Source organism: Rhinolophus ferrumequinum, chromosome 24, assembly GCF_004115265.2.
Source record: "Rhinolophus ferrumequinum isolate MPI-CBG mRhiFer1 chromosome 24, mRhiFer1_v1.p, whole genome shotgun sequence".
NCBI lineage: Eukaryota > Metazoa > Chordata > Mammalia > Chiroptera > Rhinolophidae > Rhinolophus > Rhinolophus ferrumequinum.
This window is the reverse complement of record NC_046307.1, coordinates 2,853,913-2,995,154: the sequence shown is the minus strand read 5'-3', so window position 1 is coordinate 2,995,154 and position 141,242 is coordinate 2,853,913. Positions and strand designations below refer to the sequence as shown.

General features: G+C 47.7%; 6 protein-coding genes and 1 pseudogene across 10 annotated transcripts in view; 3 read left to right on the top strand and 4 right to left on the bottom strand.

Moving 5' to 3' along the window:
* Positions 1 to 8,659, bottom strand: part of SQSTM1 (sequestosome 1) — a 12,602-nt gene extending 3,943 nt beyond the window's left edge. The window contains exons 1-5 of the mRNA XM_033096200.1: positions 8,393 to 8,659; positions 6,432 to 6,527; positions 5,737 to 5,966; positions 5,498 to 5,639; positions 4,609 to 4,689 (exon numbers count right to left, since the gene is read on the bottom strand). Of these exons, the coding sequence (XP_032952091.1) occupies positions 4,609 to 4,689; positions 5,498 to 5,639; positions 5,737 to 5,966; positions 6,432 to 6,527; positions 8,393 to 8,603 (760 nt within the window). The 5' untranslated portion in view covers positions 8,604 to 8,659. The remainder of the gene's footprint in view (positions 1 to 4,608; positions 4,690 to 5,497; positions 5,640 to 5,736; positions 5,967 to 6,431; positions 6,528 to 8,392) is intronic.
* Positions 8,660 to 18,640: 9,981 nt separating this feature from the next.
* On the top strand, positions 18,641 to 28,437 carry MGAT4B (alpha-1,3-mannosyl-glycoprotein 4-beta-N-acetylglucosaminyltransferase B). Of its 3 annotated transcripts, none has more exons than XM_033096496.1 (15): positions 18,641 to 18,883; positions 24,079 to 24,264; positions 24,348 to 24,488; positions 24,569 to 24,702; positions 25,083 to 25,129; positions 25,440 to 25,553; positions 25,750 to 25,825; positions 25,923 to 26,037; positions 26,335 to 26,465; positions 26,614 to 26,721; positions 26,863 to 27,056; positions 27,426 to 27,504; positions 27,591 to 27,678; positions 27,755 to 27,867; positions 27,969 to 28,437. In XM_033096496.1, the coding sequence occupies exons 1-15, from the start codon at positions 18,787 to 18,789 to the stop codon at positions 27,990 to 27,992; spliced, it is 1,647 nt and encodes a 548-aa protein (XP_032952387.1). In that variant the 5' UTR covers positions 18,641 to 18,786; the 3' UTR covers positions 27,993 to 28,437. The 3 variants fall into 3 exon arrangements, with proteins under 3 accessions (XP_032952387.1, XP_032952389.1, XP_032952388.1); XM_033096497.1 differs by lacking the exon at positions 18,641 to 18,883 and adding an exon at positions 21,138 to 21,180; XM_033096498.1 differs by lacking the exon at positions 27,755 to 27,867 and having other exon boundaries at positions 18,701 to 18,883; positions 27,969 to 28,426.
* A 1,055-nt stretch (positions 28,438 to 29,492) lies between these two features.
* LTC4S (leukotriene C4 synthase) lies at positions 29,493 to 32,275 on the bottom strand. Its single transcript, XM_033096514.1, has 5 exons — positions 32,102 to 32,275; positions 30,308 to 30,407; positions 30,132 to 30,202; positions 29,961 to 30,042; positions 29,493 to 29,743 (listed from the first exon to the last, which is right to left on the bottom strand). Exons 1-5 carry the CDS (start codon positions 32,157 to 32,159, stop codon positions 29,602 to 29,604), a joined length of 453 nt encoding a protein of 150 aa, XP_032952405.1. The 5' UTR covers positions 32,160 to 32,275; the 3' UTR covers positions 29,493 to 29,601.
* Positions 32,276 to 51,813: 19,538 nt separating this feature from the next.
* On the bottom strand, positions 51,814 to 91,512 carry MAML1 (mastermind like transcriptional coactivator 1). Of its 2 annotated transcripts, none has more exons than XM_033096154.1 (5): positions 91,111 to 91,512; positions 61,062 to 62,468; positions 58,852 to 59,091; positions 57,221 to 57,317; positions 51,814 to 55,291 (listed from the first exon to the last, which is right to left on the bottom strand). In XM_033096154.1, the coding sequence occupies exons 1-5, from the start codon at positions 91,429 to 91,431 to the stop codon at positions 54,312 to 54,314; spliced, it is 3,045 nt and encodes a 1,014-aa protein (XP_032952045.1). In that variant the 5' UTR covers positions 91,432 to 91,512; the 3' UTR covers positions 51,814 to 54,311. The 2 variants fall into 2 exon arrangements, with proteins under 2 accessions (XP_032952045.1, XP_032952046.1); XM_033096155.1 differs by lacking the exon at positions 91,111 to 91,512 and adding an exon at positions 78,515 to 78,718.
* On the top strand, positions 72,151 to 72,663 carry LOC117016652 (cytochrome b-c1 complex subunit 7-like; annotated as a pseudogene).
* Positions 91,513 to 93,648: 2,136 nt separating the features above from the next.
* CANX (calnexin) lies at positions 93,649 to 123,322 on the bottom strand. 2 transcript variants are annotated; one of them, XM_033096033.1, is made up of 15 exons: positions 123,139 to 123,322; positions 109,319 to 109,495; positions 108,961 to 109,034; positions 108,348 to 108,406; positions 107,751 to 107,892; positions 107,226 to 107,307; positions 106,542 to 106,734; positions 104,842 to 105,031; positions 101,840 to 101,953; positions 101,020 to 101,176; positions 99,618 to 99,833; positions 98,820 to 98,939; positions 97,793 to 97,919; positions 97,540 to 97,619; positions 93,649 to 96,004 (listed from the first exon to the last, which is right to left on the bottom strand). In XM_033096033.1, the coding sequence occupies exons 2-15, from the start codon at positions 109,490 to 109,492 to the stop codon at positions 95,951 to 95,953; spliced, it is 1,782 nt and encodes a 593-aa protein (XP_032951924.1). In that variant the 5' UTR covers positions 109,493 to 109,495; positions 123,139 to 123,322; the 3' UTR covers positions 93,649 to 95,950. The 2 variants fall into 2 exon arrangements, with proteins under 2 accessions (XP_032951924.1, XP_032951925.1); XM_033096034.1 differs by lacking the exon at positions 123,139 to 123,322 and adding an exon at positions 120,291 to 120,420.
* A 285-nt stretch (positions 123,323 to 123,607) lies between these two features.
* On the top strand, positions 123,608 to 139,511 carry CBY3 (chibby family member 3). The gene is made up of 2 exons (XM_033096922.1): positions 123,608 to 123,907; positions 137,904 to 139,511. Exons 1-2 carry the CDS (start codon positions 123,608 to 123,610, stop codon positions 138,627 to 138,629), a joined length of 1,026 nt encoding a protein of 341 aa, XP_032952813.1. The 3' UTR covers positions 138,630 to 139,511.
* Positions 139,512 to 141,242: the final 1,731 nt, after the last annotated feature.

Genomic DNA, 141,242 nt, shown 5'->3' with positions numbered 1-141,242 from the left:
TTAATAAAACATTAATCTCAGGTGATACCCCAGGTCAATTCACAGCCAGAAAGTTCAGAGAGGCCTGTTTTTCTCTAATCACACAGGACAGCGGCTGCACAGCGGGCAGGTCCAGGCCCTAGGAACCAGGGAGAGCAAATACCACATGTGGCCAGGGCGCCGCATCCTGGCTCTGAGAACCACAGGACGCATCACGCTTGTGTGCCAGGGCCTATAATATGAAAACCACATGTATTGTACACCAGAATTCTGCTTAGGCTGGCAGACAGCTCTGCGAGCTTGTGCAAGTCCCGTGAGGCTGGAAACACAGGCCGGCGTGTCCACCTCCAGTGCCTCACACTATGGAGCACGTGCGCACGGGGGGGGGGGGGGGGCACAATCACCACACTATGTTGTTAATTAATTTTAATTTCTCAAAGAACTACCCACGCACAGTGTCGTCACACAGTTCCAAAAGGCTATAGAAAATCCCTTCCCCACCAGAGCCCAGCCTCTCTCCGGAGACTTTCAACCGACGATGGTCTTTCTGTCTTGTTCAAGTTTACTGTTTCTTTCTTCCTCCAACACTTACCTCCCCTTCCCCTGTCCTTCCAAAAACTCAATTTTGGGTGAAAACAACATGCAGTGTTTGTTAGTGACACTGCATAAATAACTGTTCTTTGCTGGGCTAAGTAGTAGACTTACTTCCTTGCAGATTTTTTTGTTTTTGTAGCATTAGTGATTAATGATGCCTATTTTTTTATTTGCAAACTTTCCCCATCTCCTCCAACAGCTTTTCTAGAGTTTCCTACATAAGCTCAGTGTATTGGACACCCCGTCAGTTCTGGGCTTTTTCCCTGGAGGCCACCCCTCTGGGGCGCCAGCCTGACCTGGCAGATTGCTAGGACAGACACACAGCTCTCACACTGTGCCCACCTTCCTTTCCTCCTGGCAATGCCCTCTGTCTCCCTCCTATGTTGGGCCCTGTTTTCAAACACTTCTGCCTTCATTTTGGCCAGAGAAAGGTTTCAAGCCCAGGTAAGATGATTAATACCTTGCGTACCTGATACCAATTTTTTTCTGCCTCCACACTTGATCTTTTTAGCTGAATATAGAATTCTAGGTTGAAAACCATTTTAGCTTAGACTTGGAAGTCTCTGCTGGTGCCACTGTCTTCCAACCTCCAAAGCTGTACTGCTCTCTGAATTCCCAGGCCTTTACAGTAGCTTGGAGGGTTTCAGGAGTCTCTCTATGCTCAACTTTGGTGTGGGGTCTTTTCTTAGTCATTGTCCAGGCGTTTGCGGGTCCCTTTCAATCTAGAGGCTAATGTCCTTAATGCCAAGAATGTGTATTCTTTGTTTACTTCTTCCCTTCAGTTTTCTCTCTTTCTGGAATTTCTGTTCATCCTAGATTGGGCCACTCGGATTAATCCTTGAATTTTCTCATCTTTTCTCTCCTCCTGCCTCTATTTATTTTGCTTTTGGAATATTTCCTTGAAATGATCTTAAAGTCTAAGCCTTCTTTTGAAATTTTCTCTTTTCTGTTATCATTATTTTTTTTTATTTCCAGAACATTTTGTTCCCTTTTGTTATTTTTCTGATATCCTGTTCTCTTTTCTTGGATACAAATACTTTTTTGTATCTCACTGAGGATACTAGCGTTCTTTTCCCCAAGTTCATTCTCTCCCAAATGGTTGCTGATCCGTGGCTGCCTGGTCCTAGGGAAGCACAAAGAAAAGCCCATAGGAAGGACTCCACACGAGACCATGGACTTCCACCGGTGGTGACTGGGTACCGAGCTGGCTGTCCAGATCCCAGGTGGCACAGCTATGGGACTCTTCTTGGGCATATTCAGCCTCTCCTGAGCAGGGCCTCCCAGCTCCTCCTGGAGCCATTGTTCATTTGAGATGCCCAATTTCAGGCTGGTGCTTCACCCTGCCCTGTGTCCTTGCTGTTTCTACAGCTGAAGCATCTCTGGATCTAGAGCCTCATGTCCCCTGCAAGGGCTGGCAGGGCCATGACCTGGCGTGGGTCCCCGAAGTCTCTGTCATCCTTAATCAGGGTCCTCAGCCCATCCCTTGTTCCCTGGCCTTCCTGGCCCCAAGCAGCTAGCAGCCTGCACAGGCACGTAAGTTTCTGATGTCCCCCCTATGTCGGTTGCCACCCTCCATCCATTTCCCATCTCCCAAAGTTTGGTGGCATTATTTTCTCCCGTCTTCTATTACTTTTTCCCCTTTTTCTCTGTCTACATTGCTTTGAACTTTTTAATCCCTTTACTGTTATTGTAGCAAAGTTTGAGGAGTAAGCAAAGATAAAAGCAGGCTTAGCTACTGATATTTCCATCTGCAATATTTGAACTGTTTTTCTCCTTCCATTTTCCCTCCAACTTTATTACGAAAGGTTCAAGCAAACAGAAAAGTTGGAAGAACAGTACAATGACCACCATATACTTTCTCACTTTGTTAAGTGGGTAAATGACGCGACTTTTCTGTAAATGGATCAGAAAGATTATAGAACAGGGTTTCTCCAACTCCAGGGCTTAAGAGGCTGTGCCACAAAGTCTGTATGGGGTGTGTTTATGGAAGACCCCGTGATGAGGAAGGCCCTGCTATGTTATGTCCTGGATGTCAGTGGCTGCGACCTCAAGCCAGGAACAGTCCTGGGCCTTGGTGGACCCGCTCGGATGTTTCACACAGCAACTATCAACAAGTGGCCTTGAGTTTTTACTTCAAAGTCTCTGACTCACCACACACATACTGCCCTCAGAGGTGGTGTTGGCTCAGTCCTCTCTGGGCCCTGCTCTGGGAACAGTCCCTTCTAAGCGATTAGCAGTGTGAGTCATCCTAGCTGTTAGTTCCTCATAAGAAAATGCCCCTAACTCCAACAGCAGAATTTAAATCAGTTCCTGGGCTCCCCGAATGACTCTCAACTGAAACTACTCAAAGGCATATTTTACTGAAACTTTCCTCCTTTTGTGGTGCTCCAGGCTCCTCCTGGTTGGCAGAAAGCAACTTCACCCACTTTGAAAGATCTGAAAAGGCCTTGATCCTTATCCCAAAAGACTTCTGAGCACTTCCAAAATTATTCCCACATGTCCTGAGTAAGGAACCCAGGTCAAGTTCTGAAACACCACAAGCTCAGATGGGGTTGGATGGACAGCAAGTGTGACCCAAAGTTACCCAGGAAGCCTTCGAAACACACAGGCCCTACCCAACACCCACAGACAAAATTCCAGAAGGTGGACTTGGGCCTCTGCACTGGTGGAAAGTTCCTACCTGAACCTAGACTTGATTCTGTGACCTCCCAGTTTGTCTCATTTGTTCTTTTAGTGAAGAACTTTGTTCTTCAGAATAAGTAATTTTAATAAAGTTTCCATACACTAAAATATACACCAACAAAAACACTCTTTTTTGGTAATTCTGAAGCTCAGCCAGCTTGAGATCCACTGTCCCCTTTAGTATCTTCCAAAGAGACGTCCCAGTGGCCCCTAACCTCTCAGAATTCCACCCACTCACCTTCACTGTATCTTACGTGAGTGGCAGGCGGGGCCTAGGCCCTGCATATCTCCCGATTCTCATCTGTCAGTGCTCCACTGTTTTATCCTCCTCGGAAAGCACTGAAAATATCAACTCATTTTTCTCATTCTTTCAAAAGGCTTTCACTCCAGGAAGAAATCACATGTGGTCTGAGCTGCTTCACGGAGCAGCAATGCCAACATGTCGCTGCTGCTTCAAAGCTGCGTCCGGGGGTAGAATGAGCACAAGCAGAAATGTCTCGGGGGTTGGAGGCGATGGCAGTCATGCCCTGTTAAGCCACAGGGTGGGTGGCGGGCGGGGTTTGGCCATCCTATCAGCATTCTTTCGGACACTGGACACAACTTTGGGACAGACTGAGGAGACACTTCCTTCCAGTCACAAAGATGAGCTCTCTTCTGGTCTGAGAACATGGATCCGTCCTAATCCTGAGCAGGAAGTCACCATCTTTAGCTGATTTTCCTGCTACAAGGCCTAGCTCTTTGGCACCCACACCCAGACTAGCGGACGCAGGGTTGAAAGCCTCAGAGCTCACGTCTGTCACACCACTAAGGGGGCACATGTGGCAGTCCACACACCCTGAGGCCCTGGGAACCCGGTGTCCCGCGGAGCTCCCCAGCACCGCACAATCCCAGGGCTCAGGAAGCACTAGGAAAGGTTGGCGGTTGCAAAGAAGAGGGAGGAAAAGAGAAAAGGCATCTCAACTACCTACTCACCCACGTCCTTGAGGAAACTCCAAGGCTCACCTCAGGGAAAAATGCAGACTGTTCTTCCCCCAAAGGACAGATAGGCAGAAGTTGACAGGCCAGCCATGAAGCTGAGCCTGGTCACTCTCCCTACTGGGATTATCCCAACCAAACACTGGTTGATTGCACTGCCCTCATGTGGAAAGCTCGAGAATCTGTCAGGGATTGCAACCTTGAGTGGCCTGTGGTACAGTACTTGGCGAAGGTTGACGTGAGGCAACCAATCCTTACCAGTCTCAAGGACATGGCATTACCATTCCACTGTACCCCAGGGTAAAGCCACAAACAGCCACCCGCACCTACCACCAAAAGGCTCTGCTGGTATCAAAGGACAGACAGGCAGCCACTTACCCAGTGGGCTGAGGGCGGCTGCCACACTCTCCCCTACGTTCTTGAGGAAATTCACACTGGGATCCTCCAATGGACCAGAAGCTTGGATTTTTAAAAAATAAAAACAATATGTTTAATTCAAAGCACATTTATCAATGACCTCGACACCTAGTATGTTCCTATTCCCTTCTTCCCAGGTACACTCCATCCCGGGAGCCTTGTCCTGGCAGCCTGCACCCCACCTCCCACATACCTTTTTCTCTCCCTCCCACAGTGGGACACCTCCTGGGCCCCTTTGTCCCCCTTCATCTGTGACCCTGGTGATCGGAACCCTGCTCGAGTGACAGCTCAGTACACGTAGTATAAAACATCGACCATGTCCTAGATATGTTATTTACTCAAAATCAAACAAATATTCCCACTTTTGTCCCAAAGGATGAGGTGAGTCAAAGGACACAGTAATAAAACCATTATCTAAAAATCTAGAATGCTACTATGTGTAAGTTTTTAACTTTGCGACTGTGTTCAAAATGACTTGACCGAATTTGGCTCTGACTTCCCTGACAGCTAACACAAGAGAAGGGAGTACATCACAGAGACACAGGTGCTGGAAGGGCCTCCCTGCCTGTCCGTGAGGGCCACCTCAGAAGGGCAGCGGGACGGGGCTACTGCGCCTGGCTGGGGCCGTCTAGGTGTAGTGCAGAACTGGTTGCCTTGGGCACTTAGGCGCCTGTTTTCCCATTTGTGAAATGCAGATAGTTTGTGACACTCTGCAGGCGTTTGTGAAGATTAAATAATCTAAAAGGCCATGAAGTATCCAACCCAGCCACAGACACAGCAGGCCTCCGGGAGCCCTCCAGCTCTACGACCCTTGCACCTCGCCCTGTGAAGCCAGCAGACCAAGGCTCACCGGATTCCACTGTGGGGCTGGAGCAGGCATCCCCTGCCCGAGGCGGACGTGGGCTCCAGTTCCCCGGTGGGCCCATCTCCCAGCCGGACCACCCAAAGTGCCCATGTTTCAGCTTCCGGAGCCAGCGACTGTGAGAGAAGCCCTGGGGAGGAGGAAGCAGAAGAACAAGCGGGGCTGAATCAGGGGGCTCCTGCTGCCCCACACCCACCCCACCCCACCCGCAGGGAGGCCCTGCTCACCTCAGAGAGGTACCCAAAGGGGTTGGGGAAGGCGAGCTTGCTGTGCTCCCTGTGCATGCCCTTCCCCTCGCAGCTGGCACACAGGTCATAGTCAGGACAGACGCTGCACTTGTAGCGGGTCCCCACCACTGGCCCGTTGCAACCATCGCAGATCACATTGGGGTGTACCATGTTGCGGGGTGCCTCCTGAGCACATGGGGGGCGGTGGTCCCGCCGGCACTCCTTCTTCTCTGCAAGGAGGGTAGAGAGCCTTAAGGTGGGGCCCCACGTAGTGTCCCCCTTGTCACTACTACGGGGCTGTCACCAATGTCAGTAGGACCCTGGCTCCACTCTTCAGACACCGAATCCATGAGGAACTCAGTTGCTCAAGTGACAGCAACAAAGTGACCTGAGAACCTGCCAGGTTCCCAGTACCTGCGCATTACCTGGGCGGTGGCTGTGTCTACATAGCTTTGGCCTGCCTTTCACTGAAATCAACCCCAAGTGCCCCCAAAGCTGCCCCCAGCCCACAGCACGGTCTGGGCACCACAAGCAGTGAAGCCAGCCCCTCCGCCCCACCCCCTGTGGTGGACACGGCCTCCTTTTCAGCGCAAGCACTGCCCGCTGCTCCTCTCCCCCTTCACTGGGGGCATTTCTCCATAACCTCCAGCCAGCTGGTTTTACTCAGCAGGGAGCACCCCAGAGCTACCCGTTACCTTTAATGTAAATACGGAAGATGTCATCCTTCACATATGCCATTGCCATCGTCAGCTCCTCATCACTGGAAAAGGCAACCAAATCTCCGTCCTCATCTAGGTTGTTTAAAAGACAGCACATGAGCACCCAGGGTTTCTCAGCTGGACACCACTGCGGACAAGGGCTGAGGGGCACTCGCAGGGCTGTGACTGAAGCCCAGTATCTGAGGCGGGGGAAGCAGGGCTGAGGCCAGCATGCCACTGCCTAGAACGCGAGCACTCTAATCCGGGCACCAGGCGTGCGCAAGGGGTAGAGTATGTATGGACAGGAGGAGCGGGCCTCCTGCCGTGCTGCCTCTGGGCCAGCTGCTCCGTCTCAAGGGTGCTGCCTCGGTCCGCATCTAAACAGGCCCAGGCCCAGACCCATCTTCAGCTATGGGTGATCCCACCCGTGACCTGCATCAGGCCAGCCCCTTCAAAGCTCTTGGGCCTCTTGTGGTTTAGGAGAGTAAAGTAGACGAGTACACCTGTTTGCTTCCTCCCCCAAAGAAGCTAAAATTATGTATTTGTATGTACTGTCCTTTTCAGATGTTGGCTCAAATGATTTTAAAGCACCACAAGGTAGGCCAAACCACATCATACATCTGCAGGCCGGGTCAGGTTTGTGGGCCACCAGACGCAGCATGGACCATAAGAACAAGGGCAGTGTCAAAAGGCGAAAACAACCCACACATCCATCAAACTAACAAATGGACAAACAAAAGTGGTATGTCCATACAATGGGGTATTACTCAGCCACAAAAAAAGAACGAAATACTTTTCACACTACATTATGGAAAACGTCATGCTAAGAATAAGAAGCCAGTTACAAAAGACTACATATTATATGTGTCCATTTATATGTTTATATGAAATGTCCAAGATAGGGAAATCCATAGAGAAAAAGAAAAGATTAGTGGTTGCTTAGGGCTGGGGGAATGGGAAGATGGGGATGGGAGGATAACTAAAGGTGATGAAACATTTCTAAAATGATGATCATGGTTGCAGAAATCGGTGACTATGCTAAAAATTGTACACTTTAAATGGGTGAATTGTATGGCATGTGAATTATAGCTCAATAAAGTTGTTTAAAAAAATAAAACAAACCAGGAGTGGGCCTGGCCAGCACTCCTAAGGGCGGTGCCAGCACAACCCCGCCCAGGGGCCGGCCTTGGCTGCTCACCTCCTTCCCAGCCACACCTCCCCCACCCCACCCCTCAAAGCCACCAGTCAAGACACTGGGCTAGTTCCTGGACTCTAGTCCCACACCGACATTTCTGAAGGTTTTGATCTCGTTCCTCTGCCGACTACCAGCAATATAAAGTCTGGGCTCAGCCTTGGCCTTGGGTGGTCTGTGGTATGTCCCCGCTCTCTCCTCCCCTCCCCCTGCCATGGGTTCTCCCATCAGGCCACACAGCCCCGAGTCCCCTACACCCCCACACACACTTGTTTACCCGCATCACCCTTCTCCCCTGCCCGCTCAGGCTCTTCCCGGGGCACGATATGAACCCCCACCCGAAACAGGCAGGCTCAGACTGGGCAGCAGCAAAATGTCAGTGTAACCTGAGTGCCCGCCTGACCACCCAGTGGCTGCTGCGAGCCGACGAGGACGCCCCAGGGAGCCCTTGCCAAGATCTGCAGCATCATGGCGGGAGGGGGCGGGGGAGGGGAGACCTCTTATGCCCCAGGCCTGCGATCCTCTGAGAGCCTGGCAGCGCCTGGCCCCACAAGGGCCGGCCTTGGTCACCACTCCTGGTCACCTGAGGCTGGCACCCGAGGTCGCACTGGGGACCATGTGAGCCGCCTCCCACCCACTGAGCGACCACAGCAGACCCCCACAGATACCACCAGGCCCGTTAGGAGGGAAGGGGCCCCCACCCGCCCCACAGGGAAGGCCTGCGTCAGGGTCCCGCACCGCTCCTGAGGACGCCCGGCCCGCTCACCGCGATAGTGCGCCTGGAAGCCGCCGGGCCGCAGCGCAGGGAACAGGGCGGCCACCCGGCTCAGTAGCCGCTCGCAGGGCCTGGGGCCCGCCGCGGCCTCCGCCTCCGCCTCCGCCTCGGGCTCTGGGCCGAAGCAGAAGCTGAAGCGGCGGATCTCACGCGCTGCGTCCTCCTTGCCCAGAAGGTAGGCCTTCACCGTGAGCGACGCCATCTCCAGCCGTTTGTGAACAGGAGCCTAACCGGGCAACGGCAACCCCGGGCGCGCGGCTTTTGTAGGGGAAGCTGGAAGTCAGCTCCGCCTCCTGGGGGCGGGGACTGTACACTCACGCCCCGCCCCCGCGCCCGGGACGCGGCGCGCGAGCCGCCCTGCCGGCCCCCTGCGCCAGTTGCCCACTCCCCGCCGCGGCACCCACCATTCTCTCGGGGTTTCCCGGACCCCCTCATCTTCGACCCCTTTGCTCACTTCCCCCAGCGCACCGGGAGCCCCAAAAGGCCGATCCCGCCCTCCGACATCTGGACTCTGGACTCGGGCCTCTGCACCTGGGGAAATGGAGCCACAGAGGTCCCGGGTCCCGCCCCAGACCACTTCCAGGCCTGGGCCTGGCCAGTGACTCAGCAGAGCAGTACCAGGCCGCCGCGGATGCCCAACATAAGAGGGAGGGGGACAACAGAGACCCGAAAACAGGAGGCTCATGGGCACTCAGCGGGCACGGCATGCCAGAACAAACTGGCTCTCAAGGTGCTGTCCCCACCCTGCCACTCTTAACAGCCCCTCATTCACATAACAGCCCTTTACTGGTTTGAGGGACAGACCCCCACCTCAGGCCCGACCACCAGAAGAGCTCCCAGTTTAATAGGGGGTAGGTCTTAAAGGTGCTGGAAGAGCACAGTACCTCCCACCCCCACCAGGATGGAGGGCCAGCTAAGGCTTCCTGGAGCCTCAGCCATCACCCCATCACCGCATGTTCACTGCAGCCCATGAGACTGCCTATGGGTGCCTGGACACCGCCTGTCAGCACAGGGTTCAGTTCAGCAGGTGGTGCCCAAGGGCTTGTGGGGGTCTCAGGCCTGTTGACCTCATGGACAACCCAGGATTCAGATCAACAGCCTCCCAGCTAGGAACCAAGAAACGTGCTTTATGTGACAAAAGTGAACTGTTCACAAGGCCTGGAGGAGGGGGTGGAAGAAGGTGAGCAGGTGTGTCACCCTATGAGTCCTCCCAGTTGGGGACCTGTGAATAGGAGCTCAAGGCCCGCTGAGTCAAAGTCATATCCTTTCATGGTGGGGTTGATGGGAGCAGGTAACCTCAAGGGATGGGAAACACAGACATCCCCAGAGGTTGGGTGGGTTTGGTTAGTCAGGTGCAAAGGTGATTTGTCTGTGGGACCACAGCAGGGATCTGTCCACAGGTATGGCTGGTCCTTCCCAGAGGGCTCCAGAGTGGGCAAGGCTGTAGCAGCTCTGCAGAGAGGACGGTCCCCTCTCAGGCCCTCCCTACACCCCCTCTGTGAGCCTGAAAAGTGACCCTCTGCCCACCGCCATGCAGACAGGGTCAGGAGACAGAGAAGGGGCAGTGCGGCCCACAGGTGTCCGAGGGAATGACTCAGCAGCCTAGGAGCCTTGCAATCCCGGCCCACTGGGCCAAGAACCCCACTTCCTGCCTCCAGAGCTGCAGCGTCCCTCGCTGAGTGGGTGGGGTACACAAGGAGAGCCCTGTGGCTCTGGGGAACCCGGGTTTCAGGAAGGGCTTAAGGCGCAGTCCCTGTCCAAACAAGTGGCGGAAATGGAGGCCACTGGCAGGACTTCCCGACTTTCTGACCATTTGGCTCCGTGTGTGGGACCGTGGTGGGTTTGCAGGGAGGGATGGAGAACTCAGGGTGAAACCGGGTGGTAGGAAATGGCCCCTGGGAAGCAGGCCTGGAGATGTCCCCCCTCCTGCCCCTGTGGAGCCCCAGCTGCTGCCTTCCCAGCATGCCTGGCTACAGAGTATAGGCCCTCCCCCACCCTCCCCCAAGGCCAGGAAGGTAAACACGCTGCTGCGGCAGGGGAACCCCCTGGCAGGGCCCTCTCCGCCAGCCCCTGCGTGGTCAGGTGGTCTGGATAGAAGGCAGTGAGTCAGCATCCCATGACCAGCCGTCATAACAGGGGAATCCCCGGCTCCATGCTACCAGTCTTGATGACATCTTACCAGGCAGCCTGGCAGCAGCGGTGAGGAGCAGCTGAGTGGGACTCTGAGGGAGCCTGGAGCCAAAAGAGCCCTCGGAGGACAGGGTGGCAGGAAGCTGGCAGCGGGGAAGGCCAGACCGAACTAGACCCTGTCCCCACCAAAGTCCCCTTCTGTCCTTCCCCTCCCTGAGCTGCAGAGAGCTCCCCCAACCTCCCCTGTGCCCACTGGCCTCCATCTGACCCTCTAGGCATGGCATTCACACGCTGTGAGGGGGGCAGCTTGGTGCCTGAATCAGACCAACTATCTACCACCCTGCCATCTTTGGACAAATGACCAGCTTCAGTTTCCTCGTCTTTGAATGGGGCTGGAGTGCGGTGACTTGATGCCCCCAAGTGATGCCCCCTAGGTGTGCTAGTTGCCTTTGGGGTTATCAGCTTGGCAGGCGGAGACTACAGTCAATGGTGGGAGTGGGAAGAAACCTGAGCTGAGAGTTTCTGGGGACACTGGGTGCAGGGAGGGGTGGCAGGAGGTCCTCTGATACGGTTTATTCCTGTGTGGTGCGCTGTAACTACCTCCTCAGTTCCCCGTTCCTCCTTCCCAAAAATAATCCCATCCCTTGACAATCGTTTTCTGAAGCCTAGATATGGGTGCTGTGCCAGCCAGAGACACAGCCACCCTTGAGATTGAGGATCACAAGGGATCAACATCCTCCAGACCTAGGCCCAAGAGATCAGTTTGTTTCTACAGGGGGGACAGGGTCATGGGTGGGATGGCCTGCAGGCCACAGTGCCCTGGGACCCAGCTGCCACTCCTTTCCACTCCCTCACACCAGAGGGCACACTCCCAGCCTTCAGTTCCTAATATTGCCTACCCATTCCCCCTGGTGACTTTCTCCTGGCCCCTCCCCCTGCCTGGAACCCTTTCTCCTGCCTCACATGGCAATCCCCCATCCTAAATGGCGGTGGGGCTTTCCCTGACCACTCCCTCAGGAAAACCCCAGAAACTGGACATTACCTCGTTTTAGCCCTTCCTGCCTAGCCAAGAGGTGTTGGGAGCTATGTGTGTATGTGCCTGTGTGTTGGGGCATGGGGTTAAAGAAAAGGGGTTCAAGCCATCTAGGAAATGAAATAAAGCCACTAAGAGACATAGATGGAAAGTTAGGTATTGCCAAGTTGTCAGGGTCATGAGAGAACCAGGGCCTCCTGCACAGCTGCTGGAGGTTGGGAGCAGCCATTCTGGGCTTGGCTACTGGCACGGACAGAAGAATGGACGCCTGCACGCTCCTGGGGGCATTGAGGGAGCGGCCGCCCCCTAGGTGATCAACACACCATGTTCACTGGACAGTGGAGATGGCTCTCCGCAATGCTGATGCAGGTAAGGGAGGCGGACCGAGGCCGAACGCGGAGCCATGTCTGCAAATACAAATCAGAAGGCCCTGGGCCCATCATCCACAGAAACACAAAGCCGGACGGGCGGCGCTAGGGACCCAGTCCTGCGCGCCTGGCCTAGAAAAAACGTGCGGCCCGGAGCGCAAGCGGCCCGAGCTCAGGCCAGGGGCGGAGGAGGGGTGCTGGTGGAGGCCCGCTTCTCGGCTGCTCGCCTGAAGGGCGGCTGCACCCGACCCCGTCCACACCTCGCTGGAGCCGCGTCGTTCATCCAGCCCCTTCTCCCCCAGCGCATCCTTGGAGTCCTGGCCCTGTGTCGGGTCCTGGCCCGAGAACCCGCAGGGGCTCCGGTTTCCCGCAGCGAGCGAAAGAGCGCGCCTCGCTCTGCGCGTCGGATCCGCTGGTCGGAACTGGGGTGGTCAGGCCGCCCGCCCGCAGGTCCCCTAAGGCTGTTCATTAAGTAAGACACCCCTCACTCCCAGCCCAGGGGAAAGGGAACTCGGACAAGGGTCACAACTGGTATCCGATGGTCCCTCCCCTTCCTTGATCGACACCTACCCCGGGCGGGCACTGCTGGGGGCTCCCAAAGCAGAGGGCCGGCCTGACAGCGGAAGGTTCTGGAAGGATAAAAGGAAGCGCTACGAGGTGTTAGGGCGGGGGGCTGTGAAGAGACAGCGCGGTGGCCCTGGATGGATCCAGGCGCCTGGGCCCGGCTGACTGGATGACAGCCGCTCAAGGCAGAGGGGGGGACGAGTCGCGGAAGAAGGGTGCGGCGTGCTCCTAGCTGGGCTGGGGCAGAGAGGCCGGCGTGGCACTCGCCAGGGAGCGCAGTCCCAGACCCAGCAGTGAGAGGGTTCCGGGCCCCCGGCTTTCCGCAGCAGTGCAGGAGCTTGTGGTCACGTGGAGAGGGCGGCTGCCGCGGGTCAGTCTCAGGGCCCTGTCCCTGCTCCCCCCCGCCCCGCATCCTGTCGACAATCTTCTGGGAAAGTTGTCTGGCTTTGAGATTTACGACTTCCCTTGTCCAAAGTCTCCGCGAACGGCCCCGCACGCCGGAAGCCTGCGCTCCCCTCCTCCCGCCGCGGGGTCTCGGCTCCACCATGACCCTGCGCGCCCGCGGACGGTGGGCACCCCCCATTGCTCAGCCCGCGTCCCCGCGCCTGATGCGTGGGGAGCTCAGGCAGCGTGTTAGGGGGGTGGGGGTCGTGCGCGTGTTGGACTTAACTCTTGTCCCGTATTCTGTAACCCTGACGCTCTAGGGCAGCGGGTGCTCCCTAAATAAGCGCTCCCTCTCGTGCAGGACTGGCTGAAAAGTTGGCAGGATGGCCGCCACTGCAACCTGGTTAAAAGCATGTCAGGTGGGAAGTTGGCAGCTACTGCGAAGGGCACAGCCCTTCCTGGGCTATAGGGACCCACCCCACCACCCTCAGGTTCCGTTGTTCGCCTAGACAAGAGTTCTGGTGAGGGAAGGGGGGTAAGGCCCCCTCGCTCCTGCTCCCAGATTTTACATGCGTTCCTCATTCCCATTGCCCTGCTGAATTTCCGTCCCTTTTCTGGATGGAAATTTTCCTTTGGGGATTCATTGCTCCCCTTCCATTGTGAGTGTGGGGGGTGGGGTTAGGCACCTGACTCAGGTTTGGCCAACCAGAACACTGTAGCCCCTGGGTCAGGGATGGACATGTAACCCAAGTTGGGGGACGAAATGCCCACTGAGGCCACGTGGAAGCACGGGTCAGCCTGTGAGCTCTGGCCCACAGGAGCAGGAGATCAAGGCCTGATCTCAGCATCTGAGAGTCTGGGTGCCCGCAGGCTTGATGCTGGATCATGAGATAGTTTACACCAGTTGATTTTGGTCTTGGTCAGTTGTATCCAAGAGTACTGAACCACTACTTCCACAAACCCCATGCCTGCCCCAGCCTTCCCTATGGTAGTGATGGGCACCACAGTGCAGGCCAAAAACTTGGGGGTCAGCTGTGACCATGCCATGCCCTCCAACCAGCAGTGTCCTTGTTGATGGTATATCCCAATAGTAACAGGAATGACATTCACGTAGTGCTTCTCTTATGCCATGAAGCAGTCTGAGTATTTTTATATATATTAACTCACCCACTCCCTTGAGGCGAGACTACGTGATTAGTTCTGGCCAAGGACCTAAGACAGAAGAGCCATGTATCACTTAGAGGCCAGAGCATTTATTTATTTGCCAACACTGGAGCTTCTAGAGCTCTCTTCCCCTTTGCCAGGGAAACCTTTGATGTTCAAGTGGTTATTCCTGTAGCCTGGGTGGGAATTATGATGAGCAGAGGCCCCAGGGTACCTTGATAGATATACAGCTTCGAGAAATATACTTTCATTAAATCATAGAAATTTGGAATTATTACAGCAACATAATCAAGCCTATCCTAATAATTTTTCCCCATTTTACTCTCCAGGGGAAATGGACACAGAAAGGATTAAGTAATTTGCCCAAGGTCACACAGTGGTGGAGTCAGAATTATGAACCGAGGCAGGCGGCCTCTCTGGTCCACGCTCTTGACCTTAATAATATACAGTCTCCTAAAGATTGTCCTAACCCACCTTTTTGTTTTCATCTCTAATCCCCCACCCCGCATTCCAGACCAACCATCTCTCTCCTAGACTCTCTCCTAGATTCCTATGTGGAGGCAGACAAACTTTCCCTCTACCCTCTTAGGTTCAGTAGTAGGGGTTTGTGAATTAAATTGACAAAAGACAGATTAGCAAGAACAAAGACAGATTTGTATTCTAGTATAGGTAGTTAGAATTTGGGGGCTTACATACCAACTTCATAGGGGAAGCAGAGGGAGAGAAAGGTACTTACACGGAAAACAATTGACTGTTAGGAAAGATAAATGGGCCCTTAGGAGACTACATGGCAGGTGTGATTGGTAGTTTTGTGACAATGTCTGGTATTATTATGTGATAAGAGTCGATCTTTCCCTGGTTGCTCGTGGGGAGGGGATTTAGGACAACTGAGTTGTGTTGTGGGGCTCTGCTTTTAGGCAGACACGGGACTTCAGAAAAAAAGCCTTTCTCAAATGCCTTTAGCTCAAAATCATTTTCATGCCACAGTGGTGTATTCTGGACTCCTTCCCCTACAAGAGCCCCTGGCTGATCTCCCTGCTTCCTCTCTTACTCTACCCAGTCCCTGCTCCATGCCTGCCCAAGTGATCATTTCAAAATGCAAATCTCTGTGGATCCCAGGGCAGCCCCCATGCCTCTCCCTGCTTTGGACACTCTCCCAGAGCTCCAAGAGTAGAAACCCAACTCCCTGGCAAGATGTGCAAGGTGCCAGTTCTTTGCCTATCCTGTGTGCCCCTGGCACTGTCTCTCCCTGAGCTCTACGAGGCTGTCCTGGCATTTGCAGATGCTGAACCTGGCCACCTTGCCGAGGCTACCCCTCTACTCCCCTGAGGTCAAACTGCTAACCTCATTTTCCCACGAGGCCCTCTGTCCTTCAGGCACAGTAATCCCCCCAGGATAAGCTTTCTGTGTTGCTGGTGACTCAAGCATGTCTGGCACATGGTGGACAGTCAGAACGTCTGTTAGGAATGAACATGGGAATGAGGCCTCCAAGGAAAGAAGGGCCAGCAGAGGGATAAGGTGAGGCTTAGAGCAGGACTTCAAACTCTCACTGTGCCAGAGACACCCTCAGCATCTGGAGAAGACAGAGGACCCCTGCTTAGAACCATGTTCTGAAATGCGTAAAATAAAGTACATTGCATTACAAAAGGACTACTAATATTGAATAAAGTGAAGTTCCAAAATATAAAAACACACACAAATTTGTGATATAGAAGTACTTGTGATTCTTTGTTAACTCATTAAAGTATAAGACATAGAGGCAGAACTAACAAGTACCAGAAATACCAGGTGATAATGGGTTTGTAACTGCTGTTTTGAGGTGTCTGCAGCACCAGCAGTGAGGATGAAAACCCTGTGATTTCTGGGTGACAGCTTCATGTACTATGAATTCTGCTGGGCTTTGCTGTCTCCATTCAGAACTCAAGGAAATACCAAGTTTCAGTTGGAGGTTAGGGAAAATAAAGATGGATTTCCCCTTTTCCCCCCATCTCAGCTCCTGGACCTCCCCAACTCTGGATCCCTGGACCACAGGTTAAGAAGCCCCATGAAAAAGGATGGAAGGACCGACCACCTCCAAGGGCTGTCCTAGAAAGTCTCCAGAAGGCAGTGTGGGCTGAGGGTTGGCACGGAATCCCAACACAAAAGGGCATTTTCACTGTGGGAAACAAGAACAAAGGAGGAAGGCCCACAGCTTGGGCTCTGGTTAGAAAACAGAACTTTCCTTGCCCATTTGGCAACACTCTCCCTCCTGGGTGGGGGCCAGCCAGCATCACTCTCCCCAGCACAAGAAGCTGAACCCTTGGATTCGGGGCTGCCCCACCCTGGGCAGCAGGGTGATAGGCAGACCTCACCTGCCTAGAAGTACCCAGAGGGAGTTGGGTTGCAGGCAGGCCCCGAGGAATTCATTACTGTGAGGGCACAGAGAGCAGCGGAAAACTGGCCAGGAGCCAGGCAACTGCTGCCCTGTTTCCAAGGATGAAGTTGGGTATGCAGGGAGGGGACTACTGGGAGGGACAGGCTAAAGCACAGGGACAGCAGGGCCCAATGAATGCATGCAATGGGCCTTCTCTCACTGTGACGTCACTTCTGCAGGTCCGGGGGACATGCCTCCTTAGGCTTCTGCTTTTGACCACACTCTCTCCAGCCCCCTTGCAGTGGTAGAATCCACCCAGCTTTCCTTCGGGCTGTCCCTTCTCACCCTCAGTGTACAATCCTGGCAGGTCAGATCTCGTGCAGGCCCATCCTCAGAGAAGTAGTAGGTGTGTGCCCCTAAGTGGTTCTGTGGCACAGAGGACTCCCTCCTGGGATTCTGATGGGGCAGTAGGGATCTGGAAAGACTGCCCTCAATCTCCACTGCCTTGGACCCCTGCAGCACCCTCCAGCCTACTCACCCTAGCCCCTCCCCCACTCTCCTTCACTCCAGACCTCACACTTCCCAAAGTCAGTCACCACCCTTCTCCCCCACCCTAGCCCTGGACAGTCCCATTTCTGACAGAGGCCCTGCACTTTCCATGTGTCAGGGCAGAATTTCATCCCACTCCTGCCCCAAAGCCAGAGTGGGGAGGGGGAGGAGACTCAGGGGAGCTTCCCAAACTTTGGTCACTAACAGGCCTTCTCCTTAATTTTTACTGGTTTAATAATTTTCCTTAAGTCAACTCATTTTTAAACTTAAATACACATTTAGAAAAAAAAATCACACCCTTTGTATTACAGCCCAAATGAAAACCCGTTATCCCATGCCATAAATGGAAGATGCCTGAGAAAACAAAGGAACACAAAACAAGGCAGCTTCTTCTGGGAGGCTCTGACAAGGCCAGTCTCAGTTCATAAAGTTCATTAGCAAGTTCAGAACAGTGCTTGCTGTGTCAGCACTGGAATCAGGCCTGCAGGAATACTGAGGCCAGTCATTTCATCAGACCCCAGGATCAAGTCCCGCCTCAGCCACTGGCCCTGCCTCACCTGCTCCTGCAGAGGCAAATGCCCAGGCCCTGCCATGCTCCCTGGTTCTCACCCTGCCCCAGATGTGGGCCTGGGCTGAAAGAAGAAGACAAATGCCCCGCGTGTCCCAGTCTGAACCCATCCCCAAAAGGCCTCTCCCAACTAGGCACCAAGGGTCTTTGCAGCCAATGCTGGGAACCAGGACTACTAGGAATGGTGCTGAGGCCCCCAGTGTCTGCCCAGAGCCTGTGTTGGACGAATCCCTTTATGGTCCGTCCGCTTCATGGTTCCACAGATGGCTGGGGAAAGCCTGCAATTAGTACAAGAATGAAGGTGTAAGCATCCTGCAGTGAAGAGAGAGACAGCGATGGACCTTTGGGCCCTGGCCCACATCATCCCATGGTTGCGCCCACCTCCTGCCCCACCCGCGCCTGACACTTGGGAGGCCATCACAGCTCTGGGCTGATCACTGTGCCCTACACCCACACACATCGGCTCCTCTACTGATGAAAACGGCCCACTGTCCCTATTTTACGAAGCAGGAGCGCCTTAGGTCCCCAGCACGCCTTTATCCGGGGCCACTACAGAAAGTCCTGAAAGGGGAGGTGGCCGTGGGCGCCGGTGCAGGCAGGGCTACTCAACCGAATCCCCTTGGCTGGAGGAAGAGCCAGCTCCATTCATACCTTCCCCCTTCCACCGCCTAGACCCCCTCAGACCTGGGGGAAAGGCCGGGAATGACGTCCAGATCTGGGGGGGTCATAATGAAGATGTCACTCACTGAGAAGGGATTGGGGGCCAGGGCGCGCCGCCTGCGCCGCAGCCGACCCGCACTCGCGAAGGTCCCCGCCTCGACCTACCTGAGGCCGTACCCAGGGCGGCCCGCAGCCCCGGACGCGCGAGCCCACGCGGGGGCCGCTCTCCCGAGGCGGGAGCTGGTCCCCGCCCCGCCTCCTCGTGGTGCTGGCTGCAACCGCGGGTGCTGCGGCCCCTTTAAATCCCGGCCGCCCCGCCCCGCCCCGCGCCGCCGACTCCGCGGCGGCCCCGGATCCAGGCCGGGCCGCGGCTCTCGCCGCCCAGCCCAGTCCAGTCCGGCCTGGCCCAGCCGCGGAGCGAGGCCCGGTGCCCGCGACCCGCGCCCAGAGCCCCGGCGGAGCCGACCCCAACCCCGCCCGGCCCCGGGCCCCGCCCCTCCCTGCCCCGGGGCCGGGGCCCCCGTCGCCCCCCCACCCGGCCCCGCGCCCCGGCCCGCGCCTCCCGGGCCATGCGGCCTCGGCCCCGCCGGCGCCCGCCGCGCACCCGAGGAGATGAGGCTCCGCAATGGCACCTTCCTGACGCTGCTGCTCCTCTGCCTGTGCGCCTTCCTCTCTCTCTCCTGGTACGCGGCGCTCGGCGGCCAAAAAGGTGAGCCCTCCCCGCCGGGCCCGCGCCCCGCAGCCCGTCCCGCACCTGGGAGCACCTGGGCGCATCTAGGGGCCCGCGGCCGAGCGGATCCGAGTCCGGGCAGTGGCCGCGGGAGGCGGCCGGAAGCCGACGCGGGCGCCCCTTCCCCGCCCGATGGCTCGGGAGGACGCCCCTCCCATCCTCGCCCCCACTTGTTTGTTGCCGGAATAACGAAATTCTCTTCTGCCGGGGTTGGGCCACTTGGCCCTGCAGTCGCCAGGTCCCCCATGCGGCTCTGGGACCCGCCTCCGTGAGTACAGTTACGCCCATGCTGGGGGTGGTCGCTCCCACTGGCCAGCTGGGGCTTGGAGTTCTCAGAGAGGGACAGAGATACAAGGTCACAGAGGTGGTTGTGCCAGGTACTTCCCAAGGCATCAGCTCCATGCACCTGGGCTAGAGCAGGTACTGTGTTCCTGAGAGCGGTGTGAGGGGGCAGCCAGACATCCAGGCAGTGCCCTCCCCGCCACACCACCCATCCACACCAAGCCACTGTGGGTGCTGCTCCCTGGGGCCTCCGCAGCCCTCATCCATGACATCGGGCGCCAGGACAGCTGCACAGGGCCCTGGGTACTGGGGCCACCTTCCTGTGGCTGCTGTAGGAGTGCATGGAGGCCTCAGAGCAGCCAGCGCAACCCCAACTGTCAGCCCACTTTGTGTGGTCTCACTGGGGCATCACCGCCACCTGAAGTTTGGTCAAGCTGGCCAGCCCACCACGATGGCCCTCTGAGTCTGGCCAGCACACTTGGGGGTGGGGGTGAGGGGAGGCAGGTCCCAGCACTGGCTGGAGTTGCTTGGTGTTGGTTGGGGTGGCTGGGGCTGAGGAGGCCCTTGCAGGCCCTTGCCCACCCAGCAGGCAGCACAAGAGGCACCAGGAAAAGCGGCTTCCTTCCTCCTCCTGGACTTCCTACAGAAAGCATAAGCAGGGTCGGGCTGAGGCCAAGTGACCCTCGGCCTCCCTCCCACCTCCTGCTTCTGTTTCCCTACACCACACTGCATGAGGCTGGGGAAGGAGCTAGAGCCTTCCTGACCCTCCAAGCCCCAGCAGCCCCTCACCTGGCTCCTGCCTGCTCAGCCCAGCCTACTGCAGTCCTCCTGTTTAGATGGAGGCCAGGGGCCCTGAGGGAATCCCCTAGGGCTTGGTGCCAGGAGGGCATGGCTGTGGCAGAGTCTCTGTAGGTGGGGTGTGCCACCCTGGGAATGGCATTTTGGACCCCTGGGAGAGTGACTACATAAGCAGACTGGCATGGAGGCCCAGGTGGGGCCGTATCTGATGGGCTGGGGCCCATTTGTCCAGTTGTGGGAGGGATGAGCCCCTGTACCCTGTCCTTGGCCAAGCCACACTTCCTGTGTGACTCCTGTAGCAGCCACAGGTCCTCAGTCTGATTGTCAGGAGCTGCAGCACAAGCCCCACCAGGACACCTTCTCTGGAGGCCTGGCTGGCCACAGGGAGCCAGTGTCCCTGTGTGTGTTTGTGTGTGTGTGGAGGGGGATTCCAGTGGCCTAATTTAGGGCCCACTTTCCCTGAGGAGAAGCTTCAAGGAGGCTGGTATCCAAGGGCCTGGGAGCAGGAGAATACCCCCAGCCAAAGAATCTTGGGCCTTAGATGCAGGGGTCTCTGAGGCACAGAAGCCCAGGAGCCTGTGAGGTGAGGTCAGGGTGTGACCTGGGTCTTCCTTGTCGAGGGCTGTCACTGTTTCAGGGGGCTCAGTAGGGCCAGGTCTTTGGAGGCCTCAAGAGAAGCCTGAATCTGGGCTTATGTGACCCCTTCTCATTCTTACATGTAGAAAGCCGTATTGAGCCGGTGGGAAAGCCAGACTAAGCCAGGCTGAGGGCAAACTGGACCCTGGCTTCCAGTTTGCAGTGAGCGGGGAGCTCAGGATAGGATTGGCCCAGGCACTGATACTTAGAGGAGAGGTAGAGGAACCCAGATCTGCAGGAAGGGAGGAGGTGGGCAGGGGGCCAGAAAGGAAGGAGGCAGCATGAGCAGGTGGCACCATGGAAGCCCAGGACCAGAAAGGACATACAGGCCTTGGCAAGACGGGCCCTGGATATGGGTTTCACATCCAGTCTTGACCACATTTGTGCAACAGCTCTGCTAACGCTCAGACTATAGCCCTCAGCCAAGTGTCTGCTGAAGGCCCGTCCCCAGGGAGGACAGCTGACCCTCCTGGGGTCTGGCTTCAGCCACATGGCCCTCCCCAGTGCCCCAACAGCCTGGACTTCAGCTATGATGAACACCCCTCCTGACCACTGGGAGGGTAGGTACAAATCCTGGAGGGAAAGAGAACACCTGCCCCCTCTCCATGCCCCGCCCCACCTCCCTGTTAACAGCAGACCTGCCCTGAGCCTGGCTCCAGCCTGTTCCCTGGAGCCAGTTTTCCCTTCCCTAAGTACAGGGCACGAGGTCTATTTCTTCAACCAAGAAGGGACCTGGGAAAAACTGTGGTCCATGGGCCTCAGGTGTCCGGATTACTCTGCCATCAGGTGGGGTGAAGGCTGCGAAAGCCACCAGTAGTGTGGCTACAGCTGCAGTCCTTCCCTGGGGCCAGCTGCGCCCAGGGACAGGCCCCTCACCCCACTTCCTTGGGGTAAAAAGCTATGGATTGAAGGACAAGCCAGGTTTCCTCAGCCCCAGCTCCCAAGAACTTCTGCCCTGTCCCCCAGAGGCCAGGGGCTCCCAGGCCTTGTCCATCACTTGAGCTGCCTTCCCAGCCTACTCACCACTTCAGTCCAACCACCCAGGCCATGCAGTTTGTGGGGTGCCTGGAGGGCCTCGCAGAGCTCTGGCCTAAGGTTCAGCACATGGGGAGGCGGTCAAGAGTTTGAGGTTCTGACTTTGACAGGCAAGAACAGAGTGGACCCATGAATGAGAAGCCAGGGATGAGGGTCAAGCTGGGGACCTTGCAGGTGGCAGACAGGGCAGGAACAGGGGCCTGCTGCCGAGGGACAGGGTCTGCAATGTTCAGGGACGTGACAGAAGGGTCAGTGTGAGCAGGAGCCAGGCCCAGGAACCCCTGGGGCCCATCATCTCTTAGTAAACAGGAAGCTCAGGACCTAGGTAGAGGGAGGCCGCTGGGAAGGACAGCCAGGGGAGGGAGCATGCTGTGCCCAGGCCTTGGTGGTCAGGGTGATTCAGGGCAGCAGTACCCAGCCCTGCCCACGTGGCCTGTCCACCTGGGGCAGGCTAGCCTACTTAAAGATCAGAGAAGGTGTAGGGGGACAATGGGCAGCAGAGGAGGGATGAGGCCTTCTCACCCTCCCCCTACTTCACAGAGGGCCTCACTGCAGGGGGCTGCCTTAGGCAGGACTCAGTGGTTCCACTGCACCGGGGTGGGCAGCAGGGAGCAATAGGTAGGTGGGTAGGGACTCAGGCAGGAAGGAGGCCATCTGCCATGTCCAGGTGTCCAGGTGGCTCCGAATTCCCTCCTGCTGGGCCTCAGCATCTCCAGCCCCCACCACGACCCCCTGAGGGCTGGCCCTGAACTTTGTGGGTTGGCCACTCCCATTCAAGAGGTTGGGTTTCCAGGGTAACCTGGCCTTGCAACCCAGCGCAGTGCTGGCAGATCCAGTAACCTGATTCTCCCCTCTTTGCCCCACCCCCCAGGGCTGTCCCCCAGCTCTGAAGCTTAGTGTATTGGCCTTGACCTTTAGCCCCAGGTAGGCTGGGTGTGGTGAGGGAGTTTGGGCAAGTTGGGTGTGGAGTGCTGCAGAATGGGGTATGTCCTGAGGTGAGCAAACTTTGCCTTGGCTGTGACCTCTGCTGCCCACAGCTGTGGGGAGTAATACCATCCCAGGGCGTTCTGGGGGCTGTGACCCCACCAGGGATCAAGGAGCAGAAGAGCTGTCTGGGGATGGGAAAGGAGTTCTGGAAGGCTTCCTGGACTTGGAGACTTGGAGACCAGGACTGGAAGGCTACGTGGATGTTCATTCGGCCCAGAGGAGGAAAGGGGTCCGGGCAGAAGAGACCATAGTATGTGTGACGACGTGGCCGTTAGGCAGAGACAAGGAGCTGTGTGTGACAGCAAATGAAGAGGGCAGAAGTGAGACCAGAAAGGCCTGGAGTGCACAGCCTACCAGGACCTGCTGTAGCAGCCACAGGCAGGGATGCCGCTTGTCTCATTCTTGCCCACTGGCCCTGTCCGACCTGTGGCACCAGATATGGGCACCCGGGGACCCCTCTGCACTGTTAGGCAGCACCACCTGTGTGCTGCTCCTGGCCCCTGCACCCCAGTGTCCCCAGATAGCTGGGGCCCAGCTGGAGGTTGTGACAGGTCTCCAGAGAAGCAGGCCTCAAGGTATTCGGGGCTGGTCCCCCGGGGCCACTGCCTCACTGAGTGTCCCTGGACTAGTTTCTCAACATCATTTGCTCATTTGAGCACTGGGGCTGTAGCTGTAGCAGCCACCACTGCGGCTGGTGTGAAGCTGAGGAAACCCAGAGGCGGTGCCTAGTGCAGGATGAGCAACCGGTGACCACCATGGGGACAGTGACGAATGCGCGTCAGGGGCACTGTCACAGACCCTGTGTGCAGGCTCAGTCCTACTCGGAGGATGGGAGGAGGGTCCCGGGAGGTTGTCCTTCCCCAGAGCTGCCTTGGGGATGGGGCTGCCTGTGATCTCCTTTGTGAAGGAGGGTGAGGAGCCAAGTGCAGAGGTGTAGAGGAGGGAGTGGGGAATGCTGGGCACTGAGAAGCTCCTCGAGGAAGGGCTGGGTCCTCGTGCCGTGGATGGGACCTTGGGTGTCCTACGCCTGGAAGGAGCAGGTGATGCAAGAAGCCAGAGGGGGCTCTGGGAGTCGCTGGATGGAGAGGATTCAGCCTCAGACTGTTGCAGCCCCTGCTTAGGATTGTCCCTCCTGGGGCCCAAAGTGGTCCTGCAGCCCTCCCACTTCAGATGCCTCCTCAAAGGAGAAAATAACGGGTAGGAAGAGTACTAGAGAGGGCTAATCCCCCCGTGGAGGCTTTTCTCCCCCATATGTGTCATTGTGACTTCAGAGTGACCTTTATGTAAACCCAGAGAGCTCCTCAGTGGCAGGCGCCAGCACAGATGTAGATGGGCTGTCGCACAGATTGGCACGCACACGTGCGCGCCGACACCCTCAAAGGGCCGTAGGTCAGCTCTAGGCGGCCTCCTGGTGACACCATGTGGACCACCCACAGGCGATGTGGTGGACGTGTACCAGCGGGAGTTCCTGGCGCTGCGCGACCGGTTGCACGCAGCTGAGCAGGAGAGCCTCAAACGCTCCAAGGAGCTCAACCTGGTGCTGGACGAGATCAAGAGGGCCGTGTCGGAGAGGCAGGCGCTGCGAGACCGAGACGGCAATCGCACTTGGGGCCGCCTAACGGGTGAGCAACGGAGTGGGGCTGCAGGGCAGGCGGGGCTGGTGGCAGGCCGCGCCATCTGACTTGCCCTTTCCCGACCCACCCAGAGGACCCACGACTAAAGCCGTGGAACGTCTCACACAAGCACGTGCTGCACCTGCCCACCGTCTTCCACCACCTGCCGCACCTGCTGGCCAAGGAAAGCAGCCTGCAGCCGGCCGTGCGCGTGGGCCAGGGCCGCACTGGAGGTAGGGGCGGGCTGGAAGGGGCGGGGCGGGGGCGGTCCCGCTATGGTGCCCGATCGACCTCCCACCCCCACCCCCTGCAGTGTCGGTGGTGATGGGTATCCCCAGCGTGCGGCGCGAGGTGCACTCCTACCTGACCGACACGCTGCACTCGCTCATCTCGGAGCTGAGCCCGCAGGAGAAGGAGGACTCGGTCATCGTGGTGCTGATCGCGGAGGCGAGTGAGCTAGGGCGCGGGATCCGGGGCGCGGGGCACATTCAGAGGAGGACATTTGGCACCAAATAACAAGAAGGAGAAATGAAAAGCAACATTCCAGAGGGAAAAGCTATCAGAAGTTCACTGTCATTCACAAATTTATCAACATAAAAAGTTAAAAGGAAAGAAACATTTTGGCACTCCTTCATGGAGATGCCAGTTACCTAGTGTACCCTACTCCATGGCCCAAGAGCCCCGAAGCGCTTTTACTGAGGCACCTGTGGTCCTCAGGATGGATGGCTCATTCCCTCCATGTGTGGGGTTATCTGAAGCCTTAGCCCCTTCTTCCAGGCCATTTGGGGTGGCAGCCGGCTTAGGGAGGGCACTTGGTCTCCCCACAGACTGACCCACAGTACACCTCGGTGGTGACGGAGAACATCAAGGCCTTGTGAGTACTGGCAGCCGGACACAGCTGGTGGAGGGAGGACCCTTTGCAGGGGGTGGGGCAGGCAGGTGCCTGCCTCCCCCACAAGATAGTGCCCTGTCTGGGAGAGGGTGCTTCCCCTATTGGCTGAAAGACCAGGGGTGTGTAGAGGTGGCCCAACCCCTCCTGAGCCCCACTGACTCGGTAGGCTGCATGTGGTATGGGGGATGTGTCTGATGGGCCTTAAGAAAGGGACGGTGTCTGCCTGGCTCAGTTCTGCCTGCTGCTCCAGGCCCTGGAGGCAGCATACCCACTGGGCCTTCCTGTCCCCCAGGTTCCCCACAGAGATCCATTCCGGCCTCCTGGAAGTCATCTCCCCTTCCCCCCACTTCTACCCTGACTTTTCCCGCCTCCGAGAATCTTTTGGGGACCCCAAGGAGAGAGTCAGGTACTAGTACTGCCCCCTTCCCGTACCCCCAGCAACCTTCCCGCCTGTGCAGAGAGCCGTCTGTTGGCTGCAGTGCCTCCATGTCTCCATCGGAGGACCCCTGCATGGGGGGAGGGTTCTGTCTCCAGTACACCTGTGGCAGCCACACTGGAGGCGGATGGGTCTGAGCTCCTGAGGCCCTGCCCCTGGCCCACAGGTGGAGGACCAAACAGAACCTCGATTACTGCTTCCTCATGATGTACGCGCAGTCCAAAGGCATCTACTATGTGCAGGTCAGCACTGACACCCTGCTCTGCCCCGCCCCCACCCCGGCTGGGCCTGGGGGTGCCCATCCTGAGTCCTGGCCCCCTCCTGCCCCCCACTGTGCAGCTGGAGGACGACATAGTGGCCAAGCCCAACTACCTGAGCACCATGAAGAACTTCGCACTGCAGCAGCCCTCAGAGGACTGGATGATCCTGGAGTTCTCCCAGCTGGGTTTCATTGGTGTGCCACTACCCCACCCCACGGTTCTGAACACAGCCCCTCAGCCCCACAGTCATCAGCCCCCACCCCTCAGCAGCATGCTGGGAGCCTTTCCTGGAGTGGCCACTGCAGTCCCACCTGAGCTGTTCCCATCCACCCTCTGCGACCATCACTTCTGCCCCCTAGTGACTGCACCTGCCTGCAGCCTGCCACAGGGTTTGCTGTGGGCCTCCCCAGTGGCTCCCACAGGGAGTAAGAGGAAGTAGGGCAGAGCAAAGGTGCGCACTCAGCACCACTTTCCCCTCACTCCTCCTCCAGGGAAAATGTTCAAGTCGCTGGACCTGAGCCTGATTGTGGAGTTCATCCTCATGTTCTACCGGGACAAGCCTATCGACTGGCTTCTGGACCATATTCTGTGGGTGAAGGTCTGCAACCCTGAGAAGGACGCGGTGAGCAGGGGCTGCCCAGAGGCGGGTAGGGTGGTGGTGCACGCCACCGCCAGCATGCCTGTGTGCACGGCCATCTGGCTGTGGGAGGCCCTGTCCTCAGATGCAGGGTTGCACTGAGCCCCGGGGTGCTGCCCCCTCCACTCTGCAGAAGCACTGTGACCGGCAGAAGGCCAACCTTCGGATCCGCTTCAAGCCGTCCCTCTTCCAGCACGTGGGCACTCACTCCTCCCTGGCGGGCAAGATTCAGAAGCTGAAGGTGGGCTGTGCCCCATGTGAACCTGGCTGAGTCCAGGCAGAGCCCCGGCTGGGACGAGGGGTGGGGGTGGTGGGGGTGAGGCAGTGGCAGGGCAAGTCCACTCTAGGAGTGCTCCAGCACCGCTGTCCTTCTGGGCTGCAGGACAAGGACTTTGGGAAGCAGGCGCTGCGGAAGGAGCATGTGAACCCGCCAGCCGAAGTGAGCACAAGCCTCAAGACATACCAGCACTTCACCCTGGAGAAGGCCTACCTGCGCGAGGATTTCTTCTGGGCCTTCACGCCTGCTGCAGGGGACTTCATCCGCTTCCGCTTCTTCCAGCCACTGCGTCTTGAGCGGTCAGTGCCAGCACACACATGTACACCTTGGGGAGGGGTGGGATGGCTACCAGGGTACAGGTCTTGCCACAAATTTTTGTGACCCCCATCAAATTAGTCAACCTTACCATGTCTTAGTTTCCTCATCTGAAGAGTGGGGCTCATAACAGTAGCTACCTTATAAAGACTATGTCAGGCAGTGCCCAGAGGAATGCAGTGACATTGCCTATCCCCATTGTCCCTATGAGAAGGCCCTGGTTACCTGGCACAGCCCAACAGCTGCCCCTGGGGCCGCTGGGGCACCTGGGGCCGAGGCCCAGCACTTTGGCTGCTGGGCCATGCTCGGGTAGTGTCCCACCCTGCAGCACTCACGGGCTTGCCTGGCCGCAGTTTCTTCTTCCGCAGCGGGAACATTGAGCATCCAGAGGACAAGCTCTTCAACACTTCTGTGGAGGTGCTGCCCTTTGATGTGAGTGCGGCAGGCTGTGGGTGTACACGGAGACTGGCCCTTCCCACAGCCCCTCGCTTAATTCAGCCCCTTGATTTTGCCCCCAGAACCCTCAGTCAGACAAGGAGGCCCTGCAGGAGGGCCGCTCAGCCACCCTCCGGTACCCACGGAGCCCTGACGGCTACCTCCAGATAGGTGAGTAGGGTCAGGCGGGGAGAGGCTGGACTGAGCAGGGGACTTGGGGCAAGCTCTCAGCGATGCCCTCCCCCAGGCTCCTTCTACAAGGGTGTGGCAGAGGGCGAGGTGGACCCTGCCTTTGGCCCCCTGGAAGCACTGCGCCTCTCCATCCAGACAGACTCGCCGGTGTGGGTCATTCTGAGCGAGGTGAGGCAGGACAGGGCAGGGCGCAGGGAACAGCAGCTATTCCCAGTAGCTAGATGGGGCCAGCTCTATAGGCCCTGCTGACCCTGAGCCAACTCTTCCAGATCTTCCTGAAAAAGGCCGACTAAGGGAGGGCTTCTGAGGACTGGCCCTGAAGCCCAGGAGGCCTGGGATGTCTTCACTACAGCCCTGGGAGGGCCAGGTGCAACCGACCCAACCTGAAGCGTTGTCCCTGGCACTGCTCAGTGGCCTGGGGTCGCCGCTGGCCCGGAGGCCCCAGGAGCTGGTGCTGCCCGCCCGCCGGGCCGAAGGAGGAGGCGGCGGTCCCCACACTGTGCCTGAGGCTGGCCTGTGCCACCCGGAACCGTTCGCAGCCGGCAGGCTTAAGCCAGGCCGTTTTAGAAGAGCTTTTTCCTGGGCGCCCACTGTCTCCGGCGCGAACACTGGAATGCATATACTACTTTATGTGCTGTGTTTTTTATTCTTGGATACATTTGATTTTTTCACCTAAGTCCACATATACTTCTATAAGAGCGTGACTTGTAATAAAGGGTTAACGAAATGTGTGCCTCACACTGTGCTCTGAGCTCCGGCTGGTGGGGGAAGGCCAGGCGCCAGGTGATGCCACCCCGAACGCAGCTGCCACCTCCAGGCAAAGCCACAGAGCCAGACTCTCCCCACACACAGCTCCGCACTACCTCATGCCCATTTTCCCAGGACCCTCCAGTCTAGGCCTGGGCCACCTCGAAGGGTCTGCATATTCGTGGTTGGAGCCGGCTTGGAATCCGGGTGTGAGCTTCCAAAGCCATCCAGCTCCACGAGGTCCACCCCAACCAAGCGCACCCCCTAGCTCTCATCACCCGGAACTACTAGCGGCAGAGTCTCCCAAACCGAAGCCATTCCCACCCACCTCCTCATTCCCCCTCCTTCGAGGGTCTCAACCCTGCCCTCTACGGTCCCCAAAGCCCCGTTCATCCCCCGCTCTGACACGTTTTAGGGTCTCCTGCCCACCTCGGGGCCTTTGCCCACACTGTTGCGCTGCTTGCAAAGTTACTCTGCCAGCTCGGCTAAGTCACCTGTTGAGGGATATTCTGCCCAGACGGCAGGCCCTCCCGGGGTCTGGCACCCCAAAGCACCCGGACGTTTTCTTGAGAGCGCCTATCACGACGACACTGACCGTGTTCGTCGTCCCCAAGGCTCCACGGCAGGGTGCCCTGAACATCTACACTGTTCTAGATGCTGGAGAACGAGTGCTGACAAGAACGGGTCCCTGGTGTAGGGTTATGAAGGCCAGGGGACATGTAATAGAGTGGCTGAAGGTCAGGCTTCAGAGGAGGGGGCAGGCAAGGAGAGTGCGGGCAGCAGGGAGGAGCCGTGGGGTGGGGGGAGGGTGAACCTGGGAGGGATAGGGCGCCCGCGGGCCAGCCGTGTTGCTCCAGGCGCTGAGAGCAGGGCGAAAGAGGAAAAAAATCGAGCCCCTGTGCGGTGGGAGGCTCCTTTCCTTCCACGGCCCGGCCCCTACCACCCCCGGGAACTCCACCCCACTGCTGTGGCCGGGGGCTGAGTCCCTTCCAGGCTCCACAGCCCGTGCAGCTCAACCCCATCCAACCCAAAGAGCGCATTTGGCGTTGGGTCACAGGCATTTTTATTAGAGACTGGGACGGTGGGCGAGCACCCTCCTGCATCCTCCAGGAGTCTCCGGCTCTTCTCCAGCTCCGCCGACCCGGTTCCTCGGTCTCAGGCCCTAGGCAGCAGTGCCCTGAGCCGTCCCAGAAGCGCAGCGCGCAGCGCGGCCGGGAGAAAATGGGCAAGCAGACCAAGTGCCGCCAGAGCCACCAGCAGCCAGAGTACGCGCGCGCTCGCGTACAGCGGGGCCAGCCTGTGGACGGTGCTCAGGAGTGGAGAAGCCGGGCGGCAGCCCTGTCCCCGGCTCGCGGCCCCCGCCCCTCCCACCAGCCCGGTCAGGACCTCCACCAGGGCCCCGCCCCCTCAAGGGCCCCGCCTCCCACCGGTTGCCCGGTTCTGCCAGCCTTCGGCTCCCGGCCGCTGCAGTCAAGACCCCGCCCACCAGCCTCTTTCCCCGCCCCAGTTCTCACCTCTGCTGCGCCGAGCACGAGTAGCCCTGAAAGTAGCGGAGGCGCGCGAACAGGTAGAGCAGGCCGCACAGGGCCGCCGCACCTGGGGGAGGGACGAGCGGAGTCAGGTGAGAGCACTGGCTCAGGGACCCCTGGGGTTCCAGTGCGTGCGTCCCTGCCCCGCGTCCAGACCTTCGTGGAAGAAGATGCCGGCCACCCAGAGCGTGGCGAGGAACAGCGGGAAGTACTCGCTGCAGTTCACTCTGCGGTAGGGGCGGGGCGGCGTGAGGGCGCGGGCCGGGGACGTCGGACCCTGCCCGCCCCGGGCTCTCTCGGTCCCCGCCCAGCGACCTCCCGCCACGCCTCACTGGGCTCGGTAGACGCGCTCGAACTCAGGCGGGCCGGTGGTGAGCGGCGGCGACACGCGGAAGGTCCTGCGCGCTGAGATCACCTTCAGGGAGAAGTAGGCTGAGGACGAAGGGGACGGGAGTCAGGTCTGGCCGCCGGACTCCAGCCGCTTCCCGCGGGCCCCGCCTCTCATCTGGTCCTCACCTTCTTTTCTCCTCCCATCTCCATGCTTAGTTCTTCACGACCCCCCTTGAAAGCCCTCCCGAGGGGACCTCCCCGCAACGCTCGTCTCTGGGCTCGCCCTCTGTCCATGACGTTCAATGGGCAAGGCAGGGTGCGGACCTGGGGTGCCCTGTGAGTGGAGGAGGAGGAGGAGACCAGTCACAGGGACACCTGCCATGGCCGGGTCACTCAGACTTTCCTTCTGAATCATTTGACTTGCAAAATGTAGGCAAATACCCAGCTCCCTGTCTCTAGATATGGACCTTGGCTTTGGGGTCCTTAGACAGGGAGTGCCACCAGACAGAACCGGCTGCATTCTCCCAGTTGCAGGGCAGCACACACCCTGTGGCTAGCAGCCCATGGTCCCCCACCTACAAGGACTCCTGACCCTGCCTCAAGCCAGAGTCACTCAAGCCTGTGTCCCTGTGCCTCCAAACTGTGGCATGACCTCCTGTCTCAGTTTCTATGTTGAGACACTCTGGACCCTGGCCTAAATCTGACAGATATACCACCCTTCATTCCAGCGTGGGTGGGTGCCAGAGTGGGTTTGCCCTAGGGGATGTGAGTGCACAGGGGCCCTTCTCTTAACCCCAGGCCAGGCCTTCACCACACACACAGCCCCATGCTGGGTGCCTCCAACTATCTTCCCACAAGTCCTGTGGCCCTGAAACCCTCGGTGCTAGGCCATCTGTGAACATATCACATCCCACGTGCACTATGAATGCTAAGGATGGCCATGCCAGCGCAGTGTAGGATCTGTGGGTACATGAGCAGGGGCTGAGGGCCAAGCTTGCTGGTGTGGCTAGAGATGAAGTCTGCTCGGCCCTCCAGGCCCTTGCCCAAGCTGTACCTTGTCCTAGCCCGTGTATGCTGTGGAGCAGTGGTGTCCCAAGCAGTGGGGCTATCTGGCCTGGGAATGTGTCCTCTAGGGCCAGTCCGAGAAGGGCTCCAAGCAGGCACCTTTGGGGCACCAAGGGAGCAAGTTCCAACCATGTCCAGCTCCACATGGCTCCAGCATGATGAGGGTGCCTTTGGAGACAGGGTCAGGGGATTCCAGAGAGGGGACTCCCAGAGAGGGGACAGTTGGAGAGAGCAGGGACTGGCTGGAGCAGGTCTGCACCAGGCCCATGGCTGTCCCACTTCTGTACCCAGTACCAGACTACCCATTCATCCTAGCACACACCCCCAGGTCGCACAGCCCAACACAGCTGGATGCCTACCTACTTCCTGAAGCCCCTACCCTCCTCTGGGGCCACCACCCCAATCCCAAGCCAGGTACCTGACATGCCTACCTCAGTCATCCCTCAGGCTTTTTTCTATTCCGCAGTCCCTATCAGCCTTGGTCCCTCTCCAGCATTCAAAGTTTGCCCTGCAGACATTCCTCTGGGGCTTACCCGCTCCCCATCTGGGGAAAGCCTCCAATGGTAGGGTCAGTGGGGTCAGAAGAATTTGAGCACCAGTTTGAGCGAGAGGCCCCACCTCTGCCCCTCACCTGGGCCTGGGCCCTCCAGTACCTCCCCAGGGCTTGGAGGGCAGAAGACAGAGTGCAGGGGTCTGAGGCCCACCCACCTCCTAAATAGTAGCCAGCCTACCTTGCAACAGGACTCCCAGGAGGGTGACGGTGGCCAGAAGAGCCATCTCGTCCTTCATGGTGCCGGTGGCTCTGTCAGGCTGGCTGGTGTGTGAGAGGGCTAGCTGCAGAGCTCTTATCAGCGCAGGCCTGGCTGCCGCTCAGAGAGGGCTGGCCCAGGAGAGGAAGAGTGGCTGGCTCTCCCCGCCCCTTCGCCCCTTTGCAGTGTGTGTGGGGGGGGAGGGGGAGGAGCTAGGGGAGGGATATGACCACCGCCAGAGAGCCTGGTCAGACTGAGCAGGGGCGGAAACCAGGGCCAGATGGAGTCTGGGCAGGAGAGAGCAGCTGGCTGGGATAGCCTGGCCACTTCCTCCCAGTCCTTCTAGGTCCTTCTGTGCCTAGCCCTGTGCTGAGAGAATCCAAGCTGCCTACCCCCGCGTGCTCCAGCCTCGGATAGGTCCAACCATCACGTTGTTCCAGTGTCCCAGACCCTGCATCCTCAGTGGGTCCCAGTATGCCTTCCAGACCTCCCCTTGTCCCGGGTCTGGTTTCAGGAAACTAGAGGCTCCTACCCTAGTGCCCACTGCCACCACTGCCCATCTATCACCAAATCCTACTCATTCGCAAAGCCAATCCCCAGTGCCACCTTCCAAGCCCCAGCCTGCCCCAGTCATATCTCACCTGGGAGCAGGTCACAGGTTCCTGACCTGCCACCCACTTATACACACCCACTTATCTGTTTCCCCGCCTCCCAAATGGCTGTTTTATAATATGCAACTCTGACTGTAGGGCCACCCAAGCACCCAGCCCACCTGGCACAACCAAGTGTTTTCTTTGTCCCAGGAAGCCTGATGCCTGCCGGCCCCACCGCTGCCTGGGCTCCATGCACCTGGATCATTCCGAAGGCTGCCTGGCCTGGCAGAGTGGGTCAGCCCACTCAGGACAGCTGAACCTATCGTTTCTGGGGTCTCTGACCCTGGAACAGTCACCTGCCGCTTCTGCTTGCCCAGCATTTTTCCATCCAGTCAGGTCCTGTGGTTTGGGGAAAGCTGTCTCCACCCCTCCCAAGCCTGTGGGAAGGACATATGAGCCAAAACACTGTGGAGTCAAAGCTGACTCAAGATGGTGAGATGCAGTTCTGGAAACTTCCTTAGAGCTTTGGGAAAGAGTGTTCAGAGTAAGGAGGTATATTGCTGAGGGCCGCTGGTGGCCATACACTGCCCTGAGAAGGATGGAGCCTATGCAGGGCCACTGTGACAGGAGAGAGGTCACTCATGTCCTGAAACCCTGGGGCCACCTTGCGTGGAACGCTCTCCTGGCTGTTCAGCTTCTCCGTGTTGTAAGATGGCCACTTCTCCTTTTGACTCACACTGGTTTGAGGTGGGTTTTGGTCAGTGGTGGCGGAGTCTAGACAAGGCCACAAACAAACACAGGCCATGCCATGGAGGCGCGAGAACAGAGCAGCTGGGTCTCCGAGCACCTACTGCTGGAGCAGGTCCTGGGCCACTATGGTGGCCTGGCACCCCTCATCCTCCATACCCTCGCCACCCACCTGACCTCCTTCCTTGCTGCCCCAAACCCAGGTTCCAGCCTGAGGGCTGTGTTGTCTGCTGGATTCCCCAAGAACCACTTTCACCCTCATCACCTGGGCAATGCTCAATGGATGCCCTTTAGCCATCCTCACCGTCCCCTCCCCCTGCCTCAAACCAGCTGCTCCACAACTGAGGGCTCTGCAAGTTCCTCAAGGGCAGAGCTGGGTCTCCAATCTGTGCCCTTCTTTGGACCAGGTCTGATGGCAGCAGTAGTAGGAGTTCAGTGACAGAGAACGACTGAGAGAGAGATCTTCAGAAACAGACGGGAGCATGAGGGAGCAGACACCCGATGTGTCAGCCCTCTTCTTCCCTGAAACCTGCCCTGACCACAGCCCTTGCTCTGGGTCACCTGAAGGGTGGGACATATGCTGGCAGGAAGCCTGTGCACTGGTTGTGCGTACATGCAGTGTGTTACACCCATGTGTCTCTCTCAACACTCCAGTGCTCTCGAGTGTATCAGAACTCATCCATGGCCCGTGTGTGTGTGTCCCTGAGTCCCTGCACGTGTTCAGGCCCTCCGCTCTGCCAAGCTCTCGTTTCCTCTGAAGCCCAGACATCCACCCTTCCGAGCTCACCCCCTGCCCTGGCAACAGGAAGCTGAAGCCTACCACCAGCAGCTTCTGAGGAAGTCCCTGGGCATATGTCCAGGCAGGGACTGGGGTCTCCGGCCCTGGAGTCTTCCTCTAACCCCTGGGTCTACAAGCCCCTCCCTCTGAGCCTGCCAAGCCTCTGGGGTTCCTTCCTGAGCTGGGCCTGCTTAGGCTCACAGAGGTCCAGCCTGAGGCTCTCCAGGCACCGGCCATGCCCCCACCCCCCTGGGCAGCCCTGCAGATGCCAGCATCCAGAAGGAAGTGCAAAAGCCCCTCCCTGAGCCCCTGCAGGACGTGCCTCTGTGACTCAGGACCCATGCCCTGGTACTATAGCCCCTATATGACCCTGAGGAACCTTCTGGAAGCAGAACTCACCAAAGAGAAATTACAACTTCAGCATGATAGGCCATCATGAGCAGTGCACAACTCAGACCCTAAGCTTAAAAAAAAAAAAGATTTATTTTGAAATTATTTGAATTACAAAAAGTTGCAAAAATAGTACAGTTCCCATATACCCTTCACCCAGCTTCCTCTAATATTAAAGTCTTATATAACCACAATTCCATTATGTAAATTAAGATACAATACTATTAACCATTTTACAGATCTTATTTAAGTTTCACCAATTGTCCCACTAAAATAGTATAAAGACCTCAAAAACATTATGCTAAGTGTGCCAGACACAAAAGACCACATATCATATGATTCCTTTTATATGAAATGTCCAGAAAAGGCAAAACAATAGAGACAGAAAACAGATCAGCGGTGGCCTGGGGCTGAGTGAGGGATCTTATTGCGGTGATGAAAACGTTGGACCTGCTCTGTGGTGATGTTTGCACGACTCGGTAAATTGACTGAAAATCATTGAGTTATACACTTAAAATGGGCAAATTTTACGGTATGTAAACTATACCTCAACAAAGCTGTTTTAAAAAGAGTTTTACAAAGGCTGCTTGTATAGATAGCTTCTCCAACCGTTAGCATGTTATATAACAGCATACATGATTAAAACCAGGAGAGTAACAGTGATCCAAGACTATTAACTAACCGATAGACCTTATCCAAATTTCAGCAATTGTCCCAGGATGTCCTTTTTCTGGTCCAGGAACCAGTCCAGGATCATACGTCCTGCGTCTCCTCCAACCCAGGAAGATTGGACGGGTCCTCGGTCTGTCTTTGTCTTCCATGATCTTGACGCTGTGAAGAACACCAGTGAGTTCTTCTGTAGACGGCCCTCAATTTGGATCGTCTGATGTTCTCCCATGAGTAGATGAGGTTATTCGTTTTCATCAAGAATGCCACAGAAGTGTTGTATGGCCTTCTTTCTCAGTGCCTTACATCAGAAGGGACGCGTCTTATCACAACCCTAAGCTTTCTACACAAGGAAATAACTCCCGTGATGAAGGCACATCTTGCTCCTGACTTTACCCATCTTGTCCCCTGCCCTTTGGGCACCTGGACCCCCATGCACTCCCAAGACATATCAGTACCCTTCCCTACAGCCCTTGTCCCTCTCCATTTTCCTTTTTGGGCTTCTATGTCCCCACACTTCCAGGAGTCCCTTGGAGGAGATAACTGCCCTCTGCCTGGTCCCCAGGCCCCACATGTAGTAGGTGCTTGGGTACCTATGAATGAGCAAATGAACAGCTGCCCAGCTAGCCTGGCTGCCCTCCCTCCCCTCTTCCCTCGGAAACCACTGAACTGTGTCCATAGTTTTGCCTTTTCTGGAATGTCATAATTGGAATCATACAGTATGCAGCTTTTTCAACTTGGCTTCTTTCACTTAGTACTATGCATTTAAGTTTCCTCTGTGTCTTTTCGTGACTTCATAGGTCATTTGTTTTCAGCACTGAATACTATCCCATTGTCTGGATGTGCCACAGTTTCTTTAGCCATCACCTACTGAAGGGCATCTTGGCTGCTTCCAGGTTTTGGCAATTAGGAATAAAATCCGTGTGCAGGTTTTTGTGTAGACATTAAGTTTTCAGTTCCCTTGGGTAAATACCAAGGAGCACAACTGCTGGAGCCTATGGTGAGACTATGTTTAGTTTTATAAGAAACAGCCAAACTGTTTTCCAAAGTGGCTGCACCATTTTGCGTTCCCACCAGCAATGGGTGAGAGTTCCTGTTGCTCCCCATTCTCTCTGGCATTTGGTGGTGTCAGGGTTCTGGATTTCAGCCATTCCAGTAGATGCATAGTGCTATCTCAGTGTTTTTCATTTGCAATTCCCTGCTGACATAGGATGTAAAGCATCTCTTCATATGATTACTTACATTTATATATCTTCTTTGGTGAGATGTGTGTTCGTGTTTATTGTCCATTTTGAAATCAGGTTGTTCACTTTCTTGTTTAATCTTAAGAGTTCATTGTATATTTTGGATAACAGTCCTTTATCAAATATATGTTTTGCAAATATTTTTCCCAGTCTGTGGCTTTTCTTCTTATTCTCTTGACAGTGTCTTTCACAGAGCAGACATTTTTTAAATTTTAATAAAGTTCAGCTTATCAAGTATTTCTTTCACGCATTGTGCCTTTGGTGTTGCATTTAAAGTCATCACTATAACCAAAGTAACTTCTAGTTTTACAGTTTTGCATTTCACATTTATATCTATGATTCACTTTGATTTAATTTTTGTGAAGAGTGTAAACAAAGTCTCTATCTAGATTCATTTTTTTGCATGTGGATGTCCAGTTATTCCAGCACTATTTGTTGAAAAAGACTGTCTTTTCTCCATTGCATTGCTTTTGGTCTTTTGTCAAAAATCAGTTGACTATGTTTATGTGGGTCTATTTTGGGGTTTTCTATGCTGCTCCATTGATAAACAAAGAGTCTTTTTTTGGAGCCAATACAACACTGTCTTGCTTACTGTAGCTTTATGGTAAGTCTTGAAGTCAGGTAGCATCAGTTTGCCAACTTTGTTCTTCTTCAAGATTGAATTGGCTGTTCTGGATCTTTTGCCTCCTCATTATAAGCTTTAGAATTAGTTTGTTTATGTGCACAAAATAATTTGCAGAGATTTTTTTTTTTTACTGGAATTACATTGAACCTATAGATCAAGTTGAGAAGAACTGACATCTTGACGATATTGTCTTTCTATCTATGGACATGCAATGTCTCTCCAGTTATTTACTTCTTAGATTTCTTTCATTTGAGTTTCGAGTGTAGCTTTTTAGGAAGTTTTGAAACCAGGCATTGTGGATCCTCCAAGTCTGTTCTTCATGTTCAGGATTGTTCGGACTAGTCTGGATTTCTTGAATTTCCATATGAACTTTAGGATTATCTTATCAGTTTCTACAAAGAACCGGCTAAGATTTTGGTAGGGATTATGTTAAATTTGTATATTAATTTGGGGATGTTGCCATCTCAGCAATATTAAATATTCTGATCTGAGCACCTGAGATTTCTTTCAACTTATTAGGTCGTCTTTAAATTTCTGTCATAACAATATTTTGTAGTTTTCAGAGTATGTTTTGTGTTTCTTTTGTTACATTTATTCCTAAATGTCTTATTCTTTTTGGTACTATTGTAAATAGAAAGGTTTTCTTAATTTCATTCTCAGATGTACATAGAAATACAAATTATTGTGAGTTGATCTTGTATCCTTTAAACTAATTGAACTTGTTCCATTCGTTTTTTAAATGGATTTCTTAGTATTTTCTATACACAAGAGTATAGCATCTGCAAATATAGTTTTAGTTCTTCATTTTGCATCGTTACATTTTCTTGCCCAATTGCCCTAGCTAGAACCTTCTGAAACGGCAAATGCCCTTATCTTGTTCTTGATGTTAGGGGCAAAGCATTCAGGGTTTCACTATTAAGCATGATGTTAGCTGTGGGTTTCGTAGATATCATATCAGGTTGAGGAAGTTGCTTCTCATCCTAGTTCATTAACTGTTTTTATCATAAACGGGTGTAGGATTTTCTTAAATGCTTTTTATACATCTATTGAGATAATCATGTATTTCTTTCGCTTGTTTTCTATTAAGATAGTGTATTACATCAATTGATTTTTGAATTGTAAATCAACCTTACATTCCTGGTACAATTCCCACTTGGTCATGGTGTATAATCCTTTTCATATGTTGCTGGATTTGGTTTGTTAATAAGTGTTGAGGATTATTAATATCTTTCTTTAAATTTTAAAAATAAACTTTATGTCACCACCATTAAAATAGTCGATATTATTTGTCATAAACAGAAAATAAAACAGTGTAATTCAATTCTGGCTAGATAGTCTTATTTGCCCTGGGCTTAAAGCCTATGCTTTGTCATCTCATCAGTGTTGTAACAACAGCAGAAAATAGAAGGGACAATTTGTGCATCAATAAAGAATAATGGCTGTGATTTATTAAGACATATCAAATACATGAATATTTAAACATTCATGATTTTGTAATGATACTTAAAAACCTCACTGGACACCTTTGGAGGTTGTTAAAGGACTAACTCATTTCTCTAAGAATTGACAAATAAAGATAAAGAAATAAGCATTTGTTTTGTATTCTTTTATGAGATGGTCAGTCATGTTCAGCCTCAAGAGGAGACACAGGAGAGGCTCAAGGGAACAAAGTTCATTATTCTTACAGGTTCTGGAGACACATGGTCACTAGCAAAAGCAGCAGGGTGGTCAGGAGGCAGAAGACAGGACTAAGAGGGAAAGTCTAGGTCAGAGCTTCTATTGGAGTTTTCACAGGAAATGCAATGCACACAGGGGTCAACAGTTTAGGATTGGGTAGTTGGAATAATTTCTATGGGCTCTAACTATGAGGGTGGTCTCTAGTTTCCTGGCACCTGGCCCTGGGATAATTAAATCAGATGATTGAATCAGTTGGAGGAGATCTGGCTCTGAATTGGTTAGTTTGCATATCAAAGAGCTGCTCCCAGCGGAACCTCCTATCTCTAAGTTGGTTAGCCCCAGGAGGGGAAGTCTTCCCTCAGCCAGAAAGAAAGGGTTTTTAATATGGCCAAACACAGCAAATTTGAAATATATATGTATGTATATACATATATACACACACACACACACACATACACAAATGTATATTTAAAATATATATACACACATATATTTAAATTATACTCATATCTCATATATACATACACACATACATATATACACAAGTATATTTAAAATACAGAGGATGCCAAGAAAATGTATACACATTTTAAGAAAGGAAAACTGTATGAAAATTGTAATAGTCAATATATACCAATAACAAAAGATGAATACAAGTCACGTTTGACTTCCGCATTACAAGAGGTGCTCAAAGTGGTTACCATCAGTGTCCAGATATTTTTGATCACAGCGAACTACTGTTTGAGCAACATTGACCAAAGTGTCCACTTGTATACATTTTTTTGGCACTCCCAGTATACACATATATATATATAAATACATATACATAAAAGTATATTTAAAATATACACATATAGGGGCCGGCCCGGTGGTTCAGGCGGTTGGAGCTCCATGCTCCTAACTCTGAATGCTGCCCGTTCGATTCCCACATGGGCCAGTGGGCTCTCAAACACAAGGTTGCCGGTTCGACTTCTCGAGTCCCGCAAGGGATGGTGGGCTCCGCCCCCTGCAACTAAGATTGAACATGGCACCATAAGCTGAGCTGCCTCCCAGATGGCTCAGTTGGTTGGAACATGGGTTCTCAACCACAAGGTTGCCAGTTCAACTCCCACAAGGGATGGTGGGCAGCGCCCCCTGCAACTAGGAACGGCAACTGGACCTGGAGCTGAGCTGCGCCCTCCACAACTAAGATTGAAAGGACAAAAACTTGACTTGGAAAAAAATCCTGGAAGTACACACTATTCCCCAATAAAGTCCTATTCCCCTTCCCCAATAAAATCTTAAAAAAAAAACACAACATGTTACTTTAAAATATATATATATATACACACACACATATACCCGCATATATACAGACATACAAATATGAGGTCTGACAATTAAGTTCGCGAACTTGTTGCAAAGATGTTGCTAACCTTTTTTGATATCAGAGGTATTATTCATTATGAATTTGTACCAACTGGACAAACAGTTAACCAAGTTTACTATTTGGAAGTGCTGAAAAGGCTGCATGAAAAGTTAGACGACCTGAAATTTTCACCAACGGTTCATGGCTCTTGCATCACGACAATGCACCAGATCACACGGCACTGTCTGTGAGGGAGTTTTTAGCCAGTAAACAAATAATTGTATTGAAACACCCTCCCTACTCACCTGATCTGGCCCCCAATGACTTTTTTTTTACCTGAAGATAAAGGAAATATTGAAATGAAGACATTTTGACAACAGCTCTGATGGCCATTCCAGAAAAAGAGTTCCAAAATTGCTTTGAAGGGTAGACTAGGTGCTGGCATCGGTGCATAGCTTCCCAAGGGGAGGACTTCGAAGGTGATCGTAGTGATATTCAGCAATAAGATATGTAGCACTTAAAAAAAAAAAAAGATATGTAGCACTTGTTCTAGGATGAGTGCACGAACTTAATTGTCATAACTTTGTACACAAAAGTATATTTAAAATATATGCATATATACGTACATACACACACAAGTATATTTAAAATATATACATACATATATGCACAAGAATATTTAAAATATACATATGTATACATACATACATATACACAAGTACATTTAAAATAATACATATATACATATAGTATATTTAAAATGTACACACATGTAATACAGCACTTATCCTGCTTTGCTTGTTCATCTGTATATTGGCAACTAAATAGTAGATGGGGGGAGTTATATCTTCATGGATGAATTCTAGATAACACATGAAGTAGGAATTAACCTATGATGACATCATAGGTCTACATGATTACCACCTCCCAAAACCCATAAGTGGCAGGTTGAAAGGGAAATTTATGACGGGGGGCAGGCTGTTAGCACCTGAACCCCTCATCAAACATAGCTTTTCTGTTAGTGGAACAAGCAGATGTTATGTTGCCTCCGGAGGTGCTGCAACAAAAACTCCCACTCACCCCCCTGAGGTTTCCTGGGTGGAACTTCCTGTTGCTGGAAGTAGGTGGCACAGAGGACACAAAAAAGCCCAGACAAATCCAGAATGTGAGTCGGTTATAGAGGAGACTTAGAGACACCACCACCACCACCGTTCTTGTGCTAAGTGGTGCTGTGCTGATGGTTATGTTACACTTCCTGCTGGGTGCACCCCAGGGATCCTGTTTTACAGAAGGCATAGCTAAGGCTCAGAAGTGCAAAGTTTGTGCCCAAGGTCACAAAGTGGGCAAAGATTGTGCCCAGGCTGAAGGACTTCCACTACCTCACCAGTCCCGAGAGCTATGGCTGTCTGTCATGCTCAGCACTGCATGCCCTCAGAACTGAGTAGGTGCCAGGTACTCTCTCAACAAGTTGAGAACAGTGAATGCCACAGCTCATGAGGTTAACTACGACAATGTCTTCATTGAACCTCTAACTTCTACAGGTACATAGTACAAAGAAAACTTCCACAGGGAGGTGCTCTGGTGACTTGTTCAACATCATCTTCCTCCTCCTCCTGCTTCTCCTCCTCTTCCTCCTCTTCCAACTGCTCCTGCTCCTCTTCCTGCTCCTCCTGCTCCTGCTCCTCCTCCTGCTCCTCCTCTTCCAACTGCTCCTGCTCCTCCTCCTGCTCCTCCTGCTCCTGCTCCTCCTCCTGCTCCTCCTGCTCCTGCTCCTCTTCCTGCTCCTCCTGCTCCTGCTCCTCCTGCTCCTCCTGCTCCTCCTGCTCCTGCTCCTCCTCCTCTTGCTCCTCCTTCTGCTGTGCCAGATGGGGTATTTTATTTGACCATATTAACACAAGCTTGAGTAGAAGTGCAGCCATTGAATGTGTTGTTTTCCATTCTATCTGAAAACAGAATTAAAAGCTATTCGTATTCACATGGAATGGACAAAATTACAAAGTTACAGTGTTGCCTCAGGACTACTTTAATTGTCCCACCCTGTAATATATAGGTTGGAGGAAACTTGACTCTCTGGACAGCCCCCATCGTGTGAACTGACCTGATGAGTAGGACGTGCTGAGCACATCAGAGGCCTTGGTAAGTAAGACACATGCCTCCAGAGGGTCAGTGAGGTCGCTAGTCAGCTGCATGTCACACATCCACTGAAAAAATACACGGGAGTTTGGGCCACTGACCCCCTCCACAATCAAAAATCCACGTATAACTGTTGACTCCCTCTAAATTTAACTACTAATACCCTGTTTGCAGGAAGCTTTACCAATAACATAAACAGTTGATTTACACATTTTTTAATGTTATAAGTATTATATATTGTATTCTTACAACAAAGTAAGTTGAGAAAAGAAAATTTTGCTAAGAAAATCATAAAGAAGAGAAAATACATTTATAATATTTATTAAAAGGGTTCATATCATGCAACCTGCCTCTCCTTTCTCTGGGGGCCCATGTAACAGGTTACTTTACTAGGTCTTGACCAGAAAATTCCAGACTTGTTGATTAAGATTATTTTCCTGGGAGAGGTTGAAACTGCAATTAGATCAGGTACCAAATCTAGGTTTGGTGTCATGGGCTTTGGGGAAAAAATAAATAAATAAATAAATAAATAAATAAATATATATATATATATATATATATATATATAATATTCATGTATTGTATATATAATACATATGCTTTATTATATATAATATATATTGAGGGAGACATAACTATATACATGTACTCAAATATATTTCTATCTATGTTAAAAACCATGAGCTTGCCCTGATATTTTCAGTTCTAAATCTAAAACCAGAATCCTTTCTATCCTTCCTCCTTTCCCTATTTATAACTCCAACTTTCTCAAACAGTGAAAAATCTGGCTCCCTTTATCCACAGTGTTATTTGCTTATTTGTACAGACAACAGCCTCAGAAATGCTACCCCTCGCCTTCAAAAACCTATCCCCTTGAGTTGAATATTTGTGTAGTGTTCCTTTTGTGTGCAATCCGAGGGCATATAGTCCAAATGTTGAAATATTGTTCCGTTCATTTGTTTCTTATCCTTGTGGACTTTTTTTTAAAGAATGTAAAATATTATTTTTTTTTTCAAAGAATTTAAAAATTTGCCTGGTCCAAATGTCTGCTCAGAGAAGCATCTCTGTCCTTCCATCCCACACCACCCACGCCTCTAGTAACTCGTTGGTTCGGTTTCTGGCTCATCTCCCATATTTCTTTGGGCACAAATGAACAGACATGTAAATTTTCTTACTTCTTCTTTGACATGGAAGGTAGCAGCTGAACATGCTCTTTTGCACTTTGCTAAGCCTGGCTTAACAAAACCCCTCGGACAGCTCACCACACCACTTCACTGCGATCCTCCCCTCTTTTTCTTCCTACAGCCATGGCAGAGAACCCCATTGTAGGAGGGACCCTAGTTGATCCAATGATCCTGTTTTATGGGCATTTAGGGTGATTCCAACATTTTGCAATTACAGGTGAAACTTCAGTGAATACTTAGGTTGTATTTTTTTAATATAACAATTTTATAAAATCTGAATTTCTGAATAGTTAATACATTCTCTTGATTCAAATATAAAAATATAAAAACCAGGTACTATATAATTCTTTATTAAATAGATCCTCACTTAAACATCATAGCCAAAAAGACTTTTTGGAGACATTCACTAAAATTCTCTACCTTGCAGTTTTAAAAGAGCTTAAAATCAGTTAGAAGGAAAAAACCCACAACACTGGAAATGTTCATTTTCCAGAAGCTCTGTACACACGTCAGGAGGCCACAGTGGTGGGAAATAGCCTTTCTCTTCTAGAAGGTTCTTTTAGAGGCTAAAAGAGGGTGGGCTTTCAATTCACTTGTTTGGGGCCACAAAAGCCTTTGAAATGCTGATAAACTTATCATCTCTTCAACAAAAACACACGCAAAACCTTCCATTTGTATTGAGCGAGGTCTTCAGAAACAGGAGTGCAGAAATATCTTGGGGGCTGGCCAGGCAGCACTGCCTGTAAGACAGGTGAGCGGTGCAGGACTGGGTAGGGACTGAGCTATGACATGGCTGCAACCTCTGCAGCCCACCCAGGCCAGCAAGTCTGGCCTCTGCACCTACAGCAACCAGGCACTGAAGCGGGAGAGAATCTGGACCTGGCAACATGCGGGCCCACGGGCCTCAGACCGCAAGGTGAGCCTATGTGCGCACAGCAGCTTAGGACTCTGGTCTCTTCCTGAGACTCTTCAAAGACGGTGAGTGGGACACACGACAGCCCGGTCACCACAGCTGCTCTCAGGCTTCACCGCCTTCCTCCCACTACCCAGTGCAGACTGCCCTCATATCAGCTTCATGGAGGGACATTTAGACTCGTGTCATATCCCCATGGGTCTGAGCCCCTGGTCACCAGGCGCTACCAGTGTAGGTTGGCTGCGCTGATCCATTCACCACCAAGATTGTACCAAGAGGTGCCCTGGGGGTCAGCTGGGTGCTGACTGTATTGTCCCTCCTCCCCTAATGGTCAGGGTCACCTCCTTCAGCCAGCACAGCCTCCTACCTCTGCTCTCTTGGCACGAGGTGCTCAAGGGACCAGGTGGCAGCCATTCCTTAAAGCTTAACAGGACTCCTATTGTGTCTGCTGGAGGATGCGGTTTCTCTTGGGACCCACAGAGTCTGAAGCTGCAGGATGGGAATCATAAGCTCCCGCAGAGACTCCGGTGATGGTCAGCAAGGGTGTTCTCCTTGTCTCTCGTGGTCCCTACCTATCGGAGACACAGCCTCATGTCCCAGTCACTGATCTAGGGCTCATACCCCTTCCCAGATGATGGCACCCTGTCCTCGCAAGGTCGTATCACCAAGCTGGCCTCTGAGCTATACTTTCGAACAGCCTTTCCATCACTCTTCAGGTTGGCAGCTTCTGGGGGTCTGGAGGGGCCAGCACAGTGGACTCTGCTGCATGTACCCACGTGACACTGCTGTGGACAGGGTCTCTTGGTCCAAGGTAATGCCAAACATTGGCCCCTCGGACAGTAGTGCTGATCTAGTCTCACCAGCCAGACACACAGACACACCTGGACTCTGTCCATTCCAGGAGGTGTGAATGGCTGGTACCAAGGACATAAATGACAGACTGAGACACTGTCACAGACTGGGAGAGACTGGGGGGGGGGCTTGACAACCTGGATGGGATCTTCAACCAAATAAAAGGGCATTAAGGGACAACTGCTGAAATTTGAGTAAGATCTGTTGATTAGTTAACAGTCTTTGTGTCAGTGTTAATCTCCTCTGTTTAATTGTACTGTTGTTATACGCATAAAAAGAATGTTAACACATGAGGCAGCTATTTTAAAAAGCAACTTTATTGAGGTATATATTTTATGTACCGTAAAATTCATGCATTTTAAATGTAGAATTCAATGCCTCTTAGTAAAATTTACCTATTTGTGCAAGCATCACCAAAACCTGGTTTTAGAACATTTTCATCACCCCAGTATCCCCAAACCACCACTGATCAGTTTTCTGGACATTTCAAATAAAGGGAATCATATGATATGTCTGCCACAACTCAGTCTAATGTTTTTGAGGTCTTCCTACTATCACAACTTTTTGTGTAAGTCTGAAATTACTTCAAAATGAAAAGCTGGTGGGGGAGGGTGGTGTGGGGGGGCGGGGAAGAAAAGATGAGTCGTTGCCCCTTCCAGCCTGGGAGGGACCAATGTACCACCAAGTGGCAGGGTGGACATCCAGCAGAGCCAGCCTTGGCTGCTGGGGCCATGAAGAGCGCCCACCACTGGCACCATAGCTGGTCCGTCATAAGCCCTTTTCCAGCCCTGGGGGCGGCTGGTGGCAGAAGCTGGTTGATGCGCATTGAGACTGCAATTTAGATTCGACTTGGTTGAGTTTGCAGTAGTCTGCAGATATCTCCAGGGACCATCAGCTTTTGTAGGAACCAGACTGGTGAGTTCAACGAGCACATGGGAGGGATCCCACCACTCCCGCTTCCTGTATGGCTTTTAGGGTGCTATTAGTATTAATCTCTGCCTTTCCCTTTGGGACACAGTGTTGCATTTCATACACTCCTGGTGGGGAGGAGCAGGTTCAGAGGCTTCCACTTGGCCCATGGGAGGGCTATGCAGTGGACAAGTGTGTCCATTCCGATTAAACATCAGGGCCAAGGAAAAAAGCAGGCAGGACCCAGCGGTCCCACTGTGAGTGGGGCCTGGGCCAGGACTCCATTAATTGTGTGTGGCTCTTATTCCCTTAACTTGACTAGGGTGCCATGAGGACCGTTGTCATCCCCAGGAACCAATGTCAACTCAGGCCTCATATCCAGCGCCCCAAAGCAACCTAGAAATTCCTCTTCTCTGGGATATGGTTCTCTGAGTAACTGGCTGCAGGTCCCTGTGGGAAGCACTGGGAGGGTTGTTCCTGCATCACTCACAGTGATGTTGATGAAGCTTTCCTCGTGGGGTCCCTTCTCACCTCTGGCCAAGGGATTCTGAGTCTGACAACCGCCTCAAGTCTGAAAACTGGGCAATGTTCTGTAGCTTTGCCCCGGGGCAGCTTCCCTCAGCCATCCAACCAGGGACCCATGGTGGACTCCTTTTGGATGTATAAGAGAAGCCAGCGCCTGGTCAGCTGCCCAGCTACTTGACCCCGGCTACACCACGACCCGGCAAGAGCTTCCTAGCTCTCTGTGGGTCAGTTCTCCAACCTGGTCCACATTACAATTATGGCTCCCTCCTGCCTCTGAAAGGTTCACGCTGCCACGTGGCCCCGTTGCTTTGGGATCTTCTCAACCCCATTGCTTTCTGCTACTGTGCTTTCTGTCACAGAGACCCGTTCTGTGACAACATCTGCTACTGTCAGTCTGGGTCTCGGAGGAATGGCCACCCAGCTTCTCAACGATCTGGTACCCCTTTTCAGTGCACCCTCTTTTTGGTAAATGGATGTCCTCTGGGTCCTCTGGCAGAACCTATTTGGCTGCTGGGTTTTGTGGCACATCACTGATGTGGATGGAGTGTGTCGCTGAGCGCTCGGCCCTTCCTCTTCTGTCTGCCGCAGCGCTCCAACATTTGTGCTTCCCTGGGCCTCGGCCACGGCTTTCTCAATGCTTCCAGAGTAGGTCCTGTGTTACAGCAGGTGCTCCCCTACGGCTAAGGGCTCCCTGAAGCAATTTCCTGTTCATCCCACCCCCAGCCCAGCCCCTCCCCTGCACACTGCTGCTCCTGCCTGGCCACCTTGGCAAGGTCCTGCAGTGCTTACGGCATGTCCCTTTCCTCTCTTGGCAGGCCGTGCACTTCCCCAGCCAGCTTGTTATTACATGATCCTTGTTATTGGTTGGGTGGTGAGGAGGGAAGGTACGGAGCAGACCCCAAGGGGAGGTGACAGAGGCTTATGCGTGATTTTCAAGCAGGAGGAAAGCACCAACCCTTAAGAGAAAGGGGCGGGCCCGTCTGCAGGCCCAGATGTTTCAGGGGCACCTGGCTTTCAAGGCTTTCTAGGGCATCAATCAGATGTCCCCATCCCAAGTGTTGGGGTCTCTCTGCTTCCTAACCAGGACAGTGACCTTGACATAGCAGACGTGGTGGGATGAGAGTTCAACCTTCACACTGAAGTCCTGGCCTGGTCTCCTTAGCTTAGTCCGCTCTCTTTACAGGTTGGCAAGGAGGCCCTCTGATTTCACAGTTGTCCAGCTTTTCATTATCTTTCTCCAGTGCATCACTGACAGCCCCCCAGGAACAACCCTCTAATACAGGTTTTTAAAAATTTTATTCTGGTGAGAAGACTTAATGTATCTACCCTTTAATAAAGTTTCCGAGTGCACAGTACAATACTCTTGCCGGTTGTGCAGCAAACCTGTAGGGCTGATCCATCTCTTCACTGAGACCTCAAGCCGGCTAATTAGCACGTCCCCATTCCACCCCCTCCCCAGCCCCAGGCAACCACCACTCCACTCTTTGATTCTATGAATTGACTATTATAAATACCTCGTCTAAGTGGAATCGCACAGTCTTTGTCTTTTTTGGCTGGCTTATTTCACTCTGCATAATGTCCTCAAGGTCCATCCATGCTGGGGCATATTGCAGAATTTCCTATTTTTAAGGCTGAATGGTATTCCATTGTGTGTGTAGACCCCTTTTTTGTTATCCGTTCATTCATCAATGGGTGTTTCCACATTTTGACTATTGTAAATAATGCTGCAGTGAACACGGAAGTGCTAATATGTCCTGATTGATTAAATACCTAGAGGTGGGGTTGCTGGGTCATATGGTAATTCTACTGTTAATTTTTCGAGGAACCTCCATATTATTTTCCATGGTGGCTGCACCATTTTGCATTCCCACCAACAGTGCATGAGGGGTCCATTTTTCCACATCCTTGCCGATACTTGTCTTTTGTTCCATGGGTCTTATAATGATTCCTTCCTTTAAACTTCTCCGAAGCCTAGGAGGTTGCGTTCCCCTCCCCGTGTTCTATCCTGGTATCCCATCCTGGTGTCCCCAGGCTGAAAATCCTTTAACCAACGGCTGTCCATGCCCCACACTCGCCAGTGATGGGCCCTCTTTGCAGGGTGGCTGTCAGTGCAGAGCTGGCTCCGAGAGCACTCTCAGGACTGGGCGGAGGGAAGCAGGACTGAGATGTGGTTGCACGGCCTCAGATGATCCCAGGGGCCTTCAGCGACGTCCCACAGTGAGGGAGGATCTGGGCCTTTGTACTGCACACTGACCAGTCTCCAGATGCGGGCTGCCCTGGAAAGGGGCACAGCTGTAGGCAAGGCAGCTCCCTTACCCCCAAGACAGGTCCCAGGAAGCCTCAGCTGTCAGTGGGCACAGCCAACATTCTTGGCGTTTGCAGGAAGGAGCCCCTTGGCCCTGAATGGCAGCTGAGCTCTCACTGTCCCTAGTGGCCAACTCGGGCTCAGACATGCCACGTTCTCTTGCTCTAGTCATCTAAGAATGTCATGGGGTGGCTAAAGGGTGGGATGGATGGAGAGGGTGCCAACAGAACAGGCAGGAAAAGACAGGTTCAACGGGACGAATGAGAGGCAGCTGCAGAGTTTGACTCTTTGTGCCTGTAGCTTGGAGGGTAACATGACATAGTAGGTGGGACGGTAACATCTGCGCTATTGACTTGGATGCCCACTATATGTGGCAGGGCTCTGCCCCGCAGTATAGCAAAGAGCCTTGGCACATTTGTAAGCCCCAGGCACTTTCGCCTTGGTGGGCCACTTGTATTTTTTTTTTTACTGCATTTGTAAAAAACCAAATACTATTTGAATAAGGACTTTTTTTCCTGATTTTAAAATAAAATATTTTCGAGGAATGGCCCTGGTGTCAGGAGGGCTGAGTCCAAAGGCGGCAACTATGTAGCGCAGCTAGAGCCTTCGTGACTCAGTAATTCCACTCTTTCTGTAACCTTGAGAAGTTCTGCTTTTCAGCTACGAGTGCAGCCTTCTGCATGAACTCCGTAAGCATCCTGGGCACAGCTGTTCCTGCTTCTGTCCGCAGCTTCCAGCAGGACATGCTCTGTGTACCCAAGTTGGGGGAGGGTCTGAGGTTTTTCCTTCCAACCTTCATGAAATGGTCTGCACGCACTGCCTAGCATCTACAGTCCAGTTTATTGCAACCATTCAGAGCGCACATGATCAGAAACGTCAGCACAGCCAATGCACAAAGCAGCAGGGGCATTACCAGCAGGAAGACAAAGTGAAAAGAACCAGTCAGGCAGACTCATCCCAGCAGAAGACCAGCTGTTTCCTAGCCTTTGCCCACCACCCTGTGCCAGCCAGGCCCTGCCACTTCCAGTTGAGTTTAGCCACCAGCCTGGACGAAGTTCACAGGCAGCCACCACCTTCACCTTTCGACAGCTTTATAGCCAGATTGCCACTTCCAGGCCCTTCTCAGCCGGCTACACTTCAGGTTGCCTTATTGCTAATGCTGCTAACGACGGCAGGGGCGGTCCAACCCCAGGGACTGACAGGAGACCGTCTTGCCCTGAGCCCCTCCCTGGGCGGGGCTGCCAGAGGCCCAGAGTGGTGCAGCTTGCAGTGAGCCTGGAGGGCCCACCCCCCACCATATGCAGTGGTGTGTCCTGGGTGTTTTAAACTGAACATGTGCGTCAGCATCTGTTAATTTTGCTTTCTCAGCATTCCTCCCCTCCTATTGGCAGTGCCCCTCTCTTTTGGGGAACTTCTCCCATTCTCCCCCGAGCGCTGGCTGCCTCCTTTCCAGCACTCAGCCTCTGAAATGTCCCTCCCTCCAAGGGGCCTGCCCTGACCTCCACATCGTCGTCGTTTTGGCCTCCCCGCCCCCTCGCGGCCCCAGCCTCGCCCATATCCATCTTATCACCGTTTCAGTTTCTCCCCAACACTTACCCCTGAGATCAACTTGTTGACCTGCTCATGACGCTGCGTCACACGGACTGTGGGCTCCAGAGAGCAGGGGCCTGGCCCTCTCAGACTGCCGCCATCCTCGCTCCAAGTGTAACGCTTGGGCCCAGCACGTGCTCTGTAAACATGTGCTGAGCCAACTGCCCCTTAGGGAAGCAGCCTCATCGCCCCCAAAGCCTGGCTGGTGACCCGTGATGGTGGCAGAGCTTCAGGGGTCGGGAAGTCCGGCCTTTGCCACTCCCGAGGCCTGGTTGTTCAATGCCCCCTTTGATGATGGGGGTCGCCCGGCAACCTTAAGAACAAGCTGGGGGCAGGGAACTTGAGGTTTTTAGTAGCCACGTTTCTTGTCTCTTGGCTCGCAGCATCAGAAGCCCAAGTTACCATGTTGAAAACCTTCCTAAATATTGAAAGTAACTGCACTGGGCCTCAGCGGACGAAGCACTGCGGGTGACTCGACCATCCCGACAGCTATTCTGATCGGCCGCTCCCCCAGTTACCGACGGCGCTACTGTACCGCCCCTGGGCTACAACCTTTTTCTGCATTCAGAATTACTTTTAAGGATGGCTTCTCAGAATTGGAATTACTAGGTTGGACAGACGGCATGGACACTTTAAGGAGCTTGAGACCTTTTGCAAAATTTGTTCCCGTGACGGCTGTACTATAGCCAGGACCGCGTCACCCATCTGTTACCCCAATAGAATCATCTCACTTTGTTCTAATTTGAGCTTCTTTGATTACTGATGAGGGTGAAACTTCCCTGAGACACAATATTGAAATTAGGCCAATTAAAAACCCTACAATGGCTACTGCACAGTCAATAGACTACAATATAATGTAAACATAACTTATATGCACTGAGAAACCAAAACAATTCATGCGACTGGCTTTGTTAAAACACTCACTTTCCTGTGGTGGTCTGGAAGGACCTACAGTATCTCCAAGGTCTGCCTGTGAAACATTTCAACTGCGAGGGACCTGAAGTATCCCTAAGGGACGTGAGTTCTAATTTCATGTCTATCATCAAATAGTGCAAGTTACTCAGAGGTAAACCAAACACCCTCACCCCACCCCAACGCTCCTCCATATGTAAACAGCTAAGCCACAAAAGAAAACCAACCACCGAACAAGCAGTCACAGCCCACCCCCTTCCCGGCTGGCACAACCTTGTGAAGGCAATACACAGGCAGTTTCCATACTAGCAAAATACTTTTATTATTCTATAATGATAAAACAGAAAAGTCAAGATTTCTTTTTGGTGTATACCAGTTAAGGGAAGTAGAAGAATACGGGGATTAATAGGGTTTTTGTGTACTTTTGCTGACAATAAAAAGTTAATACCAACTGTTTGCCATAAAACTTATCATAGCTCCCCCGAAACACATATATAAAGGATCATAGTTTTAAAATCTATAAAAGTAAAAAATATACAGTCAGAGCTCTAACGCTTATTCCATCTTTAATATAAAATTGTAAACATTTATTTACACAAAGCAAATGTGTATCACAAAAGTCCGAGCACCCTTTTCTTTTGAGTCATGGCTCCTGGAAGATGGGGGTGTCCTGAAGGGGAGTCCTCTCCTCCCGACTCCCCAAAAACCAGGTTCATAAATAAAGCCACGGGCAGCTCCCTGGGGGGACCCCAGCATCACATTTTATTGCTCTGACACTGCAGCAAGTGAGCAGCCTGCTGTGTGGTGGCCCCAGGACTAAGGCGGGGGCAGCCCTCCCTGGGGAGGGGGGCTCCCTGGGGACAGAGGTGAGCAGCAGCCAGAGGGACACCAATGAGGAACAGGGTCCACCACCAGCCTTCAGCCCGCTTTTTTTGGTAGAAAACCCGCGGAAGTCACCCTCTTCCCCTTCCGACTGGGGAACTCACTCAGAGGGTGGAGTCTTCACTGACTGATTCGTTCCCTTCTTTGAGAGCTAAATTCAGCATCTGGGGGAAGCAGGGAGGGCGGTTAAAGGGGAAATGGTCCAACACCACCATTTGTGGGGGCACATGGCTATTAGAGAAAAGGATCTGAGGGTCCAAGGACCCCCATGAAGGCACTGCTGGTGCAAAATCACGACCAATGTGTGTACAACCCTCTATCCCTCATCAAAGCCACTCAGGCTGGTCGCATTGAGTATTTTCCTTGGCTCAATTCTTTACATATGACGCTCCTTGAATTACCCATTTTGAGACTCCAGGGAAATAAAAACGGACTTGCGGTTTCTCCAGAGACCGCTCAGCACAGAAGCCACTCTTCAGGGTACCCTTTCCTCTCCGACATTCTGTGTCAAGAAGGGCTCTCGCCCTGCGCTCACCATTTTGTTTTCCTGATACTGAAGTGCTTTCTCCATCTTCATTTTCCACAAACAGGCCACATGTAATACTCTGCTTTGTGGACTCTTAGCTTAGTCAAGTCTATTAATTCATAGACCTTAAAAAAGAAATCCACTTGAACCTCCAGAAAGGACGCATTAGTGTTATAAAGCAATTCTCTTTAAAAAGTGCAAGTCATCTAACATGGGAGTGGCAGAAGTAAAACAAAGTGGAATTCCTCCCCAGGCCGGGCCTCCCTGTCAAACAGGGCACCTCTCTGATCCTCCTTTCCGCAATGCTTTCCTTCCTGGGAGGGGTACCCTCCTCCTGACCATGCTAGGGCTCCCTAGGGAATTTTAGTGACTCTCTCTTTCCCCCCCCCAATTAGTAAATTGTTGCCTTAAAGAGATTTTTCCATTTGGGCTGAAGAGAGAAAAAAAAGGGGAGGCATAAAGAAAGGCCATGGGAACTGAAGACGGGGTGGAGAAAAGACATCTGTGCACAACTCAACAACGACCACCTCCCCAAGCTAGTAAAATACAAGCTGTCAGAGAAACTGCAGAGAATGGAAGTGACGACATGAGGGGACACAGGCACCCCAAACACTCCATGTCAGCATTTAGCTTGGGGGCTGCCTGGGGGCCTCTCCAATGCCAACCTGGAAGAACAGAGGCTGGGAAGAGAGCTGCTGGAAAGATGGCATCTGTCACTAGCTCTGCCATGGCACAGCACCAGCTCCTTTTTGGCACACGCGTCACAGCCTTCACTTCCGGAAATGATTTCCTAGTGACCACCCCCCGCCCCGCCCCCCGCTCCTGAAAGCTGACGAAGAGCAGGAATATAAGAGGATGTCCATCAAAAGGAAGCCCTAGGTTTCCAAAGCCACTTAACCAACTTACACCACCACCTATCCTAAGCTGTTTTAAAACCTTTAAAAAATTTAATCTTTTCTATGCTACAATTGCAAATAATTCTACATAAAGTTTCAACAAAAACTTGTCCCCAACACTGGGGCAAGAGGGGAATCTTGGATGAAGTCAACATGATGGCACAGATTTTTATAAGCCTGACACCATAGGGTCTCGTGATTATAACTGTTGGTTTTTCGGTCACTTGGATAGAAAACCACCTGTAGAACCCTGTCCTGCTGTCGCAACACCTGGCAATGACACCAGCAGATGGTCGGGGCCAGCCCGACAGACCACAGCTGCCGGGTCGCAGCCGTGGGCTCTGCAGACCCCGGCCAGGCTAGGCCTCGGCCCCGGGCTCTGCTCTGCCCACCGGCACCCTGGGCCATGGGCTTTTGGTCCAAATAGTTGCTCACTGTTGAATATGAGAACAGAAATACAGGACGTAGGAACACTGACAACACCACAAAGGCTCCCACTACTGAGGCCCCAGAAGGTCATCCAAATCGTTCATCCACTCTTCCGAAGTCCTGTTCTTCAGCAGTGAGTCCATCAGGTCAGCGTCGCCAGCCATGCTGGCCAGCCCGCTGCCAGCCGGCTGCCCACTGTAGGCAAAGGGCAGCTCTTGGGCTGCGGTCCGCACAGGGTAGGCCTGGGTGCAGTGCAGCCCCGCCCGACCACCCATAGGTGGGGCAGGGCTCTGGCTGAAGGCTCCCAGCTCAGGCCCCCCAGGGCTCAGGCCTGGCAAGCCTTGCTGCGGGGCTCCCTGGGGAGGTGCCGGGGCAGGGGCACTGGTCCTCTGCTGCGCACTCATGGGTGCCAGCATGGGCCCTGCGGCAGCTGCTGAGTTCATGGGAGCCATGGGCCGGCTGGGCATTGCCTGGGAGAACTGCGGGCTGGACATCTTCAGGTGAGCCTGCTGCATGTGGAAACCGGGGGCTGCAGTGAAGGGGCTCACGGGGCTGCTCCCTGCAGTCTGGCCACCCAGGCTGGGCATTCCCTGATGCTGCCAGGGGGCATTCTGGCCTCCCATGGCCCCTGACACCCTTGGGACCTGTGGCTTAGCTAAACCAGAGTTCAGGGTCCCCTTATTGTGCTGTTGGGAGAGGCCAGGGCTCCCCAGAGAGTTCTGTCCATAGGCAGCTGAGACCGAGGTGTTCTGGCCCACGCTGGTCTGCCGTGGCACGTGGGCATGTCCGTTGGTGGCCTGTGGCGGGGGCTGGGCAACTATCTGGGTTATGCCGGAGGCCATGCCGTAGAGGCTGCCCTGCGACACGCTCTGGGGGCCAGCGAACTGAGCCACACTCCGGTCCTGCTGGCCTGAGGCGGAGGGGAGGGAGGACACTGCAGTGTGTCCAGGGCCCATTGGCATCAGATTCCCGGCCTGAGGGAACACTCGAGGACAGCTGGCGGTAGATGGACCCAGGCTGTTCATACCAGGCACGGCAGCAGAGGACCCTGGAAGACAGAGAAGATCCTGCCAATCAAGCTCGTGTGTGGACACCTCCGAGACCCAAGGGCAGCTGCTCTCCTGTGGCAGCAACAGCAGAGTCAGAAGACCGCTTGTCTCGTGGTCCCTGCAGCTTCAGAGAACAGAGCCCTGCAGGCCAATGGGTGACAGGTGGGAGAGAGGCCAGTCTGGAGTAATGAGGAGACTGCGACAGGCACAGAGGAAGGGGTAACACCTGAGGGGCGGGGAGCTGGCGGACTGGACAGTCCCCCTGCCCAGGCCCACCCCATCTCTGCTTTGCGGCAGGACCCCAAGAACCTGGGAGCTGGACCTGCGGCAGGACCCCAAGAACCTGAAGACTCCATGTGGTGTGATAGGGATACCACAGGCTGCTCAGCAAGCTGTGGGAGCACAGGGCACAGACGCTCAATGGCTGCGGAGATCTGGGGAAGGCAGCAGACACGGCGGCAAACACAATGGGTTTTAGAAGGGTAGAAGTTTAACAGTTTGGAGAAACATTCTAGACAGAGAAAAGAGCATGTGCAAAGGTACGAAGTTATGAAAGGGTCTGTGCAGGGAAAGCGTCCAGCAGCTTAGAGATAAAACTGCAGGGACAGTCCCGGCTGGACTCAGAGCTGTGGCCGCCATGTGAAGGACAGGGCTGCACAGCCAAAGGGGAACTGGACTGTGACCGTGGCCCAGACCCTGCTGGGCCAGGACTCTGCAGTCACGTGGATGAGGGTGTACAGTGGGCACTGGCCGGTGGGGTTTCAGGGTCAGAGCGTGTTCTTCACATCCACCACAAATGACAGGTGGTCACGGAAGGGAGAAGCCCAGACGGTGACCAGCAGGTGCTTACCGAGCCCCTGCTCTGTGGTGGGCGCTGTGCTGGAGAGATGGCGCAGAAAGGGACAGAGAGGTTCCGTCCTCACGGAACTTGCCGTCTGGGGCTCTGCCTTAAGCAATGGCCGCACGGTGACACTGAGGCGGGTTCCTGAGCAATTGTTTGGGGGTTGGCCATAGCGGAGTGCTCTGTTTCTCCTCTCATTCTCTCCACTAGCACCTAACTAAAAACTGAGTAAAAGAAACAGTCTACTTCATGTCCACTGAAGCCCACAGCCTCAGAAGGGATGGAGGCAGGAAAGCTGGCTGAGCCCAGGCTTCTGAGATGCCTGCCGACTTCCTCTCTGCTCCTGGTCAGCACACACATAAAACTTGACCTGTCTCTTCCAGAACACACAGCGTGGTCAGTTTCTCTGGGACATTTTACAGTGAGAGTCACTGACCAAGAAAAGGACAGGTTTTGAAGATATTCCAAGAAGAGTTAGGAAGGTGGGTACAGACCACATTTTACTGCATCTGTCAATTGGCATTTCTGTTTATTTCTGGAGTGACAGCCTGAGCAATGGCAGCCATATCTGACACGTGACAGCTGAGACCTCGGAGTGCCTCCTAATCTTTCCTGGTCAACTGTCCACGGCTGGTGCTGCCATCCGTGTCACCAGTGAGTGGACAAGAAGAAAGAAAAGAAGCAACGGCCACACAAATTCATTAAGTCTCTCCTTACCTAGAAAACAGGAAAAGGTCATTTTGCAGAAGCAGAGAACTCTCATAAGAATTACAGAAGCTATTTCCCATTGATAAGGTATCTTCAAACTAGAAATGATTTTGCTTCAAAGACCGTACAGCCAGGGACCCAGCCAAAGCATTTGGCCAAAGCGGTCTGCCCTTGTGAGCCTCTCCTCTTAGCCAGCAGGGTGACTAGAAACCAGCCTCCTTGGCTGAGCAGAACGAAGCTTCTGTGAGCAGTAAACCCATTCAGCACCTGGCATAAAGCCAGGGAGACAGCAGGAACTCAGCACAAGTGGGCGGAACAGACCATCTGCCCTCCAGCGCCTGCCTTCCCCTCCCCCCACCACCACCTCAGACACTCTCACCTGTGAACTGTCCGACTTGCTGTGGGAAGGTGCTCTGTGTTGGGTCTTGATACTGGGGTGGCGGGCGGGTCAGATGGCGCTGAAACTGCTGCTTCTCCTAGAAAATGCCGAGAGCAGGAGACCCACATAAAACAGAGTTAAATCGGAGCAGAGGACTGTCTCAGTTTGTTTCTCACAGCTGGACTCCTGGGGGATCATGCTCATGACCTCATCTGGGGGACTTATAATAAACCCTATGAAACTGAAGGATGGGGCAGAGCTAGGGAGCAATAATTAAGAACGGGTGGTATTATCAGTTTTAAAAAATGGAGGGCAAATCTATGTAATTTTACTAACAATTGTCACCCCAATAAATTAAAAATAAATAAATAAAAAATGGAGGGCAGATCAGGGAAATGCAAATCAAAGCCCCAAAGATATACCACTTCACACCCACTAGGATGCCGGCGTGGTGGGTGGGGAGGTGGAGAAAGGGGCACTGCACACACTGCTGAGGGACGCAGTGCTGCAGCGGCTGTGGGCTACAGTCCAGCAGCTCCAAAAGCGAAACGTGCGAGTTACCGCACGAGCCTGCTATCCCACCCCAGATATGTACTCAGGAGAACTGAAAACCTATGGCCACAAAGTTCAGGAAACAACCCAAATGTGTATCTCCAGATCAGTGGTTAAATGAAACGCAACACAGTCCTACGACAGAGTATTTTCCAAGCTACAACATGGCTGAACCTTGAATCCACTTATATGAAATGTCCAGCAACAGGCAAATCTTTAGAGGCAGAAAGCAGATTAGTGGTTGCCTAGGCCTGGGGTGGGGAGGATAACTTTTAATGTGCATAAGGTTTCTTTTTAGGTGATGGAATGTTCCAAAATTGTGTGATGGTTGCACAACTCTGAATATACTAAAAAGTACGGAATTATACACTTTAAACGGATGTATATCACGTGGATTATACACCAATAAAGCTGTTATTTAAAAAATGGCAGAACTGGAGCATTTGAGGTCTTGCTTCCCAGCAATTGTCATCAGTTTTGTCTCAAACTCTTATAAAAATTCTCAGGGGGAAAAAAAAGGTAGAAATGAGGTAGTGATGTGGGTTTTAAAGCCCCTCTCAATCAACTAACCTCCGGATGGCTAGTTCTTCTCTTACGTCTGAAAGATGTAATTTAAAATCCCGTGAACTCCTACAGCCTTGGCACCTGTACACTATACTTGGTGAGCACGTGGTTGAACTATAGGACTTGGATGGGGCTTGTTGGTCCTGATTCTACGGCCCCAGGACCTCAGGCAGGTCTTCATCTCCCCGCTTCTCGTTCTGGCTTGAAACAAACTGCATCAACAACAAACCTGGGTCCCACAACAAACCGGGGGGCCACGGGGCTCAGTGCTTTGGCAGCTGCCGACAAGGGACATGGAAAAATGTCCCTAATACACAATTTTAGCCACAGATTCTGCCTTCATTAATTCCCACTGAGTGACACAAAGCTGCTTCTGGTACAGGCCACCACTGTGTGAGAACCACCACACCCCTGGACCCAGTTTAATGTCGAACATGCAAATGAGCGCACATTCACACCAGGCCCCAGGAGGCGGGCAAAGGCAGGAGCAGGGTTTTCTCCCATCTTCCTCTTACCTGCTCTGCCAGAAGGTGCTGCTGCCTTTGCAAAAACTGCTGTTGCTGCAAATGCTTTTGCTGCTGCTCTCTCTGTTTCTGTTGGTCCAAAAGCAACTGATGCTGCTTCATCACGGCTGCCTGCTGCGGGCTGCTCAGATAGGGGGCACTGCCATGCGTGCTGGCTGCAGACACAGTAGGTGGCTGGGTCCCCACGCTAGCGGCCTGGGCTGGCACAGGGACGCTGGGAGGGTTCTGCTCCTGTCAACACAGATAAGAGGGTCTCGAGTCAGGCGGGACATGGTAAAGTCTATGAGCCCTGCCTGACCAAAGTAGATGAGCTGCGCCCAGCGAGCCTGGTTCCCCGCGGAGAACCCCAGGGCAGGCTGAGACTAGGAAAGCGAACATCTGAGTATCCAGGCACAGCAATGAACCGTCGCTTCCACAGCAATGAACAGTGACTGGCCAATGGCAAGAGTGTGATTTTACATGTAAGCTCGTAATTTGCACACAACAGTTTCTGTAGGCAACTGTAGCTTATACAGGCTTGTTCCCTGGAATGCGTGGGAACAGGTGGGACCCCAGGAGGAGCTCTCTGAGGGGCTGCGGTTGATGGGGACAGACCATGTTCCAAGTGTGCCAACTGTGGGTCCCTGCCGGTGGGGTTGCCCCTGACCCACCGGAAATGGTATCGTTTGTCCACTCATGCTCAAAAAAAGACTGAGTATCAATGAGAACTTTTAAGGAATATTCTCTATCAATACAAAGACCAAAAGTGAGAATCATGTCAAAGGTTACCATAATATTATTCCAACATCACTTACACTTGAAAGTGGAAAATTTAACTCCAAACAGGAAACAGGCAGAAAGCTACTATCATTTAAACAAGTTCAACTTCTTGAGCCTCTTTAGAGTCTTTGTTTGTTAGGACATTTAATCTTCACAAGATTCTAATCTTAGAGCCCACGGGTTCTGATGGCACTTCCTCCCCCCAGTCACAAGGCTTTGTGAGGTGTTGCGATGGATGGCGGTGGCGGTGGTGGTGGTGGTGGTGGTGGTAACTGCCACTCCTTCTCAAAGTTGCTTTTAGTGGCTGTTAACCATTTAATGGCTGAAATAAGTGGAAGTTTCAACATTTGCAAATGCACGCTCTGTGGGGAGATGCTGAAACTGCCTCCAGTTTGCAGTTATTGGATACAGTCATGCGATGAGTACCCTGCACGTAACTTTCTTTTTTATTATTATAATGTGGGTATACTTATGAATATTTTTATGGCTTATGAAAAATACATAATGCCAAAATTCCTTTCCAAAACCAGTGTGCTCATTTACACACACTCATCAGTGTATGAGTTAGCCTACTTCCTCATGGTATTTTACCAGCATCATGTTTTCTAATTTTTTTAATGCCAGAGTGTGTTACAAATACACAAAGTACACACACAGGTATTCAATGCAGACTCGCTTATGGCAGTGCAAAATAGGAGACGATGCACGTTACACAAGTGTCATCATACAATGGTGGAAAAGTTTCAGTGGATACACACGTGCAGATGTGGAAGAGAGTCGAGGCCACACTGTGAGGTGAGAAAAGCAGTGGTGCCGCTGAGGAAGCCGGGGACAGTTATCACACGAGGCCCGACTCCTGGGAGGTATCCAGGGAGGGGCATCTTAGAAGCTATCTGAGCAGTGTAGAAATACCAGTTGTAACTATGACCATGAGCACACCGGCACCTGACCATTCTCCACGCTGCAGAGCCAGGTGCTTGCACGTCAATGACTAAATGCCCATGCAGTTTAGATACGCCGGGAAGCAGCACTCACGAGAAAGGTTTAGTGAAGGTTATGCGCTTATTAAACTTAAGGTATTTTGAACAGAGAGATCTGAAAGATGGTTAAAAAAAAAGCAAAGCCTCTAAAAAGGACATTACATCTGGTCTGCATCTGCAAACCACAGCCACAAATGACTTAATTTGTGTGGCATGAAAGGGGCACAAGGCCAAGTGCAGGTGATCCCCAAATGTGTGAATAGTTAAAACCAAGTTAGGAGGCAATTTGACCCTACTTGTGTTTATTAAGCATCAGCCCTGCTTTGCTCGCTCATGCTCATTTGCACTCCCTAGGGGAGTCAAAGGACAGCTGCAGCTGCTCCCTCCCTGCTTGCTTCTGTTCCCCAACTACCTGGACCTGGTACCCAGGGACGCAGAGTCCCAGAGCGAAGCCCCGCTCACCTGGCTGGGTGGAACCAGTGATCGGAAGGGCATGTTTCCCGGCTTTGGTTTCATCAGAAACAAGGAGCTCTGCTCGTTGCTCAGATGTGGCAGCTGCTGGGGAAGGTAAGCCATGAGGGCCGTCTTGCTCTGGCCAGCCCCAGGGCCACCTGGCCCGCAGTCTGCTTTGTAATGAGAAAGGGGCTTGGTATTGCCATAGTCCAGCACGGACGCTTGGCTAGTCCCGGTGCTCTGGCTCAGGTTACTTGGCGGCTGGTGACTCAGCAGGCTCATGTGGCTGGGCTGCAGGTAGGGGCCTCCGGGACGAGGGGAGCTCTTGCTCACATTGGGCATCATGAGCAGTTTGGGATTGGGGAAGTCTTGCTTGTAGCTGGGAGGGCTGGCAGACTTCTCCATGGGATAAGGGACATTTAAGGGGCTATGGGAGGGGCCTGTCTGCTGCCATGTGGACATCTGGCCTGGTGCTGGGGTGGCCTGCTGTGAATTCTGGAGCATCTGCTCGCGCTTCTGCTTGGCAGCCATCTGCTGGAGCTGGTGTGCAGAGGACAGCTCTGAGGCCCCTCCTGGGCCCTGGCTGGGCAACACCACGCTGGACATGGCTCTTTGTGCATTCTGGGCCTGGGCTGATGCCGGCATCAGGCTGGGACTGGCAGTGTCCGGCCCGGGCTGACCAGACGTGTGGAACAGGGGCTGAGAGCCCCCTAGGCTGGATGCATCTGTGCTCACAGGGCCGGATGAAGGCCCCAGAAAGGTCTGTCCTGCAGACCCAGCCCTCACTTGTGGAGAGCCTAACTGTTCTTGTTCAAAGGCTGCGGGAGAGAACTCTGTCTTAATGTCCAGGCCCTGCGCCGAGGGGGGCTGCGCCGCAGCGCCAGGGGGCTCGGGCTCCTTCTTGTCCTCAAAGTCCTCGGTGAACAGATCCTTCATGTCCTCGTCCGGCACCGACCTGTTCAGCTCCTCGATGAGCTCCTTCCACTCCTGCTCGTTAAGGTTGAGGTCAGGCATGAGGTTGCTCTGGGATATGGAGCCTCCGGCCCCTGCGATCATGCAAGGCAGGTCATCGACAGGCTCCTGCTTCAGTTCTTTACTCAGGCTCAGCGGAAACGACTCAGCGGGGTTGCTGCCTCCGTTCAGGTGGAGGCTTGAGTCTGCCAGACACTTCTTGTTCATGGAGTCCAGCCCCAGCGAGTGCTTCCCGCTGGCCTGCAGGGCCTCTGCGCCAGGCTTGTCAGGCTGGCTGAGCGGGGAGGCTGGAGGCAAGCCGTTGGAAGACACAGCTACTCCCAGGGGGGCCTCCCGGCGGGTCTTCTTGTGCCCAGGAAAAAGGTCCCCATAGCCATTCTGCTGATCGCCATTCTGAGGGGAGGTGGCGCTATCGAGATTTCTCTTTACCGGGTCGTGGAGATGCTGAAAAATAAGGAGAAGAGTGACTTACGTGCGCAGCACCATGTCTGAGGCCCCCCTGCTTCGCACGCTGACTGTGACAGGGCCCTGTCCCTTCAGTGCTCCCCTGCTCATCGTCCTGCCCATGTTCCACTCCTCACTCTGGGGACACCCTTCATTTCTCCTCTGGGTTGCCTCTCCCTCACTCAGGTCCTGTGGCCTCGCCTGACTCAGGACCACTAGCTCAGCTGTGCAAAAGCGACCCAGTTGCAGCCAGCAGGTCACTTCCTGGACTTTGGCCATCCTCTCCTTTTGTAGGGCACAAGTCTGATGCTGCCCAGTCACCTAGGGTGAGGGTATGCCCAGGAGCGGGGATGATGAGAAAGGGCCAGAGGACACACTGTCACGTGGGGTGGCATGCGGGTCTCAGCTCCCGCTCCCCACATAAGAACGCAGGATATGGTGAGGACAAAAAGGAACATCCACGGAGCCATAGAGAGGGGAGTCATATTGCCATATTCTCGCTGGTAGCTGGGTTGGAGACACAGGAAGCAGGAGCCACACTATCCACAACCTGCCGTCCACTTCTCTCTGCCAGCCAACCTCACTTGCTAGCTCAGCCACCATCTTCTTGGTAGCCCCCATTTGCTTCTTGTGTAGCCACGACAGTTACATTAGAGGCCAATGGCTCACTGGTTACAACTAGCCACAGCTGATGGCCATCCAATCACAGTTGATGGCCATTTACTACCTGAGCCAGCACCTTTCCACGTGAGGCCGAGAGCGTGGAAACTGCGCTCCTGGCTCTGTCCCCACACATACACGTTCTTGAGGGCATTGTGTGAGTCCAGGATCTAGCTGTACCTGAGACCAGCCATCTCCCTGCCACCTCCCCTGCCTTGCACCTATGGGAACCAATAAACATCTTCTTGTGTTTAAGTAGGTTTAACTGGGATTGCTGCTGTTTTCAGCCACAGGATCCTGGCAGTATAGACTCCTTGTCAGGCCCAGCAGGGGCTGGCCACTGGCACCAGGCTCCATCTTGTTGCACAGGCCAGTGTTAATGCCCTTCCCAGCCTTTCTAGGAGCTGACCCGGCCCCTCGCCTCCTCTCCCACTGGGTGCTTCCTCGCAGGCCCTACAGGCCCCAGATTTTGTCTCACTCTCCGCCCCGCCAACCACAAGCATCTTGTAATCTCCTGGGCCCAGTCATCAGCCTTCACAAACCCCACTTCTTATCAATACCATCTGACCGCAGCTGGGTCTGTCTGCACCGTTTTTCTCACTTCCCCCTGCCCTTCTCAACCAGACTTGTTCATCTGATCTTATATAAAAAGTCTGCCTCATGTCAGGGACAAGGACTGTGGACTATCAAACGGGGTGGTCCCCGTCCTCATGGGCTCCCAGCCTTCTAGGACACGGGACATTCAGGAACATGGCTACAGAATGAGATGAAGATGAACGCCCTATGCAAGCAGCTGAGCAGCAAGCACCCTGAGCGTGCAGGGGCGGGCATTTCCTGAAAAGAGCGTGACAGGGCAGTGGGGAGGAGAGAAGGTGCTATCTCCCTACTATTTCCCCAGCCTCGTTTTCAGCTGCCGGGACAGGATTCCTCCACTAACAGTTGCCTCTAAACACAGGCTGTTCCTTTCCTATGTCTACTTCTGTTAGGTTTCTGTCCTTCAGCCCAACCCTAATCCCATCCCTCTTTCCCTGTGACCCTAAGCATCTACACTGAGCTGTTTACAAAGTGCCAAATAACACTTTCATTATTATCTCTAAATAGATTTCAGAGGAGTCAGACCCTAGCACGCAGCAGTCTGTGTTGCTGTCCTCGGCTGCAGAGAGGCCACACGGACCCACACACCGGCCCCTGACAGGAGTGTGCATGCAGGAGTATTCTGACCTAGGCTTCCTGCCCAAGGCAGCTCCGTGGGCACCGGCACTCACTGGACACAAACGAGGAACGAGCAAGAAAACGAGGGCAGCTTTCTCAGTGTTAGTCCCAATTCGAATGCTCCCATTTCTCCCCCTACTTCAAGATTTTCTTACTTCTTAACTGTTAAAGCCGATTGTACAGTGCTTTAAAATCCTGGCTGAGTCAGTATTTCTTTAAATCAGTAACTGGGTACCTAAGTCTGCTCAGAAAACCTACCGTGTTTCCCCGAAAATAAGACCTAGCCGGACCATCAGCTCTAATGCTTCTATTGGAGCAAAAATTAATACAAGACCCCGGTATGGTATATTATATTATTACATTATATTACATTACATTATAATATACAAGATGCGGTCTTATATCATAGTAAAAGACCGGGTCTTATATTAATTTTTGCTCTAAAAGACTCATTAGAGCTTATGGTTCAGCTACGTCTCATTTTCGGGGAAACACGGTAGGAATGTTCGATAAATGGAACTGTAGTGTAGAGGTGTAAGCAAAACACCATTCTAGGACCCAGCTCAAGAATGGGCCCCTCCAACAGCGGGACACACCCGCTTTACTTTCATGCAGGTTCTTCGGCTTCCTGCTGCCACCTAGTGGGGAAAGAGGGAAAAGAACCAAGCTCCTAAAATGGACCCTTTAAAATAAGACTCACTGAAAAGTTTCCTTTAGGGAAGGTAAATTCACACCCATTTGATCTGTCAGAAGGAAACCACAATCAGTCGCTATTTTTTTTTTTTGGGGGGGTTATTCTTTCTATTATTTTCTTTTTAGAAAAATCATTTGTTGCTCCGTGTCAGGTTTGGGCTGTCTTTAAAACTATGAGCTCAGTTTTCCATTTTCCTAAGGAGGAAGATGGAAACCTAAAAGGTCAAGGCACTTGATGAGTCAGCTGGTTGTCCCAGATTAGAAACAGAATCCTTCTGTGCCCTAACAATTATAAAAGCTACCACTCCCTCTTTCAATATCCACACGCAAACAGCTGCAGACAAGTTCCAAAGGAACAACTCAATTGTGCAATACCAATTGCTTTTAGCCAAAGGAAACACCGGGGCCATTTTCTCAACCACTCTCAAAATTTAACTGGAATGATGTAGGCGGGGGTGGGGAGTGTGGAATGTGGTGGCCCTGGCAGATTTTTCAGCCTTGAGCTTTTTTTTTTTTTTTTTTTTTACAGATTTTATTGGGGAAGGGGAACAGGACTTTATTGGGGAATAGTGGGTACTTCCAAGACTTTTTCTTTTTTTTCCCAAGTCAAGTTGTTGTCCTTTCAATCTTAGTTGTGGAGGGTGCTGTTCAGCTTCAAGTTGTTGTCCTTTCAGTCTTAGTTGTGGAGGGCGCAGCTCAGCTCCAGGTGCCCTTGCTAGTTGCAGGGGGCGCAGCCCACCATCCCTTGCAGGAGTCGAACCGGCAACCTTGTGGTTGAGAGCCCATTGGCCCATGTGGGAATCGAACCGGCAGCATTCAGAGTTAGGAGCACGGAGCTCCAACCGCCTGAGCCACCGGGCCGGCCCCCAGCCTTGAGCTTTTACAGGAGTGCCTGATATGTGCAGGGCACTGCAGAGGAAGGAGAGTATACCAGAGCCTAACCTCCAGGAATTCACAACAGTGATGGGAAAATGGCTTGAGTAGATTGTAGAGACCTAAGAACAAACGCAATAAGCCCTTGTCGTGTACTTTTGGGTGCTTCGCTCAGAGGTTCCTGACCTAACTACCCAATGGTCTTGTGGAGCACAGGGTTTCAGGAGGCTCCCGCGCAGGTAGCGTCATCTGGTGCTCGTTTCCTTCGCAAGGGAGTTTTGCCGAAGAATACTGCATCCCTGACGGTGAGCTGGAGGCCCCACACGCTCACTCAGGCCGTCTTCCACCGATGCACACTGCAGGCCTGACTCCCACCCTGGGCTGTACTGGGAGGGGGCCCCAGATATCAACGCTGCTCCCAGTTAAGCCGGAGGTGCAATACCTCGTGGACACCTAATCAGTGTCCTGTCACCCCGCTTGGCCCACTAGGCTTACAGGACAGTCCCTCCACTTCCTCCCGCTTTCACCACCCAACACTGAAATTCCAGTGTGCTTTGTGATCAAACGCCCCCAAATGGTAACATCTGTGCATTTCCACTGGACGTTAGCAGATGCGGCTGTTTTAGACAGAGCTGGCTCTCTCATCGGTCTCCTCACACGTGATCAGCCACCCGGGGGCAGCGACCAGTGCTTCCTGCCCCTTCGCAGTGGGCGTTCACTCTTCCTCCGCCTCCCTCTTCTGTCATCCTCCTATCAACCAAACACCGCCCACCCCCACCTGACAGCCAGCATCTTGGTCCACTGCAGTGTGGCTTCCATCCTCTGGGAACTGATTGGATGTTGGATGTGGGGAGGAAAGAAAGGGAGGATTCAGGAAGACTGCTTTCTTCAAGGCTGGCAATGAGCTTCACACTGTTAAACACAGCCCACTTTTTTTTTTTTTTTTAAATTGGGTAATATTGGGGAACAGTGTGTTTCTCCAGGGCCCATCAGCTCCAAGTCCAGTCACCGTTTTCAATCTTAGTTGCAGGGGGTGAAGCCCACCATCCCATGCGGGAATTGAACCGGCAACCTTGTTGTTGAGAGCTCGCGCTCTAACCAACTCAGCCATCCGGCCGCCCCAACGCAGCCCACATTTTCAGTCTTTCCCTCTCCCTCTCCGTCCACCATCTGCCACTTAATAATTCCCTTCATCTTTAAGGCTTTCTTTCTTCATATTTCTTTACCACATTATCTTGCTTTCTCTTCTACTTCTCTGGTTATTTCTCCTCAGTCTCCTTTGAGGTGGGTCTCCCCTTCAAATAAATATCAGAGTCTCGCCTCTTTCCACTCTACACACACTCTGAGTGGTCTCATCCATTCCCATATCTTCAAATTCCTATGACTGAACATCCCACTCAGAATAACCCACCTGCCCAGGGACCACGCGCTGATCTGCCAGCCCTCGGCCCCCGCGCCTTCCTGTCAAGGCCCTCCCTGTGGCGCAGCCGGCTGGTCACACCGGCCTTCTCACAGTCCCTCAAATGTGCCTGCTCATTTTGCCTCAGGGCCTTTGCACTTTGCTCTTCTCTCTGCCCAGAACACTTCTTCCCTCTGATTTTCCCAGGGTGGCTCATCTCATAATTCAGGTCTCATTGCCTCAAAGTCATTCTCTGATCAGCTACTCCACAGTCCCTGGCGACCCTATTTCCTTGTTAATTCCCCCACTGGAAGCACTCACTTGAAGGGGCGTAGCTCCCCTCATGAGAATGACAGCAGAGCCCACAGCACCTGGAACAGTGCCAAGCACCTGACAACCTACTTGGGAATGAACGTGCTACCTCTAACCTCCTGTCTCCAGAGCTCCAGGCTCCTGTCTGCCCACCTACTTACCTGGTGTGCTCCTTCCTACTGGGGCACCACAGACACCTGACTAAATCTCCAAACCGGAAGCAGCGTCTCCCTGTTTGCCTTTCCTCTGTTCCTGCCTCAGAGCATCACCACCACCCACCCTGTCCCATAAATCAGAAAGCAGAGAGCCGCTCTTGCCCCCATATCCAATCAGCACCCCACTCCTACTGAGTCCGCCTCCTTAGCATTTCCTGAATCCACACACTTCTCTCCTTTCACTAACACCAACTGCTCTGACTGGAATTATTTTAACTCTGTCTAAAGCTCGTCTTGTCACAAACCCACGCTCATCTACATTCCGCATATGATCAGAGTGATCGTGCTGAGGGCAAATGTGATCCGGTCACTCTTTTCCCTAAAGCTCTTCAATGGCACCTCGTTGCCCTCACGTCTTCAGAAGACTGACTCGGGCTCTGGCACTAGTGTGCTCCCCATCAAATGCCAACCCCACCTGCGCTGCACGCGTGTGCGGCTCACTGGAACTCCTCAAAAATGAAGGTTGGAATATACAAAATCCTAACTTTTTAAGGTAGCAATGGTTAAATATTGGCGATTTCAACCTAACACCATGCTGGCTTTTCCTTCTCTCCTAGTGCCCTGTACAAACACTCCGGACCCTTAGGACTCTGTGTGGGAAAAGACCCTGTCTGTGGATCTATGTTCATGCATCATCCAATGTTGCAATTTGAGGAAACATCTTGGAAATCCATGTCAAGTAGCAACTACGTAAGGCACAGGCTTGATGTGGCAGGGACAAGTCGTGACGTCCCAGGGTGCCTCACTGAGCGCTTGGCCCCTGCACGTCCTACTCCCCATTTTGTTTCAGAATCTCACTCCACCTTCAAAGGCACCCTGAGGACCAAGTCATTGCTCCTGTTTCATGGCAGATGATGTGAGACTCCGCCAGCTTTCCTGAGGTCTGAGCATTCATTCAGAGGTCCTGGGAAGGGTCTGCGGCCATGCCCACGGCCACGCCCCCGCCCCCCACCGGCAGACTGAGGCGAGGCCCACACTAATTCCGCTTCCACCAGGGCTGAAAGAGGAGTTCAGCTTGTGCAATGAAGCACAAGCGGCAGGGAGTGAGTCAGAGTTTCGAACAGTAAGAAAAAATGCCCGTCCCCTACGTCAAGCACGAAGAGCCCCATCAAGGTGCCCTCACCAGAAAAACAGGCTGTGCTCTGAGGAAACTCCACACACCACAAATGTTTCTTTGTAAAATATTTAAAGAAAAAAGGAAAACTATCACAGAACCATCTATAATCTGCTACTAAACGTTCCCACTTTTAAGACCTTATTTGTCTTCAGAGTTTGGAACCTCACTGATTTAGAAGCATGGGGGCACTAAAGAACTGCGTTTCCCAGAAAACTTTAATTTGGTGCCTAGACATTTTACCATCACTTTTCATTTTTAAAGAATTGTAGATTCACAGGAATTTGCAGAGAGAGTACAGAGAGGTCCTGTTACCCTTCACCCAGTCCCCCCCCCCCCCCCGTGGTTGTATTTTACATAATTACAGCACAATATCAACTGGGAAGAATGTGTGTGTACAGTTCTGTGTCACTGGAGCACGGACTATCACCTCTTTGGATAGAAAGCTTAGCTATGTATTTTACACAATGTAATCTCTTCCTGCATGATTATAAAGCAGAAACAAAGTTGTAAAATAGATTGGTTCTTGTATTTGGCAGGCAGTCCCTATATTCTCTTTGCTGTGGAAAAACCAATCTGGGAAGCCATGTGAGGCTCAGAAAGTCACATGATGCACATGTCAACAAAGCAGGCGGTGATAACTGGCTGTGCGATCTTAGCCAAGACAATCCCTTCCAGAATCTGCCTTCTTGACCTGCATAATGGAGACCCCGGGTAAGATGATCTAAAGGGCCATAACACCATCGTGCTAACATCAACTGTTGCCCCACACAGGAAGATGCCCTTGGGGGTTCATGCAGTAATCATTCACCCAGATCCTACTATGTGCCAAACACTGCCCTACAGAGGCTGTGCACAAAATAATGGTAAATTCGGATATAAACTAGGTTTTTACTACACTCTAGGAGGGTACTAGGCAATGGGGATAAAAAGATAAAACAAGACACAATTCTGCTCCCACTAGCTGGGTTGTGATGGAGAAGCTATGACGGCAGGTCAGAGTATCTATGCAGGCAAGAGAAGGAAGGGCAGGGCAGACTTCCTGGAGAAGGGGGCACCTGAGTTAGGTACTAAAGGAGCAGAGAAGTCATCCAGAAGAGGCTTCCGGGCTGCAAGGCAAAGGCAAGGATACACAAATGAGCACTGAGTGGGAGTGGACAGAGGGAGGCAAGCAGGAAAAACAGGAGTAGTTTATCTCTGCTGAAGTGCTGACAGAGAGCGAGGCTGGGAATGGACCGTGATTTAATGGAAAATTTCAAAAACCACACAAAACTAGAAAGAACAGTATACCATCATCTGTCCATCATCTAACTTAAACAACTGTTAGTATTTGGCCATTTTGTTTCATTTCTACCTCCCTATGCCCCCACCCCCAAAATTGTATTATTTGAAAAACAAATCCTATGCATAATGTCATTTAATCCACAAATATTTTAGTACGTATCTCTAAAAAGAATTCTTAAAAATATACATGTGTGTATATCACAATACCATTATCACAACTAAAACATTAATAATTCTTTATTATAACCAACTCAAACTCATTACGATGGCTACTATCAAAAAACAAAAACAAACAAAAAAACCCAGAAAATAAACGTTGGCAAGGATGTGGAGAAATTGGAACCCTTGTGCATTATTGGTGGGAATGAAAATGGTGTATCTGCTATGGAAAACAGTACAGTGGTGGTTCCTCAAAAAAAAAAAAAAAAGATTTACTGTATTATCCAGTAGTTTCATCTCTAAATGAATCCCATTTCCAAAAGAACTGAAAACAAGGACTGGAACAGATATTTGTATACCCACATTCATAGCAGCATATTCACTATAACTAAAAGGTAAAAGCAACCCAAGAGTCCCTCAATGGATGAACTGAATGGATACACAAAACGTGGTATACACATACAATGGAATATAACTCAGTCTTAAAAAAGCAAGGAAATTCTGACACAGGCTACAGTATGGATGGACCTTGAGGATATTAAGCGAAATAAGCTAGTCACAAAAGGACAAATACTATATAATTCCACTTATATGAGATACCTAGAGTAATCAATCAAGTTCACAGAGACAGAAAATAAAATGGTGATACCCAAGGGCTGGGGGAGGGGAATGGGGAGTTAGTGTTTAGTGGGGACAGAGTGTCAGCTTTACAAGACGAAAAAAGTTCTGGAGATGGATGGTGGTGATCAGGTTGCCCAACAATAAGAATGAATATACTTAATGTCACTGAACTGTACAATTAAAAATGGTTAAGATGGTAAATTTTATGTTACGTATATTTTACAATTTAAACAAATTTTAATTCTTTATTATTATCCTGTATCCCATTAGTGTTCGTGTCTCATTCATACTCTACCCAATGTATCCTAGAAATCACATCATGTCTCCTTAAATACTTCTGCCTGTACTGCTGAAATATAAAAACTCTTTTAAAAATAACCATGACACCCTTACTGCATGTTAAAAAAAATCAAATTGTTGTTAGAATTGGTTTATTCAAAATCACTGCATTTGGTAGACATGCTCTTAAGACTCTTTCAATGTGTAACCATTCTCTTTCCATTTTTTCCTTTGCCATTTATCTGTCCAAGACAGTCACTTGACCTGTACAATTTTCCACTTCCATAGTTGGCTGATTGTATGCCCCCATTCTGTCCTTTACTAGTTCTTCTATTCTCTGTATTTCCGGTAAACTGGTGGACACCAGATCAGATTCAGATTTTAACGTAATTACATATAGGTGACGTCGTGTCATTTTAAAAGGACGTTAGTAGATGAGGTCACATTTGCATTTTTATAAGTTCTCTATAATAACTGTGTGGCAAACGGATTTCAGGGAGGCAGGCTCAGCCGGTGACCAGGCAGGAAACTGCAGAAACAGTCTGTGAAAGAGATGAGACCTGAGTGTGAGTATGGGAAAGAAGAGATGATGTCAGAGGTAAGGTGGAAGAAAATCCAGCAGGTCCTGAGGGCCAATTTTATATTGGGGGTGAGGGTTTGGGGACACGGGTAAGATAGAGAACAAAGGAAAAGCAGGGTTTTGGCAGAGGAAGGGGTTAGTTCAGTTTCAGCCACGAAGAGATGTCTGGACCATGCAGGGAAGTCCAAGAGGAGCTGAGGAAGTCGGATCAGGATTCGGTGCAGACTATCATCAGCAACGCATGAGACTGTGAGCAGATCCATCGCTCAGGAAGGGTGAAAAGCATCCCAGGGGCGGGTGAAAAGCCCGTAACGAAGGCAGAGCACAAGGTTAAATGCATCAGAAAGGTGCAGAAAAAAACAAATGGCGAGGCCTGCCATTGGGGCATCAAGCCGGTGGCTGGAGGTTATTCGAAAATGGTATTACAATGCTGCAGGGTTCAATAAACGGGGGTTATTGCAAGATAATACATGTGGTTGATGATATAAAAGAACACCTACGAAGGCTTCCTGAGAACTTGGGATGACAGGGTGTTTCGAATTAAGAGACCACTGGACCTGACCATGAGGCAGATCTTGCCTAAAGAGCAGTAGACAAAATATGAGGAGGATAAATTCTACCTTGAACCATTATCTGAAAAGGGTTACTGGGGAAAAGAGAGAGAAGAATGGGCAAAAAAATAATCATGTAATGGAAATGTGTGAATGCAGCTGTCTTCCAAGTATTTTTATGATGTTGGTTAAACCTGAAATGTATAATTTAGAATCATCTGGGCTCAAAATATATTACTTTAAATAAATGTCTATTATAATTTTAAAAAGAAAGATCCAGAAAGATAAAGGCTGAAGCTGTCCAGTGGGTCTGATAACTAAAAGCTCACTGATGACGGTGCCCAGAGCAGTTCCAGAAGGTTGACTGGAGTAAACACCCTTGACTGAGAAGTAACTGGGAGGTGAGTAAACAGAGTATGGATTGTTCTTTTCCAACTTTAGTTTTAAAAGGGAGATAGACAAAGTAGATTAGTGGTTGCCTAGGGCTGGGAAGGGGAGATTGATGGGTGACAGCTAAGGGATGTAAGATTTTTCTGAAGTGATGAAAATGTTCTAAAATCGATTGTACTTATGGTCACACAACTGAATTGTATGCTTTAAATTGGTGGATTGTATGATATGTAAATTACATCTCAGTAAAGCTGTTAAAATAAAGTTGGGGAGAGAGACTGGTTGATAGCCAAAGAGGGTCAAAGAAGGGTTATTATGGGAATAATACTTGAGTTCACTTAAACAATAGCAGATAACTACTTGTTGATTAGCCTAGATCCCGCTAAAATTCTCGGGAACTTTGTTATTCTATGAATCCAGTCAGGCATTCATATGTGAATATGAAAAAGATGTGTCACGACAACTATTGGAAACATGAAAACCACTCTGCTTACAGGGAAGTTCTGACTTAATCGAGGGGCTCCGCATACAGGAGTGATGCTCCTCCCTTCCGGAGCCAAGCCCTCCACCCCATCCCACCTCATCAAGGTCCTTGTTCATTCAATCACCACCTTCTCTGTTTTCCATTCATCTCCCTCTTTATCAGTTCTTTCCTCCCTAAGCACTGACAAATGCTCGGTACCACCCATCTTAAACTCCATCCTACCACAAGCATTTAGCAGTGTTAAGAGCTAGCCCAGCTTGAATCCTGGTTTGGTTGCTTAACTGTTGTGCTCACAGACAAGTTACTAAACATCTTGAGAAGCTTTGGTTCCTCATCTGAAAAAGAAGGGGGAGGGGAGAGGAGTCACTTCCTGGAGGGCTGAGTCTCGATGCCACTTACTGAGTAGCTGATAACAGTCTCTTCAGAGCTTCTTCAAAGATGGGGCTCTACTTTGTCATACTCACCAAGGTGACCTCCAGGTTCTTTAATCCAAGGGACACGTATCAAACTGTACGTACTTGACCTTTTGGAGGCCCTGAGCTCTAACGACCATTCCTCCCATCTCCACACAACGTCTTCCTCCCTTAAGGCCCACAGATCCCTCTCTGGGCCTGCTCCTGCCTCCAAGGCCACTCCTAGCAGGCTGGCCCTTCTCGTGCCACTTCCTTCAGTGATGACGCCTGCAGGGCCTTCGTCTGTTTTCATTGCTGTCACCTCATCCACTCAGGGCTTTGGCCACAGCTTAACCACCCGGCAAGAGCAGGCACTCGAATATTTATTGAGTGGACCACCTTCTTTGTGCCCCCGTGTTCTAAATTTGCACACGACTGGAAACTGGGGATCTCTGCAGGGATGCGCTCCACTAGGCGCTCTCCACACTCAGCACCTGCCTCCTCCCTGACCAGGTGCACGGCTCAACCCCCCGTCCTCTCAGGTGACCCACACTGAGCTCCGCTGAGTCTACCTTCTAAATCTCTCTCCGGCGGGATCCCTCCAAGCACCGCCATCTTAGTTCAACTCATTTGTTTACCCAGATTACTGAAGTAACTTCATGCTGATCGGTTTCCGTTCTCTCTATCCTACCCGTTATGTCATCAGTGTGAGCACTATAATCACATATCCTAACCATTTAAAATCCCTTCTTACTTCCCCGTCACTTACAGATGAAGTTCCAATTCCTTAACCTGGGACATAGGGCCTGTCTGATCTGATCCCGATGACTTGTCTGATTAAGGCCCCGATTGAAACTGAACTCCTCAGGACTGAGAATGTACCTCTAGCCTGACGACCTCCTACTAGTCCTTTAAGATTTAGCTCAAACATCAGCTCCTCCGTGGCCTTCTTCCCTGCCCATGGACCCCACATAGTCAAGTTGCTACTCTACCCCTAGTGCTCCAACAAAGCCTGTCCATAGTACTTATGTTTCACATTCATGGTAAAGCACTGCAGTCACTGTGAAAGCGAGACCCGCCTGCCTGCATCTCTCCCCGTCCATGGAGGACAAGGGCCTTGCCCTTTTCATCCAGAGCCAGGTCCACAGCGCAGCAAGTTACAGGTGCCCAAAACAACCTCCCACCTTCCACGTCGCTCCCCTTCCCGGTCACTCTACCGTTCTTTAGCCTCATGGATATTTGTCCTTCAGTTTCACAGGTTCTCTCTACCCAATAATGGAGGCAGTACTAGTTCACTTAATTTTCAGGACAACCTTCAGAATTAATGCTGTACGATTATTCCCAATTTCAAGATCAAGGCACTCGGGCTGAGAGAAGTTAAAGAACTTGGAAAGTGCGTGCTGAACCAGGATGTGAATACAGATCTATTTCAAAGTAATTTCTCGAAGTCCAACTTTGGTGACTCCACCAAATGTGCCTTTTTCACCTTAAAACTTCCCAGTGTATTTACTTACCATCATCAACTCTTTCCTTTCCTTCTTTGAGAGGAAACATCTCTCCTTGTGAAGATTTAACTCCTTTCAGCTCCACCTTATTCCTTCTGGATTTGCCTTATCAGAGCTTTTCCCCTTGAAATGCTTCCTCTCCACTCAGTGACTTAAAACTGTTTTGTTCTAAGAGCAAAGCTCTCGAAAGGTGCTCCACCATCACCTGGGAACCTACCGGAAACGCAAATTCTCAGACACTACACCAGGCCCACCGACTCAGGAACTTGGGGGGAAAGGGGGCCCAGGAAACAAGTTCCCCAGGTGTAGTCCCACTAAAAATAAACAGGTGAAGCTAATTTTAATAATATATTTTATTTAACCATATATTATTTCGAATGTAAGTGATATAAAAAAATAGAGATATTTTAGTTTGCATTCTTTTTGGACCTAAATTTTCAAAACCCAGTGTGTAGTTCACACCTTCGGTACAATTCAATTTGGACTAAGAGTGTTTCAAGTACTCACAGTCCTCCCCGACTGGCGGCTACCGTACTGGGCCTAAGTTTCCAGGCTACTGGCCCTGCACCTGCTGTGGCAGCAGGTTCCTTACTGCACAAGGGGCTCCCCTTGCAGCCGGTCCTCCCATGTCAGAAACGCTGAACTCCACACACCAGGCCTCTGCACAGGACCTTCCTGTCTGAAGTACTCAACCTCGCCCTCCTCTCTTTCTCCCAAACTCCTTCTCATGATCTCGTTCAAGGTGTTCAACAAGCATCCATCAGAGCTAGAGTTCACTTAGCCAGCCTGCCCCTGCCTGGGCCCTGGGGATTTGGCAAGGAACAAAACAAACCCTTGCTCCCTTGGAGCCTACATTCTACTTGGCTTTTGCTCCCGAGAAAATCGAGCAGGGAAAGAAAGGCAGTTTGTGAGGCTTACGGTTTTAAATAAGGTGCTCAGGAAAGGCCTCATGGAGTGAGAAGTACGAGCCAAAGTCTGCAGATGAGTTGTGCCAACATCTGCAGAAAAGGGTCCAGCAGTGCGAGAGGCCAAGTGGGAGCATGCCTAGTGGAGACGCGCCGGAGGAGACCGGGGAGCTGGCAGGAGGGACCAGAGTGCCAGGCTGCACAGGGCCTGTGGGCCCTGGTTAAGGGGTGGCTTATCCACAGGTGAGATGGAAAACCGGTGGTGGGGTCGGAGCAGGGGAACAAGATCATTCTGGCTGCTGGGTGGAGAGCAGACTGTAGGAGGGTGAGGGCCAGCATGGAAGCGGATTAGGAGGCAATCATCCAGGTAAAAGAAATGATGGTTTAGACCAGGGTGGTAGTGGCACAGATGATAAGAAGTGGCCAATCCTGGATGTGTGTTCAAGGTGGAACTGCTGAGGTTTGCTGAGGGGGTTTGATCCAAGGGCCTCTGGGAGAAGAATGTCTCTGGCAGGCTGGTGTGTGGCTAGAGCGCAGTGAGTGATGGCAGGTGGCAGCAGAGAGGCTGTGGGGAGAGGCCATGGACATGTGAGGTTAAGGATGGAGCTGGGCAGAGAAGTGGTTTTGCCAGGCGCACAGGGAGCTCTGTTCTGTGAGCACAGTCCTGCACTCAGTAGCACGGAGCATGTAGTGTCCCCCTTTTTAAAGTCTTTCTCAATTCCCCGAGGTGACTGCAGAGTTTGCCACTGGCTTTTTGTGCCATCCTCTGGTGTGACGCATATAAAAGCACAGCAGTAGTCAGTCTGTATCTGTCTCAGCTCCTAGGGCCGGGTCACTCCCTCCTTCATGTCTGTCCCCCAGAACGGGACTTGACTCATCACTGCTTAGTAAACAGACCCCTAAATTCTGCCTGTTGGTTGGGGCTGGCTAGTTTGCCAAACCAGAACATTCCGTGGTTGGCCCGGTCTTTTGGTAAAAGCTCATGCCTGATTAACAGAGATAATCAGGAGATCAAAAACAACAAAAAATTTTTAAAAATCTCCTAAATCAATAAGAGCTACCATTTATTAAACACCTATTCTGTGGTAGGCAGAGCAACTGCAAAGCAGATGTTATCATTTCACAGGGAAGGAAACTTAGGCTTGGCCAGTAGAAAGGAGAATGAAGAGGAAGATCAGCAGTAACCATAGCTCAGAAGGGGTGTGTGTGTGTGTGTGTGTGTGTGTACAGGGAGTGACAGTGATGGCTGCTCACATCTTAACAATCCTAGAAAGCACAGTAGAGAACTCTGGGGGGCGTGAACTGCAAATATCCACCTGCAGCTTCATAGCCCCCAGGGGTGGCTAGCTGCCTGCCACACTAAAGGCTGGTACAGAACACATGGAAATTCTCAACTCTCCACTTAACTTACACAGGCTGCATGCATGTGCATACACTGTACTACAGAACCTAACTTCTGACACGGATTGTAGACTTTCCTTAATAAAAACGTTTAGGACGAAAACGTAGAAAGGTCATACTCTTGACGTGAAATGGACAACCTGCAGTGTAAACTGTGAATGGATCAGTGGGACATTGGGACATTAGCAGTGCATCTCAGGCCCGACCCCACAGGGGCTGCAGCTCAAGAGCTCTGCAGACTTGGAGCAGGGGTTAGCCCTGCATCTCATGTCCCTGCCACTCCTCTGAAGCTGCCCTGCCAAAGGTCACCAGCAAGGCCCACATGGCTGAATACAACTTCCCAGCAACCCCTATCCTGTAGGGGCTCCCCTGACCTGGCTCAGTAAGTGGAATCTCAAAAATCAGAAAACTCTTGATTCATCCCTAACTCCTCCCCCAACTCCCAATCAACTGCCAAATCCTGTTCACTTTACCATTTCAGTATCTAAGGAATCTGTCCTGTCCTCACACAGCCACTTACTAGCTCTTCCTACTCATTTCTTGCTAAGACCAGTAAAATAGCCTTTTAACTGGTCTCTTTGTTGCCAACCTTCTACCACCTGTACTCACCCCCCACACCCGCCCTCTACACCACTGCACAGATGACCTAAGGCACAGATTCACGCAAGGTTCACCATTATTTAAATCCTTTAACTGGCTCTCCACAGGACGTAAAAAGAATCAAGTGCAAGCTCCTTGCCGTGGTATGTGCAATGATTGATTTTATGCATCAATTTGACTAGGCCACGGATGCCCACTTATTCAAAGATTATTCTGGGTGTGTGTGTGTGTGTGGGGGGGTGCTTCCGGGTGAAATTAATATGTGAGTCTGTGGGCCGAGTAAAGCAGACTGTCTTTCCTCATGTGAGGGGGCCTAACCTAGGCAGTTAGGGGCCTGAATAGAAAAAGCTGGTAAGAGGAAACTCCGCCCGCCGGATTGCCTTGAGTTTTAAAAATCGGTTCTTTTGGGTCTCAAACCTGCCAACACTCGGACTGGAGCTGTGCTGTCGGCTCTCCGGGGTCTTCAGCTTTCCGACTGCAGATCTTAGGGACTCGTCAGCCACCATCACTGCGTGAGGCAATTCATTAAAATTGATCAATCTCTCTCTACATATCTATCTCTATATCTCCTAATGGTTGTTTCTTTGGAGAACCCTGACTAGTGCAGTATGCAAGACTTATGATTTGACAAGTTTATGTCTCCAGGCTTACTGCTCAACCCATCCTTGTCATATTATACTTTTCCTTTGCAATTAAAGTGTTTTCCTTGTGAAAGGTATCATACATATATGCATACATAACAGTGCAAAAAGTAGTAATAAAATGAACACTGTGCACCAACTGCTCAAGTGAAGAAACAACAGTACCAGCACTTTAGAAACCTGGCACTCAAAGTGTGGTCCTGGGACAGCACAACTGGCATCACCTGGAAGGTTACAAATGCTGACTCTCAGCACCTCCACCTCTGCCTTAGAATCCCCAGTTTAACGGGATCTCCAGGTGATTCATACACACGTTAAGGCTGAGGAGCTCTCCTTAGAAGCCCCTGCATCCTCTCTTCACACCCCCCGGTCCCCCATATATAACTAATATCCTGACTTTGTGTTAACAGCTGTGATTTGTAGCTCCACCACCCTCATGTAACCTACCCCCACAATAAACCACCTGGTCTTGAAGACGGAGCGCAAGCGCACAGCAGCCAGACAAGGACAGGGCAGTACGGCCCTGCTGGGCGGAGGCCCCAGGAGGAGGTGCGCGGGACAGTCTCGGCTCCGGGCCCGACTTCCGCTTCTCTGGGAGGTGACGAGGCCCCTTTTGGGGAAGTCATGAGCGAGGTCAGGAGCAAGTCCTGGGAAACAGGGTTCCCACAGTTGGGCACCTGGCAGGACTGTGGGATGGACCAGGTGCGGGACTGAAGCAGGCGGGTGGGCAGAGGGAGTGGGCTGCCCTGCACCCCCTGCTCCTAAGCCCACCGTGTACCCCTCTGCTCTCAGGGAAAACTGAGAGCTTCCGTGACATGCGTATCCTCGGGAGAATCCGGGCCAAGTTCTCCTGGGCGTTCTGTCCTCAGGTTAAGAAGATGGCCCGATGGAAGTGGGAGTCTTGGTGGTGACAGTCTGCCTCTGGGGTGACACTGTTGCAGTAGGGCTCAGTTGCCTCCAGTCTGGTGCCAGGCTGTCAGCCTGGGATCACCTTTCACGTTCCTCCAAGGGATCCCTTGTCATCTCGTGTTGGGTGTCCTGCTTCCTGTCTCTCATGTCTGACTCTTTCCTGATTTATTCTTTTAATTTTGGTAGAGTACTTCTTACAGCAGCTTCTTGAGAACGGACATGTGACAGTCCAATTTTAAAAAAAATTCATCTCTGAAAACGACTTTATTCTACACTCTTTCTTGTTGTATACTTTGGCTAGGTATAGAATTCTAGGTTTGCAATCATTTTCCTTCAGAATTTTGGAGGCACTGTACCACCGTCTTCTTGCTTCCCATGTTGCTGCTGTAAAGTCCAAAGACACTCTGATTCTTGACATGTGACCTAGAACCTTCTCCACCCTGCAAGCCTACCTATAGCCCCTTTTACACCCAATGTTCAGAAATTTTATGACTGATGTGGGTCTATTTTCTTCACCAGTGATGGGCACACTGCGTACCCTTTTAATCTGGCAACTCATGTCCTAGTTCTCAAATTATTTTATTAATCATTCCCTCCTTGTTTTCTTCCTGTAATTTCTGTTATTCAGATGTTGGGCCTCCTACGCTGGTCCTCTAATTTTCTTCTCTATTTTCCATCTGGTTTGTCTTTTTTTTTTCCCTCTCTACTTTTTGGGAAAATTACTTATATTTCATATGTATAGTTCACACATATATTTCATACTTTAAAAATATTTCCAAGATTTTGCTTTCTGAATTTTTAAAAAACTTTTGTTCCATAAATACAATATATCCTCTTATCTCGCTCGTTAACATCTCATTGTCTAAAGCGAGTCCTAAGTCCAAGCACCAAATCAAGGGATGGGGAAGTATACTCTGCCTGCTAAGAAGCTATGGCAAGGGTGTGGGTTTATAACATGACCTAGAGAGTAAAGAATTGAGAGCAAACATTAATCTACCACCAAACAACTAAGGGACATGACATATTCCCATCAATACAGTGACTCATTTCAGCAGCAATAAGAGATAAACATCAGGGGAGGTGAAAGAGGGAAGAGGCAAGGAGATGTATAGTTAAAAATTGTCCTAAGTAGTTCTTATATATGCGCCACTCTGACACAGAGTGTCTGAGTGAAAAATATTAACCAGCAATTTGTTTCTAAAAAAACTTCCAGGTTTTATAAAGTTCTTCCCCATGTATGATTTCATCTGCAAAAGCTAAATGTCATAGTGGAAAGATAAAGACCTTTGGTATTGGACTTTGGTTTGAACTTTGGTCCTACGACTGAGCTGGCAACCTTGGCAAGGTAACCTATGAGTCTTACTTTTTTTTCCTTACATGTAAAATTGGACATAATAATATCTACCATATGAGACTGCTGTGAGGATTAAATGGCCATATATTTAAAGAGCCTGGTTCTTTTAAAATTTTATTGTGACCTGATCAGCTAGGTTATTTATATCAAAGCAGGCCTGATAATGGATTTCATGGTCCTAAGACAGCACATCACATAAAGTAGTTCCCCCTTATCCGTGAGGGATACATTCCAAGACCCCCAGTGGATGTCTAAACCACAGATAGTACCAAACCCTTGTGTATTACGCTTTTTCCCTACAAATACATACCTATGGTAAAGTTTTATGTATAAATTAGGCAGAGTAAGTGAATAATAAAACAGAACAATTATGACAATACGCTGTAATAAAAGTTATGGGAGTGTGATCTCTCTCTAAATATCTTATTGTACTGTACTCACTCTTCTTATAATGATGTGAGGTGCTAAAATGCCTATGTGATGAGATGAAGTGAGGTGAATGAAGCAGGTGTTAGGCTACTATTTACCTTCTGAGGATACGTCAGACAGAGGATAATCTGCTTTGGGTGATCCTGGATCGAGCCATGAAGATGTCAATGGCTGGATTTCAATTTAAAACGTATGAATTATTTCTGGAATTTTTCATTTAATATTTTCAGACCACAATTGACCATGGGTAACTGAAACCATGGAAAGCAAAATCTCGGTAACTGAAACGTGGATGGGGTGGGGAGGGACTGCTACAAGCAGCAGAGGCAGCTGAAGGCAGAATCCCAGGACAACTGCCCATTCCACAGTGGATCACCTCCAGCCAGCTCACACCTTCCTTAATGGAAAGGTCCTGATATCATTAGCGCATCAGCAACACTCGGAGACTTCGCTTTCCCAGTAAGGGAAGAGATGCTTTGTGGTCTTCTGGCTTTAGAAGAACTGCCCTGTTTTACCTCTTGTGAACCTCAACCCTCAGAGAGAGAGCCTAGACTGTGCTAGATTGGGTTACCTGCTTGGAGGTAAAATTTTTCCACTTAGTTTACAATCTTTGGTCTCTTAGAATTTTTTTTCCCTTAGCACCCTTTAAAGATGAGGAATTTGGAGCAGAGAGAATGAGTATCATGCTTAAAGTCATACAATTACTTTAAACCAAAACGGTCATTGCATGTAGGTTTTTGACTTCTGGCCCATAATAACCTTCACCCTGTCTGTATGCAAATATTGAATTATCTTCCTTCTGCTCATCAGCAGGACCGTCCTTCCCTAAGACACAGGGCCTACTGTCTTTTTTGTTACTGTTTAGATTAACACACTTTATTTATAACTATACAGCAATAAAGGTACTACTATATAGCAATAGAGACACAAACTTTTTCCTTGTTTTATATTTACACAGAGAATCACAGAATCTATCACATCTTTCTTTGACTGACTTTAAAATGACTCTAGTCTGTCTAATTTCATTGCCTTTATGAAGAAGCCCTTAGAAAATTTTCAGGGCATGTGGTTTGTAAAATCATGGTTTTTGTTCTATAATTTTTCAAAAATTGTGGTCAAAAACCGGTATCACAAAATTTACTATCTTAACCCTTAAGTGTACAACAGTGTTAACTATGTGCACACTGTTCTGCAACAAATCTCTAGAAGTTTTTAATCTTGCAAACCTGAAACTTTATACCCACTGAGTGAATGATTCCCCCTTCCCTCCAGCCTCTGGCAACTAGCATTCTACTTTCTGTTTCCAAGGGTTTGACTATTTTAGATACCTCATATAATTGAAATCATATGGTATTTATCTTTTTGCAACTAAGTGATTTTACATAGCATCATGTTCTCAGGGTTCATCCATGTTTTGGCATATAACATCATTTCCTTCCTTTTTAAGAGTGAATAATATTCCATTGTATGTACATACGTTTTCTTTATCTACTCATCTGTTGATGGAAACTTAGATTGCGTCCACCTCTTGGCTACTGTGAATAAGGCTGCAAGGAACATGGGAGTACAGATCTGGGTCTATCATCTTACCTCTACCAACTCCATTTTTGAAATGCCCACAGCCTAAAAACATACAGCTTCTCATTCCCTTCCACAGTATCATTACTACTCATTCAATCTATGCTTCTGACTGCTAAATATGTGGCAGGTATGGTGCCAGACTCTTGGTCTTGCTCTCAAGTTGCTCCTAGTCTAATAGTCTCAAGTTGCTCCTAGTCTAATGGAGCGCAGTAAACACACTAATTAAAACTCCGTGGGACTGTTCTGACAGAGGTTAAGGACCTAGCCCAGCTTGAGGAACGACTGAGGGAAGGCATCCTGGAGGAGATGACACACGAGCAAAGTTCTGAAGGCTGAGGAGGCAGACATTATGAGACTGGGGAAGGACAGACATGGGAAGACACTAAGAGAAATTAGGCTGTTTTCAAAGAAGTACATTCAAAGTACTACTTTGGGGATCTTGGGTGTATCGCACATGGGCTTCATCCCCATGGTTGCTGATGCCATCCAGCAACATGCTGCTCCACCAGGCATGGTCCAGCTGACGCCACTTCAACTGTGTGTCTGTACTGGTCTGTCAGCTGCTCTGCTAGGCAGCACAGTCGTCCACCGCCCATGAGAGCCTTGAGCACACTGGTTGCCTAAGTTTGGCCTGGTGAGTTGGGATGCTTTGAATTCAGAGATATCACAGAACAGGAAGCAGGAGTGGTGATATTTTTCAATTGAAAACATCATTCTTCCACCCTCAACTAATCAATCAGTGTAGACTAGCTCCTTGAAGGCACATCCCACGAAACAGCAGAGAACAGGGGTAAGAGATCTGAAGGCAATGCATCGTATCTGACAGGCAATAAAACTCATGACAAGGCTCCATGCTCGTGAACTCTCTCCCTTGGAAGTGAAGGGCTTATCATGGAGATGTAGTAGGTACAGTTGAAAAACGAAGTCAAACTTTTTCTGACAGAAAGCTGAGTCTGATTTAGCTGATGAATTTGACAACGAAGACAAAACTGGTTTTGCCAGTCAGGTTACACGGTAGACATTGTCCACACATTAAATAAGATATAACAGCACTTCTAAGATTTTGATGAAAATATTATCTAAAGCAGATAAAAAGTATTCTATCAAAAATTACTGTATTGGCAAAGGTGTACTGAAATAACAGCATTTTGATTTTCCTAACCAATTTTGAATGTATTAGATTACACAAGGTACCTCTGTGTGAAAGAATAACAGGTATATCTAATAATCAATTGGTAAGATTTGGTAAAGCCTTTGTGTTATATTTATCAGTAACTGAGAAAGTAAATAACTAATGACTAGATTCACCCTTTTATAAGTCAAGATGGTTTCTAAGTCTTTGCTTTCAATAAATTAAAGGTGTATCCAACCAAGTTGTCAGCTAATTAGCAAATTAATTTTTGATGATACATCATTGTGATTTCTGGCGTACAACTCAAGTTTCAAAAAAATTATATAACATTACTATACTAAATTTCTTCCTTTCTTTTATATTTATTTATGTAAACAAGGATTTATGGGACTTAAATTTATAAACACAAAAAATAGAAATAGAATCGAGAACTATCATTTTGTCAACAAATACATCTATGCTTATGTGAACAAACTCAGGAAGGGGAAGCCTCATCCATCTCATTAAGGGAGGCATTTCTAATAAACTTGTACTTTTTTGGTTAATAATTAATTGCAAAAATGTATAATGCATTTATTTTGTTGTATACTCAATTACTATAACTCAACTTATTGAAATAAACACTCGTTGATACTCAGATGCTACACATAGCCTTCATATATAAATGCTACATATACAAATGCTACATATATTCTTCTTCTGTACAAATTAACTTGAAAAGAGCAAAAATATGCATAGAGCTGTATGGTCAAAGTAAATTGAAAAGGTTTTAATTTCAATTTTTATATCTTTTTTTGTTCTAGAAAAATATGCTAATCAAATAAAAAGAACTGCGAGCATTTATTATGTTAGAATAAAACTACATGGGGCCGGACCTGCAGCTCAGGTGGTTGGAGCGCCAAGACCCTAACACCATGGTCGCCGGTTCGATTCCCACGTGGGCCAGGGAGCTGCGCCCTCTACAGCTAAGATTGTGAACAATGGCTCTCCCTGGAGCTGGGCTGCCCTAAGCAGCCGGAGGTTGGCATGGGCTGCCGTGTGCTGCCACCAGCTACTGTGTGCCGCCATGAGAGGCCAGTGGCCAGCGTGAGCTGCTACTGTGAGCCGGTGACCTGTGTCCGACTGCCTCAGCCGAGGGGGAGGGAGGTAGTGCAAGGCTCGTAATACCAGCCTGGGCCAGGGAGCTGTGTCCTACACAACTAGACTGAGAAACAACAGCTTGACCAAAGGGGTGAGGGGTGGGGGGGGTGGGGGGGGGCGGTGGAAGAAGGGGAGAAAAACAAAAAAAGAATAAAATTACATGGGGCAAGTGTAAAAGAAAAACAAGTTCCAGGAGAAAAAGGAATGATTTTAAATTTTTGTTAAAGAAAAGCATTCTTTAAATAACTGATGAAAGCATATTGTTAAGATATTCAGATTCCATCAGCTACATTTTAAAAAGTGATATAACCTTTTTATTTTTAAATGTTAATATTTATAATTCTCTGTAATTTATATCCCCTTCAACTATAAATAGTATTTTTCTTCCCCTTTTCTTTCCTTTTTAGAATAGTTGATTCACATTAAATATATGTAGCACTTTATAAGACTCCATGTTATATAAATTGCTTATTTCATATTTCACTTAATAAATTGAGTTGATAGTTTAGTATACAATTGATCAACATAATAAATGCATTATACATCAACATAATAAATGCATTATAATTTTTGATAAGCTTAAAAACTTCGGATGAAAAGCTTTAGATGTCAACATAAAAATGTGTGAGGAAATTCACAATGTTTCACAATTATTTGGTCCAAATACCTATTATCAAATGTACAGCTTTTCATGATTTGACTCCTACGTTTCCAGCTTTATCTTCCAGGTTCAGGCACTTCAAGCCCCAAAATCAAAGAACTACTTACTCATTGTCATAATTCTGGGCTTTGGCTTAGTTTCCCAAAGGGATCAAAATACTATTAGATGCCTTTGATAAGAAAGAGCTCAGGTCCCCAATGCATGTTAGCGTATTTAAGGTTTGGAAATGTCCTAAATAAGGAAACTGTTTAAGTCTGTTTATCCCAGTATCTCCTAAATTTGTTCAGCTATTTAATATGGCACTTGAAATCAGTCTTCCCTTTGGGAAGAGCATCTGGCAAAATATTAAGACTCATTTAAAAGCCAAATCTTTAAAGCTTTCCAAACCTCACCCAAAGAGGCATCCCTTCCCCAATATTCCCACAGGCTTTGAAACCCCCAACATGGCTTTGAAATGACCTATTTTCTACCTACTTCCCATTAGGCTGCCTGACACAGACCCTGTGCCACCACAATTCCTGGCTCCCAGTAGGAGCTCAACGTTCGTTGAACAAATGAGCAACTGAAAGCTGGAAGTGAAGGAAAGGAGTGGGAAACTCCCAGGTTTCCACTTTGGTGGAATGTGCTAGGGAAAATATTCCAAAGGAATATAAGATTGGCAGGAAAAGAGGAGAGTCCATTTTGGACATGTGGAAACTCAAAATGGAAATGTCTAGTAGACATTTGGAAATATGGATCTGAACCTCTGTAGAATCTAGAAATTTGGAGATAGACGAAGCTATGAAAGTCAATGACATTACAAAGTAGAGGATGGGAGACATAACTATTTAAAAAGTGAGCAAAGTTTCTCAAGCCAAAAAGCTCAGAATTCCCCTCAACACTCCCTCTCCCTCTTGCCCCCATCTTCTCCATCTAGCCCGTCACCAAGCTGCTACCTCTACCATCAGGAGCTGCCCAGAATCCATCTCGTCCTCTTCATTTCCTCTACTACACCAGCCCCAACCTGCACCACCGCAAGAGCCTTAACTGCATCCACTCTTACCCACACCAATCCCATCCAGCACTAGAATGGCCTTTAAAAAATAAGTCACATCACGTCATGTTTCTGCTTAAAATCCTGCTATTGCTCCCCACTGCACTTGATCTGATCCTTGCTCACCCACCTCTCATACCACCTGCCTACCGGCCACACTGATCGCCTTTCTGTTCTTCATGCAAGCTCAGAAGGTTCCTGCCTCAGAGACTTTGTGCTGGTGGTTCTAACTGGAATGTTTTCTTGTGACTTCCGGCTAACAGATAACCCTCCTGTCATTCAGGCCCAAATTAAGACTAAGCGTCTAATCTAAAGCTGCTACTATAAATCGCTCAGTATCACACTACTCTTTTAATTTTTCTTAGGATTTATTATAGTTTATAATTATAATTTAAAACTAATTTTTATTATTTTTTTGTTTTACAGAAGGAAGATTTATTCAAGCAAGAGAAGGGTCAGTTGGGCAGAGTCTTCTGGAAACTCTAAAATTAATTTTTAAAATTATCGATGAGATAATTTTCTCTATGAAAGCAGAGTTTTCATTTGTCCTGTTCACTGCTGTATTTCTAGTGCCTAAAATACGCTCTGACCCACAGTAGGCACTCAAATATTCGTTGTATGAATTAATATGGGAAAGCAGGAAGGAGACTGAGAAAAAAACAGTCAGAAAGCTGGAAAGAAAATCAGAAGAGAGTAGGAGCTCAGAGAAGGGTCTTAAGAAGGAGGAAGTCAAGAAGAAGGATGACTAAGAAGCCACTATATTTGGCAATTCCATCTTTGGTGTCCTTTCAGGGGGCAATGTCGGAAAAGTAGAAGAGGTAGAAGGCAGATTACAATGGGCTGAGTAAATGGGAAGTTCAAGGAAAGGGCAAAGGGAAGGAAGAAGATGGAATGCTAGTTTGAGGGTGAGAAAAGACAAAAGAAAGGGGAATATCTGCTTGTGCTTTCAAGCTGAAGGGAAGGATGCTGTGGGAAACCGGATACTGACAATAAAAAAGGAAAGAGGGTGCTAGGACAAGGTCCCAGATGTTATAGGAAGAAATGGGATCCTAAAGCCACATTAGTCATCTTTTCTCTAAAACTATCCCACATGATTACAGCACAATGTCTGATTAATGTTCAGAAATATCTACTCCCTAGAAATAATGTATTTGAGTAATTCTTACATAATTTCGGTCTACAAAATCATTATTAAAAACGTGCACATACTTCTTAACTCTTAGAAGGTATACACTGGGGTATTTGGAAGTAGAGAGCAATGAGATGTGCAATGTCCTCTCAGGTGGTTCAGAGAATAAAAGTTTTAGAGAGGGAGAGAGGGTATGTGCAAATGATAAAGTAAATGGGGCACACTGGTGACAGTGGGTAGAATCTAACATGTTCTTTATACTATTTGTGTAGTTTTTGTTTTGTTATGTATAAATAAAAGTTAGAGATAGAGGAAGAAATTTTGCACACCTAAGCTAAGCAAGGAAGGCAATTTCCATGAAACTGGAAATTTGGCATTTTTCTGTCAAATTTCTACTTTTAGACTATCAAGCAGCACAAAATAACAATGGTGGATAAAGGGACAAGGCATAAACCTTTACAGCATTTTACTAAAAGAAAAAAAATTAAGCTATTGTAAAAGACTATTTTCATTACAGAATGAATACATGTATAAAGTGTGTGTGGGGGTAATTCTCTATAATCTAGTGTTCCTAATAAAAAGTCAACCATAACTGTCATTAGAAAACTACTATTTGGTTTTTAAAGAGCACACACAACATGAAGAAAACCTAGTAACGTCATTCCTTGACAACTAGATAGAGTCTGAAGCACTGTTTCTGATCCATCTTTAACAGAGTAAGCAGATAGTGGTTAAGATTTTGCTGCGGTGGGATATCCTAAAAGGAAAAAACCTAAAGGTGAACTCTATTAGTTAATTTGATCCCTTTTCAAAAAGCTGCACAAGTGGTTTGTCAATGGTAACTGTAGCTATGAGACAGCCGTACAACAGTACTACAATACATTTGGGAAAAAAAGAAGAAATAATATTCCATGTTATTCTATATATATATAGATTTATTTCTATATTTGTATCAAATATATATAGAATTGTCAAAAATAACAATGACCGTCCCTCTCTCTGTGCAAGCTCTGCTCTCTCTCCAAGTCATACCCTACCCAGGCAAGGTCTCTCTCCCCTTGTGAAGTGAAGGAGCCACTAAAATGGAAAATGCCACTGTTTTCTTAGTGACATTGATCTTCCATTCCTGCGATCCCATTCCAAGGCCGAAGAGCATAGCTAGAATCACCTGGAAAGTGAAGTGAAAAGGGGTCCTCTTCCTGGTAGGGAGACAGAAGAGCACTTCCACTCTAAAGTTGAAACTCATGAAATCCATGCATCAAGATTTAATGTGATAAGACATCAATGTAACATGACACATCTAATCAGGCTGACACCCAAAGGAATAACCAACAAGCTAGATTCAAGTTCTAACACACTCAAAATTAATTTCTCTTCAAACAACATGCCTAATCTCTCCATTAATTCAGGACTAAAAATACCATAGAGGGTCTAAACTCCTACTCTTTTTAAACAAATTGAATCACTACTAATATGCTTTCTAGAGGGAGTTCAAGGCAACTCTTTGTGTGTAAACTAAGATTTTTATGAGCTTTCTTTACTTAAACTGGAATGACCACCCACTACTCTTGAAGTCCTTCCTTAAAACAAGTTGTTAGTAAAGGCATCATGAAGTTAAGCCATTTTGCTTTTGAAGCTAGTGCATAAGAGGATAAACTACTGAATAAAGTATTGCCAAGTTTAATATCAATCGTTCAACAAACACATGCTGAGACCCTAAGAAGTACACGGAACTCTGAGCCAAACCTCTCCCTGCCTCCCGGGGCTTACAGTCTAGTTGGCAAGACATGACCAAAGTAGTATGTGACTATGTGCTAAAAATAAATAGCAAAGACAATACATTTCCTAAATGTTTTGGCAAAGTTGATTCTGACTATTATATGGGTTAGAGTGGTCAGAAACCAGCTTTCAAGAAGAGGAAGATGAGCTGGACCTGAAGGATGGCAGGATTCTGAAAGGTGTGGAGGAGGGTCCTGCAGGCAGCCTTTCCATTTGTGAAAATATTTTCACATCCACAATCATTTCTTTTGAGTCTTATAAGAATCATGGAGGGTAAGAAGCTAAACATATCTGCAATTTACAAAGGAGAAAAGTGAGGACCACAACCCATGACTAGTTGTAGGCAATGCAATGTCCAGCAGCCCAGGCTATTGTTACTATTCAACCAGAAAACAGGGCCTGTGGGGCACACAGCATTTAGAGAGGAAAAGAGAGCCCGAATGTCTGAAGACTAGTTAGGGAAGAGCACTGCCATATAGCCCAAGTGATAGGTAATAAAGGCATGCATTTAAAAATACACAGAACAAATTAGATTGGTAACTTTTGTTTAAACTTTAAATTACCAAGAAAACAACAACAACAACAAAACTTTTGCCTCCCTTTTATAAATCAGTTTCAGGGAGGAAAACCTCCCTGAAATAATTTACCAACAAACTCTTTAATATTATCAGAGATTTTAAATAGGCTTATAAATTAAAACTGGAATTGTCAATAACACAGCTGTAATCACTTCACAAATTTCAGGGCAACCCAAACAAGGCATACTTAATGCAACACAAACAGCGGTACTACGCCTTTTACTAAGGTTTCCAAAGATTTTTGGATTTTTCCATTCAGAATAGTTTGATTTGGTAAACTGAAGGACAGCTTATTTCCATGTATAAGTCCTGTCCCAGCAAAGAACAAGGATCCAATAAACATTTGCAAAATAATGAGGCCACTCTAAGGCCAGCGCGCTCAAATACAGTTCTCAAAATTTCTGAATCAGTCTAGAAGAAAAACCTTCCAGCTGCCGTTCACCAGCCTTCCCAGCCGACGCCTTAATGTAAAGTCTCTACGGTCATGTTTTCCCATAGTAATGCCACAGTGTCATTTCCCGCAGGTGACAACCGCTCAGTCCCTGCCAGGTCAGCCTCTCCCGAACCAGGCCCCAGGAACTGCAGGCACTGGGGCGTCTCAGAGCGGCCCGGGCGGCGGCAGGGGACGCTCCCTGCGCCCTACTCACCGCGACTGGGCGGCCGTGCTCGGGGCCGTCGGCGGCGTCGTGGCGCGGGGTCGACGCGGGCGGCGGGGCCGCGGCCGCGGCCGGGGCGGGCGGTTGCCGGTGCTTGCCGGCGCGCTTGGCCTTGGCCTGGATGCAGCGCTGGTGCAGGGCGAAGGTGTGCTGGCGCTCGAGCTCCAGGCGCTCGGGCGACACGGCCTCGTAGCGGGCCTCGCAGGTGCTGTGGTGGCGCCGGCACAGCTCGATGCGCCGGCGGAGGCGCTCCATGACCGCGCTGTGCCGCGGCAGCGCGAACTCCGCCATGGGGCAGGTGGGCAGCACCATGGGCCGCGGGCAGCACGGGCCGGGCCCGGGGCGGGCCTCCCGGGCCGGCTGGCACTGCGGGATCCGCTCACCGCCGGCGGCCGGCCGCCTCACGGCCGCGCCATGGCCCCGCGGGCTGCGGAGCGGGCTCGCGCGCGGCAGCGAGTCTTCCTCCGGCCCCGCTCGGCCCGACCCCGGCCGGCGCTCGCTGCCCACCTCAGGCCTTGGCCTGGCCCCGCCGCCCCAGGCCCATTGTTTTCCGCGCCGCCGCCGCCGCCATCTTAAAATTGTTTTCAGAGCTCTCGGAAGAGGGCGGGGCCCCGGCAGGCGACCCCGGCGTCACTGCTGATGAACAGGAACTGCGACCAATCAGAGGAGAAAGAGCGGCCGCCCGAGGGGTGGGGGCAAACACACCGGAGTCGCAGAGGGGCTCCCCAGCGGAGTTTAAAAGGAACTCTCCAGTCAGTGAGAGGCGGGCCTCAGTCCTGGGCACGCAATTTAGTGCGACTGACCCCGGCCTGAGCACCGCCCCCCCGCCGGCGGGCCCTTCCGGGTCCGCCGAGGAGAGCCGGGCAGGAGGCGCTGTGAAACTGGCCAGACCCAGACGCCGCCCGGCAGCACAGCTCTTCATCCTTCTCTTCGGCAGCGGTTCTGAATTCGGCTTTGGTAAACTCGAAAGTAGCCACGCTTTTTCAGTATCAGCTGTTTCTCTTCGACCTCTTTCCTTACATCCAGCCACATAATTGGTCAGAATTGTCCACGAGTAAGCTGGAAAAGGTTACCTCTTGCACCATTCTGAAATCGTTGAGACTGTCAATTTCCACTTCATATAAAAATTTGAACACATTTCTAAAGTTCAGTTACTGCTTACAAAAAAAAAAAAAATAGCCCCAGCATATGAGGCGAGTGTGCAAATTTTATCTAACCAGTCAAAAAGGGGGCTTGGCCTACAAGCCTTACATTTAAAAGATTGTGTTAGGTAAAATCCAGTCACTCAACAAAATCCAACCAAAGGCAATCACGCGCTAGTATTATAACTACGTAGTAGGCAAAGGGGGTGGGAGCCTAGGAAAACAAACCTGCAGCAATGAGTTAGCAATAAAACACGATGGTCTGTGGTGAGCCAAGCGCTATTAGGAACCCTAACTGCTAAAAAAGATAAAGGGGGTTTGAGCCCTCAACAGTTCAAACATTTGTTACAGCAACTTTTTACAAGGGCCCACGAAAATATTTGAAAATCGGGAAAAAGTCCTTATAGTATTTTTTTATACAAATACAGTAAAAAAATACAAGTGGCCCCCCAACGTGCAAGTGCCTGGGGCTTACAAATGACACACGGTGGTCCTGCTTTTTACCAGTCTTCAAACAAATTTTACACCAGAATTAAATGATTTCTTTCCTAATAGGAAATAGTAACTAGGAGCACTGAGTTTTGTGTACTTCAGTAAGCAATCCAAGTCTAATAATAGTACACTAAAAAGTATTGTCCTTTCAAAAACCTCCCTGAAATATGTAAAACATGAAATCTGATTCTGAACAGATTTATTTTCTAATACAAATTTAAAAGTTCAGTTGTTCCCACAAATCTTAAAGAATATTATCTACAAATTGCCTTCCCTTTCTGAGCTATTATCCCTATGATACAACAGAAACTATTGAACCCCAATCCAGCAGGAAAAGGAGGCAAAACCTACAGTGAACTTGATTGGATCCAGTACAGCTGGCTTTCCATATCAGAGGGTTGCCGTGTCCTCAAATTCAGCTAACCACCAAGGATCAAAACTATGGAAAACAAGCTATATTGTTGCTGACACCTGTTCTATGTAGTTAGGCCTAAAATTGTTGCTGGTTGCACCTGTACTGAACATGTACAGACTTTTTTGGGGTCATTATTCCCTAAACAATACAGTATAACTAGTTAAATAGCATTTACACTATATTAGGTATTATAACATAAGGATGATTTAAAGTATATAGGAGGATGTGTGTAGGTTATATGCAAGTACTATACAATTTTACAGAAGGGACTTGAGTGTCCTTGGATTTTGGTATCTGTAGGGGTCCTGGAACCAATTCCCCTCAGATTCCAAGGGATGACTGTCATTATTCCACTGCCCGTAACAGTTTCCGCTTGATAGCAAACTCTCATGTAGTGGCCAAATAAAGGAAGATTAACCCACTTTGAAACAGTACAACACGCAATTGGAAGGTTCCGATGAATAAGTACAGTCAAAAGCAGATGCTTAACACAGGGCTTTAATGTAATACCATTTAGTAACGTGACAATTTGAGAAAAGTGGCAAGTATTTTGTGGACAGGAGAAACTGAGGAACACATCTGATGGAGTGGGCATTTCACAACAATGGGACAGATAACCAGCATGTCAAATCATAATGTAAGTGCCTTTTAAAGAGAGCTGAAAACTGCTGCTGGTCATTCATTAATGTGTCAGACATTTAATCAAGAGGCTGTACTTTCAACAAAAAGAGCAAAAAAGTGAACCAAGACTTGTTTTGTTTTTGACAAACTTTGCTAAACAACCCTGGCAGGCAAATGATTTACTCTCGTCATTCCAAAGCTCAATTGGAAGAAATTAAGTGAGGAAAATGAATTATCAACAGAGAGTGAAGATGGCCGATTTCTGGAAATGCAATTCTGGAAATGCAACGATCCCACACATTTGCTCCAAGGAGAAACCTTCAGACATATTCTCAGGTCTTTGCTAATAAGTAACTGTTTATTTGCACTCAATACATTGGGAAAGTCTGCTACATAGCTAAGGTCACTGTGACCACAGAACAACAGATGAAAAGAATAAAGCACTGAACAGCAAGAAAAACACATCCCATCCTCATAAAAATTTAAGTGAACGAGTAAAAAATTGAAGATAAACAAAATAAACAGATACAGCCTTCATCTTTTACAAATATACTTCCTCCCCAATATCTCCCCAATATAAACACTCTGGAGTGTTTATATATTCAGTGCAAGGAACAGTATCATCGGTACATTTGAAACATCTCTCAAGAAAGAATAAAGCTAAGAGATCTAATTCTGAATATACTTCAGTGTGGTGTAATAATATTATTACACCACAGTGATGGGGGAGAGGCTCTGATAGCACCCATCTGCACTCCATATGAAAAAACAAACCTAACATCACTTTTTTAAAAAACTCTACAAGCCACATACTAAAAAATTTCTTTTGAACAGGACTGTTTTGTCATGTAATTTAAGACGCAACTGTTACATGAACTGCAAATGAAAAAAAAAAGTTTAGCAGCTGCACAAATCAGGTAACTCGTGCTCTATGTCTCTCCTCCCATCAATACTTTTAGCCTGTGTTCAATTACAGTCAATTCTAAATTGGCTGGCCTCTGGACTGGATGCCCCTTAGGCATCCTTTTTTTTTTACACAGAGTAACAGAAATGGATAAAAGTGAAAGATTGTATTCTATCCTGCACTTTGACCCTGGAAAGGTGTGGGCCTGCTTAAAAAAGCAAGAAGAAACATACAGGCAATCACAATAAAGCTTAACACTACGCAGAGCTTATAATTATTTTCAGCAATGGACTGCAAGCTGCGCTGTGAAGAAATGCATAGCAGGAGAAAGCTGGAAATTTGGGGAAAAGGGAAGGAAAACAGTGTCGACACAGTGGACGATGTGATGAAAACATCTGCATCTACTCTGGATCTCACATGTCCTGGTAGCAGTCCTTAAAAAGCCACCGGCTCGAGAAAGCCGGAGCCCAGACACTGCCAAGGTGGAGTACGAGGTCCGAGTGCCACATTAGGCCACCTCCTCCACTAACTGCAAAGCTGTCTGGGAACTGAGCTGTTCCAGGGCAACAGAACACACACACACTTAAGGTCTAACCAATATCAAGTGAAAAGATTTTTTTCTTTTTATGTCTATTTTTAACACAATTTAAACAGAACCTTTATATAAATTTGGGCTTCCATCCACTCCCTCTCCTCAATTTCCTCAGGAGGAATTGAGTCATGGAAGCAAGCAACACAAAATTATAACCACAAGTGACTGCACTTTTAACATGATTATCAATTTTAAGGGACAGAGACACTTGAATGATTTGTAATACCAAACTTAAACGAAATGGGTTACGAAAACTGCAATTCATCCCCCTAGCATTTCTACAGGTTGGTGTTATTTCTGCAGGGACAGATTAATATATTAAATTAAGCCAAGATTTTGAAGACTGGCAAAGTTCTATGACTCTATTTTAAAAAACAAAGATGTTTAAAAACAAAACAAAACAAGTTAGTTGCTTCATGTTACATTTCACAACCATTATGCTAAATGCTTTCTTTCTACAGACACAGGGTCCTTTATGTCACAACTGCACTTATTTACTGCTAGATGTTTAAAGTTACACGGGCTAGTGTTTGACTGGAACCTGTTGAAGGTGACGTCTGGAGGTTTTCTGAGTTTCAACCTAAGGTGTGTCAAGTCCTCTCCTAGGACCACACTTGCAGGGGAAGGGGAGGGAGGAAATCACAGATCAAGTTCTTAAGATAGGTTCACTCTCTTCGCGGTTTTCTGTTTCTTGGTGATCTGTTCAAAATTTCATCCTCCTGTTGGTTGAAAAAAAACAAGAAATTCACTAGGATTAGCATTAAAAGGATCAGACACCATGTCTTCACATGTTATCTTGTTTAATCCTAAATAATCTACTGGCCTGTGGGCACATGAGCCCCATTTTGGAGCTGAGAAAGGTGGGTTTCATGGAGACTGAAGACTATCCAAGCCGAGTCCCACAGAATACTCAAAACTACAAGCCCAGTGTTTTTTTCTATTCTACACAGTGACTTCTTAGTGTGGGAGGAAGCCTGGGAATTTATAAAAAGGCATGTGAGACTGGTCCCTACCTGAAAGAACTCTGCATTCTAGTTGAGACAGAATATATCCATTGAAAATATAAACAGCATTGACCTTCATCAATAGGAGGGCCGAGCTGTGGGCGCTATAAATGCACACTGGGTAGTTCTCCAGGAAGAAACAGAATGGAGCTGAGAAGTTCTTGGAAAAGGCACCTTGGTAGGAAAGGTGTGGACTACTCTCTTTCCCTCATACCTCATAACCAATCCACCAGAAAATCCAGATCCAGAAGCCCCGAGTTCTCACACCCTCTTTGCCTATCACCCTGCTCAGAACCACCATATCTAGCTTGGATTATCACAGCAGCTTCCTAACTAGTCTCCCTGATTCTCCCTGCTCTGTAGAAAACATAGCAGCTGGAGTAATCAGACCGGGTCACTCCCATTTCACTAAGAGGAAAAGCCAAGCCCGTTCAAAGTGTAGGAGACCTAATTAGGTGAGGACCTAACCTGGAGCCTTTCCCAAACCCCGCTTTTCTCTGCTTGCTCACTCTATCGGCCATACTGCCCCTTGTACTGGCTGTTCTCTCTGCCAGGAATGCTTTTCCCGTGGACATCTCCATGGAAAAGTCCTTGATCTCTTCAAATCTTCGTTCAAATGTCACCTCTTCAATGAGGCCTACCATCGTTAACACTGCAGTCAACCCCACCTCCAGCACTTTCAGTACCTTTTCCTGGCCTACTTTTATTTTTCATGGCCTATCGCTTTATAACATACTGTTCATTTACTTCCTTATGTCTACTGCTTAGTGTTTTCTGCCACTAGAATTTAAGCTCCCCAAAGGCAGGGTATCTTTGTCTTGTTCACTGATGATGCTTGGCACATAATGAGCACTCCACAAGTATTTGTATTCTGAATAAATTAATGAATCCATGAGCAACAGGGACAAAAATTTTAGAATGCAGTGATTTGTGCAAGAAATACTTTTTAAGGGCAGTGAGGAGAGGTGGATGAAGAGACAGAACGGTAAAATAAAACAGTTGCCATCTTAGAAAGCATTTTATTAGTTTTCCCCTATAATCTTCTACTTATTCTAAAAATCATTTTCAGCACAAAAAAAAGACTTGTGAGATTCAGAGGTAATGTGAAGTCGTAACATGTTGATCTATATTTCTAAGAATTGCACTTTTGCAAAACTGTCTATAACAGAATTTACAGCTACAGCTATTAAAATTACCCTATGAAAATACTCCCTCAACTTAAAAGTAGAAAATGTACCCCTTTCTGTTACCTCTGCTTTAGGTTTCCTATCTTCCTCCTCTTGACTGACAGTGCCACCATCTTCTTCAGCATCACTTTTTTGTTTCTCTTCTAAGATAGAAGTCAAAGTAAAACAACTGAGCAAAACCTTATACTTGTTTTCAGAAATCAGACAATTAGCATTAGAATGCACCTAAAACAACCTTTATAGTAACTTGCTTAGAAGGGTTTGAAACAACTTAGGATCTGGGCTTAAAGCAGATACTATGGGATCTACTTCTTACCAAGCTTCTCTTCACCTTCTTCCTCCTCATCTCCCTTGTCCTTTTCCTCTTCCTTCTCTTCTTCCTCCTCCTTCACATCTGGCTGAGGAGCATCTGTCTTCTTGTACTCCACAGGACTGGACTGCTTCTGTAATGTTCCCCAGAGGACAACAGTTTTGTCCCCACTGTTATACAGCATGTTAGACAACGACTGAATGCCTATGAGCCATGCTCGGTACCAGGCTGCAGACTGAGGCAGATACACAGAAGTGCGTAAGGCGGCCTTCCTGCCCTGGGAACTTTCCCTTGGGTGAGAGTGTGTGGGGTTGAAGACAGAGGGAACAGTACGAACAAAGGGGTCAGGCAGAAACGTGCAGGTATAAATAGTCAAGGTGACTGAGACACAGACTTGCAGAATAGTGGTGATGCTAAGGCTGGAAAAGGCACTTTGGGACCAAGTTATAAAGCATCTTGAGTGCAGCAAAGATGCAGGTGAAGCAACATCATTTAATAGAAATAGAGAGCCTAGACAAAATTTTCTTCTCTTTTCGATTGCATGTGACAAAGGCTGAACAAGAAAAACTAAAATAAGGCTGTACTCCTCCCACATGTATTTTTTGAGGAAAAGCGTAGGGATGCTGAGGGAGGAGTAGGTAATGAGAAATCAAGAATGAACTATAAAGTGTATAAATAGAAATATCTATGCCAGAGGAAAAGCTGGTTTGTGCCCAGATGGCTGGTTTTATACATAAGTGTTTTTCTGTTGTTTCCCTCCCCACCCCAGAAAGCTGCTGCCAAATATTAAGAGTAATATAGTTACTCTTAAATACTACTAGAAACAGAGGGCTACAATCCTACTCCCGTCTGTGCACAGTTCATGGCCACTGAGATTAGTGAATAAGGTTTCAGAAGCTAATACCGAACGGGGCCCAGTCACTACTGAGTTGCTACAAAGAAAACCTCAGGCAACAGATCTTAGTTATTTTTTTTTTTTAACATCATACGAGTTCGTTCTAAAAGTGACTCAAAACCAAATCAAACCTCATACCTTTCCAGAACAGCAGAAGAGGATAACGAGAAACACAGGCAGTGCTACCGTCAAAATGTAGACGACCCAGAGCCAGGGGCGCTCCTCCGCTGCCTCAAGCATCTGCCCCACTACACCTGGCTGAAAAACAAGACAGGAACGACCTTAAATTCTAGCTTTTGACATCAATACAGGCTGCACCGGACTGCTGTTCAGACTGTGTGGCGCGACTCCAGCTCTGTTCAAAGGGTTCAAGCCAAGATGTTCATACGGCATAGAAAGGAGAGAAGAGAAAAGCCTCCATTTTCCTGTTGTCCTTCTCATCAAGGTTGAGTTCCCTTTCACAGGTGTAAAAGCTGGTTTCTTAATCACCAGCAAAAGGCTCTCTTAATTTCAGGGACCAGTGTATGAAGAATTTTTTGATCTTAATGTCTCTAGATCTTTAATTCACAGCTCAGTCATATGACCAACTGCTTAAAAATTCCACATAGTGGATAAACCAAGATTCAAGATTTAAGAGTGCATTAAAATATACTCTGAATGGCAAATTTTGTTAAATATATTTTAACACAATAGTAATAAAAATTCCCTACATGAAACAGAGATTCTAAAGCCACATTAGATGTAATCATGTCCCAAAACCAAATATTTTGTCTTTAGCAACCCAATATTTTGTCTTTAGCAGCCATAAGATTATTTTTTATGCCAATATACCCAAATAAGGGAGAAGACAAACTCTAGAAGATAGGTTTTCACAAAAGTAGCAACTAGTTATCTGTAATTACAAGAATAAATGCTCAAGAAACAGCCAGCACAAACCTCGGCAGCCCCATCGGCAGCTTTTTTCAGACCCCATCCATCACTGGCCCAGTCATCAACAACTCTTCGATCGCCACAAACGATAAAGTTGTCAAAAAAAATGTCCGAGGTCATGGACCACAGTTCCAAACCAACAGCACTAAAAGGAGTCATTTTGAAAGGTTCCAGATCTTCAAAGAAATCTGGATTTGGTATTTTCCGGGGTTTCCAGATTCCCTAGAGAAAAATATTTTAAAAAATAATTCAGGTAATGATCAACACAATTTATGGTTAACCTAAATAAGAATTAAGATGAATTCTGCAGGATAAATGAAGATAAGTGCCAACTTTGTGAAATTTTATTGAGTAACAGGAAGAAAACAATAAATGCTAATGTTTAAGTCCATATACTCTGCCTCTAAGATGTCTGGACTCCAAATGCTTTCCATTTCTAGTAACATCCACCTTGATTCAAATCAACACCTCACTCTGCCTGGCACATTCCAACAGCCTCTATCTAGTCTTAGCAACTAGTTTCCTCATAGCAACTAGTTTCCTCGTAGTAGTGGGAGCATATGTGGGTATAGACTTCTTTAGTGGTGCTTTAAAATGTACGTGGTCTTCAACAAGCCATTTCATCTCTAGTAACTACCTAGAGCAACGGTCACCACGTGCACCCAGACATGTACACGGACGATGACTGCACCAAGGACTCAACAAGTAGAAAACGGCAACCCGCCTAAATGGCCGTCAACATAAGAGCCAAAGGGCAGTGTTTTTAAAGAGCAGTTTTTAACCTTACTGTTTGACTGCACAATTAAAAAATACATTTTAAAACAGAAAAGTATACACATGGCATATGCATAGACACAGACCTAAACCTTACATTTTGAAGTGCGACAGTGGAAATTAATGATTATAAATCATTTGAGTAGGATGGAAACAGAAACGAGGCCAGGGTCTGAGTGATTACACATCCATAGTAAACATGAAGCTTTATAACATCACTACCTGTATTCTCATCATCTCATTTGAACCTCACAGTCTTTTTCCAGTTCAAGATACTGAAGTCAAGCAGCGAGCTGACTGGTGGTTGGGAAACCGACTCCCAGTCCCCTACCCACCCCACCACACAGATTGCCAATTTGCATCGTGGCTGCAGCACCCCACCACACGATAGCAGGGTGCCCAACCTGCAAGTCAGCCATTTTCTTTCTTTGCTTTTAAACATAGTTACAAAGCAATTATGAAAGCTCTTCTTTCCAGTTTCTAGGTTTATCTTTTCAACATTGAACACATTAATTTATGAAGTTTACTTTGTAATTCAATAGCTTGAAAACAGTGATCAACCTGGCGGCCTCACTGCAGAGAAAACCTCTATTTGAACACAAGCAGATCAATGAAGCACATCCAGGGCACACACCTGGTAGTTAGGATTGTCAATCATGGGGGGCTTCCATTTGCCCTTATAATTAGGGTTGTCAATCATTGGTCGCTGCCAGACACCACACCCAGGGGCCGACTCGCACTTAGGGTTGGCAATCTGAGGAGCCTCCCATTCTCCATCCATATCTTCATCCCTGTGGAGACATAAACCAATTACAAACGTGTTCTGTGATGCAGGATTGTGAACTGCCATCCCGGCTCCCTCGAAGGCCTGTAAGAATGCTTTCAGTGTCATACTATGAACATCATCTTGTTTCTGCATTTCTAGTAACAAGGAGTTTTCACAACGTTAAAAGAGACACGAGGGGCGGCTGGATGGCTCAGTTGGTTGGAGCGCGAGTTGGTTGAACAGGGTTGCCGGTTCAAATCCCACATGGGCCAGTGAGCTGCACCCTCCACGACTAGACTGAAGACAACGAGGTGCCAGAGGGGTGACCAGATGACTCAGTTGGTTAGAGCGCGAGCTGTCAGAAACAAGGTCGCTGGGTCAATTCCCCCATGGGATGGTGAGTATCGCCCCCTACAACTAAAGATTGAAAACGGCAACTGGACTTGGAGCTGAGCTGCGCCCTCCACAAATAGATTGAAGGACAACGACTTGGAGCTGATGGGCCCTGGAAAAACACACTGTTCCCCAATATTCCCCAATAAAAAATTTTTTAAGAAAAGAGTGATACGAAAATATTAATTAAATCTGTTGAGCTCAACACTTAAGTTTGGGCACCTGGCGGTACTCGAGTATAAACTGTTATGTCAATAAGGAGCCCATCATTTAAATAGCTGGCTAAAGCACTCACCAATCCTCTGGCTTCTCCGCATCTGGGTCAGCTACATATTCAGGCTCATCATCCAACCAGCCATCAGGCTTGGTGGCTTCTTCATCAGGAATCTTAGCAGGGGCATCTTCATCCCTTAAACACACAAGAAAAAGCCACTTATGACAACACTGGCCAGAGAATCATAGTGCGGTGCAAACAGGGCAATCTAAAAATATTTAGATCTTAATCTCAAAACAAAATTCTTCCTAGAAATTATTTGTAAATCATCTAGCTAATAAGGGCTGAATATCCAGAATATATAAAGAACTCTTACAAATCAATAATAAAGAGACACCCCAATTTAAAAAACAGCAAATAATTTGGAAAGACATACAAATGCCCAAAAAGCACATGAAAAGATGTTCAGCATCATTAGCTATCGAGAAAATACAAATCAAAACCACCATAAGATGGCACCTCACACCAAGAATGGCTATAATAAAAAAAGACTGACAAAAACAAGTGTTGGTGAGGTTGTGGAGAAAATGAAACCCTCATACATGCTGGTGGGAGAGCAAAATGGTACGACCACTGTGGAAAACAGTGTGGCAGTTCCTCAAAGTTAAACACAGAGATACTGTATGACCCACAATTCCACTCCTAGGTATATACCTAAGAGAAATGAAAATATATATCCACTCAAAAACCTGTATAGGAATGTCCATGGAAGCATTAGTTAAAACCATAGCCAAAAAAGGAAAACAACCTAAATGTCAATCAACTAAGAGATGGATAAATAAAACTGGTACTATCCACACAACGGACTATTTATTCACTCATAAAAAGGAATGAAGCACTGATAATGCTCCAACATGGATGAACCTTGGTAACATTATGCTAAGTGAAAAAAGCCAGACAAAAGGTCACAAGTAATTCTATGTGCAGAATATGCAAATTCACAGACAGAAAGTAGAGAATGTAGAAATAGGGAGTAACTACTTAATGGGGATGGGTTTCTTTTTGGGTTAATAAAAATGTTCTGGAATTAGACAGTGGTGATGGTTGCACAACAACGAAAGTATACTAAGTCACTAAACTGTACAATTTAAAGGGGTAGATTTTAGTATGTGAATTATAACTCAAAATAAGAGTTCATCAAGAAGTACCTACTTTCAAAGTTTCACGCAGTTCCTGCAAGATGGTGTCACTTTAGTTGGAAAGCAAGGACATCATCTATCCTTGCTCAGGATTATGCTTATTTTTGAACTATGCTATTTTAAATTAATTGTGTGAGAATTTGAACTTGTATAACATTTAGCTGACCCTTTTAAGATAACATTCACACCCTCACCCTCAAAATAAAACAGTTAGGCCGGCCGGGTGGCTCAGGCGGTTGGAGCTCCGTGCTCCTAACTCCGAAGGCTGCCGGTTCGATTCCCACATGGGCCAGTGGGCTCTCAACCACAAGGTTGCCAGTTCATTCTTCGAGTCCCGCAAGGGATGGTGGGCTCCGCCCCTGCAACTAAGATTGAACGTGGCACCTTGAGCTGAGCTGCCGCTGAGCTCCCGGATGGCTCAGTTGGTTGGAGAGTGTCCTCTCAACCACAAGGTTGCCGGTTCAACTTCCGGGATGGTGGGCTGCGCCCCCTGCAACTAACAACTGGCAACTGGACCTGCAGCTGAGCTACGCCTCCACAACTAAGACTGAAAGGACAACAACTTGACTTGGAAAAAGTCCTGGAAGTACACACTGTTCCCCAATAAAAGTCCTGTTCCGCTTCCCCAATAAAATCTTTAAAAAAATAAAAAAATAAAACACCTAGTTAAGGAACACAACACTGAACACCAAGGCTGGGTCCAAAACTACTGTTCACCAAATACACAAATAAACTTGGCATTTACACGAGGTGTAGCATAAAAGTTCAGGTACCCATATTTTAATTTTAAGGGAGGAAAAATATCAACTAGAATTTCACTGCCAAGCTTAAGGGGATACCTTCACAAATGAAGATCCGCTTTATTATTTGCTTGTTCACTTTCTGACATTTCCCAAATTCACTGTATCGACTTCACACATGGTCATGTACAAGAGCACCACCTTGTGCACAATGAGAACCACCAGTTCTCATTTCTCATCACTCCCCAGTCTGTCCCCTACATAAAAGGCCACATGTACCCCACTTCCCTCAAACATAGCGAGCTCACTCCTGCTCTCCTCTGCTTTAGCACCTCATGTTCTTCAACCAGGAACACCATTTCCCATCTTCACCACTTAGTTAACTCTCGCCCACTCCCTAGTCTCAATTTGATTGGCGCTGCTCCGAGAAAACATCCCTGGATTCGGTACACCTGGTGTCTTGGTCACCAAGTAACACCTACTATTAGACCACTCACATATGCATGACAACTTCATTTACCTGCCTCACAACAGAACTGGGAGCTGTTTGGGCAGCTGGGGTCCTGTGGCTTTGGATTCCACCTCCCAGCACAGAGCAGAGATATCTTGAGTTTTGTTTCAATAGGAAGAAGACTATTTTTCAAATTAAAATTTAAAACTTCAGGACTCCAGCTTCAATGTGAATTCACACCGTGTGTCCTCGAAAATAAGACCTAGCCGGACCATCAGCTCTAGTGTGTCCTTTGGAGCAAAAAGTAATACAAGACCCAGTACTGGGTCTTGTATTACTTTTTGCTCCAAAGGACACACTAGAGCTGATGGTCCGGCTAGGTCTTATTTTTGGGGAAACACAGTAGAAGCACTGGAAAGGCCAGGCCAAGAGACCCAAGGTTTTGCCACAAACCAACCGTGTCAGCCATAAGCAAATTCTTACCAATTTCAGCATTTTGTTGATTGCAAAATGTTGTGAGGCAATCCAGGTGATCAATATGGCCCCCTTTCAGCTACAGTGGTCTATATTTTTCCTACCATTTATTTAGACTGACTGCATCACAGATTACTGAAATTATCAGATCTCAATCAACATTCAGCTGTTCAAGCCATATGGAATACACAAAATGCTCCGCTGCACTCAAAGACTCACCAGTCATCTGGTTTGACAGCATCAGGATCTGGTATTTTTGGTCTTTCATCCCAATCTTCGGGCTTCCGGTCTTCTGGGTCTTCAATTTCACGTGAAGGATTTACAGGAGGAGTCATGTCATTTAGTAGATTTCCGCTGTTCACAAGAGATTGGTCCACTAATATTTCAAAGCTATTATCTGGATTCAAGACTGAAAAACAATTAAATGCAATTTTAAAGAGTTAACTAACCACTTATTCCAAGTTCTTCTTACCACAACACAAGTTACCACAAAACAAAAGATCATTTTTCTAACAGAAGTGGAAGGAAGCACAGAGTAAAGACCTCAGGCAACAGAATCAGAACAGGGTCTTGGGGCCTTAGGCCAGTTAATCCTCTTTTCCTTATCTGTAAATCCTACAAGCTCAGATCTTTAGAATTAAAACAGATGACAGATAAAATTTAAAACACTAAGACTTCATTTAAGGACATAAAAAACATCCAAAAACCCAAAGGTACATAAACTAATGTAATACTGGCCTGACACAAATGGTTACACACCAGTCAACAGGCAAATAAATTTATAATTATAATCATCCCAGTAGAAAAGGTCCATTTCCTCATTTTTTTGAGTTGCCACCAAAATTTCAAATCACACGAAACTTTTTATGTATTAAACCACATGTCTACGTATGGTTGTACTTTTGGAATCCAATGGAGAATGAAAAACCAATTTTAAATCCATAAAGGCATTTTAAGTGTGACTTAGGCTAAAGTCTGGATCCCACACCTAAATGTCTCATTGGCAACTGACTGGGTCACAGCACTTCTAAATACCATGTTTACCCGAAAACAAGACCTAGCCAGACAATCAGCTCTAATGCGTCTTTTGGAGCAAAAATTAACATAAGACCAGGTATGATACCATATCATATCATATCATATAAGACCCGGTCTTATATTATAGTAAAATAAAAACGGGTCTTATATTAATTTTTGCTCCGAAAGACGCATTAGAGCTGATTGTCCGGCTAGGTCTTATTTTCGGGGAAACATGGTACTATAGAAGACAACGGAATACTATGCCATTGTTCTCAATGGTGATGAAGGTAGCAGTGTTATCAGTATGTATTCTCACACTTGTAAAGTTAAGAGAGCAAGTGAAATATAGGATGTTTAACTTTCAATAAAAAATTACACGTGTTTATACATGTACACGTGTTTATTCACAAATGGCTTAACACATATCTTCTGAATTTGTATATTGAATATGTATTACTTTGTTATATGAAGAAAAAAGTTATTGTATTCTTTAAGAGGCAAGTTTATGTGATCTCAAACCAGCAGAAAAAGCTTCATTAAAATAAAATAAAAAATCCATTTCAATGTCCAAACGATTAAACTCAACTGTCCAGGTGTTGGAGCATCCAAGCAAAGTTCAACTAAAAGGTAATTTGAAAATACTGCATATATTTCTACTGTATGTCCTGTGACTTAACATTTTATCAACAAGAAAATAAACAAAGTGTAGAAATGAGGGCATCAGCGAAGAAGCTCTTTATGGAACATAAAATTGCTTCAAACCCCAATTCTCAATTCACCACTAAGATACTAAATCAATAGAGACTGATTTGCAGGCTTGAGTCTTCTCCAGGAGTGCAACCTAAGCGAATGATAAACCTGTAGGGCCATAAAACCCCCAAATTAAAGGTTTTCCTTACTTAATGTATAAAGATGTGTTTTCTTATCAGTAAAATAGGTCTTCAGGTCTGCATCTGGCCTCTTAGCGTGCTTTTCTTCATATACGCCTGTTTTGGGGTTTTTGTGGCGGAAGATGAAGTGCAGTTTATAGTCCTCTCCACATTTATCTGGACCAAACATGATCGTGTAAGGGGTCTTGTCATGGAACTGGTCCTTCAGAAATAAAAATGGATTATTTTAAGTAAATCAAAGTGTTCAAATAACTTTTCAAAAGTGTATTAAGTCCTTTTATAAAATCCCAAATAAATTAGTATCACATTACAGGGAAAGCTGGTTTATTTATGAGGTTCATCTAAATACCAGTGAAATCCTTTTCAACCAGCAATTACCAGGAAATTTTACATGAGAAAAATAATGCACATATATCTAGATAGTTACTGCTTCTTTCATAAAACAAAGAAATACGTTTGCTACAACTAACAATTACACAGAACAGAGACCAGGGATAAGACAGAACAGCTCTGAAATTCACATTTCAAATTAAAAGCACAGAATGTCAAAGTCAATATTCCCTACCATCTAAAATATTTCAACAGCAGAAGAGGCCTTTATTTTCACAGGTCTTACAAAATTTTCTTTCCGTTTCTCTAAGAGTCTTAAAAGGTAATTGTGGATGGCCACATAAAGAAATAGGAAGTACCCACCAGGTTGAGTTCTGGGGTTTTGGAAAGCAGTTTCACATACGCACCACCACATTCTATTCCATTTTGGAAATTAACCTCATACCTAATTTCAGAGAGAAAAGCAGAAAACCATATGGCACTTTGAAAAATCAAACTTCTTATTGATTTCCCCTTTCCCCATCTTGGTCACAGGTTTTATCAAAGGTCGTATATTTATCCTCAGGAAACATTCCATATTCTGTTACTTTTGAATGGCTTCCCAATGCCCTCCCCCTATACACACAAAATAAGTAAAATAAAATGAAAGCTTAATGCAGATTTCCAGCAAGTATTTTTTGCAAAGTCCAGAAGTTCATTTCCTATCAAGAGGAAGACTATCCAGTTTCTTTCAAAATAATTTATTGGGTAGGAAAAAGTATTAGATTACAGGATGCTTAAATACACTCAAAAATCCGTATTGTAACACATAATAATTCTCATAGTTTGATACTGTCTTCTCAGATCACCCTTCCTAGAAAGCTTCTATCGAAGACGTGCTTCACTTACTGAACAATGAGAGGCTTGGTATCAAACAGGAAGGGCTTGTTCAGTTTAGCGGAGATGGCATGATGCTTGGCCCGAGACATCAGTACAAGTCCTTTATCACCTGGAAGCTTTGTGTCCTTCATTTCATCTACCTCCCATTTTCCTACAAAATACACACAAAAAGGTCCACTCCTGAACTATACCTTGAAGGATGTTTAAACGGTAACAAACAAAACTCCAAGTTGTGCAAGCGTATCATACTGGCATATTTTAACATATTCCATGTACCTATGGGAGCTGGCCTAGTAACACATATATTTGACAAATATTAGGACATGGTTTCTAAAAACCTGTAGCATATTTATTTTACTAATGCCTAGAAAAGACCTTCCACTTCCAACATACAACAGCACAGGTGATAAATTACGTGTCTGTTTTATGGCGTAAGAGAGACAGGTCTAATCCTATAAAACATAATGGAACACATAAAGACAGAAAAAATTCTAAGGAAAAATCTTAAAATGTATATATACTCCTTTTAAACTAGTCTTAAGAGACACCATGGAAACACTTCAAACATCAATGTGTTATTATATTTAAATCAAATTTAAATCTCACCGTCATATTTGGCAATTTCATCGTCAGTGTCATCTTTCTTGGCTTTGGATAAAACCCACCTGTAATTAAGACAAACCCCAACATTAAGATCCAAATGATAGTTGACCTGTGAAAAGCAATGTAAATACTAATAAAAGCAATTAAATACAATTTAGGAAAAACTATTATTTTCCTAAAAAAAAAAAGAGAAAAAACCACTAAAAATAAAAAAAAATAAAATAAATAAATACTGAAAAAAAGGAAATACTATTCAGCTCTTCCTTGCCTACTTAACCACTCTACTTTCAACTTTTAAATCTGCCATATCAGTAGCGATATTGTACTCAATTCACAAACCTGTAAGAAGTACCAAACCCATGAAAAAATTCCACTATTTTTTAAGGCTCAAGAGAAAAAAATTTTTCTCAAAGAACAAAATGTACAGTGAAGAAGAGGGAGAATGGAAGCAAGAACCACCTGTTTAAAAGATGACTTTCCCAAACATGCATCAACACTGGGGATATAAAAATTAGACATTTCACTATATAAGATGCTATACTAAAAGAAATCTAGTATTCCATCTTATTTACATGATGTTTGCCTCTAAGATTGTTTTCCCCTAAGAGACACTTACCCCGACAGAGTTCCTCTGTCAAAGGAATCAGCAAAATACACTTCCCCTGTTGGAATGGGAGCTTTGTAGGTGACCTGTGTTAAATGTAAAAATGAATTGAGAATTGACATTTTCAACAACATTCCTTTCTTAGTAGGATTTATTCTCTTGGTTTGCTTCCCATTATCACAAAACTTTCATAGCTGGTCCTTGAATTCAATCCATATAATTTATCTTTGGCAAGATGTAACAAAGGCTGCCAGAGAGATCAGCAAGTATTTTAGCAGATTTACTCTCCCTCTGAAAAGGATGCAAATGTATCTTCACCCTCTGATTCTCTCAAGAAGTAAGGCAAATAGATTCAAAGACCACGTCAAACCTTGGGAGATGGAGGAGTGCTGGTCTCTGCTTCCGGTTTCGAGTCTTCTACCTCTTCAATGACATCATCAAGGTCATCCTCAATATCAATCACATCGTCATCATGTCCCTCGTGAGCCTGAATGACAGCACTTCCAAGGACCAAGAACATACACAGCAACCACTTCCCTTCCATGATCTACATAGAAAAAGAGTAAAGAAAGTCAAATGTATCACCTCCTTTTAAAAACTGTGTAAAGACCACGAACCCCTCTCTTATTTAAAATTAAGGCTTTCAAATTAGAGCTAAAAGGAATTTTATTGGAAATATTTCATTTTACAGATAAAGAAAGTAAGCCCAGAGAGATTCAGACGTTTTCCTAAAATAAGTTAGTCAAAAGATTCAATTTCTGAACACACAATGGGATTTATAGATGATGTAATGCAGAATTGTACACCTGAAATCTATGTAATTTTACTAACAATTGTCACCCCAAAAAATTAAAAAAAAAAAGATTCAATTTCAAGAACATTTCAAAAGAAAACTCAAACATAAACAATTGTCCTCACACAGAATATGTTAGCTACACAGATCTAGAATGTTCAAATACAATTTCAAACTAATCTCTTGCATTTGTAAAAAGCCTGACAATGGGCAAAAGCCCCTTTCATGTATTAATTTATAATGAGCACTGATTAAAACATTACAATGAAATGATGAGACACTAACTAGCCTCACATTACTTAATACAGATACTGCTACTGCTATGCAAAGATCAAGTGTAGATATAGTTTTAAATGAGTGTTTTAAGACTCAACAACAAAAAATATTAAACCAAGGACCAGCTACTTTTCTCTCTTATTTTCTAAACACTTAAGTGCCTTTAGTATTGTTGTTAGACTCTCATGGGTGGTTGGGGGTCCTCTTTCCAAGGACCACAGAAACTGAGTCACATGGATGCACAAAATAACATGGTAGTATGTAGTACAGAATTCCAACTCTGTATGATGAAAAGAGTTCTCTCCAACTCTGTATGATGAAATGGAGGTGACAGGTACACACTAATGTGAGTGTACTTAATGCCACTGAACTGTACACTTAGATGGCAAATCATATGATACATGTGTTCACCACCATTTTAAAAAAGAGCTTAATTTTTTTGGTCTCTTGTTTACAATGGAGACCTTTGCTTCTCAGGCAAAAACAAAGAAAAACAGAAAAAAACTGAAGTCGGAGCTCCTTCATCAACTTCAATGACCCCAATTCACAACCATGGCTGCCATCTGACCAACTAAGTGTGTAGGAAAAGTGTAAATAGTTCTTCTACTGCTGAATTCAATGCCTAACTCCTTGTAAACTCTAACCCTTTAAGTAACTCAGCACACAGAACTAGACTTCCGTGTATCATTTGGTGCATCTCGCATCTTAGGACTGTGTTCACAAAAATGGAAGAAGGTCAAGTTCGCTAGATTCCTAAATGTTTAGAATTCAATAAAACAAAAGTGCTAAATAAAACCAATCTTTCTGGGAACTGGTATTTTTTCGAAGAAACTCTCTATGTCAACATTCTGCTATGGTTTCTTACATATGTGCAAAATACCAGCAATCTTTTATTCACTGGAAAGACTCCTATTGTCTGCCGTCGAAATAATATACTTGGCAATATGGCTTTGTTTATTTACAACAAGAGGTTCTCTAAAGCCACACAGGCTGATTCAACACTTTTATCTAAATCAACTCTACACAACTCCCAAGTTCTCTCTCTCACAGAAACCATGCTGTAAATGGTGGTTGGATTCCCAGGGATAAGCTACAAACTAAATTAGCCCAAAACATAGCTAAAACAACATATGGTTATAACTTTTTAAAAGTAAAACAAAATGTGGTCCAACCAGCAGTAATTAAGTAAAGCACAAAACCACAGGATTAATTAGGACCAAGTACTGGCGCTGGAAGACTTGCACAAGGAAAAGTGAGTCAGGGAGATGGTCCCGTCAGCTATACTTACCTTTAAAAAGGACAGGACTGATTGTTTTCTCAATAATTTTTAATTTGTTGATATTTTGGTATCATGGACTGAATCACATTGCCCTAATTCATATGTTGAAGCCCTAACTCCCAATTTGACTATACAGTAGTACCTCGGTTTTCCAATGTCTCCGTTGATGAACATTTCGGTTTATGAACGCCGTAAATTTTATGGATCTATGGTATCATTGGATAGTAAAATTCATGCTAAATTTGCAGTTTTAGGGGTTGATTTTAAAGGTCTGGAACGGATTAATCCATTTTGCATTACTTTCTATGGGGAAACCATGCCTCGGTTTTCGAACGTTTCAGAACTCAGGCTTCCGGAACGGGTTACGTTCAAAAACCGAGGTACCACTGTATTTGGAGGCAGGACCTCCAAGGAAGTAATTAAGTTCAAAGAGATCCTAAGCGTGGGACCCTAGTCCAGGAGGACTGGTGTCCACATAAGAGCGCCTGTGCAGAGGAAAGTCCGGTGAGGACACAGAGATGGCAGCTCTCTGAGAGGCAAAGACAAAGCATTCACCAGGAAAGGACCCTGCCGACACCTTGATCTTGGACTTCAGCCCCCAGATCTGTGAGCAAATAAGTCTCTAGTGTTTAAATCTCTATTGTTAAGCCTGATATTCTGTTACGGGAGCCAGAGCAGACTAATACAGCTGTCCTTAGGTTTTTAAGTATAATGCTGTAAGACAGCAGTGTCACCTGGGGGCTTGTTAAAGCAGGTGGTTGGGCCTTACCCCAAGCCGGTCTGGGCTGGGCCCAAGGCCCAGATTTCACCTCCTAACAAGTTCCAGGGGATGCTGAGGCTGCGGGCTCAGAAACACACTTTGAGAACTAGTGATCGAGGTTTATGAACAGTCCATTTGCACTTTGTGTTCCAGTTTATAAAGCACTTTCACACACACTGCTTCATGTAAGACTCCCATGAGGTATTACTCTCATTTTGTTTTTACACATTAAGAACTAAGACATAGTGAAATTCAAATAACCTACTGATTATCACAACTAATAAGTGAGTCAAAGACACCAAATCCTGTATTTCTATTACTAGACCCGATGTCACTATGTAACTGAATAATGAGGGGTGTGACAGAGACAGAGGACAGGAAGACCAGTCAGGCAGAGCTGGAATAGGGGGTGTTCAGGGGAGGTTTAGAGAGGGAGGGTGTGACTCAGCAGCACCAAGGAACCTGGGAACGAGGATGCATTCCCACGGTGGGGAGGAGAATGACCTCTATTCGAAAGGAAAAGTTTTCAGGTCGCAGCAGCTACAGGCCAGCCAGGAACAGACAGAAGGCCCCAGCAAACCAGAAGTGCACTTCTCTCCCACCACTATTTCTCCTACACCCTGAGTTGCAGATCTACTCTTTTAGGTAAGAGAAGTAAGCGCACAGCTACTCACCCATTACTTTCACATTATTCAGAGGGTTGTTAAAGCTATGAGGAACCACTATTGCCAAACCATGACAGATTGGTTCTCACAGCTGCACACTTACAAGCCTCAGCCACTGCTGTCTTTACCTATGATGTTTTAACAACTGTAATTTGCCAATACTCCCAAGAAAATGTGACAATAAACAGGTCTAGTTCCAAGAGCCACTATTAAGCCATCTTAAATGTTCCAAGTGTTGTTAGAGACCTGTCCACACTTACAATTGAAGACTGTATTTTAAGGTTACCTTAATTTAATACTCTGCTTCGCTACTGAAAATCTGACATTATCAAGAAACAAAATCTTCCCTCATTTCAGTACTACCCATACTCCTTATATCAAATGGAGTCCTTTTAAAAGGTATATATTTTTACATATTTAATATAAATGAAAAATTAATATAAACACATACCTACTGGGTAGGTATATATAAAAAGCATACTGCACTATTATGCTCACTGGAAGAACACACAGGAGAACATTTAGCTGATTTGGATTTGACAATGAGTTTTTAACACATCAAAAGCAAGATACATGGGGAAAAAAATCAGTAAGTTGGACTTTATTAAAATTTAAAACCTCAACTCTGAAAAACATGTAAGAGAATTAAAAGACAAACCAGACCCAGAAAAAAAATTTGCAAAATGCCTATTTGATAAAATACATATCTGATCAGACTGATTTCCAAAATATACAAAGAACTCAAACTCAACAAGAAAAACCACCCAATTAAAAAATGGACAAAAGATCTGAACAGACATCTTATCAAAGAAGATGTTCAGATGGGAAATAAGCATATTAAAAGATGCCCCATGTCATCTGCCATTACATAATTGCAAATTAAAATGAGATAACACCATACATCTATTAGTATGGCTAAGATTAAAAAAAAAAGCTGGCAAAGATGTGAAGCAACAGAAACTCACTGCTGGTAAAAATGCACAATGGTGCAGCCACACTTTGTAAGATAGTTGGGTAATTTCTTACGAAGCTAAACACCGTCTTACCATAATACCCAGCAATTGTGCTCCTAGATACTTACCCAACTGATCTGAAACCTTACAAACGCACAAAAACCTGCACTCAAATGTTTACAGCAGCTTTATCCATAATCACACCAAACTTGAAGAAACCAAAATGTTCCTCAGTAGGTGAATGAATAAACAAACTGTAAGACACCCACACAATGGAATACTGGTTCAGCAATTAAAAGAAATGAGCTATCAGGCCACAAAAAGACTTAGATGAATCTTAAACGCAAACTGGTAAGTGAAAGAACCCAGTCTGAAAAGGCAACATGCTATATAATTCCAATTACATAGCATTCTGCAAAAGGCAAACTATAGATATAGTAAAAGGATCAGTGGTTGCCAGAGGATCGGGCAGGGGTCAGGTTGATAAGCACAGTGAAACTAATCTGTATGATACTATAATTATGGATACATGACACTATGCATTTGTCAAAACCCATAAAACTTTACAGCACAAAGAGCGAATCTTAATGTATGAAAAAATTTAAAAATCATCTAGGAGGTCAAGTGATCCAAGGATAGTATGCAGGATGTGACAAAACAATCGAACTGTATTAGATATATGAAACAACTTCCCTTAAGGTGAAGGGAAAAGATGCTGAGCAAAGTCACTTTGGAAGTGAGTATAATCTGTAAAACCAGACCATACAAAAGCACTTTTCTTAGCTGACAGTTGTTTCACATGAGTGTGCAGGTTAACAATCCTGATGCTGAGATACATGTATATTAGAATGGAACGATTAAGTAAAGAAATGGTGGAAGCCATTTTCATGTTGGATGTGGGAATTTACAGATAAGCAAGGGAAAGAGGCCATGGAAATCCACACGGTAATGGGCAAGAGCTGGAGACATCAGAATGAAATCATGTTTTGCTTGATACAGAGGGTTACATACAGAAATATTTATAGATATGTGCATATATACCAGTTAGTTTACACACATGTATTTCCTTGTCCTGTCAGCTGAGAGGGCCTAGAAGAAACTACACCCTAGTAGCAATAAATACACCTGGTACTAGGATATTGGTTTCTAATCATCTCCAATAAAAGGAAACGGGGCTCCTTGCAGAAACGCCTGATTCTAGAATCAGGGCAGAAAATATACAACATGAGCCTGACGTATCTTGTAGCGCCAGAAAGGAAAGAGCGTTCAAAAAAGATAAGAAAAACAAAAGGCCCACAATGCTGGGGACTGTGTCACTGAACAGAAGGACTCTGAATGGCCAAAGTGGGAACAGTACGAGCATTTAGTATTAGATCATGCCAAACTATAAAATAAATGCCCATAAACTATACTGATAGGTATGACTAGGTAAATAAATAAATGGGAGAGAAGACAAATTTCCTGTGCAGAAATATTCCAAGTAATGTCTGTAGCTACTCCATGCTCAAGGCAGTGGCGCCTAACACCCCACTCCTTCAGTGTGGGCTGCACATACTAACTTCTGTCCAGAGGCCAGAGAGACGGGAAGGGTGAGAAACAGAAACTTTACAGAGAAACCTGGCAAACACACCTTAGCCAGGTGATCAAGGTCAACATCAACAGTGACAGGTCATGTTGATAATATGTGCCCTTGATACAATGTGATGAAAACAGTACTTTAACCTCTGTGGTCTTCCTCCCAAAAATCCATATCCCTAGTCTAATCATGAGAAAAACATCAAACAAATCCCAATAGAGGGACACTCTACAAAATAACCTGACCAGTAGTCCTCAAAAATGTCAAAGCCATCAAAAACAAGCAAAGCCTAAAAACCTGTCCCAGCCAAGAGGAGCCTAAGGAGACATGCTGACTATATGTAATGTGGATCCCGGAACAGAAAAAGGACCGTGGGTAAAATCAAAGGGCAACTGAATTAAATATGGACTTTAGTTAGTAATTAGCTATCAATATTGGTTCATTAACTGTAATAAATGTACTTTGCTAATGTAAGTTGTTAATAAGGGAAACTGGGTGTGGGCTATATGGGAATCCTCTGTACTATCTCCGTAATTTTTCTGTATATTTAAAACTGTTCTAAAAATTAGTTTATAAAAAAAGAAAAAAAAGGATACTCTACTATTATGCCTCAAATGGTTGATCTCCCCACTCCTCCCCAAAACTCCTTGGGCCGAAATATGTGCATACTATTGGAACCTACTCTAACTCTCCTTTTGTGAGAGGAAGCTGAGGTCCAGAAATTAACTTGCCAAAAATCAGATACTGGCAGAATCTGGATCCAAAGCCAAGGTTCCTATCTCCCAATACAGTGCACCCTACCTGATCTGGTAATTCTATACTGTTTTTGTCTTAAAGACACAAAATGATTTTCCACGTATTTTAAGGTGTAAGAGGATTTCGTAGGGTTTTGTCGCTTTTTAAGTCTTCATCTGTCTTCACATTTACACAATCCTAAACAGAAAGCATACTTGCTTCTTTGTTACCCACTGTTTCTAAGATTATCAACAGGAAATATGTAACAAGTAGCTAGCTCAACAATAAATAATATTTTTAAAAAACAAACACACCTCCCTGTCAACTTCCCCCAAGCCACAGATCAGGTGGTCCCTAGATTAGGAATGCTCAGGAGTACAGGTGAATAAAGGTATTATCTTTACACCAAGTAGCGCTGTCCCGTACTGAGAAACACTTAACCACATCTCCTATATTCCCTTCTGCTTCCCAGTCCCTGCTCAGTAAGATGCGTTAGCTCCTCTAGGGCAAGGATTCTTGCATTCCTGAGTGACATTATAGCAGTTTCCCCCAACTGTTATTTGCTGCTTGAAAGCAATTATTTTCTTGAAGCACTTCATTTTCTGGTTTTCTTTTAGGAGCCATTTTCTCTCTTTCTCTCATACTTTTTATAACCGCCAGATTGTTACCTTGAACTCTACAGCAGCTGGGATGCAAATGCTGGGTGGATGTGTAACTCATGACAAGGTGACTCAGGGCTATACAACTCCCTCAGTGGGCCCATTTAAACTCCGGTCTTGGCCAAATCACTAATTACTGTACTATAGGCATAGGGCTCCAGGACAGCCAGCAATGAAAACTCAAAAGCAAGCACGCAGTAGAGATACACAGATGTCAAATTATAATCCTGCACCCCTGAAAATTCTGTTATTAACCAATGATACCTTAATACATTCAATTAAAAACTAATGATATTTGAATAAAATATGGACATTCATTAATGTTTTAATACTGGTTCATTAATTCAAAGAAATGGATCATAATGTGGGATGTTAACAGAGAAAACTGGATGTGGAGTATTTGGGACTTCTGTGTGCTATCGTCACAATTTTTCTGTAAATTTAAAACTCCTCTAAAAAAAATTAATGTGTTAAAAACCAACGACAAACCTGAAAATCTTTTATTATCTTTGAATCTACTGAAGTGGACAACTTTTCTCCAAAATACATTTGTTATATGCAATGTGAGTTCTGTGTGGCTTTCTCTTATGATGCTATCCCTTATGTAAGCAAAGGCTAAGTCAGTAAAACCAATACTATGGGGGCCAATGCTGTAAGTGCCAAGTTCCAATTTCTGTGGATGTAGACCTCGATCTAAAAATAAAATTTACAATATTTATGTTCTAGAGAAATGAACAAATGGCTTATCCTTCAAATACTCATCCAGAAATCTCTTTTGGTAAAAGTTGGGTGGCAGAGTTCAAGACTTTTTTAGCAGTCACAGGCTTGAACTGTGGGAATTCTGTGCTACAAAGGAGTCAAAGGAGAAAATGCATCTGATGCACATCAGAGAGCCTAAAACTTTCACTAAATGAAAGTTTGCTGATGGAGTTCAATTCCATAAGCACCAACTAGATAATAAGTATTTTTTTAAGAACTGGTCTCTAACCTTCAGCTCAATCTATACAGGCATACAAAATCTGGAAACATAAAAAATTTTTTTTTTACAGATTCAAGGTGACCTTGATGACAGTGTATATTTGCCAATGTTTGCAGACTTTATGAATTTATTATATTAGTTCTAAAAATCAAGTTTTTTGGGCTTTTTTGTTAGTATCAAAATACTCATTATAATCTATCTTTTATCTAACGTTAAAAAATGCACACAGGTTTGCTAGTACTACTTAAGACTCATGCTACTATTTTCCTTCTATAAAAAACAATGCTGAGTAAAAATTTCAAAAATGAATTACTGACAGAAAACTACATAGAACTATGTACACACAAGGGTATGTAAAGCCTGGTGAAATCTGAGTAAGGTCTGTAGATTGTCCCAATGTCAACTTCCTGCTTTTGATATTGTACTATAGTTATGTAAGATGCTACCATTGGGGGAAGCTGGGTGATGGTCAAAAGGGATCTCTCTGTACTATTTTTGCAACCTCTTGTGGGTCTGTAATTTTTTCAAAATTAACAGCTTTTAAAAATGTATATATTATTGGATCATTGAAGATGGTTCTTTAAACTTGATCAAAGTTGTCTAGAAACCAGCTTTAAACTAACCTGGTCCTCTAACGCACAAAACTACAGAGGAAGACTCAGAAATGTGAGCTGGATTAAAAATTTAAACTTGAAGAGGTAAAGACTTTCTCCCTTTCTTCCAGTTAATAAGGGCTTTGCTTTTAGTAATTAAATTATCTACCTATACCCAAATCAATCTCTACCTTCTGGGATCACATGGACAAATGTACGCAAAGTCAAGAAAATGGGAACCAAACACATGCACATGTATAATATACACTTACAATATAAATGATTTCTGACTTGCTTCCCAATTTCCCAAGGACAGGGCAAAAAGCCCAGCGCTCAAAATCGGAGGGTCAGGAGGATTCAAAAGCATCTAATCTACTCTTAATTTCAATCCACTCTTAACTCAAAAGAGTGACTTTATCTTGAGTTCTGGAGATGGAAGTTTCCTATTTTAAAACTGATGATTCAGAAAATTAGTTCCTTATACTCAAGGCAGTATGATATATATGTATATAATCTGTCCCATCAGAGAAACCTGGGTCCCTGACTCTCCTGCTCCTCTCTGTGGCTTTGGTCAGCTTACTGAACTTCCAAGAGTCTTCTGCCCTATGTTACGTAGATAATAGTATTACTGACTCAAAGGCTTGTTGTGAAAACATACAAAGATAATACAAAGTTTATCAGATAGATATCAGAATCTAGTACTTTATAGATATACCCAAGTCGTTTGTTCTTTGATGCAGAGAAGTACAACCAGTAAGTCCATTTTCAATTCTCATACTGGACCAAAAGGTCTAATATGCCTGCCTACTCCTCCAACATATTTCAACAAAACTGAACGATTTTGGGGGCAGCTGGTTAGCTCAGTTGGTTAGAGCACGATGCTCGTAACACCAGGGTTGCCGGTTAGATCCCTGCATGGGCCAATGTGAGCCGCGCCCTCCACAACTAGACTGAAACAACTATTTGACTTGGAGCTGATGGGTCCAGGAAAAACACTTAAAATAAATAAAAGTTAAAAAACAAAAAAATAAAACTGAATGATTTTGCATAACAAGAAAAACTCGCTTTCCTGCAATTACATTATGGGATTTCTTCTTTAACTCTTCCTTGCAATAGTGCACATACAATCTTAACATTTGGATATGGAAATGTCCATGTTTATCGATCCCCCCCCCCGCCCGCCGCTTTGTCACAAATTACTTTTCTTTATGAATTCTCCTAAATTTATTTTTGGTTAATAATTCTGTTCGCAGCACACATTCTAAAAAAGACAGTCCATATTAATTTACTATACACATTTAATAATGTACATGAAACTTCAATTGAACACAAAATATTCTATTTAACAGAAACAGACACATTCTGCATCAAATTTTAGCAAATTCAGACAACTACTTAGATCAACTTTAGGAATGGGCAAACACTAAAGAAATATTAAATTTGTCACCTTCAAAGGCAGAAGCTTTATCCTCAATTAAGGGTCCCTTATTGAAGGGGCCTATTAAAGCAAAAAACAATTCTGTTAAATTGTTAAAGAAAGAGATCTTTAAAACAAATGGAGGTTCAGATTATTTTTAAGTTTATTAAATAAAAATGTTTGTATTTTATCTTTGTGTCTACTTTTGCATCTATTTTCATGAGATATTGGTCTATGGCTTTGGCTTTCTTTTCTTGTGAAGTCTATCTGGCTTTGGTATCGGGGTAATCATTGGCCTCACAGAATGAGCAGGGAAATGTTCTCCCTGTTCTTTTTTTGTTCTTTTTTGGAAGTCTGTGAAGGATTGGTGTTAATTCTTCCCTAAGTATTTGGTAGAATTCACCAGTGAAGCCATTTGGCTCTGGGCTTTTCCTTGTGGGACTCTGTTAATAAATTCCAACTTTAATTCCTTCAATCTATGAAAAATTAGAAAGAGGAACAGAAGAAATGGCCTAGCTAATGTTCTTGTTTGTTTTTTTTTAAAAAAAAAAGGTGATTTTTTTTTTTTTTAAAGGAAGTGTGTAACAAAAGGTGAGGAGGCAGTCTTTCATGTAGGCTACCCATTCATCTTTTTAAAGTCTTTCTGGGTTTAAATACCTTAGGTTGTCTGATTTAATCCTCACGAAAATCCCAGGAGGTTCTATCATCCCCATGTGACACAGGACGAATTTAAGACTAAGAGAAGTCACACAAACTGTCCAAGGACACAGGTTAGACACACAGTATTGTTTATGAGCAGGAACTCATCAACTCCTTAGGTAGTGACTTGGCATATTGGGTGAATTATTCATTTCAGGGCCTCAATGTCTTCAACTCTAAAATGAGAATAACATCACTGTATACTTCTTCGGGTTGTGGTATAAACAAAATGCATGGGAGGCACTTACGAAAGTGCCCAGCTTACAGCATATGCTCAGTACCAGCAGTGAGCTCTATTACTATGGTTGCCAAGGGATGCCATTTAAATTTTAATGGTTCTAAAGCTCTAGAGTTTTAAGGCAAATAAAAAATTGTTCAATCTTAGACTAGAAAGGAAGCAGTTAAAAGACATCTGATTCCGGTCACAGATAAACTGTTTTACTTTTACTACCCTTTTGTGCCTTCTGATTTTACCACGTGCTAGTCAAAAAACAAAAGCACTTAAAGGGGAAAAAGTATATAAAATTCCAAGTGGTCTTTATTGTAAATGCTCATCCATTTAAAAAGAGATTCATACTACCTTTAGTTTTGAATTTTGTTTTTCAGACATGAGAATTGATTTTTCCATAGTACATTCTTTTTCGTTATAAAATACATAGCTTTAAGATGTGAACACTCAAAATATACTGAAGATCGTCTAAATTCTTTAGAAAACAAAATTCTCCAAATACTTTTCATAGCTCAGTATTAAGCTTAATTTAAAAGTACATTATGTTGCAGTAAACAAAGCATTTAACCAGCACTTTCCTGACAAAGTTCAACAGCAAGCTACACATAGTTTACAACTCTGTTCAGGCACTTTTAGTATTTCCTAGGAATTGTTCTGAGCTGCCAGTTCTGTTTGCACAGTTCATTACACTATTCAAAGTAATTTCATGTTCGTCATCCTAGCTGTCCCTCCCAATAGCCCCCTAATGGTAAGGTAGACAGAAGACTTCTCATTTCCATTTTAAAGATGTTTAACCGAAGTATTTCATAAGCTAGTTACCCATGCTGGGCCTGGAATACAAGTCTCTTGAGCATGCACTGATGCTTACCAACTGTCACTTCATCCCTTTAAGCTATTTGCGGGGCATAGTGAACTCTGTAACAAAAAGGATGCAATAGCCTGATTGCCAAAACTGCAGCAACAACTTGTCAAAACGTTTACCGCTCGTGGTCCTTGAAGATAATGTGCTAGTTGAAACTGTTGAGTTAAGATAAGATAGTCAGGTGTAGAGGGATGCTGACACCCATTTTCAAACAGGTCAGAAAATGTTTGCTGCAGGATACATTCACTCCAGTGCAGTTCACCCTAGCCTTTCTATGATCGTTACCCGGCTTGTTTGCTTGTGCACCGGGGTTGGAGCACAGAACTCCCACGGTTCTTTACCTCTGCTCTAAGTATAATTATAACGTATGTACAACATGGCAGTGATTCTATTCATGACCCTCAGACACTGCTGGAAAAAGACTAAGCTACAGAACGGTTTTAAATATCAACAGAATTCTTCCCTTTAAAAAAAAACTTTTACTTATTAAAAATATCAAGCAAAATGTTCCATTTCCTAAATGAGACTTAACTGTGGCTCACCTTTGTCCTCCTAAGCTTTTAATATTCAGCTCAGTTTAACTTCCCTCAACCAGCATTCAGTGTCATGCTTAGCAGTTGATCCACTAGGTCCAGTTTTTTCCTCTCATTGCCATAAATATGACTGCAGGCCCTGGGAAACAGGACTTAACCAACTTTAAGAGTAGGATGTCTGTCAGTGTGGAGGACCAACAGCATCAGACTATAATTTATTGCAGTAATTTGCTGTGTAGTTAGTATGTATCAGACATCTTTGTCCTATTTTATACACATCTTAATTTAATTCTAATAACTCCAACAGGTATTAGTATACCCATCACTTGGGGAGAAACGTGGTACAAAAGGTAAGTAAATTGCCCAAGTTCACACAGCAACAAACGGCTGATGAAGGCCATGCAACAGGGCCTTAACCTTAATACCAAAACTGCCTAGCCCTCAACTATAATCCCAATGTGATCATAAAATTAACTGCATGACCTTGGGCCAGTCATTTCATGGCTTCGGGCCTGCCTGTTCCTCCACTATCAAACGACCTGCCCACAGTGAGCTTTTGGGTGCTTCCCTGCTTTTAATGTCCGGTGAATTTGCGATTGGATTACACCCCACCCCCTAACAGGTAAAAATGTTAAGACAAGTTTTTCAACCACTGCGTGTTCTAGCACATTCTCTTCAGGGTGCTAGGAGCCAGTCTTCGCCCTGCGGTTTTATTTTCAAATATTGAACCTGTAACACTAGTCCTAAATATTGTCTGTCGGTCCGATATCACCTTTCCCAGTACTAAGGGTAGTGACTAAGCCCGATCCCACTCCAGATCTATAGCCGGTTACTCCAGCCCACCTCGAGGCTTCTCAGGCAGCCAGCAAAAGGCCTGAGAAAGCCCTGGAAGCAAAGCCATAGAAAGAAGCTGGTTTTCGCTGAGGTCGAGGTAGGCTTCAGGGCACCTGCCACGCCTCCCAACCCCAGCGGCGCGGCCTGCGCCTGGCTCCCCAACCAAGGCGGCCCAGGTTCAGGCTCGCCCCACACGGCCGGAGCCGAGCGTCGGGCCGGGCCTGAGCCCTCGAAACCCAGCCCGACCCCTCCGCCCCGGCCACGCCCGACCCCTCGGCCGCGGGGCCGCGCACCAAGGCCCCCGGGGTCTTCACAGGCCCTAAGACACCCGTAGGCCTCCAGTCTCACCTCGAGCCTCCCCGAGACCGCCGGCGGCGCCCGCACTTCCTCCTGCCCGCACACCTGGCCCCACGCTGCAGGAGAGACAGCAGCAGAGGCGGCACGACCGTCACGTGCCGCAGAACCAAGAGGCCTAGGCTGCCGCTGCACCTCGCGAGCGAGCACCGCCGCACGAAACCCGGCCCCACGTCCTCCCCTCGCTCCTGAGTAGCTACGGCTAGTGCCAAGTTCCGCCCCCACCGCGCCAGCTCCGGAATGCGGTTGGTCAGTGTGGCCATCGCTCTAATCACCTTCCCATACGCCCCCTAGGGCTATTCTTCGTGGAGTGTGGGGGTTGGCTGGGAGTGAGACAGGAAGTGGCTGTTGGTTGGGCGGGAGGGGAAGGGGCGGGCCACGGCCGATTGGGAACCGTGGGCGCGCGCCCTGGGGCGGGGCCCGCCCGGCAGGCGTTCCCGCGCCCCGTTGCCCTGGTGTCTTAATGGGCAGACTGCCGGGCGTTTCAACCGAAGGTAGTTTCGACCCTTCGGTTCCTGGATCCGGGCCCCAGGACCGGCATGCCGTTCCCCTCGCTGTGGGGGCAAATGGCAAGCGGCTGAAGGAGTGGGCGGTCTGGCGGACCATCGGGAAGGGCCATTTCCCCTTGCAGCGAGTGCGAGGCCCGGACAGGGTGCAGGCGGAACCCGCACCGGCTCCTTCCGCACGGCCTGCAGTTGCCTGCACAGCGCTGTGTAACCACGCGTCACCGTTCCTGCAGAGTCATCGCTCTGGGCCTAGCAGAGTGCGGCCTCCACTTTACCCATGGAAAACTAGAGTCCAGAATGCTGTAATGCAAGGTTTTTTTCAACTTTCAATTTGTGATGTTTCCTGAAGTACAATTAGTACAACAGACACCCGACAGGATTGAGAGAAAAGGATGGTGCAATGGTAAAAGATTTCAAACACACAATTTTTGAAGCCCACTTTTAGCGCATCTTCACTGGTCAATATGCCGCCTCAGGAAATGGAAGTAGCCTAAGGTTTTCTTAGACCTTTATGGGTCCTGGTCTCTGCCTTCCATTTGTTTGGATACCCAGAGGCTGATTCCTAGAATGGAAAAAACTAGAATCAATAGGTGTATTACCTATCTTAGAACAAGCTTTATTCCCTCATGCCACCTAGTAGGGGAAAAGAGGTGTTAGAGTGTGGTGTTTGCATGTTTACTTGAGTTTAATATTCTTAAACTCCCAGCCCCCAAATTTGCGTAAGGGAGTTTTGCTTTCTTGTTTACTCGGGGAAGTGGATATTCAAGGCAGCATAGTATTCTGGATGCCACATGTTCCAAACAAGGAGCTTAAAATGTAGTTACAGAAACTGTATGTGAGCAAAACAGCTACTCCAGCAAAGGTATATGCTAAAAGATGGTGGTACTAAACAGAATTTGGTGGGGTTTTGAGTTGCGAGGAACTGCTTTTCACCTGGAATGGACAGGGAAATAGGTAAGACTTGAGCTGGGCTTGGCAGGATACGCAGGATTTCTATAGGTGGAGAGTTGGAGGAAGGCTTCTTTAGATGAGGGAACAGCATATGGAAAGGCAGGAAAATGGGTATCGTGTGTTTGGGAACACCATGTATGGAAGTGTTTGAACTGGAGAAAGGTGCTCAGGAAAGTCAGCTCCAGAGCTGGTTAGGAGCAGACCTTGAAGGCCTAGCCAAGGATTTGTAGGGAGAGTTTTTAGATTTGGATCACAATTTAGATTGTTTTTGAATTATTATTTTAATATTATTTCAGGGAGGTCTGAAAGAGAGACAGACTAGCAGCTGTGAAGCTGGGTAGGAAGCCACTTTTTGCAGTTGATTAAAGTGCAGGATTAGGAAATGGTAGGTTTATGGAAACAAAAGCATTAACTGTCGATGCTAAAGAACGGTCCATTGCATTCAGGGGCTAGGGAAAGAGCAACCAAAGCCAACACTAAGAGTGTGAGCCTAGGGCGGCCGCATAGCTCAGTTGGTTAGAGCCCAGTGCTCTTAACAACAAGGTTGCCGGTTTGATCCCCATATGGGCCACTGTGAGCTGTGTCCTCCACAACTAGATTGAAACAGCTACTGGAGCTGATGGGTCCTGGAAAAACACAAATAAATAAAAGTTTAAAAAAAAAAAAAAGAGTGTGAGCCTAAGTGATGGGAGGTGAAGTGTGGAGCCCCCAAAAAGAGGGAATTCATGCTTGGCTGGTCCTGGGGATCCTGGGTCTGGGCTCAAGACACAGCAGGCTCAAGACAGTGCAGGACTGGAAGACCTGCAAAGGATCCTGCCAGGGATTTTTCAGCTAAAGCATAATGTTTCAAAGGCGGAAGCCAAGGACAAACTTCCAAGGACAGAAATAAGATTTCCTTTCCTTCCTTCCTTCCTCTCCTCCCCGCTCCTCCCTTCCCCTCTCCTTTCTCCTCTCCTCTCCTCTCCTCTCCTCTCCTCTCCTCTCCTCTCCTCTCCTCTCCTCTCCTCTCCTCTCCTCTCCTCTCCTCTCCTCTCCTCTCCTCTCCTCTCCTCTCCTCTCCTCTCCTCTCCTCTCCTCTCCTCTCCTCTCCTCTCCTCTCCTCTCAATTTGAAAGCAGTCACTGTTTATTAACTGACCAAATTACAAAAATAATCATGGTAATCATCTCAGTTCATCCTTCTAATAAACCTGTCGATCCGGTTTCTCCTGGAAAAGATAATTTGCAGGCCGCAGGAAGTTGAAGGTTTTTCAACGGTATGGATCTCATGAATCAAATCCTCCATGCAGATGATGCCATATTTACCATGAGACGGAACAGTCTAAGTGTTATCTCAGGGCAATTCACTTCCTGTTGATTTTGCCATAACCACACTTATAGATCCATTCATTTCTGACCTCAGATTTGGGTACCCCCATGCAATATATTGTTCCACGCCCCCAGCATGTTAACTGAAGTTTTGTTGAGCTTAACAAAGGTGCCATTGAAGATCCAGTGAAGGGAAAGAAACTGCAACACCTTTCAGATCCTCATCTATGTTAACATTGAATGCTTTTAATTCCTGAGTAACATTCTGTTGTACAAGTATGCCATTTGTTGCTTTTGAATCATTTGTGCTTTTAATTCCTGAGTAATATTCTATCCTATGAATGTGCCACAGTTCGCTTATCCATTCATCAGGTAATAGACACCCGGCTGCACCCAATTTTTGGTTATATGATATAAACCTGCCATACACATGGTGTACCACTCTTTGTATAAACATATGTTTTAATTTTCCTTTAATAACCTTTTTCGAGGTCTACTACCTCAGTTGGTAGTTACGTCCTCCGGCTGCTTCCTGAGAAAGACTGTGTACTAGTTTTTTTGAAATCTTGCACATCTAAAATTGTCTGTATTCTGCCCTCTGACAAGGAGAAAATTCTGAAATGTCCTAAATTAAATTACAGCACACTAAAGGGTGGAAGGAAGAGACAAGAGCGATTAATCAAATAACAACTGCAGGGCAAAACCAACAAAACTGCTTACATTCCTGAGTATATGTTGAAACTGAATTAACTTCCAGGTGACTATTTGTACAATTATCTAAAGAGAATGTCCAGTCACCAGTACTTCTTGCTTACACCTTCTGGACTGTTGCCCACCATCAGTCTAAAGGAGCAAACATGTCTTCCTTACAGATTCTGCACCTAACCCAGAACTCTTCCCGCGTCACCATCTCCCACTCTTTTTATCTAAAGCCAATGTAAATTCTTTCAAAACAACATACATGTTTCTTCCCCAAACTGTTTCCATAAAAGCCCATCTACCCCAGGATTGTAGACATCTTGCCTTCTCCGTCTGGCCCTGCTGTTGGTGATTCAGAGTGCATGCGCAGGACCTGGTCCTTTTCTGACTAGTGTTTTGGCTCAATAAACCCCTTCCTTCAGAAAAGATTTTGGCCATGAAATGTTTTTTGTTTAACACCTTACATCATTTTTTTAAACCTTATTGAAATATAATTTACATACCATAAAGTTTGCCTACTGTAAGTAAGATTCAATACTTTTTAGTAAATTTATAGAATTGTGCAACCATTATCACAATCCAATTTTAGAATATTTCCATCACCCAAAAGTTCCTGTGTACCCATTTGCAGTCAACTCTTAGCCAACCTCAGGCAACCATTGAACTGCTTTCTCCGTCTATTGATTTCCCTTTTCTTTATTTCATATAAATGGAATCATACAATATGTGGTCTATTTGATTTCTTTTACTTAGCATAATGTTTTTGCAGTTGATTCATGTTGTAGCATGTATCAGGAATTCATTTCTTTTTATTGCTGAACAATATTCCATTGCATGTGTGGGGGAGGCACAAACTATCCTCTACCCTCAAGGTTCTATCAGCTGGTCTAATAATCAAATAGACATGAGACAAATTAGCAAGAGAAAATAAAATTTAAAGCACACATATGTATAGGAGCCCCATATACAGGAGAGGTTCAGAGATAGAAAGGGAGATTGAGATACATAAGATACCCTGAGCAAGGGATGATGTAAGGTGCCTTCCGGACCTCAAAGGGTCATTGCAGGATGATAAGAGCAGGCACTCAATAAATAGAAGTCTGCCCTGCCCTATAGATAGGTCAAAAGAAGTTATTTCTGATAATCGCTTATGGACAAGGCCTCTAATTCAAATTCTTCTAGGTAGTTAAAAGAGAGGGGCAGAAGTTTCTGAGACTGAAGCTAAAATTGCCTTTAGCTCAAAGTACTCTGTATACCACTGAGGCACTTCTTGGGGTGGCTCATTCTGGACCCCCACACATGGGTATACCACATTTTGTTTATCCATTGAACAGCTGATGGACATTTAGATTGTTTCCAGGTTTCAGCTATAATAAGTAATGATACTATGAACATTTGTACACGAGTCCTTTTTTTTTTTTTTTTAATTGGGGAAGGGGACAGGACTTTATTGGGGAACAGTGTGTACTTCCAGGATTTTTTCCAAGTCAAGTTGTCCTTTCAATCTTAGTTGTGTAGGGCTCAGCTCAGCTCCAGGTCCAGTTGCGGTTGTTAGTTGCAGGGGGCGCAGCCCAGCATCCCTTGCGGGAGTCGAACCAGCAACCTTGTGGTAGAGAGGATGCGCTCCAACCAACTGAGCCATCTGGGAGCTCAGCGGCAGCTCAGCTCAAGGTGCTGTGTTCAGTCTTAGTTGCAGGGGGCATAGCCCACCATCTCTTGTGGGACTTGAGGAGTCGAACTGGCAACCTTGTTGACAGCCCACTGGCCCATGTGGGAATCAAACCAGCAGCCTTCAGAGTTAGGAGAACAGAGCTCCAACTGCCTAAGCCACCAGACCGGCCCCTGTACACAAGTCTTTATGTGGACATATTTCCATTTTGTTTGGGTAGTACATCAAGATAGAATTGCTGACTTGTAGGGTAAGTTTAACTTTTTGAGAACAAAGTGGCTGCTTTATTTTACATTCCCCTGGAAGAGGGTTTCAGTTTCTCCACATCATCACCAACAATTGCTATTGTCTGTCCTTTTGATTACAGCCATTCTAGTGGGTGTGTAGTGTGATATCTCACTGTGGTTTGTTCCAAATCCAGGGAGCTCCCTCTGGCAGTGAAGCCATTGGCTTTTGCAGCCTGCCCTGTCCCGGTGCAGCTTATCCTGCTGACCAAGCTAGGGGACTGTGAGCAGCCCCAGGCAAAAATGCCACAGATCCTTACTGTTCTCACCCAGATTTCAGCAGTTATTCATGGATAAGTGCTTCTCAATTTCTCATTTGCTTTTGGTCGATTTCCAGAGCCCTGTTTAAAAATTATTTTCTCCAGTTTTATAATTGTTTTCTGGAGAGAGAATTTGCTGACCTCACTCCACCAAACTGCTATTCTCATACTTTCAGGTTAAGATTTTTTAATCTAAACTTTTCCCTGTTTCCTCTAAGTTGCTTTTTTCTTTTCTGTTTGCTAGCCTTGGTCTCCATGTTTTACATTGCAAGGCTTTTTTGTACATTAGCTTTTAAAACCCCAGTACCCAAGCTATGCCCACAGAACATTTCATCAGAATCTCTGGGGGAGGGCCCAGCCATTTGAAAATCAAAATAATTAAGTGAACTATGAAACACTGAAAAATACAACTGTCAACACATTTTTAAAAAGAAAAATAGAAATTAATGTCTATACCTGTAAAGAGAAAACCTACACTATTCCATGTTTCTCCTGTACTCTCACACTACTACCACACTCACACTTCCTACACCAAATGTGCGGGGGATTTCCCCCAGAAAGCAATTCTCTGACGCCCACTGGATGTCCTACAACTTAACTCCATTCTGATACTACCTACCTGGAGACAGCATCAGATCACACAGAGGAAGAACTCAGTCCCAAGAGACTCCCCCCACCTTCAGGTGCCAATCACAAGTAACGGGTCCCAAGTTACACACAACTTCTGCTGGACTTGGTTACAAATCGGAGGTTCCCATGAACCCCTCCCCCTTGGATTTGGTTATTTGCTAAACAGCTCACAGAACTCATGGAAACACTTACTGCGGAGAAGAGAGACTATTCTGTGACGGGATCGCTGCCTGTCTGCTGGACCTGCCAGCTAGATCCGGGCCAGAATGGAGACTGCTTTCCGAAAGTCCCTTCAGAGACTGTCCCATGGACCCCTCCCCGCGTCCCACCTCATGCTTGTTCCTGGAACAGGTCGTTGTACACACACCCCACCCCAAGCACGTAAGGCATTTTCCCCTTATCTGGGGCGGGTCACACCCCAGTGCCCCGTCCATCCTGCCCTGTCCCTTAGTGCCTGCCACGTGGCCTGGAGGACATCCATGTTATCTCGCTCCCACCCAAGACGAGCCACCTGTGTAGGTTCCCTTAATAAACTCTTGATATAAGGCTGGAGTTGTCAGCCCTCCCTATGGTCTCTTGGCCCTGGGAAATTTTACATAACACTCACATTTACCAGTTTATTAAGGATATGATAAAGGATACAGATGAACAGCCAGATGCAGTGACACAGGGCAAGGTCTAGGAGGGTCCCAAGCGCAGGAGTTTCCGTCCTGTGGAGTTGGGGTGTGTCACCCTCCCAGTATGTGGATCAACACATGGAAGCTTGATGAAGCCAGGAATTTTTTTTTTTTTAATTAATTGGGGAAGGGGAACAGGACTTCATTGGGGAACAGTGTGTACTCCCAGGACTTTTTCCAAGTCAAGTTGTTGTCCTTTCAATCTTAGTTGTGGAGGGCACAACTCAGCTCCAGGTCCAGTTGCCATTGCTAGTTGCAGGAGGTGCAGCCCACCATCCCTGGCAGGAGTCGAACCGGCAACCTTGTGGTTGAGAGGACGCGCTTCAACCAACTGAGCCATCCTGGAGCTCAGCGGCAGCTCAGCTCAAAGTGCCGTGTTCAATCTTAGTTGCAGGGGGCGCTGCCCACCATCCCTTGCAGGACTCGAGGAATTGAACTGGCAACCTTGTGGTTGAGAGCCCACTGGCCCATGTGGGAATCGAAACGGCAGCCTTTAGCGTTTGGAGCATGCCACTCCAACCGCCTGAGCCATTGGGCCGGCCCTTTCGGGGATTTTTATGGAGGCTTGATCAATCATTAACTCCATTTCCAGCCCCTCTCCCTTTTCCAGAGAATGGGGGAGGGAGTACTGAATATTCCAATCTTCTAATCATGGCTTGGTCTTTCTGGTGACCAACCCCCCCATTCAGGAGCCCACCAAGAGTCACCTCATTAGAAAAAAAGACGTTCCTATCACCCAGGAAACTCCAAGGGATTCAGGAGCTCTGTGCCAGCAACAGAGGTCAAAGACCAAATATTAGAACAGAAGATGCTGCTAGTGCTCTTATCACTTAGGCAATTACAAGGATTTTAGGAGCTCTGTGCCACGAACCGGGGGCAGAGATCAATATACGTTTTCTATTATCTCACAGTGACAAGATTGCAGAAGGAAGATCTCATTTAAAGCAGAATTCTGAGAGCCAACTGATAAATATGAAGTGAGCGCTAGTGTTGGAAAAGCATCATTTGGCAACCATAATGGTAAAGATTAGATCAGGCAAGAATCACCAATGGATGTTAACTATAGAGGGAAATTTTAATGACGACCAGGATATTTAGATGGTCTTGAAGTGTCTGCCCACAATAGAGAAGGCTCCATGGCAATACTTAAATACAATACCTGTTCCTAGATGGGATCTGATCCTGGAGGGACAAAAATGCTACAAAGGGGCCGGCCCGGTGGGTCAAGTGGTTGGAGCGCGTGCTCCTAATGCTGAGGTCACCGGCTGGATTCCCACATGGGCCAGTGAGCTGAGCCCTCTACAGCTAAGATTGTGAACAACAGCTCTCACTGGAGCTGGGCTGCCATGAGCAGCGGAGGTTGGCGTGAGCTGCCATGGGCTGCCACGGGCTGCTGTGTGCTGCCAGGAGCTGCGGTGAGCAGCCGTCGACTGGAGACCGACTACCCCAGTCGGGGGGAGCACAAGGCTCGTAATACCAGCATGGGCCAGGGAGCTGTGTCCTACACAACTAGACTGAGAAACAACGGCTTGAACCGGAGTGGGCGGGGGGGGGGGTGGAGGCAGAAGAAAGGGGGGAAGAATGCTATAAAGGACATTATTAGTGAACTGATAAAAATGAAATATGGATGGTCATTTAAAGTACTGTATCAATATAAATTCACACGACTACTGTGGTTATATATGAGAATACTCACTGAGGTATTTAAGGACAAAGGGCCATAATATATGTTAACTGGTTCAGAAATGATACACGAAATGGTGTAAAATGCTGACTGTAGGGGAATCTGGATAAAAGGTATACAGGTGGTCCTTGTACAATTTTTAAATTTACAACTTAAAAAAAAAAAGCCAGGCTCTCACAATTTAAGACAATTGTTTAGAGCCTATTTTAGAAGTTAAAAGCCCAGAAAATGCTTCTGTTTTCTGCAGAAAGCCTCAGACTTTCATTTAAAAGATAACAGGTACCTGTGTAAAAGGGAATTATTTGGGACAAACCATCCATGAGCTAATCAGTTTAACCCTCCACACTTTGTTTAAATACCTCTATGCATAAGTCCACACTGTACATTCATTTATTTATAGCTCTCATACAAACATAAAGCCATAAAGTTACACCTAGAAAACAAAAATATTCAAATTAACATTTAAATGGGACAACAAAAAAATGTGTTTCTGCTGAAAATGAGTGTGTCTAAGCGGTGACCTGGTCCCAGTGCCTGAGGCAGATGTCCTGAAATCCAGCTGGCTCATGCTGTGTGCTGTGCCACGATGCACACTTGGTCCCCTTTTCACTCTTCAGACTCTGAACTCTCCCATTCACAGAGGAGCTCAGCACTCCCGTGCCGACTTGCCTTCCCCTTGGCCTCTGCCACTCGAACCCAGATGCAGCCTCTCAGGTTCTGTGGCGCTTCCTAAAGGTGGTTATCTCGAGCAGATAGAACATCGTAACATTTTTTTCAGATTTTTTATGAAAACAAAAAATTTAAATATTGAGAGTATTGCAGATTCCAAAGGACTGCATGGAACTAATTTTAAGGCATAATGGGTAGGGAGCCAGCTGCATGGGGGCAAGGGGAGCTGTGTACCCCTAGACACCACTGCAGTGTCACTCACTGCTGTCCCCACCCAGCGCAAGAGAAGCTAAAGAAAGAAAAGCCCAGGAGAGGACAAACCAGAGGGGTAGGTATCCTTTTCTGCAAGGTGCCTTCTTAGGTGTGTATAACCAACGCCATAGACAATGGAGGTTCTGGGTGAAGCATGTGCATTTTTTATAACTGTGCTTTTGTTTGATTTCTTGTTTTCAGCAAGTTTTATACAAGTGCAGAATGTTTTTTTTAAAGCTGTAATAGCACAGAGAACACCTTATTGTTGTTTCCAGGAAGGGCCAATGTCACTAACAGAATATCTTAGAAGCAGAACTGAAATCACAAGATTTTGCTTCCTAGGTTTTGGAAATATTCCTCTCAGTCGCCAGAAGAGATTCACCGACATACACAGCGACTACGGCATTTACCTATGGTGTGGGGAAATGGAAATCATTTAGGTCCTCTTCTCCTTTCCTCTGTGCCATCAGAACGAATCTCACGTCCTTAGACCTCTTGGGACCTGACACTCCTTTTCTCATGGGCTCCAATCTGGTCTTTTCAGTGACAACATTAAGATGGAGTCCATCAAAGGAGCCAGGACATATTGCTTTTTTTAATTGTGGATCTTCAAATTCTGTAGTTTTCATTAAATTTCCTCAATATCAAGGTCTGCTAGTGAAAAGAGTTAACATGTTAAAAAGAAATTGTTCCTCAGCTCCCTAACCTTTTCCTGTTCAAATTATCAAATAAAGACCTCCTTGCAGCTTTTCCTTTTTTGAACTCCATGGAAATAAGAGAAATTGAAAGTTGTTGTATCCCATGGGGTGCGGACAGAGCCAGGAGTGCAGTTCCCAGGCTCTCACCCTCACGTGGAAAGGTGCTCACTTGAGTAGTAAATGGCATCAACTGTGATTGGATGGCCATCAGCTGTGGCTAGTTGGCCGTCAGCTGTAACCAGTGAGCCATTGGCCACTAATATAACTGCTGTGGCTACGCTAGCAAAAAATGGGGGGCTAGCAAGAAGATGGTGGCTGAGCTAGCAAGAGCGGATTGCAGCTAGCACGGCAGGTTGCAGCTAGGAAGTGAGGTGGGTTGGCAGAGAGAGAAGTGGACTGCAGGTTGCGGATAGTGTGGCTCCTGCTTTCTGTGCCTCCAACCCAGCCGCCAGCGAGAGTATAGTGGTATGACTCCCCTATCTATGGTTCTGTGGGTGTTCCTTTTTAGCTTCACCATGTCCTGCATTCTTATGTGGGGGGCGGGACCAGAGACCCTGCGTGACACACTGCATGACACATGGTCACCCATGATCTGCCTGAAGTATCATGATTTTTAATGAAAATTAGCTTTAATAACACAGACACTCTTGGGGGAGGGATGCGTGGGGGAGGGAGAGAGAGAATGTGAATTAGAACGAATCACAGGCTGCGTTACAATATCCCTAGGTTCTGGTTCCACATCCAGCCTGCAACCTTCTGAGGGCTGATCTGAGCCCTCAAGTGTCCTGATGACAGGAAGAGAGAGCTGTGGACACTGAGCAAGAGGGTTTCATTTGTGGTAACTGACATTCTAATTTTAAAGCTAGAATGCCAATTCAATTATCTGGAATAAAAATTACATGGAAATTCAAAGAACCTAGAAAGCCTAAGTAATCTTTTAAAAATATTGTTGGAAGATTTACACTACCAGCTATCAAGACGTACTGTAAGCTACAATAATTAGGAAAACATAGTATTGGTGCAAGAATAGAGAAACCAATGGAAGAGAAGGGAGCTCCCAAGAAGAGACAGTCACATGATGAACAACGAAGACAGGACTACAGCTGGGGGGAAGGCTAGTCTTTTTTGTAAATGGCACTGGATCAACTTGACATCTATATGAAAAAGATCGACTCCTACCTCCACTATAAACAAATATTAACTCAAAATGGAGCACAGATCTAAATGTAAAACTAAAACCAGAAAACTTCTAGAACAAAACAGTGGAGAAAATCTTAGTGATTTTAGTTTTGGCGAAGAGTTCTTAAATATGACACAAAAAGCATAAACTACAAAAGAAAAAGACTGATAAATTGGACTTAATCAAAATTAAAAACTTTGACTTTAAAAGGCAAGCCACAGGCTGGGAGAAAATATTTGCAAAACATACTGGACAACTATGTAGCATTAAAGAACTCCTTATATCAATAAGACAAACAATCCAGTGGGAAAAAATGGGCAAAAGCATTGAACGTCACGAAGGAGGGTAACAAATAGCACCTGAAAAGACATCCAACTTCATCAGCTGTGAGGAAAATTAAAACCACAATTTAGAAACACCCACTAGAATGACTAAAAATAAAAAGGTTTACCATAAAAGGGGTGACAAGTATGTGATGGAACAGAAACTCTTTCACTGCTGGTACAACCATTCTGGGAAAAGTTTGATAGCTTTTCATAGAGAGGTTCACATATACCTATCATGTGACCCATTCAAGAGAAATGAAAGCACGTGGACACACAGTGCATGGGTGTTCATAGCAGCTGGACTTGTAACAGCCCCCAAACTGGAAACCCAAATTTCCATCAAGTGGATGGGAAAACACATTCTATATAACAGAATACTACTCATCAATAAAAGGAATGAATTGTTGATAAATGCAACAACATGGATGAATCTCAAAATAATTATGCTGTAAGAAGCTAGTGCAAAACAAGTACATACTAAACAACTGCATTTATATACACTCCAGAAAATGCAAATGAATCCATAGTGTTGGGAGCAGAGGAAACTTCTGAACATAATGGATACCTTCACTATCTTAATTTTGGTAAAGATTTTTATTTTTTATTTTGGTGATTTCATACATTATCAGAACATATCAAACTGTACATTATAAATATATGTAGTTTATTGTCAATAAAACTGTTCAAGAAAAACGTTTTCCAGGAGATGGAGCTACCTGGCTCTGCCCCAGGGTGTGAGCTCCCCAGGAGCTGGGTCTGATCCCTAGTAGGGCCAGGCAGGAGGCAGGATTAACAGGGAGGCCCTTGGAAGAGACCCTTGGAGTCAGAAATTCCAAATAGAGGTGATGGCAGTCAACGGGGTGTGCTTGGCAGGTAGGGTTGACTTCACTTCCTTCCACCAGCTCAGGGGGCTTGTCCTTCAAACATGCCCCGCTCCTTCCTGCTTCTAACCCCTGATCTTCATGTAGCTGGGGGTCTCCTTACTCAGCTCAGCATGAATGTCAATCAAGTGCCTTCACTGAGCACCATGTCTATTAGTTCCTACCCCTCACCCTGTCCTAGTCACTTTACTCTCTATTTTCTTCATTGTATAGATCACAAATTTTTATTCAGTTCATTTTTATTATGTAGTCTCTTCCTCCTCCTCTATGCTGTTGGCACCTCACAGATCCCTTTTACTGGGGGTGCACCCACCCCATAGGTGCCTTAAGTGTTGGTTGACAGCTCACAGCTTCCCTGCCAATGACTGAAATGAGAGGGCACAAAAGACTGGGTCCCCGGTGATAAGGAGACCTACCTTTGTGGTGGATTCTACAGTTCCCCGGGGGATCAAGCTGAAGATAGTCCCCCCGAGGCCACACTCTTGCTTAGCTTTGGCTCTTTTCCCTGCCCTGTCCTGCTTCCCTCGCTTCCTTCTTCCAAGAGCACTTCCCCAATAAATCACTCAAACAAGAATTCTCATTTCAGACTCTGCTTCTCAGGAACCCGACCCATGACACCCTACATTAGTAGCTTCATGAGGGACTATCTTGTTCACTGCCCCAGGACAAATGCCTATCTCAGGCTCTGCTTATGTCCCCTTCCAAGAATGATAGCTTGATGACAGAATGTCTTCAACACATTTCCTAGAACAGTGCCTGGAACACAGTAGGCACTCACTACATGTGCTGACCAAATACAGGGGAGAGCCTAGGATCTGTTTTATGGCTTGGCAGTCAGCACCCCTTTTGTGCTGGGCTAATTTGTCCTGGAGACATTGTTGAGTCATAGCAGGTGGACATCAGCTGAGTGGTTCAGAGATGGGGCCAGGCCTGGGACAGCAGCTCGGCACCTCCAACATATCCTCCAGGTGAGGAACAACAGGAAGTGAGGATTCTCAGGAAAGGGTCCTCTGGGAAGATGCAACCTCAAGGGTGGGCCTAGTTGCTCCTCTTGGGTCCTCTGCAGGCTTCCCAAGACCTGTCCCTGAGCCACAGCTAGGGGATAGCACCTCCCAGCCTTTACGCAGCTATGTGTGAGGAATAAGCATGTGTTGAATTGATGAAGGCATGACAGAGGGAACACTACCCCAGGGTTCTTTCCCTTTTCCCCCTTCACAGGGAGAAGAGGAATTTCAAAGAGGGCATAGTCCTCTTCTCACACAACAGAATTAGCACTTATGGGGGGTGGCGGGGAGGAGGAGGGAGAACGGGACCTGCACTTTAGCTTCTCTGAGGATGTAGTCTGCTTGGAACAAAAGTCACGCGTATCTGCACAACTCGTTACCTCGAGCCCTAAGCGGAGGTCCGAGCCCATGGCTCAGTCACCCCCAGGATGTGACTGAGCACACTGGACTGTGATCTATCTACACACACATCTGGCTTCCTAGCTGGACCAGCGGCATCTTGAGGGCAGCCATAGGCTGGGCTGGGTGGGACTCCCTGCCCAGACCAGGGCCTGAAACGGAGCATGTGCCAGTTCATGCCAGTTCGAGGTTGTAGAATAACTCAGTGATGAGGGCAGTCACGCTGCTGGTTATGCTAGACATCCCACCAAATACTTTCCAGAATCCAGATCCAGCCCTGGCTTTGTAACCTTCAGCGTTGCCCTCGTCCTCCTGTCCAGCTTCCTCTTCTGTTGTGCCCAGCTGAGTACCTTACACCAGCCCCACCCTAAGCTCCTCCTCACCTCTGGGAACGTGCCAGCCTTTCCCGGCTCTTCACTCTCCCTAGAGGCTCTCTTACCTATCCCCAACCCACCTGGCAAAGTCCTGGGCACCTTCGAAGTACCTGGGTCTATCATTCCCCCCTCCCCAGCCGCCGCCCAGCCCTCAGAGAGCAGTGATCTGGTCCTTCATTGGCATCTCTGTCCCCAGGGCCTAACCCAGAAGTCTTTGGGAAAGGTGGTTTTGGGAGACTGCGGCTACAGCAAGTGTGCACGGATGGGCTCCTCAGTGGCCAGCCCTGTCCACCGAGCCTCGCGGTTTTAGGAGGCAGCCGGCACCGAGCAGGCTGCTCACCCGTACCTTTGCTCCCTAGCAGTGACCCTGCCTAACCTTCATCAATCAGGACACCGGGGTCCCGAGGCAAGGGGCCAACCCCTATCTCCTGCATCCTCGAGGCTCTGTTCCGGGTACCCCGCGCGCCCCCTGGGCGCCCACCCGGCCCTAGCCCTGGAAGGCTTCCGGTGCCTGGCCTTGGGCCACGCCAGCCGCCTGTGGGAGGAGTTACAGCAGTTCTGGGCCGACCACTGCTCGCGGCGCTTTTCGCCGCGGCGCCCGCCGCTCCGCCACATCTCCTCCATGTCCACCTTCTACCTGCTGGACCACCGCACGCGCCAGGCCGAGCTGGGCCTCAACTACGGCGCGCCGCGGACCCGCCTCAGCAACGAGGCCTTCGTGTTCCGCGACGGCCGCTGGGCGGCCGAGGACCCGCCCGGGCGATCAACGCCGCTGCCGCCGCCCTCGCCTACCAGCCCGGGCCGGAACGCACAGGGGCAGCGCGGCAAGAGCCAAGCGCTGCTGGAAGAGAACAACTACCTGAAGCTGCAGCAGGAGCTGCTCATGGACATGCTGACGGAAACCACCGCGCGCGTGCACCTGATGCAGAATCAAAGCAGCGAGACCAGCACGGCGGACTCGGCGCGCGTCTGGCGGACGGAGCAGGCGCGACGGCGCGGACGGCGCGCCCACGCTGGGGCCGCGGGCACGCAATAAAGTCCGTGCGGTGTTCGCGCGCCTCTTTACTCGCCGCGGCCCTGGCGCCTTGGTGGGGCCCGGCGCAGGCGGCCTGGGGGCTGCGCGCCCACGGGAGCCGGATTCCGGTTCCTGGTGTGGAAAGGTGGTTCAGCCGGCAGCCCGTCTCGCGAGGGGGCGATAGGGCCGTGGAGTAGGCTTGTGTGTGGCCCGCTAGGAACACAGTGGGAGCTAGGCTTGCAGCAGGCAGTGCCGCGGGCGGGAGATGGCAGGGGTGGCAGGCAATGGCCTTCTTGGCCCAGGGGACAGAGGACGAAGTCCGGGAGGCAGCGAAACCTTGGGCTCTCTGGGATGGAGGGTGCGGTGAGGCGGCCGGCGGATCGCGGACCTTGCGCTCCCAGCCTCGAGGGGTTCGTGGGAGGCGTTTCAGTCTGAGTCCAGGGCAAGTGTATTTTAGGACCAGGAAACTGTTCCCCTAAAAAAGCTTTCTGGAAACTTTGGGCTCTGCCTCCCTACCTGGCTGGCTTTTGGCGAGTTACTTCTCTCCTGCTGACCTCCTACGTGGAATGAGGGGTGTCTGCCCGACCCAGGATATAATCCTGTATAGATGGGATTTGCCCAACCTACGCTATTTTAACATTCTGTGTTAGTTGCCAGCATTTAAGAATTTGGAGTATTTCGCATCAAAAAAATCTAGATTTCCTGTGTTCTGCAGAAAACCCAGAAGACTTGGCCACCCTGGACTTTCAGTCTACCCAGCAGCAGTTCCCTGGAGCTGAATTGTGGCTGTCACCGCCTAGTCAGCTTCACTCCTCTTTCCTCCTTTCGGTGGCTGATTTGGGTGTCGCTCTAGCTAGGTGTTCTCTCGCAGGACATGGGGGAGTCCATTCCCCCATCTCACACACACACACACACACACACACACACACACACACACACACAGTACTATATAAGGTGCTGTGTGTGTGTGGTGAGTGATGTACTTGTGCGACATCACTGAAAAGCTGATGGATGACACTGGTCCCTGCAATCTGCAGCCTTCTCCCCTGGAATGTAGACAGGCCATTTGGGCATCCACCAAAAACTTGAGTCTGGTAGGACTCTGACCCGTTTTCCTAGGGCCATGAGAAACGGGTGAGAGAAGTGGCTATCCTGCCTCAGCCTAACTTGCTTTCAGGAATGGGCTAGGGATTACAAAACCACTACTTTGTTTGTCGACCAAAAGTTGAAGGTTATAGGTGCCAATTCAATAACAGGAATCCCCAATTTGGAATGTGGTGAAGGGGGAGAATTTATTCCGTGAAAACAGCTCAGTCATGAAACAGCTCGGATGTGGAACAGCATGGCTGTGAGACAGCCAGGGCAAGGAGGCCTGTGTTTCAGCTCAGCTTTGGTGCTCCAGCCCATTGGCTGAAATACAATTCCAGGAACTGCTTTAGAAGGACTGGCTCAGCCATCTGGAACACAGCAGGCAGGCAGTTCAGCGCAGGCTTCTCCCTGAAGCACAGAGAGCATGAGAGGCCCCCATTTAACGATGGTTGCTAGACCCTATAAATTTTAGCCCAGTTAGCCATCAGAAGTCCTTAACAGGCACATCATTCTTGGGGTTCACAGTATAAAAATGTGGCCTTATGAAATTAGCAAAATGTCACTAAACACTAAGCTTAAAAACATTTTTTTGAATAGTGTTCTTGTATTTTAATTCTGTATATTAATACAGATCAAATATTTAAAATAGTTATAATTGTGAAATAAGATTTAATTTTAACTAAGAAAATTAAATACAGAAAAGGAAATGAGAAGGGAGTAAAAATGATACACTAGGGAAAAAATGAAAAAGAAGGCATTAATGAAGAAACTATATGAAGTGAAAGAAGCAACACACAAAAAAACCACATTGTATGATTCTGTTTATATAAACTATCTAGAATAGGTAAATCCCTGGAGACAGAAAGCAGACTGGTGGTTGCCAAGAGCTATGGGAAGTGGGGAGAAGGGTGTGACTGCTTAACAGGTGCAGGGGTTCCTTTTGAGTAGAAGAAAAATTTCTTGGAACTATAGTGATAATGGTTGCACAACATTGTGAATGTTTTAAAAGCCACTGAATTGTACATTTCAAGTTTTATGTGAATTTTATCACAAAAAAAATTTTAGAGGCGGAAAGTGATTTACATGTAAACATGAAGTAAAAATTATGTAATGTGGGGAAATAGCAAAAATAATAAAGGCGATGCAAGAATGACTAAAGTTTAGGAACTATTGTTTTGGCCTGAGTACTTGAAAACAAATAGTTCTAGAGTAACAAAAAGCATCTGCCTACTAGATCAGCAGTAGGCAGGCAGAGTGCCCCATGTTTAGGGAGGGGCATCCAAGTGGATAAAGGGCCCGAATTAAATGGGGCTGGATAAGATATTTTGAGATATCTGACTGTTCTTTCTGCTCTGGAATTTTACCCCCTGAATGAGGTGGCCAAGTTCATTGCCCCTGGGAGGGATGTGACAGAGCAGAAAGCAGGAACAAAGGAATCTGTGGCTCTCACCACCTACAGTTCAGAACTCTCTGAGGAACAGACCTCTGTAAAAATATTTTTTGGGCTTGAGGAGAGAGGTCACAAAAGCTGTAGATTTGTCTAGA

Excerpts from the sequence above, each read along its gene's own strand:
- MGAT4B (XM_033096496.1), top strand. The coding sequence starts at position 18,787 with ATGAGGCTCCGCAATGGCACCTTCCTGACGCTGCTGCTCCTCTGCCTG. Across the intron at positions 27,679-27,754 it reads TGACGGCTACCTCCAGATAG|GCTCCTTCTACAAGGGTGTG; the intron begins GTGAGTAGGGTC and ends GCCCTCCCCCAG. Across the intron at positions 27,868-27,968 it reads TGTGGGTCATTCTGAGCGAG|ATCTTCCTGAAAAAGGCCGA; the intron begins GTGAGGCAGGAC and ends CAACTCTTCCAG.
- LTC4S (XM_033096514.1), bottom strand. The coding sequence starts at position 32,159 with ATGAAGGACGAGATGGCTCTTCTGGCCACCGTCACCCTCCTGGGAGTC. Across the intron at positions 30,408-32,101 it reads CCTGGGAGTCCTGTTGCAAG|CCTACTTCTCCCTGAAGGTG; the intron begins GTAGGCTGGCTA and ends CTTCGTCCTCAG. Across the intron at positions 30,203-30,307 it reads GAGCGCGTCTACCGAGCCCA|AGTGAACTGCAGCGAGTACT; the intron begins GTGAGGCGTGGC and ends CCCCTACCGCAG.
- MAML1 (XM_033096154.1), bottom strand. The coding sequence starts at position 91,431 with ATGGTGCTGCCCACCTGCCCCATGGCGGAGTTCGCGCTGCCGCGGCAC. Across the intron at positions 57,318-58,851 it reads AGCACCTTCTGGCAGAGCAG|GAGAAGCAGCAGTTTCAGCG; the intron begins GTAAGAGGAAGA and ends GGCATTTTCTAG. Across the intron at positions 55,292-57,220 it reads GCAAGTCGGACAGTTCACAG|GGTCCTCTGCTGCCGTGCCT; the intron begins GTGAGAGTGTCT and ends TCTGTCTTCCAG.
- CANX (XM_033096033.1), bottom strand. The coding sequence starts at position 109,492 with ATGGAAGGGAAGTGGTTGCTGTGTATGTTCTTGGTCCTTGGAAGTGCT. Across the intron at positions 101,954-104,841 it reads GCTGTCAAACCAGATGACTG|GGATGAAGATGCCCCTGCTA; the intron begins GTGAGTCTTTGA and ends TGTGTGTTTAAG. Across the intron at positions 101,177-101,839 it reads GCGGAGAAGCCAGAGGATTG|GGATGAAGATATGGATGGAG; the intron begins GTGAGTGCTTTA and ends ATGTCTCCACAG.
- CBY3 (XM_033096922.1), top strand. The coding sequence starts at position 123,608 with ATGGGCAGACTGCCGGGCGTTTCAACCGAAGGTAGTTTCGACCCTTCG. Across the intron at positions 123,908-137,903 it reads ATCGCTCTGGGCCTAGCAGA|GAGGCAGCCGGCACCGAGCA; the intron begins GTGCGGCCTCCA and ends TCGCGGTTTTAG.